The sequence below is a fragment of the Puma concolor genome, chromosome A3, assembly GCF_028749965.1.
Source record: "Puma concolor isolate L17-30 chromosome A3, mPumCon1.1.hap2, whole genome shotgun sequence".
Lineage (NCBI taxonomy): Eukaryota > Metazoa > Chordata > Mammalia > Carnivora > Felidae > Puma > Puma concolor.
This window is the reverse complement of record NC_141669.1, coordinates 110694438-110799453: the sequence shown is the minus strand read 5'-3', so window position 1 is coordinate 110799453 and position 105016 is coordinate 110694438. Positions and strand designations below refer to the sequence as shown.

The following is a 105016-nucleotide window of genomic DNA, read 5'->3' as shown; positions in this document are numbered from 1 at the left end:
CTCCCCGCTTGCTCTTCTCCAGAGGAGGCGGGGGAGGGAGGGAGCCTGCTTCCCTGGTGGAGACCCAGGCGCCTGTGCTGGGGTTCCCTGCTCTCCCCACACGTACTGTGCTCATGAGGCTGTGACCAGTGCTTACATGGCTGGCTTCATACAACCTTTGTTCTCCCTGCAGTTTAATGGGAACAAACCTGCCTGAGGTCACACAGCTAGACCTGGGCAGAGCCCCCTCCTGCATAGCGTTCACCTTCCGTGTTCTGCATCCTTGCCACTTCCTGCTCTTGAAAGGCTGCCTCTGTGACTTCTCTGTACTTTGTGCCCAGCCCAAAGTGTCACTGCCTGGGAGGGTGCCTGATTAGTCACCAGTGGGTTGTTACTAAGTCTAACGGACATTTCACGTCCTCTTCTTCCGTTCTAACACAGCAGACCCCTCTTCCTTTCCTTCTGCCTCCCAGGCCACTTCTGCCCGTGCCAGCCACTTCTCCTCTGAGGACAGATCTTGCCAGCCCCCTGGGCGCAATTCTGGACTTCCCTAAGCAGTCATCAGCCCTGGACATTGATTTCCAAGGTAGCGGCCCCTCACAGCCCTTGCCTTTATAGCCCCCCCGACAAGGACTGCCTTCCCCTCTTAGCACTGTGTGTCCCCAAGGCCATCTCTGCACGGGAGCTGCTCACATTCTCTTCCGAGCCTGATCCCAGTTTACTGCCACTTTGCTACCTCTGGCTTGTGAGATGCATGTAAACTCCCACCCCCTGGCACCACTGCCAGCCCCTGGTGTAAGCTACTGCCGTCTCAGCAGCGTCCCTTCCAGTCTGCCCTCCGTGAGTTGGCGAGGCCCCCCCCCACACCCCGCCCTCCACTGGAGGCAGTATGTGCACGTGTGGGGTGGCCGTGGTTAGGACCCAGGTGGGAAAGGAAGGTGGCCTAAGCCAAGATTGGAGCAGTAGACGAAGGCTTAGAGGGCTGGGATGCGGTGACTGGATAGTGGGCAGGGAGTCCCAGTGAGGCACCCAGGCTTGTTGGGAAGGCTTGGTTTTGGATTGCCAGGTCTTGATACCAAAAAGGCAGCTGAATATTTGGGTTGGAGATTACAGACCTGCAAATGATGTCTATCTAGGTGGGAATTTAGTGAATATGAAGGTAGAGGGAGAATAACTAGATGGAAAGAGAAGGAAAAGGCTGCAGAGCATGGTCTGAGAAGGGGCTGAGGGAGAGGAGCTCTTCAGGCACCTGCATTCAGAGGAGGTTTAAGAAGTGGTCCAGATTTGTTGCAGGGTCACAGATGGCCTTGAGGGGGCCAGTTTCCCCCAAGCTGCGGAGCCAAAGCTGACCTGCAGGGCTTCTCGTGAGTGGCGGTGAGGAGAAACAGCAGTCACCACAGGGGGACTTTGGAGTCTAGGTGTGTTTTTTCCCTCCTGACAGAATAGTTGGTATTTCCAAGCCTGAGATGCAGCTAGAGAGGTGGGGGGCGGGGTGGGCTAGTTCCACCACTTAAACCCCCCTGGGCGCTAGCTCCCGCGTTTGTGAGACAGCTGGTGTGTCCCGTGGCATCTGCAGGGCTGAGGCCAGGGGGGCAGGTGGGATCTCGGCCACCTCCTCCCTCGCTGTGGCCTGGTGCTCTGCTCCTCACCTCGGACCTGCTCCCCATCCCATGGGGGTGCAGGCCCGAAGCTCCTTCATCACAATCACATGTTGCTGGTGACCAGCTCATTTTGATCACAGCCACTTACCTTGACTTTCCATTGCTACACAGGCTCAAGAGGGGTGTAGGTGATCTCAGGCCCCTCTGAGTTGAAGGGTACATGCTCGGCACAAAGTATTTTCAAAACCTGCTTTTTATTTACATTTAAGTCAATTACATGCATGTTTTGTTTTTAAAACAGGAGTAATTAGCCAAAAATGCATTAAAATTTTAAAATAGCAATTAAATATACAAAAATATAGCTTACAAAAAAACTGCGGATGTTTAAAAATATTCTGCTGCAGAATTCTTAGTGTACAAACACGTCTATGAAACCTGAGGCTCAGAGTTTCATAAACTTTTTTTTTTTTTTTTTTGAGGGAGTTATACAAGATCTAGTGAGTAAACCCCAGTGGGCTAAACTACAGGACTAAACTACCCCCCTCCTTCCTGGCAATGATGTCAAGAAACCCAGAGATGACAGTTACGAGGAACACTCTTAGAAGACCAGGCTCTCTCCAGGAGGAGCTTCCCTAACACCGGCCCCACCTACCCACCTGCTGTAGCATGGCCTGGGAGGGACAGTGTGCAGCTGGCCCTAGATGCAGGCACAGGGAGCTGAGAGGAGCTTCACCAAGTACAGACCGGTCCCTTGACATTGGCGGGGACCACATTCTAGGTCCATGTCCCTGGAGCAGGGAGGGTGTTCTCTCTGACCTGAGAGCCACAGAAGTGAGCACTGGATTGGTAAGCAAGGGTGCAATGCTCAGTCTGAAAGTGGAACCAAACTATTAGCATTTTGCAAAGTTGGGCTCTAAAGCTGAATCGGACAAAGACAAACTTACTGAACAAGCCCCTCTATTTTTCTTGTGATATTCCCACTCAAGTGGAAGCACAGTCCGTGGCATGGGGGATCTTTCATTAATATTATCTACTAAAGAACCACTTCCGGTTAACAACTGCAGATTTCACCAGAATTTAGACATTGTGAATTTAGACACATTCATCTCTTTTACTTAAGAAACTCGTAATAGCTGATGTGAAAGACATTCTAACCCAGGGCCAGATACTCAGGTGACAGAAGGGTGGCATTTCACATACAATTCCTTTCAAGTTTCAGGTTAGGGGCCTAAATTGCACTTTTAATCCAAGGAAAGCGCTGGGCTGCTGCTCGGGGAGGCAGGAAGCCAGGGAGGGGGGTGAGAACCAATGTAGGAGTCCATGCCCCTCCCCCTAGGGCTGCCTGGAAGAAGCAGCTTTGTAAGACATTTTTTTCTTAAAAGATTTCTGTTGTCGAATGGAGAAAATTCTGTGGCAAGCATTTTCTTTTTAATGTGTGCATAAAGAGTGGGGAGGGAAAGGGAGCAGAGCCAGGACCTTGAAGACGGACACTGAAGTGTGTGTATCTATGGTTAGTCTTGAGGAGACTGGCCACCTACCTGCTTAGCGTCATCTGAGACATCTGTCCCCCAAACAGAAGGATGCCTCAGGCTTCAGTTGCTGCTTATCAGACTCCTGCCTCAGAAACACAAGAACTCGCCTAAGAAATGACAGTTGTAGCCAGACGTCACCCCATCGGATGGGGTTGGATGGGGACCAGGAGGGTGTAAAGGCTGTTGGACCTGGACGAGAGGCCTGCATTGCTGTTCTCAGCAACACAGCAGAGCCTGCTGTTGGGTGTCCTGTCACAGACCAGACTGTCCTTGTGCAGTCTGGAAACTGGTGGTGCTCTCATATTATCTGAGTGTGTGGTAAGGGTCAGGGAGGGATTGCTATTTCTGCTTTGTATGGAAAACTAGAATTTTAGTATGCTGCAATCAATAAAAAATGCCTTATTCAAAAGGGAATGTGATTGCAAAGACATCCTCCAATTATGGGCTCACCTTGTACAGATATTCGGACTTCTGAGATGGCTCTTCCCCCATGAATAGGAATGCTCCTTGGATATACTGGTCTGGTATCACATGAGTAAAAGAGAAGAGTTATATATACACGTGTGTAATCCCTGTTTATGTGCAAATGGTCACTGGAAGGATCTACATGGAACATAGTGGAACACAGCGGGTGTTCAAGGGGCAATAAGTTGGGCTCGCTAGGTCAGGGATGCAAGGAAGACTCGTGATTTGCGAATTATATGAAGGGATTACCTATTCAAAAATTTATGGAATAGCTGCCAAGGAGCACCATGGGCAAAGACAGATGGAGGTGACTAGCAAGATCAGGAGAGGAAAAGGAAGGGACCCAGGTAAACGCAGGCCCTACCCCAAGGGACCTCCTGTATCTCAGGAGGCCCTTGCTGAGGTTTTGTTGCTACTTGAGCTACAGAGGAGCCCTATGTGACTGGCATGATCCTGCCTATAATTAGGAACTTCCACAACCCCAGGCCTACTGCCCACCAGGCTTTGGACATGTGTGGTCCTCATGAGAGCCAGCAAAAATGTCACTACAATTCTTAGAGGGCAGAGAAGGAAATCAGCTTCGGGAGGCTATCTTGCATAAAGACACATGGCTGGTGAATGGCAAGGGATGATTAAACTCACTCAGCACTTTTTCTGTCCAGAGCCTCTCTGTGTTCATTTCATAATTCTCAGAAAGCCTTTCAGAAAAACTACTACAGTTCAGAATAGCTTAGCAGAGCAAGACCAGGCCACAGAGGTGGCAGGCTTTGGAGTGGGGCTGTGGAAAGGTACAAATTGGTCCTCTAATGGGTCCAAGGGACTTGGCACTGGGGCAAAGGATCTTAATTTTGTCAAGATGTGTTAAGAACAGGCTATCTGGCAATGATGGAATGTTCCCTGTATTCCTCAGCTTAGACTTCCCCGTGGGCCATCTACTCGCATCTGGCCCTTTCTGTCTAGTCCAGCTCCCTGCCTTGGTGGGCACAGGCTACGAGGACCTCACCTGCCAGGGACAGGCCCAACCACATCACACTGTGGCAGAGAGAAGCGGCAGATGACAATGTCTTATGCCTACTTAATCAGGAATCAAGTCAGGCTGGTTTTATTCCCTGTCTCTAAAGCCACCTGAATTCAGCTGTACTCCTAGCAACTAGATAATGATGCAGCCACCCATGGAGTTCAGTTGGGGCTGAGTTACATTCTTTTAGCCCACAGCATACAAGTAACATCCGATCTTTGAGCTGCTTAGACACAGCAAGACAAAGTAAAAAAAAAACAAAACAAAAACCAACACCTGCCATGTCACCCCCCAGTGGCCCAAGAGCAGACCAAAGTCCCCACGTGTCTACAGATTAACAAAAGATCACCCAACAACTTCCCAACAAAAGACAGATGTGGCCAGGGGGGGCTCAGTGTAAGGTGTGAGCCTGTGCCAAGAGTATTAGGGGATCCTTAACTCATTCTTTAAAAAGTTCAGATGAAGATTTAACCTTGTCCACAGACAACTGTGTTTTAATCAGAATTGAAGATGTAAATTAAGCCCTGGCCATTGGCAATAATGACAGTGCAGCACAGAGTCCTGGAGGAGGACCCAGGTGTGGGGAGCAGGTGCATTCAGGTTGTCTTGCTAAGAGTAGCAGGAACTACTACTCTGGGTGACACTGGCTGAGCTGCAGTGGGACACCGAGCCAAGAAAGGAGATGGCGAGCAGAGTGAATATTCACCACTCCATATCCAGCCCCACCCTGGTGAAAGGGTGGCATTTTAAAAGCCCTCCGCATTCACAGGTGTGGAGGTCACGTTAGCGGCACCTCGTGGGGGTTGGTGCCCAATGGAGAGTGCACGGCATTCTGGCGCTTTCCTCTAATGGCTGGAACTATGCACCAACCATATCAACTTGCCCTTCCTGTGACAGGGAAATGAACTACTCTACCCACACATACAGGGACAGAAAAAAGCTGCAACTGATGAGTTATAATCTTGCCAAAGCTGTGAGCTGAAATCATTTGCAGTTTTTAGAGCATGCGAATTCCTCCCTTCAGGGGAAAAATTCTCTTTCCTGTTGGAACCTCGTAACAAGGTGAGATCTGTCCCAAGCCATCCCATGGGGAATGGTGGGTGTTGGCCACAACTGAGGCTAGTCTAGAAGCAGACCTACTTTTGACACTGGTCACTGGAAACATTTCACTGTAAACTGGGTGCTTTGCAGTATTCAACTCCATTGTGCTACCAACACAACGCAGAAATGGTGAAAGTAGGAGCGCATGAAAATCTCTTTTCAAGGATGCCCAACAGGCTAAGGCTTTCATATAAAAATACCCCACACTTCCTTGCCCTGTTGAAGCAGCCAGTTGGCGTGACATGAATAGGTCACAAGGAGGAAACAGCCAATTCTGACCAGCTGGATTTGTAATTTTCCAAACTGGATTTTGTCCAGCACTTTCCTAGGCTAATGGGAATTTTCCTCATCTGACCCCAGCCATCTGAGCCAAGGACAGGTTCTGTCTCCCATTCTAAGATGGTAGAGACGAATCCAGAAAAAAATCCCTGGAGACATGCCATGAACAGAGTAGTAAAGCTTCCTCCATTCTCTCTCCATACCATGCAGACCACACTTCCAATGAGAAACTGTCCTCACTCACACCTGGGGAATGGAGCAGAGGCAAAGCTCTTGACGAAGAGTCCACCCTATAACAGAAGGAGGTGGAAAGCAGTGCCATGGAAAAGAACTTTCTATCTGACCCAAAGCCACTTCAGATGGCAAATTTATACAGCATTCATGAATCCGAATGGACTCTTCAGTCATTTCTAGAAAAGTTGGACAGAAAGAGCCAAAGAGCAGCATGCATTTCTCTCCTATAAAGACACTTTAAATTACTTATCGCAAGTCTGAATACTGAGGCACACACCAATGGGTGAACAGCCCTACGGGAGCTTCCTGAAACTATTTACAATTTCAAGTGGATCCCTCGCTTCAGAATTACAGAAAGATCTCATTTGGGATGCTTCAAATTGTTAAAAAGCCAATGACAGGCATTTTCTCAAGTAGAAACAGGGCAGGAGAGGGAAGGAAACAGAAGGAGTGGAGAGAGGCAAGGGAGTCAGCATCCTCTCGTCTCAGCAGGGCCGGGAAGACTGGCCATTCTCAGGAAGAAGCTCCCCTTGGGAGCCATCTGAGAGGCTCACAGCAGCTCCTTACTGAGGCAGTGGGCTAAGACCAGCAGCTGCACTGGAACCCCACTGTATGGGGGTGGGCAGCACCCTGAGTCTCCCTGGGTCACACACGGACAGCACATCCCCTGCTGGGGCTCCAGATGGGCGGCCTGGCTGGGCTTCACTGGGGAGCTTGGGGGGGCGGGCAAGAATAAGAGGAAATGACTTCTGACCAGCCTTTCCAAGCGCATCTAATGTGTTTAGATGATTTGATAAGCAAGTGTCATGAACTTGAGGGAGAAGGAGTGGCAAGGGGGCACTGCTGCTCTGTGGTAACCAAAGCCCCTGGGTTCCAAGATGACCTTATCAAAGGAACATAATGTGAAAAGCCTTGTTGGCACTGCCTCACCAATCGCAACCAGTCGGGCTTCAACTGAGGTAACCGCTGGTTTTACTTGGCTCAGGGACTGCCAGGAGGGTCTGCTGCTACAAAAGCATGCACGGTCTGCATAGAAGCTCATCTGTCCACAGGGTGGGGGAGGGGGGGGGCTTTAAACACCTGCCCTCAGTTCCCTTCTCTAACAATCCTATCTTCCCTTCTGCTTGATAAAGATTCACCTTGACATGGAGAAAAGTATCTGGGAGACAGAGTAATGGCGTCAGTAAGAGACCCTCATGAAATTTCTTGAATGTAACCGGAAGGCTTATCCATCATCCACTCCTCTTCTCTTGGCATGGGGTAGTGTCAGCGTGCTTTGGTTGTCACAAGACCCAGCAGTCTGGCTTCCCAGCGTAGCTGGCCCGAGTTCTTCATGAGGCAAAGGAAGTGGCAGCTGGTGCCCCAGGTAGAGCAGCCAACGCAGAGACCGCGTGTGTTCCTCCTGGCTCCATATGGATGTCAGATCCCACAGCAGTTTGGTCCTTGGGGGAGCTATACGATGTTCTCTGCCCCGGGCAGGGGCCCCTGCGGGGGTCCACGGTCCTGCTTACTGTGCAGCTGGGCCAGCTGCAGAACTGGCATGTTGCACAGTGGACATACTTTACGAACCTCGAGCCACTTAATAAGGCACCTGCAGGATGAGACAACACAGGAGGAAGATGTCAGTCCCAGGCTTATGGCGCCCCCTGCCAGATGCCTCATGGGTTAAACACATCTGCCCCTCTAGCCAGGGGCTGGTGTGAACACTCAGATCCCAAGCAGCTCCACCAGCAGGTGGAGAATGCCTTTTACCCTCTGGAGAAATCAAAGCCTCTAATCTTCTAAAAGGTGATACGAATCAGCCACAGCATGCTATACCCTCGAATCATCCATGACTTAAAGGATGAAGTACACTGAGGAGGGTGGTGGGAAGTAGGAGAAATAAAAGTTTTTAATAGAGATGAAAACAAAAAATTGTGAGAGAAGAGGGAATATTAGTATGTTGGCATAGGAGATGGCTTCACACTCCCACTTACATTCATACTTTATTTATTTTGATTTAAAATAACTGGTTTTAAGTTTTTAGGAATAGAAGCTCTCGTTGGAAAATTCCATTTAAAGCAGCTGTTTGTAGCCTCAGCTCTAAGGAGGTGTGGGCTTATTTGGCCCTCTGCCCAAAGTCCTGCCTGGCAGTCATGTTCCGCCACCCCGGTCCCTCCTGATGTCACATATGCACACACACACACGTGCACGCACGCACCTCACTCCATAGGGTGCCTTGAGCTTGCTGCATTGCAGACTAATGATGAAGCTGTCCGGCTTGTCTGGCACTGCTCTAAACCCACAAGTAAGTGGCTCAATGTGCCTCAAATTCAGGTCCCTTTAAATAATTCCACACCAGGGGCACCTGCGTGGCTCAGTCAGTTAAGCGTCCAACTTTGGCTCATGATCTCGCCACTGGGTGAGTTCGAGCCCCATGTCGGGCTCTGTGCTGACAGCTCAGAGCCTGGAGCCTGCTTCGGATTCTGTGTCTCCCTCTCTCTCCCTCTGCCCCTCCCCCCTTGCTCTCAAAAACCAAACATTAAAAACAATAATTCCATACCAATACTCACTTTCTGTGAAAGGCATGCTTACATGGACAAATGCCCAACTCATCTCGAGGCTTGAAGTCTTCTAGACACACTGCACAGAGCTGAAAGACAATTGCACACATGAAGCAGAGTGCTAAATACTCTCCCAGGCCCCAAAGTAAAGTGCAGGCCCCCCAAAGCCAGCCATTTGAAGGGACTTACAAGGTCCCACAACTCCTTAAGTGAAAGAAGCAGGCTTGAATGGGCGAGGTCTTCTGAAGAGTCTCCTGCTCTTCCTGTCACACATCTTCAAGATGGAGGGCAGACAGGAGAAGACAGAAAGCAAGAAGCAGCTTCCTTTACTTCAGTAGTCAGAAGAGTCTGACTTGGCTTATTCTCAGTAGACAGGCTAAACATAAAGCGGTTGTCCTGGGTGGGTGAGGGGCTGGCTTCGCCAGGGAATGCTCTGCCCGCTCAGCAGCACGGCCCCTGAGGGGAGTGCTCATGCCCTGGGCCAGGCCCTGGAGCCCTCCTTTGGTTTTCACAATGTAGACACTATACACTACATGGCACAGCCTGTGGTGACGTGCTTCTCACAGTCCCTGGGGTCCCTCACTTACGGGCTGCCTTGTCAACGTCTTTGTCATATATAAAGTTATTCAAGAGTCTCTAATAGTGAAACTTACGAAAATACACAGACGGGGCCAGGCTCACTCTCTGACAGGTGGCTAGGCTCCACTGCCTGGAAAGAGGCCTTCACTTCCAACCACTACTCCTTGGGCACACAGCAGCGTCCAGAGACATCGAGTATTGCATATACCCACTTCACAGGCAAGAAAACAGAGGCTTGGAGCCACCCTGGTGAGTGGCCGGACCTGGCTGAGGACCCAGGTCTGTTGCACTGATGTGCTGCTGTCCTACTTGTCTCCTGCCCAAAGGTTGAACTCCTCCCTGCTTGTTTCCCTGTCCATCTCCAGGGATCCTGATTCAACCGTCACCATTTCTTGTCCATCCAGCTGACACGGCCTCCCTGTTGCCTGTTTCTTAACCTATAATGTGTAGCCCAGTGTCTTCTTACGTTATGTGATAGGCCACGTGGCTCTTGGTGCCCTGTGGCCAGTGCTGTGAATCTCAGTTTTCCAACACCCTTCTCTGGGGAGCTCTCAGGAGCCTTGTACACAGCAGATAGGATCTTCACAGGAGGAGGATGGTAACTGTCTTATCAAGATTCAGCCTTACCATGGAGACAGCAGGAGAGCAGGGGAGGAGGAAGGACAGACTGCTGGCCTTGGCTCAGACACCCACTAGCTGTGGAACCTCTGTCATCATGTGGCCTCTCAATCTCTGTTCCTTCATCTGTAGAGTGGGGACACTACCTGCCCCCACTGTCATCAGTTCAGACTGGGGACAGGGCTGAGGAGGCAGTAAGGCAGTCTACCAATACCAGTTGTTTTTATTTATGTTTAAATTTCATGACGGGAACACTATTTTTAAGCCCATTTTTGACGTCTACAGGAAGGCTGAGAACGAGCTGTGTGGGTAAAGGTGAGAAACTAGCAGTTCCAGCCTTGGGGGTGATTTTTTGGGCTTCTGCTTAAAAGGAGAAATGATGTTCCCATCTGGTAGGCATTCTGGGAAGGCCCAGCTTTCCTCCCAGCACAGGGAGGGAAACAGGGTCAGGATTGCTGGCTCTGCCCTGTGGAGATTCAGCACTGATCCTACCAAAGGGCAAGAAGTTGGACAAGCCACTCAATTTTAATTTGCTTATTTTTCTAGGATCCAAAATTAGATGTGTAGCCTTTTTAAAATGGAGTTACAATTAATGGTTATAATGTGCTATTATGTTGTTAAACAAATTCTAAAACCATAGTCACCTGTAAGGAAAAAAAGGTTAAATTCTGACATGTTAAGTGCCAAAGGTGACCAAAAGCAAGGGCAGTCATGAAGAGAAAAGCCTCCGATCTGACTTTTCAGAAGTTCCATGAAGGGCCAAACGAATTTTACAACTTTACAGGTCCTATTTTGCACTCTACAGTATTTCAACAACAAACTGCTTCTCCATTGTAACTTCCCATACCTTTTTAAAAATGGAGGTATATTTCACATAATATTCATCCCTTTAAAGTATACAATTCAGCATTTTTTAGTATACTCACAGAGTTGTGCAACCATCACCACTAATTCCAGAACATTTCATTCCATGCTCCCAAAGCCCACACCCATAAACAGTCACTCCCCATTCCCCCTTCTCGCAGTCCCTGGCAATCACTTACAACTTTCTGTCTTGATGGATTTGTCTATTCCGGTCATTTCCAGAATGGAATGGAATCATGAAATGGTATCATACAATAAGTGGTCTTTTTTGTCTGCCTTCTTTCATTTAGCAAAATGCCTTCAAGGTTTATTCATGTTGTATCATGAATCAATATTTACTTTTATGGCTAAATAGTAGTATGGATATACTATATTTGTTTATCCATTCAATTAGTTGATGGTTACTTGGATTGTTTCTACCTTTTAGCTATTATGAATAATGTTGCTCTACTCTAAACAAGTAACACGAATTTTCAATTCTCTGGGTATATATCTAGGAGTAATTGCTAGGTCATATGGTAATTCTGTATTTAACTTTTTGAGGAATTACTAAATTGTTTGTTTCCCAGGATGGCTACATCATTTCACATTCCCACCAGCAGTGTATGAGGGTTCCAATTTCTCCATATCATCAGGTAATTTTTATTGTCTTTTTGATTATAACCATCCTAGATGGTATGAAGCGGTAATCTCATTTTGGTTTTGATTTGCACTTTCCTAATGACTAATGATGTGCTTATCGGCCTGTTGTATATCTTCTTTGGAGAAATGTCTGTTCAAAATTCTTTGTCCACGTTTTTAGTTGGGTTATTTTTCTTTTTACGGGTTGTAAGAGTTCTTTATATATTCTAGATACAATTCCTTATCAGATAGCCAACTGATTTTGACAAAGGTGCAAAAAAGCATTTCAATGGCAGGACAACCTTTTCAACAAATGGTGTCGGAGCAATTGGACATCCATAGCTGGCTATCACCAAAAGCATGATATCACCCCTAAAGCATAAGCAATTGAAGGAAAAAAATAAATAAAATGGACTTTATCAAATTAAAAAACTTTTGTTCTACAAAAGACCTTGTTAGGATAAAAAGGCTGATATAAAATATTTGCAGTTCTTTTTATTTTGTAGGCTTTTTATTGAATTGTAACAGTTATTTCTATGTTGTGGATACTACCTACTCTTATCAGATAGAAGATCTCCAAGTATTTTCTCCCTGTGGGTTATCTTTTTACTTTCTTGATAATAAGGGTTTTTAAATTTTGATGAAGTTCAATTTATCTTTTTCTTTCGGTTGCTTGTGCTTTAGGTGTCATATCTAAGAAACCATCGTTTAACCCAAAGCCACGGAAATTTCTATCTATGTTTATTTCTAAGAGTTTTGTAATTTTAGTTGTTACATCTGGGTCTTTGGTCCATTTTTAATTTTTATATATGGTGTGAAGCAGAGCCCTAACTTCATTGTTTTATACAATTTGGTTATCCCAGCACCATTTGTTGAATCAACTGTTCTTTTCTTATTGAATTGTCTTGATGCACTTGTTGAAAATCAATTGACCATAATTGTATACATTTGTCTTTTTTTTTTTTTTAATTTTTTTTTTTTCCCCAACGTTTATTTATTTTTGGGACAGAGAGAGACAGAGCATGAACGGGGGAGGGGCAGAGAGAGAGGGAGACACAGAATCGGAAACAGGCTCCAGGCTCTGAGCCATCAGCCCAGAGCCCGACGCGGGGCTCGAACTCACGGACCGCGAGATCGTGACCTGGCTGAAGTCGGACGCTTAACCGACTGCGCCACCCAGGCGCCCCTGTCTTTTTTTCTTAAAATAACTTTTTTGGGGGTGCCTGGGTGGCTCAGTCGGTTAAGCGTCCGACTTCGGCTCAGGTCATGATCTCATGGTTCATGAGTTCAAGCCTCGTGTCAGGCTCTCTGCTGACAGCTCGGAGCCTGAAGCCTGCTTTGGATTCTGTGTCTCCCTCTCTCTCTGCCCCTCCCCTGCTCTTTCTCTGTCTCTCTCAAATAAATAAATAAATAACTTTTTTTTTTTTTAAGTTTGAGAGAAGGAAAGAGTATGTGCATGCGTGTGTAAGTTGGGGAGGGGAGAGAGGGAGGGAGAGAGAGAATCCCAAGCAGGCTCCATGCTGTCCAGCTCAGAGCCCCGATGTGGGGCTTGAACCCATAAACCGTGAAATCATGAGCTAAGCTAAAACAAAAAGTTGGATGCTTAACCAACTGAGCCACCTAGGTGCCCCATATAGGTTTGTTTCTGAACTCTCAATTCTATTCCAGTGATCTGCACATCTCTCCAACTGGTAGGATCACACTGTCTTCAAACTGAGGCTTTGTGTTAAGTTCTAAAATTGGGAGATGTGACTCCTCCAACTCTGTCCTTTTGCAAGATTGTTTTCAGCTATTCTGGGTCTCTTGCATTTTCATGTGCATTTTAGGATCTGCTTGTCAATTTTCACCAAAAAAAAAAAAAAAAAAAAAAAAAAAAGGCAGCTGTGATTTTGATCGGGATTGTGTCGATTCTGTAAATATTTGGGGGAATATTGCCATTTTATCAATAGTAGGTCTTCCAAACCACAAACATGGTAGGTTTTTCCACTTATATAGGTCTTCTTTAATATCCTTCAATGGTATTTTGTACTTTTCAGTGTACAAGTCTGAGCTTTTGTTAAATTAATTCCTACCTGCTCTTTTTGATGCTGGTGTAAATGGAATAGTTTTCTTAATTTCACTTTTGGATTATTCATTGCCAGTGCATAGAAATACAGCTGGTTTTTGTATGTTGATCTTATTTGTTGCACTCATTTATTAGCTCTCATGATTTTTGGTGGATTCTGTAGGGTTTTCTGTTTTTATAAATTCATGTCATCTGAAAATAATAGTTTTCCTTTTTCCTTTCCAATCTGGATGCCTTTTATTACTTTTTCTTGCCTGACTGTTCTGGCTAGACCCTGCAGCACAATGCAGTACAACTGCAGTACAATGCTGAATAAAAATGGCAAGAGCAGACATCCTTGTCTTGTTCTGATCTTAGGGGAAAAAGCTTTCAGTTTTTTACCATTAAGTATGATGTTAGCTCTGTGTTTTCCATAGATCAAGTTGAGGAAGTTCCCTTCTATTCCTAGTTTGATGAGTGTTTTTATCATGAAAGAATTTTCAATTTTGTTAAGGGCTTTCTCTGCATCTACTGAAGTGACCATGTTTTTTTTTTTCTTTCCTCCCTTTATTCTGTTAATAGGGTGTATTACATTGATGGATTTTTCTTTGTTAAACCAACCTTGTATTCCTTGGGATAAATTCCATTTGATTATGGCGTATAATTCTTTTTATATGGTGGTGGATTTAGTTTGCTAGTATTTTGTTGAGGATTTTTTCTCCTATGTTCATAAGAGATACTGGTTTGGAGTTCTCTCTCTCTCTCTTTTTTTGTGTGTGACGTCTTTGTCAATGGTCTTTACATTAGGGCCTGATAGAAGGAGACAGGAAGAGTTCCTCATCACTCTTCATTTTTTGAAGTCAAAGAATGGACTATGATAATGTTAGCCCTGCCAGAAGCTGGGATAGGAAGACACATTTACTGACTGGTTAGTCTATAAATACTTGAGTTTGCTTGTTTTACATGTTAAAAGTCAGAAAAGTTCTTAACTGATGGCACCTGCAGAAAGCAGAAGGAAGCTGAGTCAAGTAGCTCCAAAGTAATTTTTTTGCAGGTTGGGGAACAGCAGAAGCTTCAAGTCTGTGGGGGCAGTGGGGACAGCATGTGATGACTCCAGACTCAAACACCTAGGGCCACACTATTTTTGTTTTGTATCCAAAATGTTATTGGGATGGTTTCCCACTCATCTTGATTCAGGGTGCCTTTAGTGCTGCTTTTATCTGAAGGAGCATCCTTCTGTTAAGTCTTACTTTTCTTCGTGTAGGTTGGCAGAGGAGAGTGAAGTAGCTAACGCACAAAATTACTATTTGTGCATGGTTAAAGGTGGTGGTGATTTTACAGCAACCTGGGCATTTCACATTCATGAAGTAGGAACTGGGGCTCTGCACTAGATGCTTCTTCTTGCGTTTCCTCTTCTCCTCTTCTGGAGAGGGAATGGAGGAGCTTCTGTGTGAGGGCATTTTCTGGTCGGGGGAGGTTATCACCATGGGAAAGGCTAGGGTCACACTCTTTCTCTATGCTCAGAAGCTGGATAATATACCCATTCTACTCAACTTTCTTAAATCTCAATTTCTACAAATGCAAAATAAGGAATAATACCTATCTTATCTGAGTTTTTAAAAATGTGAGTTCCCTTGCTCTTAAGATAATTATATGAAGTAACAGACATCTTGGTAATCTTGCCACCTTGTACACTGATTCCAGAGGCAGCATTTCTAGTTCAGACGTGTCATTTAAGGTTGGAATCTTTGGGAACTATGAAAGCAACCTACAGATGGTTCTGCCATTCAGGAAAGGTCCAGCTTTCTGGTTCCAAATGAAGTACAGTGGACAGTCCCTTCCATGGCCCTCATATGTTCATATCCTTGGCCCACTGCTGTACACGCCTCATTGATTTGTGACCTTCTCTCCTATGGGGCCAGTGTTCTCTAATGGAAGGGAGGGACTATACCCACTCAATCTCTAGGGTCTTACATACTTTCAGTTCTTTATACATGCTTTGGATTTTTGTTGTTGTTTGGTTTTAACTATTTTTGCAATTTTAACAAACCTTGGACAAACCTCAGTTGGGCTCCAAATATTTGTATATTTTTAAAAGTAAAATTTGAGAATGTGATATGTAAGAAGATGGATCAATAGTCCTAGAAAGACTGAATGGGTTTAAATCTCTTTCTATATAAGACAAGAATGTGGTAAAACTTGCACTGCCAGAGCCACCTCCTCACTGGAGCAAAGGGAAGGGGATGAGCCTATGGGGAGGTGAGGAGAAGAAGGAAAAGATATTTTTTACTTTACATAGGGGGCAACTCCAATGGGTCCAACCTTTCTGTAGTCTCTTCTTATGGAAAGCAGGACAGAGCAGGGCTACAGTGTACCTGCCACATTACTCCTCTGCCTGACCTGAGAAAACCGATGGCTCTTTCTAGTCCTTGTGCAGCTAGGTTCCCAGCTGGTGCCGAGATGCAGAGGGAAGCAGGGTGTCCTTTCCCTTTTGTATGTACAGGCAATACCTGATGGAAGGGGGGTTGGGCCTGAATTTATTCAAACTTGGAAGCTACATGGATGGCTCTACCACTGTATTGTGGATGTGGACTCAGGGTTCTACAAAACTATGCATATTCTGATTGACCCATATAAGCACAGCAGGTAGATGAGGCCTTCTCTGGTGGGGTGGCAGGACAGAAAGAGTGCAATGTGCGGGCACATGGGTGGTTCAGTCAGTTAAGCATCTGACTCTTGATTTCAGCTCCAAGTCATGATCTCATGGTCATGAGGTCATGCCCCTTTTCAGGCCCCATGCTGGGCATGGAGCCTGCTTAAGATTCTCCCTTTCTCTCTCTATCTCTCTCTCTGTTCTTCCCTCACTCATGCATGAGCTCTCTCCCTCTCTCTCTTCCCCCAACCCCCCAAAAAATGCAATGCAAAAACAAAATCTGAATAATGGCTGAAAATCAGCCTTGGTTAAAGTCAAACCTACATATTTATGAAGCTGAGTAAACCACAAACAGGATAAATCCAAAGAAATCTATGCTCAGATATATCATAATTAAGTTATTGAAAACTAAGGACAAAAAAAAACTTTGAAAGCAGTTGGAGAAAAAAGACACTGATAGAGGATCAATGACTTGAATGACTGAATTTCTCATTGGTAATGGTGAAGGCCAGAAGAAGTGGCACATTTTATTTTTATTTTTATTTATTTATTTTTTCAATATATGAAGTTTATTGTCAAACTGGTTTCCATACAACACCCAGGGCTCATCCCAAAAGGTGCCCTCCTCAATACCCATCACGAACTCTCCCCTCCCTCCCACCCCCCATCAACCCCCTCAGTTTGTTCTCAGTTTTTAAGAGTCTCTTATGCTTTGGCTCTCTCCCACTCTAACCTCTTTTTTTTTTTTCTTTCCTTCCCCTCCCCCATGGGTTTCTGTTAAGTTTCTCAGGATCCACATAAGAATGAAACCATATGGTATCTGTCTTTCTCTCTATGGCTTATTTCACTTAGCATAACACTCTCCAGTTCCATCCATGTTGCTACAAAGGGCCATATTTCATTCTTTCTCATTGGAAGTGGCACATTTTAAAAGTGCTGAAAGAAAAGAAGTGTCAACCTAGAGTTCTATGCCCTTCCTTCAGGAATGAAAATGAAATAAAGACATTCTCAGATGAAGGCAAACTAGTAGAACTCAGAACCAGCAGATTTGCTTGAAAAGAAATGCTAGAGGAAGTTCATCAGATAGAAGGAAAATGACATTAAGAAGGAAACCTGATGGTAACGTAAGCTGGTACAGCCACTCTGGAAAACAGTATGGAGGTTCCTCAAAAAATTAAAAATAGAACTACCCTATGACCCAGCAATTGCACTATTAGGCGTTTATTATTATTATTATTATTATTACCTGTATCCACAGGATACAGGTATGCTGTTTCAAAGGGACACATGCACCCCCATGTTTATAGCAGCACTATCAACAATAGCCAAAGTATGGAAAGAGCCCAAATGTCCATCGATGGATGAAGGGATAAAGAAAATGTGGTATATATATACAATGGAGTATTACTCGGCAATCAAAAAGAATGAAATCTTACCATTTGCAATGACGTGGATGGAACTGGAGGGTATTATGCTAAGTGAAATTAGTCAGTCAGAGAAAGACAAAAATCAAATGACTTCACTCATATGAGGACTTTAAGAGACAAAACAGATGAACATAAGGGAAGGGAAACAAAAATAATATAAAAACAGGGAGGGGGACAAAACAGAAGAGAATCATAAATATGGAGAACAAACTGAGGGTTACTGGAGGGGTTGTGGGAGGGGGGATGGGCTAAATGGGTAAGGAGCACTAAGGCATCTACTCCTGAAATCATTGTTGTACTATATACTAACTAATTTGGATGTAAATTAAAACAAAAACAAAAACAAAAACAAAAACAGTGCAAAAAAAAAAAAAAAAGAAAAGAAAAAGAAAGTATGACCCAGAAAAAAAAAAAAAAAAAGGAAACTTGAAGGGGCACCTGGCTGGCTCAGTTGGTTAAGTGTCCAACTCTTGATTTCGGCTCAGGGCGTGATCTCACAGTTTATGAGCTTGAGTCCTGCATCAGGTTCTGTGCTGACAGCATGGAGAGTGCTTGGGATTCTCTCTCTCTCTGCTGCTCCCCTGCTCTTTCTCTCTCTTTCTCTCTCAAAATTAAATAAACATTAAAAAAAAGAAGAAGAAGAAGGAAACTTGAAGGGGCACCTGGGTGGCTCAATCACTTAAGCGTCCAACTCTTGATTTTGGCTCAGGTCACAGTCTCACAGTTCATGGGTTCAGGCTCTGTACCGATGGGATGGAACCTGATTGGGATTCTTTCTCTCCTTTCTCTCTGCCCCTCCCCTCAGCATATGCACACACATGGACTATATATATATATATATATATATATATATATATATATATACACACACACACACACACACACATAAATAAACAAACATTAATAAAAGAAGGAAACTTGGAATATTAGGAATGAAGAGCAACAGAAATGGTAAATATCTGAATATTTATGACTATTCTTCCTTTCCAGAATCCTTTAAAATATATTTGACAGTTATAAGTAAAAAATATAACACTGTCAGATGGATTTTCAATGTATATAGATGTAATATGATAGCAACTGCATAAGTGGAAAAAGGTAAAAGGGTCTATCTACATGGTGGAACGTTTCTACGTTCCAACTGAAGTGCTAAAAAAAATAGTTCCAGGTGTATTTATTTTGTAATTCTCTAAAATATTACACAAAAAAGATAAAGCCAAAATCACAAAAGATACTAAAAATGGATTACTAAAAGTCTTCAAATAATCCAAAGGTGGCAGTAAAAGGGAAACAAGAATGAAAGAGGGAAAAACAGAAGACAGGTAATAAAATGGTAGACCCAATTACAAACATCAATAACTGCCTTGAATGTAAATGGTCTAAACACACCAATTAAAACAAAGATTGGCAGAGTGGATTAAAAAAAACCCATCATGACCCAACTTTATGCTATCTATAAGAAAACTCACTTCAAATATAATTCTATAGGTAGACTGAAAATAAAAGGATGGAAAAATACAGGCCATGGAAACATTAATCAAAAGAAAGCTAGAGGTGCTGTACTAATAGCACACAAAGATTCCAAAGCAAAGAAAACTGCCAGAGATGAAGAGGGATATTATGTCTTGACAGAGGGAACAATTCACCAAGAAGACATAAAAATCCTAAATGTATAATAAGCACTAAAAACAGAGCTTTATATAAATCAGTATATACATACATGGAAAGACATAATGTGTTTTTAGATCATAAGACTCAACATGGTAAAGATGCCAATTTTCCCCTGACTTACAGATTCGATGCAATACTAATCAAAATCCCAGGAGGACTTTTTCTTCTTTTTCGTAGATATAGACTAGCTGATGCCACAATTTAAATGGAAGAGCAAGGAACTAGACTAGCTAAAACAGTTTTGGAAAAGAAGAATAAAGTTGGAGGAATCCAATTGTCTTATTTTGACTTATTATAAAGCTGTGGTGTTGGTGAGGGAATGGGTGCATAAATCAATGGAACAGAATGGAGAACTGAGAAAGACAGTCACAAAATATGGCCATTTGATTTCTGACAAAGGAGATTTAATGGAGAAAGCAACTACTCAACAAAAACTAGAGTTGGGGACACTGTGGTGAACAAAGACTAAATGCAAATAGGGAGCAGATCGTAAACTAATGCCAAGACTCTCCAGCTTTTCTTGAAGAAACCCAGATCTGGCAACAACTGGCCTGCATTCCTCCATGACAACAATTAGCTAGAGCTGAGTGCTAGCAACTCCTTTAACAGGACCTGCATTCCCCAGTATGTCACAGATTCCACAGCACCTTTCTGTTTTTCTCGACACTAGATGTCAAGAAAATGTTTTTCTTGACATTAGAGGTCATTTAGGGCTCCACTTACATGACTGTTCTGTTGTTTCTCTTAGAGATCTCCTTCTCTGTATCTGTTTCTCTATTAAAAGATGGAGAAATAAAAACAGGGAAGACTATGGGTATTAAGAGGATATTTTTCTTTGTAGAAGGATAATATATTATGTTTTGAATATGTATATAGTACCTCCTTAGCTTCACTCAGTGTAAGTGTTGCTTGACCCCTATACTGGTAGAAAAAATTAAACAAAAATGATACAGTCATAGATGTAGAGCTAACTAATAAGCTGGAGGGGGCAGGGGTGGTGTCTGGGCATCTGAGTTGGTAAGGTCCCAGGAAGGCTCCCTTAGGGGAGCAAAAGCCAAGAAGTAGCTATGTGATTATGCAATATCAGACCCCTTAAGAACTTCTCAGTATATATCCCAGATAACACACAGCACCCTTTTGCACACCCCAGTGTGACTTGCTTGTTTACAGTCTTCTCTACCAGATTGTTAACTGCCTAAGGGCAGAAATTAGTATTTTACGCTCCTTTGTGTCTCTGTAGTTTAGTAAGTGTCTGACATGTTTTATGTATTCAATAACTCTAAAATTACTGTAAAAGTAATGTACTATTTTCCTTCTTTAAGACCATTACATACAAATTTTTTTTTTTTAACGTTTATTTATTTTTGGGACAGAGAGAGACAGAGCATGAACGGGCGAGGGGCAGAGAGACAGGGAGACACAGAATCGAAAACAGGCTCCAGGCTCTGAGCCATCAGCCCAGAGCCCGACGCGGGGCTCGAACTCACGGACCGCGAGATCGTGACCTGGCTGAAGTCGGGCGCTTAACCGACTGCGCCACCCAGGCGCCCCAAGACCATTACATATAAAACTAACATCACTTTTGGGGCACGTGGGTGGCTCAGTCGGTCAAGCATCCGACTTTGGCTCAGGTCATGATCTCGCGGTTCGTGGGTTAGAGCCCTGCGTCAGGCTCTGTGCTGACAGCTTGGAGCCTGGAACCTTTTTCGGATTCTGTGTCTCCCTCTCTCTCTGCCCCTCCCCTGCTCGCACTCTGTCTCTCTCTCCCTCAAAACAAATAAACACTAAAAATTTTTTTTTAAACTAACATCCCTTTGACCAACTTCCCCTAATCTTTTTTCTCTTCTCTCCATGTCCCACGTGATCATGTGTCCTTCTCAAACCCAGTAAAACACCTTGCAGTATGCACATAAATCCATGAACAATATGGTGTTTATTTTAGTTTACATATGTGATATAAACATTTATATCACTTTATAACTTGTTTTCAGATCCCATTAGAGATCTATCCCAATTGATATATTTACAGATAGAGCTCAGTCCTTAATTTTGTCTGCTTTTATAGTACCTCACTGTATGAATCACTAGATCAGGTTTCTCTTCCTTCCCCCCCCCTTGGTAGATAATCTTTGGTATATCATGTTTTATTTATTCACTACACCACTGAAGGACATTTAGCTTGTCTTTGATTTTTCACGATTCTAATTATTCACTAATAACAGTATCCATATCAAAATTCCATGTGCTTACATAGGACAAAGCTATGTCATCACTGTATAATTAGGCTACAGGAATGCACACACACATAAAAGTCTGACAAAATAGTTTCATCACCAAGAAATGCAACTGGAAAAAACCAAATGAGCTGCAAAAAATACATGATTGCCTCTGGAAACAAGCTATATATAGAGCAAGGTTAGGTTTTCCTAGCTACAGTTTCAAATAACAGGGAGAGGGGATCAGCAGCTTAGTCCAATTTAGCAAAATTGGAATTGGTGAGTGCAAGTGAAATACTAACTCTGATACATAATGGTGCAACCAACACAGTGTACTCATTCAAGATAAAAGATCCATTATAAACTAATGGGTCAAAACCAATAAGGAAGACTTCTGAGGAACCTGGTTATTCAGTATGGGTAATGTATGTCAGAATTTAATTTTTCCATTTATGGTCATCAAAGAGACCCCAAATGGAAAAGAGACCATCCTCTATTACTTTATGTTAATTTTGGGAAAATTTAAAAATCAAACAGAAATTGATGCTTGGGTTTATTCCAAGGTTAGGTCTAAAATGCTGTAACACAGCAACTCTTTGTTAAAAAAATGCAGATGAACTATTGGGACCTCATCAAGATAAAAAGCTCTGCACAGCAAAGGAATCAGTCAACAAAACTAAAAGGTGATTCCATTCCAGTGGAATGGGAGAAGATACCTGCAAATGACATATTGGATAAAGGGTTAGTATCCAAAATCTATAAAGAACTTACCAAACTCAATACCCAAAAAACAAGTAACCCAGTGAAGAGATGGGCAGAAGGCATGAATAAGATACTTTTCCAAAGAAGACATCTAGATGGCTGACAGACACATGAAAAGATGCTCAACATCACTCATCATCAGGGAAATACAAATCAAAACCACAATGAGATACCACCTCACACCTGCCAGAATGGCTAAAGTTAACAACTCAGGAAACAAAAGGTGTTGGCGAGGGTGCAGAGAAAGGAACTCTCTTGCACTGTTGGTGGGAATGCAAACTGGTGCAGCCACTCTGGAGAACAGTAGGGAGGTTCCTCAAGAAGCTAAAAATAGGACTATGATCCAGCAATTGTACTATTAGGTATTTATCCAAAGGATATAAAAATGCTGATTCGAAGGGGCACATGTACCCCAACTGGTGTGTGTGTGTGTATACATACACACACATACATGTATAATGGAATATTACTTGGCAATTGAAAAGAATGAAATCTTGCCATCTCCAACAATGTGGATGGAACTGGAGGGTATTATGCTAAACGAATTAAGTCATTTAGGAAAGACCAATATCATATGATTTCACTCATGTGGAACTTGAGAAACAAAGTAGATGCACATAGGGGAAGGGAAGGAAAATAAGATAAAACAGAGAGGGGGGGCGCCTGGGTGGCTCAGTCGGTTGGGTGTCCGACTTCGGCTCAGGTCATGATCTCACAGTCTGTGAGTTCAAGCCCTGCGTTGGGCTCTGTGCTGACAGCTCAGAGCCTGGAGCCTGCTTCGGATTCTGTGTCTCCCTCTCTCTCTGCTCCTCCCCTGCTCATGCTCTGTCTCTCTCTGTCTCAAAAATAAATAAAAACATTAAAAAAAACAAAAAAACAAAAAAACAGAGAGGGAGGCAAACCACAATAGACTCTTAAATACAGAAAACAAACTGAGGGTTGCTGGAGGGAAGATGGGCTGGATGATGGGCTAAATGGGTGGTGGGTACTAAGGAGGGCACTTGATGGGATAAGCACTGGGTGTTATATGTAAGTGATGAATCATCGGGTTCTACTCCTAAAACCAATGCTACACTATATGTTAACTAACTTGAATTTAAATAAATTAAAAAAAAAAAAGGAAAAAAAATAGTAGAAATTTTCAAAGTGTTTGACGATAACAAATCATTGTTTTATTATTATTGAAATAATTTCACAAATTAACTCTTTTTGAAGAGACTGGCAATGTAGCTGCCCCACAATGAGATTATATAAAACATAGATATTACAATTTGCAGCTTTCTAACTCCTTGCTTTACAAATAAATTAAAGAACTCAGAAAGGAAGAGAAAAGGGTCCTAAAATTAAAAATAAAATCACTGGGTTCTACTGAACAATTGTAGTCAGAGATGACACAAAGAGTAAAATGAAAAAGAATTCTGGGGCGCCTTTGTGGTTCAGTCGGTTAAGCATCCGACTCTTGATTTCAGCTAAGGTCATGATCTCACAGTCCCTGAGATTGAGCCCCACATCGGGCTCTGTGCTGATGGTGCAGAGTCTGCTTGGGATTCTCTCTCCCTCTCTCTCTGCCCCTCCCCTGCTCGTGCTGTCCCTCTCAAAATAAATGAACATTAAAAAAAATTCTCATAGACAATGTGTATGAAAGTGTACAGCAGGATACACACATACTTTTGATTTACGTTACAAAGCACAGTAAAGTTGTGAACACCTGGGAGCCAACCATGCAACCTCATCACTAGACAATCCCAAGGAATCATGTCTTCCCTTATGTTCTTCTCTATTCTATCCCCTTGCCTCATCTCCCCAAATCCCCACCCCCAAGAAGTAATCATTGTCTCTTTTGTACCATTGATATGAAGGAACTACTAGGAACATTTTTAAGAGTGAAAGTAGTGCAAACTCATCTTGAGTAGAAAAACAAATTTGTATCTATCTATTACTCATATCAGGGACAACATGCAGCATCCCTATTACTATGAAATCTTACATCAGCACCATTTCTATTAAAAATGAGTTATATTACTCTTTTTTAAAAAAATTGTTTTTAACGTTTATTCATTTTTGAGGGATAGAGTGTGAGCAGGGAGGGGCAGAGAGAGAGGGAGACACAGAATCCGAAGCAGGCTCCAGGCTCTGAGCAGTCAGCACAGAGCCTGATGCAGGGTGTGAACCCACAAACGGGGAGATCATGACCTGAGCTGAAGTCGGACACTTAACTGACTGAGCCACCTAGGCACCCGAGTTACATTACTCTCTTATGTCTTCTCACAATTGATTTTTATGTGACCTCACTTTCAATTATCCTATTAAGGGCTGATAAAAATAAGCCTAATTTTTTTAACTTCTTAAAATAAAGATAGTTAAGCATATCACTTCTATTAGATAATAGCTCAAGAAAAGATTAAAACGCTTAACAGGGGGCCTGGCTCAGTTGGTTAAGTGATCGACTCTTGATTTCAGTTCAGGCCATGATCTCATGGTTTGTGGGATCAAGCCCCAAGTCTAGCTCAGCACTAACAGCATGGAGCCTGCTTGGGATTCTCTCTCTCCCTCCCTCTCTGCCCCTTCCCCAGTCGTTCTCTCTCTCTTTCTCTCAAAATAAATTAATAAACTTGAAAAAAAGATTAAATACTTATAGGCAACTTACCTCATGTAAATTCAGTTCTTTTACTTTCTCTTTTAATATAACCTGTAAGACATAAAAGTATGTCATACTCATTTAAACGTGTAATTAAAAAATATCTCATTATACTCACACATATTTTTCTATTGTATATGTTACTCATTTCTCCTCTTATTCAATATTAAAATCTCTTTTATAGCTTGAGACAGAACATTTTTTTAGCAACATTCTTTCTTTGAAAAAAAAAATTTTTTTAATGTCTATTTTTGAAGGAGGGAGGGAAAGAGAGAGAGAGAGAGAGAGAGAGAGAGAGAGAGAGAGAGAGACCACAAGCGGGGGAGGGGCAGCTAGTGAGGGAGACACAGAATCTGAAATGGGCTCCAGGCTCTGAGCTGTCAGCACAGAGCCCAACACAGGGCTCAAAATCATGAACCGTGAGATCATGACCTGAGCTGAAGTCAGATGCTTAACCAACTGAGCCAGCCAGGTGCCCCAGCAACATTTTTTCAACTTGAGCAATGATGCAATGTTCTCCCAAAAAGCAATTTTAAATCCCTTTGGGTATAGATTAACTTTTAGGAAAAGATATTAATACATTCTCATCTGGACTAAGTGCTAACCGAGGAGGAAAATAAATGAGGTCGACTCTCATGATTCAGTAAAACACAGTATTGGCTGACGGGAAGTGAACGATTACTAATATATAAAAGATTAAAAAATAAGGTCAATCTTAATTTTAGAAGTTTTGCTTATTATTTTGCATTACTATCCCCAGGAAATTTTAGCTCTACCCAGAATTATGTAAATGAACTTAAAATTCATCCAGTCCCTAACCTGACTCTGTGGTGACTGGATACCAAAAAAAAATGCCAAGTGATAAGAGGATGGATTATTATTTAAAAAGAAAGTTTCTGAGAATAAACAGCTTATTAGAACTACATGCCATCTTAAAGTGAAAAAACAGGCAAGTGAAATTTGGAGAAAATCTCCCAATTTTGAGTATCTTATATTCCTGAACCAAAAATGGTTTTCAGGGCATATTACATTTTCAGAAATCAAAAGCTACCATCCGACTACACAGGGATGTACTAAATTTCCAACTCAGTAGATTTTAAAGACCATTTTACTTTCTGTCTTCTTACTGTATTAATTCTATCAGTCAATTTCACTTCTTGAATAAACCATCAAGGCCAATTTTACTTTCTACTTAGCTTACATACAAATCTTATAGGCTGTCAAGTTTACGATAATGTTGAGACAACAGGATTCATTCATTTAGAAAAACTAAAACATTCAACTCTGTGTATAAATCCCACATGAGACCTATGGGAAAGAGCGTGGGGTTACTTATGAACATCAGTGTATACATCTAAGGAACTTGACAAGGAGCTCAGATTTCAAAAAGACACGAACAAAAGATGTATAAAAAAAGATACGTAATCCTAAAACAGTGACATGGTCCTGTAGTGTCAGTGTCAGTTAAAGGCCCAAATAAGCTAAAGCTTGCCCCACAACCCTTCAAAAAAAACCAACAACAAAACCCAACAAAAAAACTAAAAAAAAAAAAAACAAACAAAATCTAAAAAACAGAAAGCAAAAAACTAAGGACAACAAAAATAATTTCATACTTTTGACCAAAACAAAATTAAGGAACACCTAGACCCACTGTTTGGAGTAAAATGTTAATGGATGACACATGGAAGAAAAAACAAATTATACTTGGCCGTCAAGAAAAGCTAAGTTTATTACCTTAAAAAACAAATCAGTAAAAGGATGATAGTACAAAGGGCTAGGGGTTAACAATAATGACCCAAGTATTTGGATTTCTGGTGGTGTGACATTAATAGAAAGGGGGAGGAGATGAGATCACTATAATACAACTGGTCCCCTCTGAGGAGCTGGTGTCTTCTACTGGAAGAGGTGAAAAAAAAAAATTCATTTCATGGAATCTCTGAATGCCACTAGATTAACCATAGCTTTAAGGATTATAAACCACAGCATCTCCCTTTAGCAAAATGTTGGCTAAACCTTCCTGTTATATTATTATATCATCTGAACTTTCTATAACTTCAAATAATACTTAAAGAAAATACTTAAAGAAGTTGACCTATTTTGTATTACAAACTGGCAAGTGAAATGCTAAAATGAACACAAGTAAATTCAGCCCCAGATTAAAATATGAGTGGAAATCTAAATTCTCATTTTTTGGCAAAAAAACAAAACAAACAAAAAACAACCAAAAAACAAAACAAAAAACATAAAGATCAAAGCCAATCTGAAGTAAATTTCTCACCTGTTTGTAGGCATAAAATTCTTTGTGTGCTTGATGTCTTAGCCTAAAAGACAGAATATGAGTAATGTGATATTGAGGTTTCCAATGTAACAATTTGATAAAAATCTTAAACAGATTTTTGATATTAATTTATATCATTTATTGTTTAAAATCCAAAACCTTTATCCTGAAAAATACCCACATGACCTGTTACCATGTTATGACAATAACCATAAAATATTATCAAAATATTAACTCAAGTGAAATCTCATTAAAACAAAATCTTAACACAACAAATATTTTAATGAACAAGCCTCAATTTATATTGGTGATAGTCCACTGGTTTCAGTAATATTTAATATATTACATTTTTCTTAATTAAAAAAATTAAGTATAACATCCATCTAATAATGTACAAAAACTTTAATACAGTTAAATATGTTAAAATATATATATATATTTTTTTTTTAATTTTTTTTTTTCAATGTTTATTTATTTTTTTTGGGACAGAGAGAGACAGAGCATGAACGGGGGAGGGTCAGAGAGAGAGGGAGACACAGAATCGGAAACAGGCTCCAGGCTCCGAGCCATCAGCCCAGAGCCTGACGCGGGGCTCGAACTCACGGACCGCGAGATCGTGACCTGGCTGAAGTCGGACGCTTAACCGACTGCGCCACCCAGGCGCCCCTAAAATATATATATTTATACACTGCTGTAACTATCACCCAGATCAAGATATAGAACATTTCCAGGACCCCTGAAATGACTCGTCCCAATCAGTATCTACTCCTAAGAGGTACCCACTATCTTGATTTCTACCATTACAGATTATCTGTGCTTGTTTTGAGCTTCACATAAATGGATCATTTGGTACACTTTTTATGTTGGCTTTCAGCTAACAAATACTTGTGAAATTCATCCACATTGCAGTAAATCTTTCTGACATATAGTGCTCCACTGTGTGAATATAAGACTATCCATTCCACTGTTGATGAATATTTAGGTTACTTCCAGTTTGGGGCTATTATAAAGCTGCTAAACAAATTCTTCTACATGTCTTTTAGCAGACATATAGACTCAATTCTGTTGAGTATATATGTAGGAGTAGAATTGCTAGTCAAAATGCTTATACCAATTTCTACTCCTAGATGTAATGCATGAGAGCTCTAGCTGTTTTAAATTTTTGCCACTACTTGGTAGGGTTGATTAAAATTTTTTTTAGCTGGATTAAAGCCCAGGGCTCTGTCGGTTAAGCATCAGACTTTGGTCAGGTCTTGATCTCATGGTTCGTGGGTTCGAGCCCTGTGTTGGGCTCTGTGCTGACAGCTCAAAGCCTGGAGCCTGTTTCAGATTCTGTGCCTCCCTCTCTCTCTCTGCCTCTTCCCCATTTGTGCTCTGTCTCCCTCTTAAAAATAAACATTAAAAAAAAATTTAGCCAATCTGATAGGTCTATTCAGTGGTATCTCATTTCAGTTTTAATTTGCATTTCCCAAATGATGTTAAGAACCCTTTTATATGCTTATTGTCCATTTGTATATCTTCCTTTAAAAAATACCTATTTGGGTCTTTAAAAAATGAGTTACCTTTTTCTTATCAATTTTTCTTTACATATATTATATATATATTAGATATCTAACATATCTAATATATATATGTATACATACATATATTAGATATACTCTGTTGGGTCTATGTACTGCAATTATCTCCTACTCTGTGGCTTGCATTTTCACTCTCTTGATGGGTGTATCTTTTGATGAACAGAAGCTTTTAATTTAAATTAAGTCTAATTTATAAACTCTTCCCAATAATGTCAGTTCTTTTTGTGTCCAGTTAAAGAAATCTCTGTCTACCCCCAGATCATGAAGATATTCTCTTGTGTGTACTGTGAAAACAATGTGTTATTTTACCTATCACATTTAGGTATCCATTTGAAATTACTTACAATCCATCTGAAATTAGTCTTTATATATATGATGTGAGTAGGGGTTAAGATTCTTTTTATCCACATGCAGATTTTCATTTGACTCATTTATTGAAAAGTCCCTATTTCCCTTTTGCATTTCAGTGGCATATCTGTTGGGAGACAGACCCAATATGTGGGTCTGTTTCTAGAGTTTCTATTCTGTTCCACTGGTCTATTTGCCTGTTCTTGTATACTAGGTTGAACAGTGTAAAAAATTCATGTCTGCTGGAACCTCAGAATGTAGCCCTATTTGGAAATAGAGTCTTTGTAGATTATTTAGTTAAAATGAAATCATATTGGGATTAGGGTAGACCCTAAATCCAATACGACTGGTGTCCTTAGAAGAGAAGAGAGACCATACAGAAACACAGGGAAGAAGGCCAGGTAAAGATAGAGACAGACTGAAATGATACAGCTACAAGCCAAAGAACATCAAGGATTTCTGGTAACTACCAGGAACTAGCAGAGGCAAGGAAAGATCCTCTCTTAGAGCCTTCGGAGGGAGCATGGACCTGCTGACACCTTGATTTCAAACTTCTAGCCTTCAGAACTGGATTTAATGTTTATTTATTTTTAAGTCAGAGAGAGCGCAAGCAGGGCAGGGGCAGAGAGAGAGGGAGACACAGAATCCAAAGCAGGCTCCAGACTCTGAGCCGTCAATGCAGAGCTGGACATGGGGCTCGAATCCACAAATCATGGGATGAGATCATGACCTGAGCCGGCCAAAGTTGCATGCTTAACTGAGCCACCCAGGTGCCCCTAGTGGGTTAGGTGTATTAAATGCATTTTTGATTATAATATTCTCAACTTACAGTGGGTTTACTGGGATGTAACCCCACTGTAAGTTGAGGAAGATCTGTACATGTATATTGTTCTCCAGTTACTTTCATCTCTGTCTTAAAAAGGTATTCTCCTGCTTAAAACTAATAGCAGTATAGGGGTGCTTGGTTGGCTCACTTGGAAGAGTTATGTAACTCTTGATCTCAGGGTCGTGAGTTCTAGCCCCACATTGGATGTAGAGATTAAATAAACTTAAAAAAAAAAAAAAGAACTAATACCACTATAACTTTTAAGTGTGTCTCCTCTCACCTCTATGGTTCATTCCTTCTCACAAATCCTTCACAACTAGCTCGCTCACTCTCCTTAATACTATTTATATTATACTGTATTTATTAATATGCCCGAATCTCTTAAGACAAACACCAAAATACTTCCTTGATTCTATAGCAAACTGCACACCTACCCTACCCCAACCTAATCTTTTCTCAGCCAAGATTCTTCAAAGAGGAGGTCATATTTCTTGTATTCATTTTCACCTGCTGGTCAGGCCTTGCCCCATTACAGTCCACCTTTCATCACCCCTGTATCCATGCTACTGAAACTTTTCTAACTAAAATTATAGACGCAAGCTTAATTGTCAAATGTAATGGGAACTTTTTTTTTTTTTTAACGTTTATTTATTTTTGGGACAGAGAGAGACAGAGCATGAACGGGGGAGGGGCAGAGAGAGAGGGAGACACAGAATTGGAAACAGGCTCCAGGCTCCGAGCCATCAGCCAGAGCCCGACGCGGGGCTCGAACTCACGGACCGCGAGATCGTGACCTGGCTGAAGTCGGACGCTTAACCGACTGCGCCACCCAGGCGCCCCAATGGGAACTTTTGACATAACTGACTTAATCCACTGAAATGCTACTTGTGGGGTTCCTGTCCTATGATTTTTCTTCCTATCTGCTTCTATCCCCTTCTAGTCTCTTCTATGGGATCCTCTTAAATATCAGTGTTTTCCTAGGATTTTTTCCTGGATCCATTTTATTTCTCTATACACATTCTTTCTAGGGGACCCTCCTGGCCTCAGCTTCTACCTATTATTACATGACTCCCTTTTTCTAGACAGATTTCTTATAAGCTTTAGACCTATATATCCAATTGTGTACTAAATATTTTGACTGTTAACACAAAAAACTCAGTCATCCCATGTCTAAAGTGGAATCTATCATCTTTCCACCCCAAACCTGCCTGTTTTCTAGCTCTATAAAGGGACTGCTATCTTCCCAGCTGCCTAAACCAGAAGTCCAGGAACAATTCTGAGCACATCTTTTCTTGTCCATCATTAATATCTGGTCACCAAATTCTGTTCATTTTCACCACCCAAATATTACTCACAACCATCCATAACACCCTATGTAGCTCTACTGTCATTATCTCGGTTTAAGACCTTAAAATTTTTGTTAGATAACTCAAAAGCCCTCCTATAACTTTAGTTTTCAATTTTTTCTTACTTTTAAGTGTTTATTTTTGAGAGAGAGAGAATGAATGAATATGAATGAGACTGAGAATGAGAATAAATGGGGGAGGGGCAGACAGAGAGGGAGCCACAGAATCCAAAGCAGGCTCTGGGTTATCAGCACTGAGACCAATGTGGGACTCAAACCCAGAAACTGTGGGATCATGACCTAAGCTGAAGTCGGATGCTCAACTGACTGAACCACTTAAGACGCCCCAGCTTTGATCATTTTAAAGGAGCTGAATCCATAAATCTCCAGATTAACTTCAAATGACTTGTGAAATCCAAATTTAATATATGAAAGGTTAAAACTAACACTAGATTCATCAGAAAGGAAAAGCTCCTTACATCATGATTTAATTTTCAAAATGGTACCACTGACTTGTAAATGAAGTTTAGAAATGTTTGAACATTTCTAAAAGACTGGTTTCTCTAATTAGACAAGATAATTTTATTTTAGTATAGCAGATCCCCACTTATTTGCTTTGTTAGATAAATAATAAAAAAGATACAGAAAGGATAAAATGAAGTACAATGGTAATATATGAAGACAACCGTTATCATTTTTTTCCCTTTCTCTACCTATTTGCTTGATTATTCAAAGGAATACAATGAAGTAAAATGGTGTTTCACAATTGATTTCTCAAAAAGCTTACCCAGAATCACAATTGGTATATTAGTGTTTTTCTTAAAACAAGGTTAAAGGCTTAGTTCTTAGACATAGTAATAAAAACTATACTATGAGCTAGCTTGAATATTTTAGAATATTTTACATATATAAAACTCCTTCATTAATGAATCTTTAAAAAATATTTTGTTATATTATTATATTATTTTATCTTTTAAAGTATAATTTGGGGGGCGCCTGGGTGGCGCAGTCGGTTAAGCGTCCGACTTCAGCCAGGTCACGATCTCGCGGTCCGGGAGTTCGAGCCCCGCGTCGGGCTCTGGGCTGATGGCTCAGAGCCTGGAGCCTGTTTCCGATTCTGTGTCTCCCTCTCTCTCTGCCCCTCCCCCGTTCATGCTCTGTCTCTCTCTGTCCCAAAAATAAATAAAAACGTGGAAAAAAAAATTAAAAAAAAAAAATAAAGTATAATTTGGTTTCAAATATTAAATTCACAAATTTCTTAGTTAAAACCACTATTTATAGCAAAACCAAAAAATTTAGTAGATCTGAGGGAAGAAATAACAACAACAAAAAATCAGCAGTTCTCTACCATCCTCCCCAAAGATAATCATATTTTAAGGTTATGAGGGCCTGTTTTTGCTATGGCTAATTCCTTCATTCAAAAAAAAAAAAAAAAGCCAAATATTTACATAACATTTATCAAACTATAATTTAAAAAATGTTAGAAAAAAGAAATTTCTGCAAATAACATTTTTCCTAAATGCTATAATTATATTAGTTAAGTGTTTATTTATTACTCTGAGAAAGACCTAAAAATCCTAAGTAGCCAGCATATCTATGAGAGGTAAGAAGTGATTACATTTTGTGAGAACTTCAAAAAAGATTCAATTTCTGTAGGAATGTAGACTTATTTATCAGAATATTGGAAACAATACACTAAATTCATTCAAATTTGACCATCAGTGAGTAGTCACTGGTGGCAACAATTAATTATTGCTTAAAGACATCTGATGAGGGTATGTATCGTAACCATAATCACATTCTGTACAAGCACTAAAAATTGTTAGAGGTATAGGTGTTTAATAAAATCCAACTTTCTACTCTTTTATTCATAAAGCTCTTTGAACAATACAGTATATGAATTTTTACAGTCTTTAAGTTTCAGCTTTGAAAACTAAAAAGAATAAGACGTTTGTTTATTTTTTTTTTATTTTTTTAATTTTTTTTTCAACGTTTTTTATTTATTTTTGGGACAGAGAGAGACAGAGCATGAACGGGGGAGGGGCAGAGAGAGAGGGAGACACAGAATCGGAAACAGGCTCCAGGCTCTGAGCCATCAGCCCAGAGTCTGACGCGGGGCTCGAACTCACAGACCGCGAGATCGTGACCTGGCTGAAGTCGGACGCTTAACCGACTGCGCCACCCAGGCGCCCCAAGACGTTTGTTTAAACAATTATGAGTAAGTCAACTGTGAATCTTTTTTTTTTTTTAAATTTTTTTTTTTTCCAACGTTTATTTATTTTTGGGACAGAGAGAGACAGAGCATGAACGGGCGAGGGGCAGAGAGAGAGGGAGACACAGAATCGGAAACAGGCTCCAGGCTCTGAGCCATCAGCCCAGAGCCCAACGCGGGGCTCGAACTCACGGACCGCGAGATCGTGACCTGGCTGAAGTCGGACGCTCAACCGACTGCGCCACCCAGGCGCCCCTCAACTGTGAATCTTTACTGGCCAAATCCATTACTCCTTCATGTGAGGTATTATCCTTTGTCACTTCTCCATACACGTGCTGCAGAGCTTTTGGAATATTTAGTGTTTTATGCAGATAATCAATCACCTGAACACTTGACCAAAGGAACTTAAAATCTTAAGAGACCACAAGAACCTGTTTAAAGGCTTGGACCTTGCCTTGGACATTGTTTTCTAATCCCTAATGACTTTAGCTAACAATGACGCAACACCATCCTTGAAAAGATATCTTGAAATCTTTGTGAATGTAGATTAAATCTTGGGAACAGATAATAAGTGTATCTGGACCAGGTGCTAATATGTTAGAAAAATAAATGGGGACAATTTTCTTCTATAGAGTAAAACACATTCATCAACAAGTAGGATTGAAGACTGTATAAAGGTGTTTTATTCATTAGTAACTAACTCACAGAAGGTTAAAATGTTTAGCAACCTTAATTTTAGAAAATTTGCTAATTATTGCACATATACAATTTTTTAACCTAAGGGCAAAAAGCTGATTTATAATTGATTAATATATTCTGAAGTAGCACAGAATGAAAACTGATTACCTAATCAAGTAGCAACAGAAGAGTAAACTAAGGATGAAGACAAATATAGCAGTGCCAAAAACCACAATATATATGTTGAGAGGCAGATTCTGGAATCCAATATTAGGCATCCTGAAGTTGTAATGTGGGAAATCCGAGCTCATGGATGAACTGTGGGGGGGAAGAAAAGAAAGGAAAAAAAATTAGGTTATAAAGACTAAGAACCAAGATAGCATTATCTTTGAATGTATATGGAGGCAATAATTTTCTTAAGACTTGACCCCATTTGAAATAAATATAATAGACAAAGAGTTAATATTCTTGCCATTCATTTATCATGCTATAAATATATTTTATTTTTAAAAATTTGTTTTTTAAAGATCATCAGTTTATTTGAAAGGTGATCACCAGAGGATAGCACTTTAAATTTCCAATATTGATAAATTTTAAATTGTGACAATTTAAAGTTATAAATAAGGTTATTTTCCCTTCTTTTAACACATCATAACATTGTTTTAAGGACTACAATGAAACATTTTAGGCTGAAAACTTTCTTAGTATCCTCTTAAAAAGGTTTTGAATTTCTTGTCTAGTTGTGGGTTTTTTTCCCCCCTTTCTTTTAAATTTAAATTTTAGTTAATATATAGTGCAATACTGGTTTCAGGAGTAGAATTCAGGGATTCATCACTTACATACAACATCACCCAACTAGCCCATCTCCCACTTCCCTCCCTCTGTCAACCCATAGTTTGTTCTTTATCATTAAGAGTCTCTTGTGGTTTCTCTTCTCTTCCTCCGCTCCTTGCCATATGTTCATCTGTTTTCTTAAATTCCACATGAGTGAAATGTTATTTCTCTTTCTCTGACTTACTTCATTTAGCATAATACACATCATTGCAAATGGTAAGATTTCATTCTTTTTGATGGCTGAGTATATATATACATACCACATGTATGTATATATCCATTCTTCTTTATCCATTCATCAGTCGATGGACATTTGGGCTCTCTCCATAGTTTGGTTATTGTTGATAATGTTGCTATAAACATTAGGGTGTATGTACCCCTTTGAATCTGTATTTTTGTATCCTTTGGGTAAATACCTAATAGTGCAATTGCTGGATAGTAGGGGAGTTCTACTTTTAGCTTCTTGAGGAACCCCCATAGTGTTCTCCAGAATGGCTGCACCAGTTTGCATTCCCACCAACAGTGCAGGAGAGTTCCCCTTTCTCTGCATCCTCGCCAACACCTGTTATTTTTTGTGTTGTTAATTTTAGCTATTCTGACATGTGTGAGGTGGTACCTCATGATGGTTTTGATTTATATTTCCCTGATGATGAGTGTTATTGGGCATTTTTTCATGTGTCTCAGCCATCTGGATATCTTCTTTGGAAAAGCGTCTATTCATGTCTTCTGCCCATTTCTTAACTGGGTTATTTGTTTTTTGGGTATTGAGTTTGGTAAGTTCTTTATAGATTTTGGATACTAACCATTACCAGATATGCCACTTGCAAATATCCTCTTCCATTCCACAGGCTGCTTTTTGGTCGTGTTGATTGCTTCCCTCACTGTGCAGCTTTTTTTTATCTTGATGAGGTCCCAATAGTTCATGCTTGCTTTTGTTTCCCTTGCCTTTGGTGACAAGTCTAGTAAGAAGTTGCTCTAGACAAGGTCAAAGAGGTTAATGCCTGTGTTCTCTTCTAGGATTTTGATGGTTTCCTGTCTCACATTTAAGTCTTCATCCATTTTGAATTTATTTTTGTGTATAGTGTAAGAACGTGGTCCAGTTTCATTCTTCTCTATGTTGCTGTCCAGTTTCCCCAACACCATTTGTTGAACAGACTTTTTTCCATTGGATATTCTTTCCTGCTTTGTCAAGGATTAGTTGACCAGAGAGTTGTGGGTATGCCACAAATATTTATTGAGTACTTACTATGTACTTGACACTACTCTAGAAACTTGAGATCCTACCTAAAACACCTTTACAAGTTACATTCATTCATGAAAAGGTACTTCACTGAAGTAATGCCAGGAATCAATAGACATATGAAAAAGTTCAACCTCAAAGTACAAACTGTGCCCCACCCCACCAAAACAAAAAGAGAACAAGTCTTAAGATCTTAAAAACTTTGTAACCTTTAAAAGTAAGGAACATTAATAATGGTAAAATATTGGAAATAACTTAGATATCTCACAAGGAGGTAATGATTAAATAATTTTGTTAAGTCATGTTACAGTATTATGAGGTCATAAAAATCTGTTTCGGTAAATTTTAATGTCAAGGGAAATATAAGGCTATGTGGGAAAAATTAAGCAGGATATAGATTGTATATTAAACATGATCCCATGGGGCACCTGAGTGGCTCAGTCGGTTGAGCATCCAATTTCAGCTTAGGTCATGATCACACAGTTTGTGGGTTCAAGCCCTGTGTCAGGCTCTGTGCTGACAGCTCAGAGCCTGGAGCCTGCTTTGGATTCTGTGTCTCCCTCTCTCTTTTCCCCTCCTCTGCTTGCAACTTTGTCTCTCTCTCTCAAAAATAAACAAACATTAAAAAATATTTTAAAAAATGATCCCAATTTTGGAAAAGGTTAAAAAAAAGGATATATATGTACACCTATATGGGTAGTACACACTGGTATGTATGTGTGCATGTATGGCAGAAAAAAGCCTGAGAGCTAATACGTCAAAATGTTAACGGTGGCTTGTGGTTTATTTTTTTTTTTTTAATTTTTTAATGTTTCATTTATTTTTGAGAGAGAGAGAGAGAGAGACAGAGTGTGAATAGGGGAGGGACAGAGAGAAAGGGAAACACAGAATCTGAAGCAGGCTCCAGGTTCTGAGCAGTCAGCACAGAGCCTGACGCGGGGCTCAAACCCACAAACCGCGAGATCATGACCTGAGCCGAAGTTGGACACTTACCCAACTGAGCCACCCAGTCGCCCCCATTTTGATTTTCTTCTTTTTTTAACTCCCTTTATTAAGTCAGGCCTTGTTCTAAGCATTTTAATGACTTTATTTTATCTCCACATAAAACTTCTATGTAGGTAGGTACCATAATATCTCCCATTTTATAGATGAGGAAACCAAAGATAAGAGAGTTTTGGTCACATAGTCATGACTGACCAAGTATGTACAGGAGCCAGGGCTTCTCCACCTCCAAAGCCAGTGCGCCCTCACCCTATATGTTCTACAATCTTTTTCTTGTGTTGTTCTTATAATCAGAAAATAGCAAATATTGTTTAAACCTTCAAAAGGGGGATATTTCTGTCCATTTGTTTGGTAATACCGATGTCACCACATAGTTCAAAACCCAAGAATGGAGGCTGCCCCCTTCATTAGATGATGAGCTACACTAATAAAGTGGCTCATCACACCTTCTCACTAGAACTTTTCTTGTCATTTGGATCCATTGCAAAATGGTCAAAATGAAGACCAACTGCCAGGCTTGATTATCAAGACCACATATTGATAACTGAATTATAACAATCACTACTGCCAAAATCAAAACAAAAGTAAACAGAAACCACCAAACAAAACATTTCAACTTTTATTTATATAAGGTAAATTAAAAATATGTTTACCGATTTTTAATGTCTTTCTTGGTTCCCAGAAGGGTATACTTAAATTGCAGACACTACTGAGATATTGACTGGCTGTATCTAAAATCTAATGTCTTATTATTACTTTAATTTCCAGCTTCTAATAACTTATACTAGGAAGTCAACAGCACAAAGAACAACTTCATCCCATGGAAACTCTTCTCTGAGAACTTCCAAACATAAATAATGGTTAATATTTAGTTTTGAACTTTCAGCCATTTTCTGCAAGTGCTTTTTTACTCAGATACATAATTTCCTTTTTCCTATACTCAGATCATCTTGGAAGGGAAGGAAAGAATTAAGGACAACTTTACTAAATATATCTAGCACATACATTATAGAGTTGTAAGAAAAGTACAGCTGCTCAAAACTTCACCCTTAATCTCCACATTGCTGACAGGGCCTCACCTGATGACCCTTGCTACAGCCAAGACTTTGATGATGTCCTTCAATCCCTTAGAAATATCCCTCACCAGACAAATTGGGCTTGGTAAAAGAACTCTCACTTTAGGAAACAAGAGATTAAACATCCATGCTAGAAGGGCTAACAGAGAGGAAATAGGCAAAAAGAAAGTGGTGTGGTAGAAAAAAGGACAGGTTAATAGTCAGCAACTTCGGATGTTGCTCCCAGGATAACACTAGCTAGATGTCAGCATTTGGCCCATCTATACCTTAATTATCTCATCTTCAAATGGAGTAATGCCTATGTTACCAACTTCATTGGATTCCTGGAAGGATAAAATGAGACCACAGATACTGAAGTGTCTGAGAACTCTAAGAGTCATGACCAAATACTAAAGTTTTAGTGTGTGTGTGTGTGTGTGTGTGTGTGTATGCGTGCGCGTGCATTTGGCAGGGACTGGAGGAAGGGTGACAATAAATAAAAGAACATAAAAGAAGCTCTGACAAAAATCAAGTCTCTGGAGAGGATTTCACCAAACCAAGCACTCCTTTCTTAGGGAGCTCCTCTGCACACACTGTCAAGCTTTGTGTCAAGTGGCCTGCCAATCCAGTCCCCAGTGGTAGGAACTGGAAACTTATCCTTTCTAAAGGAAGCCATCAATATAGGCCAGCAGGGCATGTGTCAGTGGTGTTGAGAACACTGCCCTGCAGGAGTCCTTGCACTGGGTGGCACCACCAACAAAGTCTTGAGGAATTTTGAACAGGTACACAGATATGCAGACTGAGAGGTAGTGCTGCCATTAGAGGGGAAAGACATCTACCTCGGTGCTCCTGAGAGCTGGCTGGCTGCTGAGACTTTCCTAGGAGTTCTCCCTTCTTAGCAAGGCCTTACAACCTATTACCAGAGGGGTGAGGTTGGCAGGGGATATGCTGATGCTGAACACATTTTAGGAATTTTCTCCTTTTCCTTTGATGAATGAAATTGCTTAGCTACAATTGATATGTTGGCCCAACAGCTAAGTAGAGGGTGTATTATTCCAAGATGCTAATCCTGGTGTAGTGACACATTAGTTTTAGAATATTTTCATCATAATATCTTTTCAGTGTGAGTGTTAATAACCCTTTAAAATGTCATCTTTAAAAAGAGAGCCACTATTCATCATCCTAGTAATAAGCATACTTTGCTACTGAGGTATCACAAATGTAAAAGTTACTTAGGAACTGCTCCTTGTGAGGAGAAACAGAACATACAATATGCTACTGGATTTTACTTGCCATTTCTGACTTAATTCACGTGAAAATCTTTTCCCTCCTTATGAAATTCACAGTTGCTGAAATCTGTAGTTTCAGCCTAAATTTCAAACCATCTATCTAATTAGGTTATTTATAAAAAGAAAGAAAATGAAAAACACAGAAGATCTGAGTATTTTATGAGCAATGGGATTTCCCACCAAAATACAAGAGATATGGTTCCACAGGGGACCTGAGTTGAACACAATGCACCACAGCTCGACAGGCTACAGTAGCGTTCTTGAAGTGTGTTTGGTAGCCACATACTTCCTAGGCCAGTTCCTGTTCCCTGGACAATACCACATCATCATCTTCCCAGTAGTTAGTATTCTACTTTAGCTTCAAAAATGCTCAGATAGACAGACACCAATAATCAGACTGCTGTATTTTATAGTTTATGGTTCACAAACCATTAAAAAAAATCCTATACTTGTTTCTTATAATACAAAAGCCCAAGAAAAACTTAAGAACAATTATTTTGGGTTTTTAAAATCTTTTTTTTTTTTTTGGAAACATGAGATTTTTAATTTACATTAAAAAAATGCACCCATGTTGTATGTACCGGTCAGAGTCTGGACAAACGAATACACCCATGTTACCACAACCCTAATCAAGATACAGAACACTTCCATTTACCCAGAAAGTTCCCTTGTACCCCTTTGCAGTTAATCACCACTCCCACTGATCTGATTTCTATCATTACCGATTAATTTTCCTTATTCTAGAATTTCACAGTCAAATGGAATCACACAGGATGTAGTCTTTCGTGTTCAGCTTCTAGTCATCAGCAGGTCCTTGAAAGACTCTGAATAGTTACAGAAAACACTTCACATTATATTCCCAGTTTGCTCTAATTATCACATTATCTCCAGTTATCGTCTCTTAAAGATTACTGACTTCATCTTTTGAAAATATCAATTTTATGGTTAATCCTTTGACATTTCTTTCTATACAGAATTCCTGGTTATCTTTTTTAGTTGTGTTACTGATTTCATGGAAGAAATTTTCACTATGTCCTTTATATAGGTGTTCCTTTCCATTTTTTAAGTCCTTCTTCAGTGGAGCACTTTCTTTTTTCCTATTGTTTTTTAGGTCTTCAACAGAAGAAACATACAATTCACTTGCCATGTTTTGTCCCAATCAAATTCTACAAGAAAATAAGAACTCTGAGGTGCTCATGAGTGAAGCAGTCAAGCCCCTTCTATGGTGAGGCATCTGCTGATATGGACAAGTCTCTAGTAGCTAAGAGAACAGAAGTGCTAGCTACAGCTTAGTCCAGTGGGCTCCCTCATTAAGCTAGGAGGGAATACAAAGGATGTGGATAAGCATAGAATTCTTTCTTTTACTGATGTTGTTCTCTAATAAAAGGTGATTTTCACCTTTTATTTTCATAGAATCATGAAAAAACCTTCAAGTCTATGGTCCTATACAACTGTTGGTGGGCAACATGTATGGCTAATGCACACATAACATGATCGACACCCAGGACTGCCTAAACATTTTTGTGCACTTCTGCCCCAGCACTATTTCTTGAAAAGATAACCCCTGCCCCATTGAATTGCCTTGGGACCTTAACAGAAAATCAGTTGACCATAAATATGTAAAGATTTATTTCTGGGCTCTGAATTACTTCATTGATCTGTATGTCTTTCTTTATTCCAATTTCACACAGTCTTGACTACCATAACTTTGTGGTAAGTTTTGAAATAAAAAAGTGTTAAGTCCTCCAACTTTGATGTTTTTCAATATTGTTTTGACTATTTTGGTTCTTTGTTATTACAAATAAAATTTAGGATCAGCTTGTTAATTTCTGCAAAAAAGCCAGCTGAGATTTTGAAGGAGATTGCTTTAAATCTATAAATTTGGGAAGAACTGCCATGTCAATAATATTGTCTTCAAATGCATGAACATGGAATTTCTCTCATTTAGATGGTCTTTCATTTCTTTCAGATATGTTTTGTAGTTTTCAGTGTATTAGTCTTGCACTTCTTTTGTCAAATTTATTCCTAAGTGTTTTATCCTTTTTAATGCTACTGTGGATGCAATTGTTTTTTTAAATTTGTTTTGGGTTGTCCAATGTTTATATATAGAAATAAACTGATTTTCTCTATAATGATCTTATATCCTGTGACCTTACTGAACTCATTTATTAGTTTTTTTTTTTATTCCTTTGCATTCCCTAAATGCAGGATGATCACTTCATCTGTGAATAAAGACAGCTTTATATCTTCTTTTCTAATCTGATTGTATTTCATTTTTCTTTCCTGAATTAATTGGCTAGAACCTCCAGAACACTGTTGAAAAGAAGTAGTGAATGCAGACATCTTTTCTTTGTTTCCAATCTTAGAGGAAAAGCATTTAGTATTTTATTATTAATTATGATGTTAGGATTTTATGTAGAAATTTTATATGCAAATTTCTTTTATTCCTAATTTGCTGAGAGTATTTAATCATAACAGTCTATTATATTAATTGTTTTCTGGTGTTAAATTAATCTTGCATTTCTGGTGTAAATCTCACTTAGTCACAATCATTTTTATATATTCTGGGAATCAGCTTTGTGGAGGATTTATGAAGCTACAGTCATAAAAGATATTGGTCTATAGTTTTCTTTTTTTTTTTTATAAAGTTTATTTATTTTGAGAGAGTGAGTGAGTGAGCAGGGGAGGAGCAGAGAGAGGGAGAGAGAGAGAATTTTAGGCAGGCTCCATGCTGTCAGCACAGAGCCTGATGTGGGGCTCTAACTCACGAACTGTAAGATCATGAACTGAGCCAAAACCGAGTTGGACCTTTAACCAATGGAGCCACCTACAGGTGCCCCTGTAGTTTTCTTTTCTTGTGATTTTTTTTTTTTTTTTTTTTTTTTTTTTTTTTTTTTTTTGCTTTGGTATCAGGCCAATACCCAGGATACCAAGGTATCATGGTAAGATAACATACTAGTCTCAAAATGAGTTGTGAAGTGCCCCAGTTCCTCTATTTTCTGAAAGAGTTCATGAAAAAATGGTATTATTTCTTCTTTAAATGTTTAGTAAAATTCAGTGAGCCTATCTGGGTTTGGGTTTTTCTTTGTGGGAAGACTTCATAAATTATTCAATTTGTTTAGTGTTCTAGGTCTATTCAGATTTTTTATTTCTTGAGTCAGTTCAGTGATTTGGATCTAAGAATATGCCCATTTCATCTGCATTTTAACATTCATCGTTCATGGTATCCCTTTATAATTCTTTTAATTTTTCTCAGATTTGGTAGTGTGTATCCTCTTTCATTTGGGATTTTAGTAAGTTGTATCTTCCTTTTTACTTGATCAGTTTAGCTCAGAGGTTGGTAAACTAAGGCACATGGCTTATTTTCACATAGTCTATAAGCTAGGAATATTTTTCACATTTTAAAAGGTGTGCCAAAAACTCAAACAAACAAGAATATATGAAAAAGACCACCTGTGGCCCTCAAAGCCCCAAATATTCACTCTCTGGTCCCTTATAAAAAAAATTACCAATTCTTGCTTTAGCTAAAGTTCTCAATTTTGTTAATCTTTTCAAAGAACCAACTTTTATTTTTTTTTTTAATTTTTTTTTCAATGTTTTTATTTATTTTTGGGACAGAGAGAGACAGAGCATGAACGGGGGAGGGGCAGAGAGAGAGGGAGACACAGAATCGGAAACAGGCTCCAGGCTCTGAGCCATCAGCCCAGAGCCCGACGCGGGGCTCGAACTCACGGACCGCGAGATCGTGACCTGGCTGAAGTCGGACACTCAACTGACTGCGCCACCCAGGCGCCCCACAAAGAACCAACTTTTAATTTCACTGATTTTCCTCTGCATTTCCTTGTTTTGTATTTCATGGATTTCTACTCTGATCTTTATTACATCCTGCCTTCTACTTGGTTTGGGTTTAGTCTGTTCTTTTTCTACTTCCTTATAGTGGAAGCTTAGGTCATGGCTTCGTATTCTTTACTCTTTCATTTTCTAAAAAAAAATTATTTACTTATTTTGAGAGACAATGAGTGCATGCATGAGCAGGAGGGGCAGAAAGAGAAGGAGAGAGAGAATCCCAAGCAGGCTCTGCGCTGTCAGCCTACAGAGCCCAACATGGGGCTCAATCCCACGAACCATGAGATCATGATCTGAGCTGAGATGAAGTCAGATGCTCAACTGACTGAGCCACCCAGGTGCCCCATCTTAACTCTTTTCTAATACAGGCATTTACAGCTATAAATTCTCTCTCTAACCTCTGCTTTAACTAGGTCCCTTTAATTTTTTATAATTATCAAAGATCTATTTTTTCGAGCAATAATTAAAAACATAATTTATAGAATTTATAAAAAAACAAGTAGCAAATGATTATTACAAAAGTGATACCTTTGAATATAACTTTCAAAATTTTACTTTGTCACAATTTTTTTTTTTTTTTTTTTTTTTTTGAGAGAAAGAGAGAGAGCGTGATTGGGGTCGGGGCAGAAAGAGAGGGAGACACAGAATCTGAAGCAGGCTCCAGGCTCTGAGCTGTCAGCACAGAGCCTGATATGGGCCTCGAACTCACGAACCATGAAATCATGACCTGAGCTGAAGTCAGACGCTTAACAAACTGAGCTACCCAGGTGCCCTTTGTCACAACTTCTTAAGAGGCATACCCTGCATATGCTTAAAAATTTTTGAGGTGAAATTCACATAACATAAAATTAACCATTTTAAAGTGAGCAATACCAGTGTTATTTAGTGTCTTCACAATGTTGTGCAACCATCACCTCTAAGTCTAAAACATTTCATTACTCTAAATTTAGAGACACCCTGTATCCATGAAACAATCATTCCCTACACCTTCCCTACTCCCAGCCTTGGCAACCACCAGGCTATTTTCTCTTTCTATGGATTTACCAATTCTGGATATTTCATATATACAGCATCATTCAATAAATGACCTTAGTATCTGATTTCTTTCTTCCCATGTTTTTGAGGTTTTTACCCATATTGTAGCATGCATCAGTACTTCATTCCTTTTTATGGGTGAACAACATTCCATTGTATGTATATATTACAACTTGTTTATCCATTCATCCGTTGATGGATGTTTGGGTTCTTTCCACCTTTTGGTTACTGTGCTGCTATCAACCTTTGTATGTAAGGATTTGCTTTAGCACCTGTTTTAGTTCTTTTATATGTATTCCTAGAAGCGGTATTAGCGGGTCATATATATTTCTACATTTAACTTTTTGAGGAACCATCAAACTGTTTTCCACAATGGCTATACCACTTTACATTCCCAGCAGCAATGTACTTTCTTCATAATTCAACTTTCTTCATAATTCAACTTTCTTCATATTCTCAATAATATTTCTTATTTTCTGTGATTTTTATTTTTTAAAATATCCACTCTCATGGGCATAAAAGTGGCATTTCACTGTGATTTTGATGTACATTTCCCTAATGAGTAGTAACGTTAAACATCATTTTGTATGCTTATTTCACTTGTCTATATTCTTTGGAGAAAAGTCTGTTTAAGTCCTTTGTACATTTTTTAAAATGGGCTGTCTTTTTGTTGCTAAGCTAATAAGAGTTCTTTCTGTATTCTGGATACTAAACCCTTAATAGACACATAATTTATAATTATTTTCTCCCATTATGTAGTTTGTCTTTTATGTTTTGATAATTTCCTTAAATGTATAAAAAGATTAAATTTTGGTGAAGTCAAATTCATCTTTTTTCTTTTGTGGCTCATGCTCTTGGTGTCATACCTAGGAATCTATTGCTAAATCTAAGATCATGTAAGTTTACCTCTATGATTTTCTTCTAAGAGTTTTCTAGCTTCAGTTCTTATATTTAGGTCACTGGTCCATTTTGAGTTAATTTTTTTTTTTTTAATTTTTTTTTTTCAACGTTTATTTATTTTTGGGACAGAGAGAGACAGAGCATGAATGGGCGAGGGGCAGAGAGAGAGGGAGACACAGAATCAGAAACAGGCTCCAGGCTCTGAGCCATCAGCCCAGAGCCCGATGCGGGGCTCGAACTCACAGACGGCGAGATCGTGACCTGGCTGAAGTCGGATGCTTAACCGACTGCGCCACCCAGACGCCCCTTGAGTTAATTTTTATGTAGGATATGAGAAAGGGATCCAACTGTATTCTTTTGCATGTGAATATCCAGTTATCCTAGCATCATTCATTAGACTGTTCTTTCCATACTGGTCTTCACACTCTTGTCAAAAATCAACTGGCCATAGCTGGTTGGGATTGATTTCTGGACTCTCAAATCTATTCCATTGGTTTATACCAGTACCACATTGCTGTGATTACTGTAGCTTCATAGTAAGTTTTGAATTGGAAGTGTTAAGTTTTCCAACTCTGTTCTTTGTCAAAACTGTTTTGGTTTTGGGGGCCCCTTACAATTCCATAAGAATTTGTGGACTGGCTTTTCCATTTATGCAAAAAAAATGATTGAAATTTTTATAGAAATTACACTGACTCTATATAGATTGCTTTAGGTAATCAATCCATTATTTTGGTTATTGTATTTTCATTTTCATCCAGTTCAAATGTTTTCTAATTTTGTGTTTTCTTTACCCATGTAAAGAATACATGTACAAATGTACAAATACATGTACAAATATAGTATTTAATTCCAAATATTTGTGGGTTTCCCAAATTTCCTTCTTTTGGTGATATCTAATTTAATTCCATCATGATCAGAGAACACATCTTGTCAGGTTTCACTCCTTTTCAATTTATAGAGACTTGTTTTATGACCTAGCATAAAGTTTCCACTAAAGTTTAGTGGAACATAGTCATGCTCATTCATTGATGTTTTGTCCATGGCTGCTTTTGAGTTAAAACAGCAGAGTTGAGGCTGTGACAGAGACAATTCAGGTAATAAGTCTAAAATACTATGTGACCCTTTAAGAAAACTTTAACCAACACCTGGTAGTATATGGTCTATTTTGGAGGTTATTCCATGTGTGCTGAAGAACAATTGGTATTCTGCTGTCATTAGGTATTCTATAAATGCCTGTTAAGTCAAGTTGGTTCATAGTGTTGGTTCAACTTTCATAGATCTTTGGTGATTTTTGGTGTAACTGTTCTACCCATTATTGAGAGTGAGGTCTTAAAATTTTCAATTCTTGTTGTTGAATTACCTATTTTCCCCTTTAATTTTTATCAGTTTTGCTTTGTGTATTTTGGGGCTCAGCTGTTAGGTGGGTATTTGTTTTTAACTGTTATATCTTCCTGATAAATTGATCATTTTATTATGAAATGTCTTTGTCTCATAATTTTTTTAAAAGTCTATCTTGTCTGTTGTTGGCATAGCCACTTTAGCTCTCTTATGCATATTCTTTGCAAGACTTCTCTTTTCCCATCATTTTCTGTCTTTGAATTTGGTGTGTCTCTTGTGACAGAATACTGTTGGACCTTTTTTTAATCCAGTCAGCCAATGTCTGCCTTTTAGTTGAAGTAATCTAGTCACATTCAATGTTATTATTGCTATGTTTGGGTTTATGTGTCATCTTGCTATTTGTTTTCCATATATCTCATGTCTTTTTTCTGACCTTTTTTGTATTAAGTGGATATTTTCTAATGTACCATTTTAATTCTTTTTGAATTTTAAAATATTTTTCCCTAATTGATAATTTATTGACATAATTGTAGATTCATATGTAGTTGTAAGAAATAATAGATCCTTTGTATATTTTGCCAAGTGTCCCACAGTGCTAACATTTTACAGTATAAATCATAACTATACAGAGTGCCTGGGTGGCTCAGTCAGTTAGGTGCTTGACTTCAGCTCAGATCATGATCTCGCAGTTCGTGAGTTTAAGCCCCCATTGTGCTCTGTGCTGACAACTCAGAGCCTGGAGCCTGCTTCGGATTCTGTATCTCCCTCTGTCTGCCACTCCCCTGCTTGCGCTCTCTCTCTCTTTCTCGCTCAAAAATAAACATTAAAAAATCATAACTGTATATTAGTTATATTTATAACGATAACATCACAAACGGGATAGCCATTGATATAACCAAGCTCACTCAGATTTCCTCAGTTTTCCTCATGCTTGTTCCTGCATGCATGCATATGTGTGTATCTACCACCACAGAGAAGAATACTGAACAGTTCGAACACCAGAAGGATTCTTTCATGACAACACACTACTGCCCTTCACTCTCAGGACCTAACCTCTGGCAATGACCAGTATGTCCTCCATGTCTAAGATGCTGTCATTTCAAAATTGATACATAAATGGAATAATTATGGAACTTTTTAGAGTTAGCTTTTAGCTTTTTCCACTCAGCCTAATTCTCTGGAGATTCAGGTAGGTTATTGCATGTATAGTTTGTTCCTTTTTATTCCACAGTTATGTATGTACCACAGTTTGTTTAGTCATTCATCTGCTGAAGGACATCTGGGTTGTTTCCAGTTTTGGCTAGTACAAAAAAATCTGCTATGAACATTTTGGTACAACACACTTCTAAAATCCATGGGTCAAAAGAGGTCTCAAAGGATACTTACAAAAAAATACAGTAAAGTTGACTGAAAATGGAAATACAATACATCAACATTTGTGGGACACAGATCAAGCAGTACCTAGAGGGAAATTCATACCACTAAAATGTATAACATTAGAATAGGAGAATTTCAAATCAATCTAAACTCCCCATCAAGACTCTAGAAAACGAGCAAAATAAACCCAACTTAAACAGAAAGAAGGAAACAAAGAGCAGAAATCAATGAATTAAAAAAAGGAAAATGATCTAGAAAACCAATGAAACAAAAAGCCAAGACTGTTCTTTGAAAAGATCAATAAAACTGACAAACCTGTAGCAAGGATTTAAAAAAAAAAAAAAAGGCACAAATTACCAATATCAAAAATTAAACAGGAGGTATCACTACAGATCCTGCAGCCATCAAAAGGATTAGGGCATACACACATAAATTTAACAACCTAAATAAAAAAGACCAGTTCCTCAAAAAACACAAACTACCATAACTCTAATATAAAGTAATTTGAATAGCTTTGTAACTTTTAACAGTTGAGTGTGTCATTTAAAAATACACAAAAAAGAAAGCTCCAGGCCCATATGATTTTACCCGAGAATTCTACCAAATGTTTAAAGAAGAATTAAAACCAATTATTGAAGATCTCTTGCGGAAAACAGGAGGAAATACTTTGTAATTAATTTCTTGAAGCTAGTATTACCCTGGTTGCCAAAGCAGATAAGGACAGTATCTCTTGAACATAAACATAAAAATTCTCAACAGAATTTAGCAACTAGAATTCAGCAATATATAAAAAGAATTCTATATCAGGACCAAGTGGAGCTTATTCCAAGGATGTAAAGCTGGCTTAATATTTTTTTTAAAAAATCAATGCAATCACTATATTAAACAGCTAAAGGATACAAAAAATCATATAACCATAATAATTAATGCAAAAAAAAGCATCTGACAAAATTCAACATCAATTCAATATAAAAACCCCCAGAAATACAGGATTAGAAGGGAACTTCCTTGACTTGATAAAAAGCATCTACAAAAAATAACAACAAAAAAATCAAACACAAAAATACATGTGTTAAAATGTAGTGAGCCACAAATGGGATGTATAGCTTTCATGACTAGGAGGGAAGACTATGAAGCAAAGAAAACTGGATCATTTTAGTAAAATCTGAGAAGGAACAAAAGTTGTATTGTGGGGGAGTAGTCATAAGAAAGCAAGTGAAGGAAATATAAAATAAAATGGTAGGAACAAGATCTAAAGTTAATTATGAGGAAAATAAATGGTTTAAATCCCCTTAATAAAAAAGAGACTCTAAGACTACATAAAAACAATAATCAGTTATATGCTGTTTGTAAGAAAATACTTAAGACAATTCTAAGAATTTTCTAAATGAGGATGGTGATAGGAAAAATGAGCAAAAATATTTCAGGTAAATATTGTATAAGTGCCAATTTCAAACAAGTAGAAATGAAGGCAGAAACAGGTTACATGGAACAATGATGCTTTATGATTAAAAAATTAGAGGTATATATAACCAAATAAGACATATAGACATAAACCTTTACTTAACACAGCATCCAAATACAGAAGCAAAGGTTATTAGAAACACACTAAGAATTTGGTAAAAATATAACCATGGTGCAGCCTAAAGAGAGAGAGAGAGAGAGAATATAAACAATACCATTAACAAATAATAAATATACATTTAGAACTTTGTATCTTACAGAGAAAACACATTGTTTTCAAATGACTCTGGAACATCTACATTTAGATAAACTGTTTATTATAAGGAACATTTAAAAGACCACATTCTGTGCCCACAATGCAATAAAATTAAAACAGTAAAAAGATGAACAAAAGAAAACTAACTACTTGGGAATTCAAAAAATAATCTTTGAAATGACTTGGGTCCAAGAGGTAATCAAAATAAATTATAGACCATTTAGAAATTAATCACATTGGAGGAAAAAGCCTTGTACTAAGAGAAAAATTCATAATCTTCAATCTTGTATTACCAATCTTTATGAAAATAAATGAGCAAAAGAATTCACTTTAGAAGCTAGAAAAAGAGTAAATCAAACAGAATAAACTAGAAGAATGTATTAATAAAGGTCAAACAGAAATAGATGGGTTAAAACAAACAAAAAATTCCACAGGGGAACTGAAATCAACCAACTAACCAATAAAATATTAAGAATGTGAAAAAGATAAAAACTAGTGTTATGCTGACATTTAAAAAATCTTATAAGAGAATTCATTTATAAATGTATGATTTTATAGGAATATATAGAATTTTATAGGAATAGGAACCAAACTGGCTCAAGAAGAAATCTTGAAAATATACAACTGTGTCTTCATAAAAAGGTCCAGACACTGATGGCAATGGAGGTGGAACTCCATCTAAACTTGTACAGATAATTCCACTACCAAAAAAACTGACCCAGAGTACAGAAACAAAGAAAAAACAAAAAAGGTGGAGAGCATCCCAACATCTTTAAGCAGGTAAGCATAATCACGAAACCAAAACTAAAACTATACAGTGGAGTTCACAAACTTGAGGCTTATGTGCTAAATCTGGGCTTGTGAATATGTTTTGTTTAGCATATACAAAGTTTTAAAAATTGAGATTAACAGTTTAAATTTGGGAGATATACAATTTGTGGGGCACCTGGGTGGCTCTGTAGATTAAACATCTGATTCTTGATTTTGGTTCAGGTCACGATCTCACAATTTGTGAATTGGCATCCCAAATTGGGACTCTGTGCTGACAGTGTGAAGCCTCCTTGGGATTCTCTCTCTCCCTCTCTCTGCTCTCTCTCTCTCTCTCTATATATATATATATGTATATATAAAATTTGCAATGTCCAGCTTTACACGGAAAAAGATCAGAAGACCTAATAATTCTGGGCTTCATTCTTGCAGGGCAACAATTGCTCAGTGGCCTTGGGGCCTCCAAGCTGCTATGTTGCTGTGCAACTGGGAGGTGAGGAGGGGACATTCTTACATACTAGGGTAAAGTGCACCCCTGGGCTAAGTCACTATGCTCTTATTTGTCACAATTTCCACTATCCCCTAATACTCCCTAACTCTGAACCAAATGTCAGTAGGTCATTTGTACTTATCCTGTTACTTTTCTCAAAGTAGATAAATATTTCTACCTCTATCAAAAGAAAGGAAGGAAGGAAGGAAGGAAGGAAGGAAGGAAGGAAGGAAGGAAGGAAGAAATCAAGGACTGTATGATTTTGTTTTCTACCCAAGTGTACTTGAGTGATTCAATTTTCTGCCTGGCCCTATTGCCACCAAGTTTGTTGCCTTTCCCTTATGATTTCTATCTTTGATTTTCCCACATCAGATAATAGAAATTCTCACCTATATTCTTTCTTAATACCTACATGGTATTTAACCCATCTAGAAACTATTGCGTGGAAAAAAGGCCTAAAATTGTTTTTCCAAATGGTTAGTCATCTATTGCAAAAGCATTTGTAAAGCTCTTTCTCCACTGTCTTAAAATTCTACCTTTTTCAGAGTCACTTTTTACATATGTCTGGGTCTGTTCCTGGAATCTGCAGTCCCTTCACTTTTTTCTATCTATGATAATGGCCTGCACCAGCATGCAATGTTTTGTTTTAATATAGCTTTATCATACCAATAATTAATACATGATAGGGCAATATTTCCATTATTACTCTTCTTTTTTAATATTTTCAGTAAGTCTTTATGTATTATTATTATTATTATTTGAGAGAGCACGTGCATGCATATGAGAGAGGGGCTGAGGAAGACAGAGAATCCTAAGCAGGTTCCATACTCAGAGTACGGAGCCCAACATGGGGCCCTATCCCATGACCCTAGGATCACGACCCGAGCTGATACCAAGAGTTAGATGCTCAACGACTGGGCCACCCAGGTACTCCTCAAGGCTTTCTTATACCATTTTTTTTTTTTCAGATAAACAAAAGATATCCTGTTGGGAAGTTGACTGAAAGTATATTAAATTTATAGTATAGTATAGTATAGTAAATTTATTAAATTTACTTCAGGGAACTTATTTTTCATTTATTCTAGTTTCATTTTATGCCTTTCAGTAGACTTTATAGCTATATTCATACAGGTTTTATACTTTCCTTTAGTTTATTCCTAGTTATTACATGTACTTTTGCTGTTATTATGAATGGAATCTTTTCTTCCATTATGTTTTCTAAGCTGGTCATTCCTGGCATAGAGAAAAGCTACTGCTTTTTGTAGATTTACTTTGGAGCCTAACATGGAAAAATTTTTAAGGGTAGGTGTGACTAAATGCCTACATAAAAATAAATCTTAATAAAGCACTCACAGCTCTGAACAGTGAGACCCCAAGAACAACTAGCTACAAAACATACACCAAGGCAAATGAACATAGTGACTTTCAATCAGGCTTTTTACTTATGTATCACCTAAAATAATTGTTATAAATATATATTCACCAAATATAACTTTACTCTGAACTAGGTGATCTCTGGCTCATTGTTCTGACAATAAAATAGAAAATTTACACGTTGTCTTTCAAGACCCTGCCCAAATGGGACAGTGCCCAAACAGTATGTGCTTTAGAAGATGCAATCTTTTTGTCTTCTAAGCATAACCAAAGATGGTCTCAGGAATGAATTACAAATATAAGAAAACCAAGATACATCCTTGTTTGTTTAGCTAGAGCATAGGAAAACAACTGCAGAAGAGATTATTCTCTCAGACCTGTGACTGAGGTTCAGCTGATGAGCCACAGTGTAGCCTTACTAGGCTGGCCAGGACCTGGCTCTACTGCAATAACTTGAGCCTAAAAGAATTAGATGGCAGGTTCTATGTCTCTATTAATAGTCAGGAGCAGATGTGGAGCCTCTGCAGCTCAGTCCAAGCTGACTGTTCTCTGCTTTGTCAGAGGCCAATAAAACCACAACACATCTATTATGAGTTGGATTTGGTATATTTCACTACTAAAGAATACAGGAATTTGATTGAATGTGTGCATCTCTGGAAGGATGCCTAAGAAATTGATAACATGAGCTGCTTTTGGTGAGGGGATGAGGTATCTAGGAGGACAGAGTCTTCATTATAGAATTTTCTGCATCTTTTAAATTTTTTGTATTTAAAGTAAAAGAAAAAATCCAGTGATGTATCTGACTAGTATTTGTCTATGTCTATAAAAGCTGGTAGAGCCAACGGTATTAAAAGATTTAATGTTTACTTTTGAGAGAGAGAGGAGCACAGAGTGCAAGTGGGGGAGGGGCAGAGAGAGAGGGGGAGACAGAATCTGAAGCAGGCTCCCTCTGAGCTGTCAGCACAGAGCTCGGCGCAGAGCTCGAACTCACAAATGGTGAGATCATGACCTCAGCCGAAGTCGGACGCTTAACCGAATGAGCCACCCAGGCTTCCCTGGTATTAAAGGATTTAAAGGGAGCAGGTATTAGAAGTCCATTTGTATAGAAGCATAAAGTATATGTACAGAATTAAGCATACATTTCCTGCCATATCTACAGTGCACCAGTGAATGTCAAGCATTTAGGTCCCCCAGAAAGCATCCCTATACCACGTTAGACTACTTCCAAGTTTAGCAGAGAAACACTGCTTAAAATCACTTACACTCCTTGAGTGTAAATCTAAATCTATTCTAATGTACCAAAGTTATACAGTAATTTTAATTCCCTTTCCCCCATGTGACTTACATAAGAGAAAGTACAAAAGTTTTACTCATGCCTAGTCAACACTTGAGTTCACCTGAAAATTCGTTTTTTTTTAACAAAAAACTTTTTAAGTTTATTCATTTATTGAGAGAGACAGAAAGAACAAGAGAGGGAGGGTCAGAGAGAGTGGGGTAGAGAGAGAATCCCAAGCACTCGACGCTGTCAGCACAGAGCTGGATATGGGGCTCAAACTGTGAGATCATGACCTGAGCTGAAACCAAGAGTTGGATACTTAACCAACTGAGCCACCCAGGTGCCCCTGGTTCACCTGAAAATTCTATTTCTCATGATAAGTCTGTAAATTGACAGTCTTCTGAGTTTTGGTCAACAAGATTTTCCTAGGCCCTGGTTATCCTTGAGTATAGGTTAAGGTTGCATTTCCATATGTGCAGAGGCCCAAACCCCAGAATGCAGAACCTCAGGTAGAGGTCATGCCCTGAGGTGCTTTGTGCCTGAGTACCTAAGCTGCTCCTCTTAGATGGTACCACCAACTCACTTCCTTCAAAGTGCTCCAGTCTATCACTTTCAGAAATTTCCTCTGCATTCCCAGTCTTTTATAATCTCCTCTGGTACTGGGCTATTGGAGATTCTAAGATATCAGGGCTCAAAAATCTTTCATCTTCAAAAGGCAGACAACTAGACAAGATAATTGGTTGGTATTCTGTAAATATTTCTCTAAATGCATCTTGTGTTATCTGAGTTACAAGTCTAAGGTCATTTTTATCTTTCATCCTCCAGAGGATAGTTATTTCCAGTGTTAAACTGGTAAGTAGGTATGTGAGTATATTGTCTTTAAGTGTCAAATCTGGAAAATAAGTACATGCCAAACTCTCAACCTGCAGGCAAAGGTTTGTTTTTCTCTACAATAACTTCAGTTTTTCCTTTACTGAAACTTCTTCCTATTTGTAACACTCCCCCCCCCCCCCCATTATTTGGAGGAGACTTGCAGGAGCAAAAAACTAGGTATACAGGATTTGTTATAACCTATTTGTCTATTCCATGAATTTTAACCTGAATCTTTCCATTTGGTCTTAATTTTATTGACCACTCCACTATTCTTTAAAAAAATTTTTTTAATATTTGTTTTTGAGAGAGAGAGAGAAAGAGAGACAGAGTGCAAGCGGGGGAGGGCAGAGAGAGGGGGACACAGAATCCGAAGTAGGTTTCAGGCTCTGAGCCGTCAGCACAGAGCCTGATGCAGGGCTCGAACTCACCAACTGTGAGATCAAGACCTGAGCTGAATCAGATGCTCAACCCGCTCAATCCACTGAGCCACTAGGTGCCCTGACCACTCCACTATCCTGATAACATTTTTTTCCCCTTAAGGGATGTACATTTTTTTAAAAAATATTTTTACCATGGTACTTCAAGGTGTTTTTTTTTTTTTTTAATTCTAACTAGTTCTTTTTAATAGTCTTTGTGTCTTTTACTCTTTTCAGTCCTATTATTGACAATTCCGTTCCTTCTACATTTCAGTTTTTTTTTTTTTCCTGCTTCTTCTATTACCATTGTTTTCTCTGGTTTTGTACACAGCTTTTCTCTTTGTTGGTATTGCCCAAGTTCTAAAATCAAGGCTGTGGTGCTACCTTTGCTCGCCACAACTGAACTCTGTCTTCTTATACATTTTATATTTCAGATGTTTGTTATTTTGGTGGGTCTCTTTTCACTCTGTCATATTCCCAGTAATTATTCTGTGTTGGCTCCATAAAGACTTTCTCTCCATTTTTGTGTAAAGTCTCTATTTTCAGTTTAAATCATTCCATCAGATTTTTATGAGACTTCACTTTGATGATGGTGAGGTATTCAAATTTGATGTCTTGTATTCCTTTCTGACCTCTGTCCTAAGCACAACCATACATACAATATAATTTCACAAATAATCCGCTTATCAGCACTTAATGACCAACTTATATTTAATTCAGTCTTGTGATTCAGTCTTGTGATTAAGGACGGAACTCTTAAAAGAGTATGGATTGTAGGAAAAAGAGCAGAATAATGCTGAGATAGGAGTACAAAATGAGAAGCTGTAAAGAAGGAAAATACTCTCAGGTTGAACTTTACATCATAATTACAAAGGCAGTACAAAGAAGTGAGATGTAATGAGCAGTTCTCATTCTTAGCATGAAAACAAACCCTAAATGTAATATAATACCTGCTTACTTTTAGAAATAAGCTGATTCCCCCCACAAATGTTTTTTTCTCACAACAAAAGAAATAAAAATGTAACAGGAGAGCAATGCCTGTGTCACTCAAAACTATACTCTAATTACCTGGGGATGTTTAATTTTCAACATCTCTCAAGTTTGATGAATGGGCCAGTGAGCCTCTTTCTTTAGAGCCAGATCTTATTCTACATTAATGGCTCATCATCTCCTGGGTTCTTGTACAGGTGGGCATAATAGACACCTGCAGAGCACAAAACAAATATAATTCTTAAAAATTGGTAAGTGCTTCTAGTTGCTGGAGTAAATGTATTATTGTTGGTGTAATGCTAATCTACTTATTTACTAGAATTATTAAAAAGATGGATCATGAAAAGAAAAATCTTCAGTATGAACTTAAAAAAAATTTTTTTGATTATGTTATGGATATGTTATTTGAGAAATGGTTATCTTTTCTATTCCTTCAAGAAAACCAACTTGATTATACAGAAGGAATTTAAATGATTATTTGCAGATGACAGTAAAATAAAAAAGAATACTTACTAATAAATATACACAATACATATTAAGAAAATATGAAAGATACAAAAGAAGATGTAAATAACTGAAAATATATATCTGCTTCTTGGTTGTGGAAACTCAATATTATAAAGATTATCAATTTTCTTTAAATCTATAAATTTAATGCAGACAAAATGAAAAATACTGCCATAATTTGGCTTTTTTTCTGGAGGCTGGAGGGTAGTTAGAGAAGCTAGTTCTAGTTCAACAGGAAAAATGAAAATGGGAAAATAGCAGACATATTCCAAAAAAGAAAAACTTGTGTTACTACCACATGAACTGACAGATTACGGGACAGAATAGAGATGTGATAATTAATCATAGCTGCAGTTTACCAAATATCTCCAGTTTTCCATCTTCTGGGCACATGTATGACTATACTGATGGTGTGAGACTCTCCAGGGCCCTCTTCCCTTTAGCCAGGACAAAGAGCAATGTTCAAGATGGTGGCAACCCTGTTGGCCTAAGTTACTGAGTGAAAGTCATGGTGCTGAGCCTCCAGCAACCCTTGATGGACATGTACCAAAAGGAAAGAAATTTCTTATTATAAACCACTAAGAGTTTGAGGTTGTTTGTTATGGCGGTTTAACCTAGCCTACCCTGGTGGATACGAGAAAGCTGGAGAACAGTCTAAATTCATATAGGAATCTAATATATTATAAAGTTGATATTATCCAGTAGTTGATATTACCCATTAGTAAGCACTCACACATTAGTGACATTGCCAATTAGTAAAACTGTCAGACTCCATGAGAACAACTTGACAAAATTATGCATGGATTTACCCATTGACCCAGCAATTTCACATTTAGGAATTTAACTTCCAAATGTGCTTACATGTCTACTCAAAAACACATATATACCAGGCTCTTCTTTGCAGTCCTGCTTGTAATAGCAAAAGGTTGGAAGCAACCTAAATATGTAACTGGTTACAGTTTATCACCATAAACTAATTTTGCAGTTGTTAAAAAATGTTGTAAATAAGATACCTAGGAATAAACCTAACCAAAGAGGTGAAAGACCTGTACTCTGAAAACTATAAAACACTGATGAAAGAAAGTGAAGACAACATAAAGAAATGGAAAGACATTCCATGCTCATGGATTGGAAGAAAAAATATTGATAAAATGTCCATACTATCCAAAGCAACCTACACATTTAATGCAATCCTTATCAAAATATCAACAGCATTTTTTCACACAGAACTAGAACAAACAATCCTAAAATTTGTATGGAACTACAAAAGACCCCGAATAGCCAAAACAACCTAGGAAAAGAAAAGCAGAGCTGGAGGCATCACAATTTCAGACTTCAAGTTATATTACAAAGCTGTAGAAATCGAAACCGTATAGTACTGGCACAAAAACAGACACATGGCCAATGGAACAGAATGGAAAACCCAGAAATAAAGCCACAATTCTATGGTCAATTAATCTTTGACAAAGCAGGAAAAAGTATCCAATGGAAAAAAGTCTCCTCAACAAATGGCGTTTGGAAAACTGAACAACAACTTGTAAAAGAATGAAACTGGACCACTTTCTTATCCCATACACAAAAATAAATTAAAAATGGATTAAAGACCTAACTGTGAGATCTGAAACCATAAAAATCCTAGAAGCGAACACAGGCAGTAACCTCTTTGACATTGGCTGTAGCAACTTTTTTCTAGAGCTGTCTCCTGAGGCTAAGGAAACAAAAGCAAAAATAAGCTATTGGGACTACATCAAAGTAAAAAGCTTCTGCACATCAAAGGAAATAATCAACAAAACTAAAAGGCAACCTACAGAATGGGAGATGATATTTGCAAATGATATATTTAATAAAGGGCTAGTATCAAAAATACATAAAGAACTTATAAAACTCAACACTGAAAAACAAATAATCTAATTAGGAAATGGGCAGAAGACATGAAGATATTTCTCCAAAAAAGACATAAAAAACGAAACAAAAAATTAACCAAAAGACATACAGATGGCCAACAGACATATGAAAAGATGCTTTACCATCACTTATCATCAGGGAAATGCAAATCAAAACTACAATGAGATATCACCTCACACTGGTCAGAATGACTAAAATCAACACAAGAAAACAAAGGTGTTGGGAGGATGTGGAGAAAAAGGAATCCTCTTGCACTGGTGGTGGGAATGAAAACTGGGCAGCCACTCTGGAAACCAGTATGGAGGTTACTCAATAAGTTAAAAATAGAACTACCCTACGATCCAGCGATTGCACTACTGGGTATTACCCAAAGGATACAAAAACACTAATTCAAAGGGATACATGCACCCCCATATTTATTGCCCCATTATTCTTTATTTTTTTATTAACAATTTTTTTTAATGTTTTTATTTATTTTTGAGACAGAGAGAGACAGAGCATGAGCAGGGGAGGAGCTGAGAGAGAAGGAGACACAGAATCCAAAGCAGGCTCCAGGCTCTGAGCTGTTAGCACAGAGCCTGACGCGGGGCTCAAACTCACAGACTGTAAGATCATGACGTGAGCTAAGTCGGATGCCCAACCGACTGAGCCACCCAGGTGCCCCTGCCCCATTATTTACAACAGCCAAAATATGGAAACAGTCCAAGAGTTCACTGATTGATGAATGGATAAAGAAGATGTGGTATATATATATACAGTGGAATACTACTCATCCATAAAAAGAATGAAACCTTGCCATTTGCAACAACATGGATGGATGGAGCTAAAGAATGTAATGCTAAACAAAATAAGTCAGTCAGAAAAAGATAAATACCATACGATTTCACTCATATGTGGAAGTTAAGAAACAAATGAGCAATGGGGAAAAAGAGAGAGACAAACCTAGAAACAGACTCTTAACTATAGAGAACAAACTGATGGCTACCAGAGGAGAGGTGGGGGGGGCGGGGAATGGGTAAAATACGTGATGGGGATTAAAGAGTGCACCTATAATGATGAGCACTGGGTGATTAAAAATGTATTTTGTGCTGATTTGGCACAGTTTGCATGATAATATTACTAACAAAATAAAAACAAGGTACAGAACTGTTTATGTGGCACATTACCATAAACGTAAAAAGATTAAGAGAGAAACTAACTTTGCATATGCCTAAAACATCTCTTAAAGGATATATAAAAAACTGGTACCAGTGACTGTTTCTGACAGGGCTGGAGGAAGACTGACTTTTCATCAAATATCTGTTTAAAATACTGAACCTGGGTGGTTCAGTTGGTTAAGCCTCCAACTTCGGCTCAGGTCATGATCTTGTGGTTCACGAGTTCGAGCTCCACGTTGGACTCTCTCTGCCCCTCCCCTGCCTATGCTTTCTTTCTCTTTCTCAAAACGAAATAAACATTAAAAAATAAATAAATAGAATACCTTTTATATCTTATAATATGTGCATACATTACTTACTAAGGAGGCTACAACAGAAATTTAACTGTAAATGTAAATAGAAAAAGGTTCCCTGTGTTGTTTGTAAAGATTTGTAAGGATTTTTCAAATTTGATTATCATTTAAAAGACTTGGTTGAAAACCCTGGCCTTTTTGGGACAGATTTGGTGAGGAAAATTTTCCATAGGGATTATTAGATATTTCATAAATATCCTGTGGCTATCCATCTTAAATCAACATTTGCTTAGGATAATTATCTAATGATTTTAATTCCTCTTTTACAAATTATATAAATTGTTTCTTCTCTCAATTATCTAATATTTCTAGAACAATGTTAAAAATACAATGGAAATTGTTTTCCTCATAATCTTATGAGATTGTTGTTTTATCAATAAATAAGATGTGTAGGGGCGTCTGAGTGTCTCAGTAGGTTGAGCATCCGACCTTGGCCCAGGTCATGATCTCACAGTTCGTGAGTTTGAGCCCCGCGTCTGGCTCTGGGCTGACAGCTCAGAGCCTGGAGCCTGCTTTGGATTCTGTGTCTCCCTCTGTCTGCTCTGCCCCTCCACTGCTTGCACTCTGTCTCTTGCATTGTCTCAAAAATAAACATTAAAAAATAAATAAATAAAATAAATAAATAAATAGGATGTGTATAGCACTGAGACACAGACACAGGCACACATATACATACCATATATTAAGGAAGTTTCCATCTATTCTTAATAAACTACTTTTTTACTAAATTGGAAAATGCATTGCTTGAGGATAACAGATTTTATTTTTTCATTTTACCAACTCGGTAACAATCTTTTTAATATTTCTCTTCTTCAAAGATAAGCAATTGAAAAAAAAAAGAATCTGCTGCAGATCAGCATTTTTAGAATGTACCAATATATTGATACTAATACAAAGTTTAAAATTATGTGTTTCTGCCCTGTCTTGAGAGACATTTTGTTTAATTTGTGGTTCACTAAAACTAGATACTCCAAAAAAAAAAGATAAGCAATTGAGGACTACTGATGAGCAGCTCTGACTTCACGAGATCTTCTATTTCTTTGACCTTTTGGTCTTGGCTTTAAATTAAAAAAAATTTTTTTTAATGTTTACTCATTTTTGAGAGGGAGAGAGAGAGACAGAGCACAAGCAAGGGAGGGGCAGAGAGAGAGGGAGACACAGAATCCAAAGCAGGCTCCAAACTCTGAGCTGTCAGCACAGAGCCCAGTGAGGGGCTAGAATTTACACTGTGAGATCATGACTTGAGCGGAAGTTGGACGTTTAATCTACTAAGCCACCCAGGCACCCCTGGTCTTGGCTTCAGATTGGGATTTTTGAAAAAGAGCCTGATTGATCTACATGAGGCTGCTTTAATGAAACAGCTAAAAATCAGTAGACAAAGCAAGAAGAATAATTAACATCTGATTGAAACCAGACAGCAGTCCTTCACCAGGTACTGAATCAGAGCATTAAACCACCTGAAATATGGATTTAGAATCAACTTTATAACCCTTAGATGTAAAATTTAAAAAAATTAAATTTCGCCACAGACACCTCAGCACTACTTAAATATATTGGCTGAGCTTTTTTTTTTTTTTTTCCCAATTTGTTATAGAATAACTTACTTTTGGAAACAAACTACAAGTTTGTATATAAACCTCATATAATTGGTAGACTGGACATTGTACCTTTCTAGGGTCTTTCTTGAAAGTAGATCCACAGCTTCCACTGATGACTTTCACTTTAAATTTCAGGAAAACCAACAAATTTGGAGCTTTCACATTTGAAATTCTCTTCTTAGTGTTATGACTTCTAAAGCAAAAGGGCTAGACATTGGCTTAAATAAGTAAAAATAATGTTCATGTAAAATCTCTATGTTAAGTATACTATACAATATTCAGCTTACTGCTTTGTGGTTCTTAGTCATATTGGTTCAAGTTCAAACTGACTGTTAATGATAAAAGACTCAAAATAATGTAAACACAATTATAAATATATCACCTATGGATTCTGATTGCACTCAATGCTACAATACAATTAATCTAGGGAAAAAAAATAACCTTAAAAATCTCTGAAACTGGAGAATCTTTTTTCTTCAAACAATTCTTTAGAATATGAACCAAAGTGAACATTTTGCATAGTGTTTTAGAGTTTATAACTAGCATTCACATATAAAAATCTCATTTAATTCTTAAAATCACTGTGAGATGGGTATTATACTTTGTATTCAGATGAAGGAATTGAGACTAACAAAGGTCAAGGTAGCTGCCCTACTGAAAACAGTAGTGAATGGTGGAAGAGGGACTGAAACTCACATCTGAATCCAAATCCTTTCTTCTTCCCATAAGATCCTACTGCATCCTACTGTTGCATCCTACTGTTAGTGTTTCAATGGATGTACAAATGATTTCTGGGATTCCTGTGAGCAGTGAGTATGCTGATGCATCCTGGTTCATTGTTGTTGCCTTAGAGAGAGACTCAAGAAAGGCCAACACTATAATTACCAAACAATTTGGAGCTGTGAATATACATGTATATTTAAACTTTTAATTTTGAAATAATTTTAGATTTTCAGAGAAGCTGCACAAGTTACCATAAAATTCACCTAGCTTCCCCTAACGTTAAAATCTTACACAACCACCAAGACAGGAAATCAAGACTGGTGTAACACTACTGTACTGCTGACTTCATTCAAATTTCACCAGTTTTTCTATTGATTTTTTTTCTTTTCTAGGATCTACTCCAAGATCTCACATCCCATTTAATTATGTCCCTTTATTTTTCTCCAATCTGTGACAAAGAACTGTGTCTTTTAAATTAAAATTAATTAAAGTTTATTTTATTCTGATTCTGAAAATGTCATGGCATTTCTGGAAACAGCACTGACTATTGAAAACATCACTTGGGAATTGCTGGGTATATGTGATAACCAAGAAGACATCCTGAACAAAGAGCCAGAGTGGCCTGAAAGACAGAAAAAGAGCCACTCTTTAAATAAAGGAAAAAGTCAGCTGTGATAATCTGGAGAGGTCAGTTGTATTTAAGACGTTTGTCCACAGAAAATACACGAACAATCACTTGTAACTCCCTGGAAAAACACAGGTTACCAGACAGAAATCAATGCAACTCTGTTTAATGGAGCCGTCATGAAAGGTTATTATTATTATTAATTAAAGGACTTGAGTTTGTTCAGTCTATAGATAAGGTAACTTAATAATTATATTCAAGTATACAAAAGGTTATTAGAAGGCACTACATTTCCTTTACATATGGATCACCTTTTGTAAATTGTATCATAAAAGTGGCTGAGTTGTGGCTAACTCTAAATCAAACCTGAACCACTGGGAAGGTGCACAGACCCTGTTCAAGTTACTTTGGGGGAAGTGCCAAGAAGGTCCTCTATAAACTTTTATAGGTTACCTCCTATTCTTGAACGTTCTGGGTTGAGCACATTAATTCCAGAACTTTATTGGTGAATTCTCAATTACCAAAAAGGTAATGGTTTTTTAGAATTCATTCGTACAGCTTAGAATCCCTGAAGAAGAAAGATTACATGGCATAAACTATACGTACTAAAACCTAAACAAGGAAGTTAAGTAAACCACAAGCACTTCTAGAGTAGTAAAAGAACAAGTTAACAAATGAAAAAGATTCTGTTGATTGAAGATTCTGTTATTGTACAGCCTTAAAATGAGAGAAAACAATGTCTCTGTGGTTTAGAAATTCATCAGCCAGGAAATGAGGGTAAATCAGAGGGCTCCACCGCAGTAAGTGAGCTCTATGGAAGATGCCATAGCAGAGGCATTAAGTGCAGATTCAACCTTAGCCATTTCCCTCACTATGGCTGTGGGCAAGTCTCAATTCCCTCATATGTTAAGTGGGGATAGTTACCACATCTGTCTCTGGAGGGTGTACCTGGTATATAGTGAGTGTTCATCAACATTATCAGGGTCTTTTCTAGTTCTTTGTTGCAAGGTTAGCATTGGAATTAGCGTCTGAATTTTCTCGTGTCAGGGATAATATGAGTCTAGGCCACGTTTTCCTGGGCCATTCTGTTCCAATCCAAATCTTTGAGCCTGAGCCACAAGTGGACTTCTTTCTGATGTGACTTGGAAAAGGGAATTCTGGGAAATGGGAATTAGTTTAGCTACATTTCTTCAACAACAGTTATAGATGGCTGATCTGTATAAATCAAAAGCCTATCAGTTTTTAGATCTTAATTTTGTAGAATTCTACAGCCATAAAACACCATCTAAGATGTTCATGACTAAGTTAGCAAACCTCAAATAGTTATGAAGCCAGCGAAGTGTACAGGTTGTCTGGTACTTTGACACTGGTGATGATTACCTTAAGTTTATAGATAGTTTACCTTGTATTACCTCAGGTTTATAGATATTATAGTCCTATGCATAGCCTCAAAGGCTCTCCTTTGTCTACTGGGATCACTTTGTTCTTTTAAGAAAGATACGGGAAGACATCATCCTTAAGAGGATTTTAGGCAGACTATGGAACAGCTGAGATAATGGCACAGATGAAACATGTTATTTCAATATTCTGGGGATGAGTCTGGTTCTGCTGATTTTGTATTTTCAAAAATTCTGAAAAGGTCATAATCATTCCAAAACAGTGAATAATTCTTCTCTAAATGGGTTTTAAAAAAATTTTTTTTTCAACGTTTATTTATTTTTGGGACAGAGAGAGACAGAGCATGAACGGGGGAGGGGCAGAGAGAGAGGGAGACACAGAATCGGAAACAGGCTCCAGGCTCTGAGCCATCAGCCCAGAGCCTGACGCGGGGCTCGAACTCACGGACCGCGAGATCGTGACCTGGCTGAAGTCGGACGCTTAACCGACTGCGCCACCCAGGCGCCCCTCTAAATGGGTTTTTAAGAGTCAAGACTTGCAATATCATTAGCCCTTAGAGGCTCTTTCCTATATAAAAAAATTTTTACAAGACCACTACTAATCTTCATCATGCAAAACACTATTATTTTGATTTTGTAGGTGGATATATTAGAGACTATTTATAAGTTTGTAATTTTCCTCCCTTTTCAAGATCAAGAATAAGATGGGTGGCTCAGGTCAAATGAAGCCTTACAAGGCATATGTTCCCTCTAAAGTCATTGTACATCTAGGGTTGGGTCTATTCTCTGCTTGATCAGTTCTCTTGGGGGCTACTGGGCTCAGTGGGAAAAATTCACACTAACTAAACTCACAAGAGCCTGGTTCATAAATCATAATATCAACTCATGAATTCAAACCAGGAAATTGACCTAGCAATTCTCTCTTGGAAGATCTTATGCATTAACCCAGCTATAGAAAAGAGAATCACATATTCTTAAGAGATGTTCCCATTACATTGTCAGCTCTTCACCTATAAAATGATATTTCCATTTTGAGAACCAGTATCACCTACTAGAAATAGAAAACACTCCTTCTTTAATGGAAGAGATACAATGGCAAATGCTCCTGAGTTTTCCCTTTCATTTATCATCAACCAGATTGTAGTGGACTCCCCACCCCCAGTATCTTTTCTTCCTTTCTTCCACTATAGGTAGAACTTTTAGTGAGGCACATGGCTATACTTCCCACCTTTCCTTGCAGCTATGCATGGCCATGTCTCAAGGATTCACATGTGATGATTCACATGGAAATATCTCATAATTATGCTTAACAGAGCAGTGAAGGTACCTTCTACTTTCTGCTTCATCCCTCTCTCCATTCTGCTTCCTGTAATGTGGATATCACCATCTTGCTCAATAAGAATATGGTTTACACCCAAGAGGGAGGGTAGAGTGCTAAGAAGGAAAAAGGGACAATTGGTAAGCAGTCCCTGATGTCATGGAGCTCCATACCAGACTTGTGCCAACTATTACATGAGTGAGAAATAAAATTTAATCTTGTTTTAAGCCACTTTTTGTTTTGGGTTTTCTGCTACTCATAGCTGAATATTTATCTCATATATAGATGTTCTGGATGAGTATTATTTTAAATTATTTTATATTAATAGTCCATTTGGAATATCAGACCATGGCTCCAAATTCTATTTCAGAAAAATTTGATTTTTGCTAAATTGATATTTAGCCTTCTGTCATGACACCACATTAGATAACTAATTAGAACACAGGAAATCCAACATTACAACACCCTAACCTCTTGATGTAATGTAGGAAGCAGTCTGGGCCCATCAGTAGTACATTTACCAATTACCTTCACAGAATCACAGAGTTAAAGACCATCAGCACTAATTAAGTATCATAGTCCAATTGCTCCAATTTATAGAGGAAGAACCTGAGGCACAGAGAGGTCAGGTTTTTCAAAGTCAAAAGGCTGGCCTTTGTTTTTTGTTCTTTTCTTAACTACATCCACAAATTTGAGGGGGAAGATGCTCTGAAGATTGTATTTCTGTGCATCCTATCTCCAACATTTATACTAATATCTATCTATCTATCTATCTATCTATCTATCTATCTATCTATCTATCCATCTCATTGGTTATCCCCAAATAAAATATCTAGGCTTTAGCTCACCAAACTCACATAAAAATAAAAAATGCAGTATGTAACCACAGACATTAGCACATAACATGTAGCACGTAAACACAGACATTATATGATAATGTCTGAGGTATGCAGAATATTCAACAGGAAAATTAGTTACAAAAGGAAAATAGCAAATAAAAATGAGAGTGTGCAACAGTTTGTTACAACAGTCCCACAGAGTTATATCTTATTATCCATATTGAATGATGTACCTATAATTATGACATTATTCACATACACAAATGAAGCTAAAAAGAATGCTAAGACATGAATGAATCTTTTCCACAGTCTATGTTAGAACACCATTCTTGGGTTGGCAGTTACAGTAACTATTTGTAGAACTTTTCTCATTATCTGTGACTGACAACCAGTCCTGAGATACCAGTCAACTTTACTTAAAAGAAAATCATTTCATCTCTTCTCCCTACAGGATAGGTTAGTGTACCTCTATGAATCTTTTTAAGCATGTTTACTCATTTTTGTGACTGGAGGGATGGGCAGAGAGAGGGGACAGAGGATCTGAAGTGGGCTCTGCACTGACAGCACAGAACCTGATGCAGAGCTTGAACTCACAAACTGTGAGATCATGACCTGAGCTGAAGCTAGATACTAACTGACTGAGCCACCCAGGCACTCCCAGCTCTAGGAATCTTAGTATCTCTTTTTGTTATAAAAGAGAACATAGATAGACCTTGAAAATATCATGCTAGGTAAAAGAAGCCAATCACAAAGGATCACATATTGTCTGATTTTTTTTATATGAAAGCCCAGAATAGGTAAAATCTATAGAGATACAAACAGTAGATTAGTGACTGCTTAGGGTGGAGAACGGGCGAGCAGAAGGGGCAGGATGGAAGAGTGATGGCTAGGATACAGATTTCTTTTTGAGATAATCCAATAACAATGAGAATATTGTTAATATTAACAATGAGAATATTCTAAAAGTGACTGTGGTGATGGATGCCTAACTCTGAATATACCAAGAACCACTCACTCATTGTACACTTTCAATGTATGGGCTATAAATTATGTCTCGGAAAAGCTGTTTAAAAAAAAGGGGAGAGGGAAGAGAACAGACTTAAGACAAACATTAGAAATGATGTATCCAGACTCTCCTAAAAAGCTAAGAAAGTATGCAGAGCAGTTAAGTGGTAACAATTTTTTTTAATATCATCTGACTGCTATTGGAATGGAACCAGCCACAGCTCAGTAGCCAGGTGAAAATGGCAGCATAACGGTCTCATCCTTATGAAAAGGAGATCACTGACATGCAGCGAGGATTGTTTGTTCTTGTGTTCCATTTTGTGTTCAACTCTTTCCATGTTCCATCAAATTGCCTAACAGCAAAAATCATTAGGAGAGCACTTTATTAAATGAGATAGACCATACTCACAATATCTCTGAAGTAACTCAATTATAAATTCAATAACTCTGAAACATTCCATTAGAATTACCTTCATTGAAGCACACAGTTAACAAATAGTAGGGCCAGAACTTAAATACCACATGCCTTTTTTGCCTTTAGGAAATTAAACTTGTAATTAACTGCAAAAATGTATGCTAGGTTTATAAGAGTTGGAAAGTTAGTCTGAATAAAATCTAAATGCGAGTTCCACTGATTTCACTACATTTGTTCTTATTTATCTTAGCCTGCAGAAAGTATTGAAATTCCTTATGAGGAGCCAGTTTTCATTTGCTTTATAGGAACTTTTAAGTCAGATTATATTTAAAATGTCAGAAAAAGAATATTAGAATTACAACCTCAGATCTAATGAATTCAGAATTGAACTATACCTTAACTTCATTAAGCGTACTGGAGCTATTTAATAAGAGTTATTTACCACAACATGTGAGATTTCTATAAATTCAGACTGAACAATACCTGGCTCTTAAAAGATACTCAATAAGGGGGTGCCTGGGTGGCTCAGTCAGTTAAGTGTCCAACTTGGCTCAGGTCATGATCTTCCAGTTCGTGGATCCAGGCCCCGCATTAGGCTCTGTGCTGACAGCTCAGAGCCTGGAGACTGCTTTGGAGACTCTGTGTCTCCCCCTCCCTCTACCCCTCCCCTGCTCAAGCTCTGTCTCTCTCTCTCTCAAAAATAAATAAACATTAAAAAAAAAAAAGATACTCAATAAGAATTTATTGATATGAATAAAGGCAAGACAGTAAATCCAAGCAGCATACTGGATGAAATAATTGAGATATTCCTAAGAAGACAAAAGCCACCCTTGTGTGAGAATACACAAGCTTTGTGGCCTCCAAAGAGGAGAGTTTCAACCCCACAATTCCAGTACTCCACCACTTTCTAGCTCATACAGCACTTAACAAACAAGGAAACAAGACAAAGGCTGCATCTTGGGGCCCAGGCCCAGGGGCTTCCTGCTGCATTAAATGAAGGTGAGGAGGCAACAGCTGAAATACAATTTCCTAGAGGGCTCTTAAAAACAACAACAACAACAACAACAACAACAACAATCTTCATCCTAATAGTGAAATCAACTCTACTACTCAGTAAGTGCAATGACTTAAAGAGAGTAGGTGTTCCACAAGCATCTGTGTTAATTCTAAAGTAGGAAAAGGTAATGGGTTTTTGTTTGTTTTTGTTTCTTGTTGGGTTTTTTTGGTGCTGAAACCTAGGAAAATATAATTTTCAATACTAAAACCATTTCAGAGTCCTGATGAGGAATAGTTAGTTTTTATGCTTAGCTCAACTGACTAAAAATAAGTATAGATCTTATTGACGGTCTTTTGAAAGATCCCTTTATAACAGCATTCTTTATCTTTCAGAAAAGACACACGGTATTATTATTTAAAAATAATAGTAAGCAAGGGTATGCCTATGAAAAATCATATTAGCACAAACTTTTAACGGCTTTCTCAAGTAACATTACAGACTCTCTAGAGATGGTCACTAAGCTAAGAACACTGGCCTCTTTAATTTTCATTTGGTATCAAGGTTACTTTCCCCACAACACACAAATTCAAAAGATGAATAAAAACAATCTGGATTAAGGTAAATGAAGCATGACAAATAAGTAAGGCTTTTTTTTCAGCATGACTTTATTTAGTAGTTTTACTGGATAAGAATATGAAGACATGAAGTTAAACAAGAAGTATTAGGAGAAATGGTGATCAAGAGACACATAAAGTACAATTTAAATAAAAAGAATGATATCCAATAAAGAATTCTCCTTGTCTTTAAAGATATTCAAACATTAGTTCTACAACATACAACTTTGATTTCTTTACACACAATTTCACAAAAACACTGACAATATTTTAAGGACACACACACAAAATGCTCAGCCCGGGAAGAATGAATGGATAGATATTCAGGGGCTGGGCCAAATTGACTCTGGAAATCCCCTGATTTTTTAATCCTAATCTAGTACTCTTTCCTCTTCACTGCTTGATTCTAGTCTATTAACAGGCTTTCATATATACACCTTGAACTTTCAGAGCAACTGGAGTCCACATTCTCAATTGTAAAAGAAAAGCAATCGTTCACATTTTGCTATAGTACTCAGAATTTCACTGTGACACTCATTAAAACAAAAGAGTAACTCAATTCTTTTTATTCTGATTCAAACTCATTATCTTTTATCAAGAACACAATTATTATAAAAATACTTGACAGGGGCGTCTGGGTGGTTCAGCTGGTTAAGCGTCCGACTTCAGCTCAGGTCATGATCTCACAGCTCGTGGGTTGAGTCCCGCATCGGGCTCTGTGCTAACAGAGCCTGGAGCCTGCTTTGGATTCTGTGTCTCCCTCTCACTCTCTACCCCTCCCCCGGGTCATGCTCTGTCTCTCTGTCTCAAAAATAAACATTAAAAAATATTAAAAAATATACTTGACAGCCTCTTATACAAAGCATATTTCAGGGTAACCCTAAATAGCCCTACTTGATGAGATAGTCTTCTTTACAGAATTCCTGTTACTAAATGTGGATCAGATAACAGAATAAGAAAATCACCATTCTGCTGCAATGGATGAAATATGATACTGACATGACCATCAGTGGAGTCTTTTATCATTACTACAAGCAGGGTAGCCAGGCACAACAGCAGGCCTCTGGATGTGGTATAATATTAAGCACCTCCTAAGCATTCTTGCCAAAGCACTGAAGTCTGATTTTAGTCAAGCCTCTAGAGCTAACTTCCATTTGTAGGAAATACTAGGAATAGATTAATAAACTCACAGCATGAAGAAGCCAACAGACAAATCCCAAATGTGAGATATTCCACAGGACAAATGACCTGGTTCCTGCAACTAACTAGTCCATGACATACCAAAAAAGGTGGGGAGAGAGGGTGGGAAGAGGATGTGCCCTAGATCAAATTAGACACGAGAGACAAAATGACCAAAAGTGGTCCAGGGACTTTGAATCCTGGTATGAACAAGACATCTCTAAAAAACATATTCTTGAGATAATCAGGCAAACCTGAATAGGGTCTATCTATTAGATGACACCAAGAAGTAAATGTTAATTTTATTAGGTGTGAGAATGGCATTTGGGGTCCATAAGACAATGTCTTTACTTTTTTTTAGAAATACATTTAGAAATATGTCAGGGTACATACACTGAAATGCTGGAGATTTGCTTTATTTTTTTTTTTAATTTTTTTTTTTTCAACGTTTATTTATTTTTGGGACAGAGAGAGACAGAGCATGAACGGGCGAGGGGCAGAGAGAGAGGGAGACACAGAATCGGAAACAGGCTCCAGGCTCTGAGCCATCAGCCCAGAGCCCGACGCGGGGCTCGAACTCACGGACCGTGAGATCGTGACCTGGTTGAAGTTGGACGCTTAACCGACTGCGCCACCCAGGCGCCCCGAAATGCTGGAGATTTGCTTTAAAATACCTCAGCAAACAGGGGCGCCTGGGTGGCTCAGTTGGTTGAATGTCTGACTCTTGATTTTGGCTCAGGTCATGATCCCAGGGTTTTGGGACTGAGCCCGCACTGGGCTCTGTGCTGAGCATGGAGTCTGCTTAAGATTCTCATTCTCTCTCTCTCTCTCTCTCTCTCTCTCTCCCTCCCTCCCTCCCTCTGCCCCCTCCCTTGCTCACATTCTCTCTTCTAAAATAAAAAAAAATAAATATTAAAAATTAAAAAAAATACCTCAGCAAATGAAGGTGAAAGAAAAAAGGATAAATGAAACAAATGTGGCAAAACGCTGGTAACAGCTGAACATCTTGTGATGGGCATATGGAGGTATGTTGTACTATCTACTTTTGAATATACTTACAATTTTTTTATAATAAAAAAATGAAAAAGAAGAACCTCACTACCAGAGAAGTATGAAAAACAGTACAGGTGGGTGTTGTATGGAAACCAATTTGACAATAAACTTCATACATTGAAAAAAAAAAAAAAAGAAAAACAGTACAGGTAAATCTTTTAAGTAATATTAATCTTGGGTAGAAAATAAACGGATCAATAAAAAAAAAATCAATGGCAGTTGATTATTTAGAAATCGAGTTATAAGGAGAAACATCAATTTTCTCTCTGTACCATATGGTCAGTGCTACAGACTGAATGTTTGTATCCCCCAACCCTCAATTCATATATTGAAACCTAATCCACAATGCGACTGGTATCTGAAGGTGATTACATTATTGAGGGTGAAGCCCTCATGAATGGCATTAGTGCCCTTATTTTTTTTTAATGTTTATTTATTGGGGTGCCTGGGTGGCTCAGTAGGTTAAGTGTCCAACTTCAGCTCAGGTCATGATCTCCTGGTTTGTGGGTTCAAGCCCCACATCATGTCAGCTGTGCTGACAGCTCAGAGCCTGGAAACTGCTTCAGATTCTGTGTCTCCCTCTCTCTGCCCCTCCCCCACTCACACTCTGCCTCTCTCTCTCTCTCTCTCTCTCTCTCTCTCTCTCTCTCTCTCTTTCTCTCAAGAGAGTGTGTTCGTGTGCAGGCAGAGGAGGAGCACAGGGAGAGGGGGATAGAGGATCTGAAGCCTATGTGGGGCTCAAACTCACAAACTGTGAGATCAAGATCTGAGTTGTACACTGAGCCACCCAGACACCCTGGGATTAGTGCCCTTATAAGAGGCCCAGCCCAGATAGCTCCCTTGCCCTTATCCACCACATGATAACACAGCAAAAAAGCAAAATGTACAATCTATGCACTAGGAAGTGGGTTCTCACTAGACATCGAATCTGTAGGCACCTTGATCTTGGACTTTCCAGCCTTCAGGACTGTGAGAAATTTCTGTTATTTATAAGACACCCAGGCTAGGGTATTTTGTTATAGCAGCCCAAACAGACAAAGACATTCAAACAGCTACAGAATATATCATTTTATTCCTGAAGTAGGTTATTCCACTGAAAATCCACAGCAGAGAACAAGCAGTTTCACAGACTACATTAAAAAAACACAACTTTTAAGAACACAGCTGTTGGCTTTCTCTCCTCAGAATTGTGTCATGCTTTTATATAATTCTGGAGTTCTAAATGGGTGGTGGTAGTGAACTGAAATAACAAAAATTGAGACACAGAAAGCAGAAATCACAGCTGCATTTTGAACTGAATGCTATGAATTTTTTTCTTTTTATGTAATCATTTGATCGCTTTTCTAAGAACCCTGGACCTACTTCACATCCCTCCTGAAATAGTATTTTAACTTTTTAGTATGCAATGTTCATAATGTATTCCACACAGAGTGCTGACTAAGGCTCCTTGGAGCTCCATTTTCTTATCTTCCAAGTAGTTCAAAGTAAACCAAACAGAAAAATCAATAATCTTCCAGAAACATCTTCAAAGCATAAAACATTTCATTTCTAATGGAGCAGTGGTCCTTAACATTTTTTTTAGGGTTATGAATCCCTCTGAAAATCTTTTTATAGAAAAAATGTAGATTTTTTTCCAAAGATTTTATCATAGCTCTGAAGGCTCCTGTTAGAAACCTTTGTAATACAGTGTTCTCATGGATATGCAACTCTAAACAAAGTACAAATTCATCAACTCAACACTAAAGGCCTCCCATGAATTGGCTCAGACTTTTCAACCCCATTCACCACTATTTCTCTAAGTACCACACTTTAGTCAAATGCATTAGTTATGGTTCCCTGAATATGCCTCCCTATCTTTGTTCTGGATATTTCCACCATCTGCACATTTCAGGCTATCTTGACCATTTATTCTTCATGGTCTGTCATAAGCAATACAACCTCCATGAAACCTTCCGATTCCCTAAACCTCCCTCTGAACTTGTCTTCTATCCTATATTTTCAAGACTTTCCCCCATTTTGTATCATGGTTTATCAAATACTTATCTAATCTGGGATTCTGAGTAATACAGCAGTGAAAAATGAAAATTATCACTAAAGAAGTTCTTACCCCTACAACAGGTTGAATGGTGGCCTCCCAAAAGATATGTCCACATCTTTACCTGAGGAATATGACCATATTTGCAAAAAGGGTCTTTGCAGATATAATTAAGAATCTGGAGATAAGATCATTTTGGATTGTCCGGGTGGCCCCAAGTCCAATGACCATGTCTTTAGAATAGAAAGAAGAGAAGGCCATATGAAGAGAGAAGCAGAGATTAGAATTATGTAATCACAAATCAAGGAATGGGTGGAATCACCAAAAGCTGGAAAAAGCAAGGAAGGTTTCTTTCCTAGAGTCTTTGGAAGGAGTGTGGCAGGCAGCCTTGCTGACATTTTGATTTCAGACTTCTGATCTCCAGAAATGGAGAAACCTGGAAGCCATCCACTCTGTCATAATTTGTTATGACAACACTAGGAAACTATATAGTCCTTTCTAGTTATTTTTATTTGCTTCATTTTTTGTTTATTGTGTAGTTCTGCAATGGTTAATTACTTCAAGAGCATCAGAAGAGATTTTTAAAAAATGTACAGCCTCTTCAAATCTCTCCTTATTTGCTTGCTATTTTCTGCAACAGTCTCTGAATTCCCTTTATCAACAGTCTTCTCAAAGTACCAGTGCAGGATAGCATCTGAATAGGAAAGAGCTGTATTCTTGTGAAAGCTGACATTATCAACTGTGACATGTGGTGGGTTGGAGGACGAAAACCTGGGTTCTAAACTTGGCTTCTGACCTTGTGAACCTGAACAGGTTACTTCTTAGACCTCTTATCATCTATGAACAATCCTTTGAGGGTTGCTGTGAGAAGAAAATAAGCAATACATGTAAAGCTACTGACAAAAAAGGTATTTTGTAAAGGTTAGCTAATGTGAAGGATGATTTTCTGGGTATAATATTGCCCCTGGCTATTAATCTACTGTTCTATGATTAAAAAAAAATCACTCTTACTGCCATAATAATTCATCCTGGCCTGTTTTCAAGGACAATTAATAACTTTAAGTAAAAACTTTAATTATAGCCAAGCATGAGACTTTCCAGCATATTTCCAAAGAAGTTTTGCAATTTCTTTCCTGCTAAAGGAAAAGAATGAAAGCCTACACCTCTGATTTTCCTTCCCACCCACTTCCTATAAACTACATTAGCTCATACTTTGGTGTTTCATTATCTGCCAAACTTTTTCTTTCAGTTCAAGATGAAGAGCCTTTTTGGATAGGACACCTACATTCTATTTGAAGTTTATATCATTGAGCATAATTTTTCATGCTCAGAGTTGGGAGAAAATAATAAAGAGATACAAATAGTTCATAATTTTTTGGTTTGCCTAGATGAACTTAACAAATATAGATGACGCAGCACCATTCAATCTCCAAATTAAAAAAAAAATTTTTTAAGGTAACATAAAGCATACTGATAGACTGGCAAAATTATTAATTTTTAGAATTCAATAAACAGTGTCATCAAATGAACTGAATGCTCATACTTGTAATGCCATATTTGTACTTCTTTTGTTCTCAAATTATTCTGACATTCCAATTTTAGTATATGCGCTGCCGAAGTGAACACCCAAATTATTCTGACATTAAGTTTGCTAATGGAAGAACTGTATCTGATATAAACACCTGCCTAGTTGTGAAAACATAAATAACAGACAAAATGAGACACAGATTTTCAGGCAACACACATAATTAACCTTCTACAGAAACCTATGGTTTATACAGGAGCAAGTTCTTTGACAAGGTGAAAATTTACTAATCTGAATGACCAAAACTTTAGAAGATTAAGAACAGGAAAACCTCACTTTAAGAAAAGTCAATAAATGGGGTGCCTGCGTGGTTCAGTCAGTTAAGTGTCTGACTCTTAATCAGGTTCGTGAGTTCGAGCCCCTCAGCGGGGGCTGTCAGTGCAGAACCCACTTGGGATTCTCTCTCCCTCTCTCTCTCTCTCTCCCTCTCCCTCTCTCTGCCCTTCCTGGGTGCATGCTCTCACAAAATAAATAAACTTAAAAAAAGAAGACAATAAATAAAAAAAGGAACTTGGAAAGTAGGTAGGTAAACTGGAAGTTATTTACAATGTAAAAACATTCATTATGGTTACTTTAGTAGTAAGCAACTCTAATACACCTAATAGCACTAAATGCATAAAAATTCAAGTTGCATTATACTTTTTCAGAGCAAATTCACAATTTAATGTGAGATTCACTTGTAATGGCATCTAAAAAGTGGCTTTCTTTCCTTGCCACACAGGCTTGCTCCAACTCTCTGGAGTACCATGGAGGCAGAGAGCAACTCTCTGGTGTCAGACCATCCTTAGGGCAGATGGAAGGCCCAGGCTGGTTTTCCCAGGAATGACCAACCAAAAGTAAGGCTGCTGGCCAGCTACTCCTGGGCCAGCTGGCATGGAACAAAGTGTCTGGTTCCTACCTCCAGAGCAGGGGAAACTCAGCCAGCTGGCTTTCAATGGACGGCACTAGTTGGAGTGCTCACAATTCCTTTCAAACCATCTGGCATTCTTTTTGAACCCTAAATTTACCAAGCACTACACTCTGCTCTCCGAAATGCTCAGATAATTGGAGGAATCCCCACTGCCTACCTAGATAAGAAAAGAAAGAGGCAGAATAACTGCTAAATCAATTACTTCAAGAAATAATTTCTCAAGTTAAAAGTTGCTTTCAATTTTAGCTTGTACATTATCTACCTTAAAATCTAAACTAGTCCCATGATTATCAGGTAAACTTTCAAAGTAAAGATCAAGTCAAATAATAAGGAAATAGGCTAAACAGACAATTTAACATGCAGAAGAGTTGTAAAAATCCCTTAAGGCTTGCAGGACCTGACTCACTCTACTCTGAACTTCTACAGAGCCTGTCTGTATCCTTCAAAGTCCCTAAAAGTGGACTTTGTATTGCTACATATACTTATCTTCCCAGCCACCAAGTTAAGTGAAAACAACAGTGTCCTACAGCTACTTCTGAAAAAATATCTATTAATGATGTATTGGGTGTTTTAAAAGTTCCATTTCTAGAAATATTAGAAAACTTAATGTGGAATAACATGAAGAAAGGGCCTCACTTCCAGGCAAGCCAAAGAACAGGATTTGGCTTGAAATAAAAAAAAAATATTTTATCAAGTGTTCAAAATGATTTATTAAGTGACCAACTGTTGGGAAGTGCAGAACTTGCTACAGGGTGTTCACCTATCAATTGTAAATCATTTTACTAATCTATCACATGGGGTAATATGAGGAATAGAGATGCAAGCAATCAGAAAAAGGACAAAAACAGGTGAGTCACATTTATAGCCAATATACTTTATGTGATGTAAGTACTCTGAACAAAAATATTAGATCAAATATTAGAAACTGAAGAAGGCTATACAAATGACTGCAATTGTAATTTTCACTGTGTTTACCCCCATGCCAAGTACTGACTTTAGCATTTTACATATTATTTCATTTGACCCACACAACAAACATATGAGGTGGGTACTATTATTATTTCCATCTTGCAGGTGAGGAAATACAGTCATCAGGAAACCTGTCCAAGATCACATGGCTAAACTGAAAGAGCTGGAATTCAACTCCAAGCATCTGGGTGCAAAAATGACAGTATTAAGTTATACTTATGAAAGAATGAAATGTAATATAGAGAAAAATTCAATTAATATAGTCTTTATAATGTTTTCCACTCTAAGTGTAGCATAAGGTGGTAATTAAAAAAATAAACACTGATTTTTTTTGTCAGAAAAAATTTTTTTTAAAAGCAAGAGCTAGTCTACCAGGTTAAAAATGTCAGTTTTACCCTTTTTTGCCCATACATTGAGTAGGTACTTGTGCCAGTTGCTATTCTAAGGGACATGGTGGTAAACAGGGCAGATGGAAGTCATTGCCTTCTTGGACCTGATGTTCCAAGGGGGTAAGACACACACACACACACACACACACACACACACACACACACACCAGTTAACAACAGAATTTCAGAGAGTGACACATTTTACAAAGAGGTAGGGAGGAAATGTATAGTTCTCTTTTGAGACATTTAACCATGAAGGTAAATGAAGAGGATGGATGGGAGGTCAGGGGGAAGTTTTAAATTCTGTTGTAATTTTAAAATTATTTTTAAAGATGGGCAATGTCAGAGCATGTGTGCATGCTGACATGGATAGTGGCCCTGGAGAGCTGCTGATGATGCAAAAGACAGGCATATATTCAGAAGTGAAGTCCTTGAGTAGGTATGAGGGGGAATACAGAAAGGAGGGAAGTTAGCCTCTGATAGGAAGAAAACATGGGCCCTAAAGGTGGATTTCTAGATTCAGTGAAGGGAAGCTGAGTGGTATCTGTCTTATAACTTCTAAACCTCAATGAAATATGAAGCCTGCTTATCTGCATGAGGAAGGGTGGGCTGCTCATGAGTTAAAGAGTGAGAAGAAATGATTAAATGGTTATAGACAAAAACATTAGGAATCTGATAGCCTTCCTGGGCTGAGAGCCTACTTCAGTTTTCTGGTCATGAATCTGAAGTTCTCTAATATTCAACTACTTAATGTGTACTCAAGGAAAAGCTAGATGAGGGATAAGGCAACTGTAAAAAGAAAACAATTCAAGGCTAAAAAATAAAATAAAAAATATGTATCCATGAGCTATATCACAGTCACTGACAATGTCCAATTAAACTGTTGTCTACGTAGCTCCATTTGTCTCTATCTTCTCAGGATAGAAATTCTTGTAAGTAATATATTTGTTGTATTTAGTCATGATATATTTAATTATGAGGGTTAAAGATTGTTTCTTTTTGGTCATGAATGGTTCTGTCACTTCCTAAGGTGGATTTAAAAAAATGAACTGGATAGTCTTATTGTAGATTCCAGAGGTGATTCCATTTCATGGCTTGAAGAAACTTTCTCTGTGTTAACTAGATCCTAAAACAGAAACATCCTAAAATCTTCCAAAGTGGGAGAAAAAAGAGAATGGGGATTAGACTTGGGTTGGACTTCTTAACAGAAATACCAGAAGCCAACAGAACAATGCCTTCAGAAGAGGGTGACTAATTTTTGATGTAGAATTCAATATTCAGCTAAACCACTACTCAAGTGTGAGGGTAAAATGAAGACATTTCCAGATACACATCTTCTGAATTCAGGAAGAATTTCAGTTTGTACGTCCCCTTTCTCAGGAAGGTGCTAAAGAATAAGGAAGAGATAGGATCCAGGAAATAAAGGATCCAACACAGTAGGAGGGCAAAAGGAATTCCCAAAGTGATGACAAACGGAAGTCCTAGGTGACAGCTAGGAAAAAGAAATACAACAGATTACCTGGAAATACTGAAAGATTATTAGTTTTGTCAGAATTTGAGAATGAGTCAGTGACTGGGACAAAGAAAACTAAGCAAATGAAAAACAAACAAAAGAGGCAATTATTTAATTTAGAGAAACAAAAGTCATACAAGACAGCAAATGTAATTATTAGTACCCTACAGGGCTCATCTGTGAACAACAGGTACACTGTCAGTCATATAAATACTGAATACTGACTTGACTGGGAAGTATAGGTAGGAGTGGGGGGATGGAAGGATGGTTATGTAGGACAACCAAGTCCTCAACTTCCAAAATAGAACTCCGCAGATAATGTCCAATGACAGATAATCAAGAAGTTTAAACATTAAAAATCAAATATAAAGGTAAATATCCGAAGGAAGTGTTGAGAGTTGAAGGTGGTTCAACATTCTGAAATTGCTGGTTTTTCACTACTCCCTAATCTAAAAACTGGCAATTCCACATAGTTTGAACTAATACATTATAATAACATAACTTTATTACTGATTTTTAAATGAGCTACCATTTGAAACAAAACAATTATTGATAGAAAATGCTCAACAGAAAACAAAATTCTACTTTCTGTTATCAGACATTGTTGGGGGGACAACATATCCCAGTTTGGAGTAAAAAAGTATCACCATACATGCTATTACCATCACTGACATAACAATATTAGTATTGCTAACAAAGAATACATTTACTAGTAAAACAACATTTAACATAATTTAATCTATTTTCATGACAAAGACATTACTTTAGAATTTTCCTTCAAACATCATACTACACAAATGCTAATCTATGGGTCGGTAAAGACTTTGATTAACAACAGGCTGAATAAAATGGCCAAGATGTTTTTCAGTTCCTTTCTTGATACAAATAATAGCTAAGTCACTCTTGCAAAATTAAAGTTCCACAATACTGCGGTACTATGCAAGCCTATTTCAGTGATAATTCCGGTTATAGTACTCTGTTTATCTAAGACTTCCCCTTGTGGTTTGTTTTAAGGGAATTCCTAAAAAAAAAATTTCATGCCGGCAGTTATAAATTATCGGGGTTGCTTCAATATTAGTGACACTAGTTTATGAAATTAATGAAGCCTTTATTTGTAAGTTAACCTCTTTTAAGTCAATGACATTGAAATTTTATTTAAATTCTACCATAAAATCAAAACTTCTCCAAACTGAAAAGCCAACCTTTACTAATTTTAACTTCTACAAAAAAAGAATTTGACTATGCTAACATAGACTTTTACCAAGAATAAAATATCCTTATCCAACCAATGGAAAATTTCCCCTTCAAATTAAAAGCAAATGTTTTTAATAGAGGAAATATTCATAAACAAACACATGCTATGGAAGACTGCTTAAGTTTGGATTTCATTTTGCACTGAAAAACACCAGGAATTAAAATACACGTGATTAAAAAATAAGCTTAAAGAGAATCTTAAAACTGAACCAATTCAATTATTCACATCACCCAATAAGATCCTCTTATTTTTTTTTTTTACCACCCCTATGTTCAATCAAAAGATCATCATAAAAATATATTTTGGAAATATGTTTCTTATCAACAAGTGTAGCTAATTTCCTATCACTCTGCAAAATCGTAAGAGTAAAAAAGAAACTGAAAATGCAACCAACAATCTTCTAAAACTTATAACATCTGGTTTAAAAAGAGAAAAAGGTCCAACTGAAACAGCAAGGAGTAACTGGTACTCTTAATGCCTCCTTTTCATCGGTCTGCATCAACTGTAACTCTTCCTAACTCCACCAAGACAACAAAGTGAGGCGGTCCGGCCCACGGAACCCAAGTCTGTGGGAACCGCAGAGCTTCCCTCTCTCTCTGGGGATGAGGACAAGGATAAAAGGTGTTCTGTTTTCCCCTAGTCCTGTAAGAGGAGCCATTGAGCTGGGCCACACAACCAGACAACAGAACACAGGAAAATTCAGATCAAAGCAAGGGCGCATGCCAGGAGAATGTGCAATAAAACCCTTTGCCAAAGCATTTAGAAAAAAAAAAAAAAAAAAAAAAAAAAAGGCAGCAAGGAGGTGAAGAGACCACCTTCTTAACACAGGGAGGCAGGGAGAAACAAAATCTGCTTGTACTGAGGAGCTGAGAAAACAGTGTCCTAGATATACCGAAGTATTTCTGTGGACGTGTATAGGAGTGAGTACCTTGACACTACCAATGAACGAAACCCCAAAGGCGGTGTCCTATACGTCCTGGAGTATTCCCATACACACATATACGAGCATATTTCCATTAACTAAACTCAAAAAGCAAAGTGTTGTAGGTATACAGAGAGGAGAATATTAATTTCCAACCAACATATAAAAACATTCACTTTCAATTAAAACACGCTGGTTTTGCAGTAAGAAACATACAATATTGTTTAAAGAACACCAGAGGCAGAATTGGGTGGAGGTCTGATGAAGTAGTGTCTCTTTTTCTTCAGATCCTTTTTAATGATCTTTGATTCTCTCATTTCATAGGGGACACGGAGGAGGGACACACACACACACACACAATTAGGTCTCCAGAAACAAAGGAGGGTCTCCGGCCTATGGAAGCACACACGCCCCCACCCACAGACAGGGGGCCACCACCTGACTTTAATTAATGGGTAAGCTGAGGCAAGAGGTCTCACCCCAGCCCACAGCCATACGCACAGTGACAAACAGGCACGAGACCAACGCCACAAAGAAAGGGGAGGGGCAGGTGGGGACCAGGAAAACACTGCCACGCCGCGCCCCCTAAAGCGCGTTCCCATCGCCAGAGCGGAGGCAGCAGTCCTCACCATCCTCGTCCTCGCCTCCCCGCTTATCCAAGCCGCCACCCAAGCCCGGGGACCGACGCCGGGCACGGGCTAGCGGGGCGTGCGGGGAGCCGCGAACCTTCCCTCTGTGACCTCCGGGTGACAGACAGCCTCGCGCCGCCCTTTGTGCGGGACGCACCCCCGGCCCCGGGGGACCCCCTCCGCGTCCCTCGAGGCCTGGGCCGCTGTGCCACCCCTCCTCGTCGAAACGCCCGGAGAGTGAACGGGGGAGGCTGGCGCGGGCCCGTGGTCTCCTCAGCATCCCGAACCCGGAGCCGCCCGGTCCCCTAAGCCCCGGCCCGGGGGCGACGGCCCCCGGCGCTCCGCCCTCGCTCCCTCACTTACTCGGGTGCGCCGGCTGCGGCGGCGGGTGTGCGGAACGGTCAGCGCCGGGAGGCGGGCGACGGGCGGCAGACTGCTGGCGGCGAGCGTCCGTCGGGACAGAGCGCGGCTGAGGTGGCGGCGGTAGACTGCGCTCAGCGGCCCCCGACGAGGGGCGGGCCCGGCGGGGGAGGGGCGGGCACCGCGCCTCTCATTCATGCAGCGGGGGCGGGGTGAGGGACCCGGATGCCCGGGCAGCTCCCGCCCACCTCACTGAGGGCGCTGTGGCTTCAGAGTCTGCAGTGCGCACGCGCAACGCTTGGCGGCCCGGCCTGGTCCCGCCCCGCCCACTGGAAGGTGGGGGCGGATACTCCACCGGCCGATTTGCCGCGGACAGATCTACCTACTCTCTCATCTGTTTAGTATTTTTGCATGTTCTATAAACTTTTTTTTTCAAGAGAGGGCTTGGGACGCAACCTCCTGCCTACCATCTAGTCTGCCAGTCTCCGAGGGCACAGGAATGCCCATTAGTTTGATGGAAAGACAGCGCACACCGCCCCCACCCTCCGTTTCTCTTGCAGCAGGTCCTGTCAGCTGAATGCTGGAACCATAGTGGGAGATGAGACCCAGAATCTGCACAGAGAGTGAAGTGTGTGCAAGAAAGAGTGCATTACATTGTTTGTTTGGGGTCCCCTCAGCCCCCAGCTGTCATTCCACAGGGCAGTCAAGAAATTGACCTTGGTTTTGGAGTGGGCTCAACCTTTTCTGTAATATCAAAGCCTCAAGTTTTGCAGCTCCACGGATCTGTGCAGGCCGTGGCAGTATATTTTGTGGAGACACCCTTCTTTTCTTAGCCCTTTAGCTTTGCCACTCCTGGGCCACAGAAATCTTTGTCGATGCTGGGAGCCTGCAGGAGGCCTCACACCCTTCCCCTCTGAGGTTCCTCAGCTGAGTGTGAGGGTACAGCTCAGTCCCCCTGTCCCCTTCTGAGGCTGTCCTTCCTTCTCTTACCTTCCAGGTTTTCCTCAATTAAGCCATAAACAACTCAGTGGCTTAATTTTGGGAAGCAAAAAGTCATCGTGGAAAGTGCCTGTAGACAAGTTCCTTCTGCTTTGGCAAACCATAAGCCTCCGGCAAGGGGGAAGTAAAGACAAAAACATCAGTGAACATCTCAAGAAGTTACTCAGTAGTGACAGGCCTCCAAGGTGAGAGATGGTTGGAGGCATGTGCTGCATAGGGTGTAGAAAAAGGAAGGATGTGGGAGACCCATTCTTCCTCTAAAGCTGCCTGTCAACACTTATCCCTCCCTGCCCTGAAAGAAGTTCAGGGGGCTTTTCCTTCTACCTTCCCTTCTAGATCTCAATGAAAGCTGTTACCAGGATGGCCTTCTCAACTGTGGTTTGCTGATACCTGTCACTTTTTAACTTAAATTTTTATATTTTTACTGTTTACTTATCTTTGAGAGAGAGAGATACAGAGATAGAGTGCGAACTGGGGAGGGGCAGAGAGAGGGAGACACAGAATCTGAAGCAGGCTCCAGACTCTGAGCTGTCAGTACAGAGCCCGATGTGGGGCTCGAACTCACGAGCTGTGAGATCATGACCTGAGTTGAAGTCGGTCGCTCAACCAACTGAGCCACCCAGGTGCCCTGATACCTGTCACTGATTAAACTGGGCCTCCTCATCTCTCTCCCCGCCTATTGATTCCCATGCAAATCAATTCTCATTATATGCAAATCTGTCCATATTACTGTCTTTTTCTAAAGTATCCCACTTAGTACTTTGATCCTTATTTTCCAGGCATTTCCAGAGCAGCACCACGATGCTTCACCCTTAGTGCCTGTATTCTTGCTGTTCTCTGCTAGGAAAGCAAGCTTATCTAGGAACGCTTAATAGTTGCTTTTTAAAATATGTATTTTTAAGTTTATTTTGAGAGTGAGAGAGAGAGAGAGAGTGAGTTTATGCATGAGCGGGGGAGGGACAGAAAGGGGGGAGAGAAAGAATCCCAAGCAGACTCAGTGCTGTCAGCACACAGCCCAACATGGGGCTCGAACTCACGAACCGTGAGATCATGATTGAGCCAAAATCAAGAGTTGGATGCTCAATTGACTGAGCCACCCAGGTGCCCCATAGTCACTTTTTAATGAAGTCTTCCTATCCCTACCTTGTTGACAGACTTTCTTTTGGAAACTTTCTGGGTCCTGTACCCAAGTCCATCCCAGGCCCAGGCACACTTAGGATTCATACTCATTTGCTAGTATTTTCTTCCCCAACCAGAATGTGAACCCTTTAATGATGGGAACAATGTCTTCTCAAGACCTAGCAGGTGATTGGCAAAGAATCACCAACAATGGTTGTTGGGGCAGGTGATATTCCCTGGTAGGCCAGGAAGGTTCCACAGGTGTGAGAAGAGCTAAGCTCTTTTTTCTTTCTCCTCCCTTCCTGTGGCTTCCTTTCCCTGCTGCCACTGATACATGTTTGAAAACCTGTCTTATTTGTTTGCTTAAAAAGCTTGGTTAGAAATTCTCCAGTCCAAGAAGGCTATAGGGTTGAGGGTGGAGTGGCGTTAGCTTCATGTCCTTTGTCCTTGTGAAACTCAGGAGAGAGAGAGTATAATAGATTGTTCCTTGTTTCTCTTGGAGAAGTCAGATTTTTTTGGTCTCCTTGTGTCTCCAGCTGGAGATTCACAAGCTGATTCATGATCCTATCTGCCTACTGATACAGAAGGTTGTACTTCCCTCTCACTATACCCAGCCACCCCCACCTAGACAAAATGCATGTGGGGTGATTGTGGGTACATTAAGAGAGGCCTGGGCAGTTTAGGTGCATACCCCAAAACAGCAGGCATCCAGAACTTGAAGTAGTAGCTTTCTCAGCTAACATGGTCCCTTGTTCCTTGATGGAGGAGTGGGGAAGCCTTCGCTGTTTAGGGCTTCAGAGGATGTCCCTCCTTCTATTTCCTCTTCCCCCTCCCTCCAGTCCTCTTCCTACCTTATACTTCTTTTAAAGCGTTTTCCTCATCCCCCCCCAACCCATTACTCAGAAAATTGCCCTTACCCACATGGTCAAAAGTCCTTCAAGATTCCTCTGTCTTCTGGAAAATAAATGGCATCTAATTTTAAGTCAAATGTTAGTAACCAATTTTGGAACAGTAACTTTCTGAATGGTAACTGTTGTGGGACCAAGGGCTACCAGTCATCTTGGATCCGGTGCTCAATACAAGTTTGTTGAATGACTGTGTGATCAATAAAGGCAAAATCAGTCTTTCAAAGAGAAGCTAGAAATCAAAGAGATCATGTGGGTTGTTCTCAGCCCAGCCCCTCTACCCATCCTCTCCTCCTTGTGAGGCCTATCCATCTCTTGAGTGGTGGGCACTATTCCAGAAACACATTCCTCATATTGGCCAATGATTTGGCTGCTTAATTATCTAGAGCTCTGAATAACCCTTCCAAGGGTTGACCATTCAATGCTTTGACACTTTGGACTAGGTCAGCAGAGGAGTCCCCACCATTTCTGTGAGAGCTTGAGGCATACTCTTGTGTTCCCTGAGCCCCTTCATTCGAGAATTCCAAAGTCTCCTGCTGGGCTTCCTCCTACAAGAACCCTCCTGATAGCCCATGTGGACCTCTAGGTGGGGTGTGACCCTGCCCATAGAGTCCTGAATTGCTTCTTGATGAAGGATGTATGCATACAACGAAAACAGTGCAAGTTGGGGAGGAAGTGTAGGCTTCCATGTGCATGGTAGCTTTGGGTAAAGCCATGTCTACCCTCAGAAACAGGAGTCAGGGATTCTGTTTCCTTAGCTACCAGCAATCCATTCTGCCTTTCTGGCACCCAGAGGCCCAATAACCCAAATAGAACTCAGAGCCCTCAAAACATAAATGTGCTCAGGATTCCATGTGGGAGCTAGCTGAGACCAGCTGTAGATGGAGAAAGTGGAGGCACAATTCCTCAGGGCTGGTGCAGCCTGCTCAGACTAGCTACTGGATTGGAGTACACCTGTCTTAGTGTGGGTTCTCCCCCAGATAGACCCAAGACAAGGACTGGAATTCAGGTAATTTACTTAGGAGGTAATCTCAGGAAACAGAAGGGGGAAAATGGGAAAGCAGAATAGGGAAGGGAGAAAAGCCAATACAAAGGTGTGTTGATGAGCCAGTTACTGCTCTGGGTGACTTGGGCTCCATTCTGCTGGCAACTCAGAGAAACCTTGTGGAACAGTCTCAACACTGTCCTTCCAAATGTTGATGAGGCTGGAGTATTTACCTACTGACATCCATCTCCCTTTTGCTTATAGATGACCACCATGGAACTTTCAAATTATGACTGTGCAGCAAGGCATGCTACCTAGCTCAGCTCCTCCTGCCTCTACCACTACCATCACATTAGAATACCACCATCACCACAATTCCCACCCCTCTTTTCCCACCCAACTGTGTCACTACCTTTTCTCTTTGTTCTTAGGTCTGATCTTGAAAGAGGAAGTGAAGTGGGGTGATATCTTTGCCCACAAACTGTTCTAGGAAAAAGGAACTGTAGTGGTTCTTCCCCCATTTGAAACTATCTGATCTACCCAAATAGCTCTCTGCCATCATCACCTCATCCCAAAGCAAGGGACAGGAAAGAGAGACAGGCAGTCTTTCTGGAAGGACTGCTGGCATCACAGAGTCATAGAAGCAGAGCTAGAAGGGATGAACTCTCTCCCTAGAAAAATGAACCTATGTTTTGCTTCTCCTGCTACTGTAGCACCTCCTCGAAGCAGCTTTCCCTAGTTTATCTTGGCTTTCTGCCCTTCCAACCCACATGATCATAACTCATGAACTGTGAGATCATGACCTGAGCTGAAGTCGGAATGCTTAACCATCTGAGCCACCTAAGTGCCCCCTCAATGGATTTTTTAAAAAGACACAACCTGGGGCACCTGGGTAGCTCAGACAGTTAAGCATCCAACTTCAGTTCAGGTCATGATCTTGCAGCTCATGGATCTGAGCCCCACGTTGGGCTCTGTGCAGACTGCTCAGAGACCAGAGCCTGCTTCTAATTCTTTATCTCCCTCTCTCTGCCCTTCCCCTGCTCAAGCTCTCTTTCTCTCTCCAAAATGAATAAACATTTAAAAAATAAAAATAAATAAATAAATAAAAAGACACAAACTCAGAGGACAGAGAAAATAGAAAGGGAGACAATGGCAAAAACAATTTTGTAAGCTGGAAAACAGATGGATGAGTGGTAACTGACTTAGCAGCACCCCCCTCCCCCCAAAAAGCTAAAAGCCCAGGAAAAGCAAAGAACAGACCTATTTTCATGGCAAAATCCTAAAACAAAACAGAACAAAAACAGCCAAAACCAAGCAAACAAATAAAGGAATTGGCAGTCCTAGATACCTCTGGAACTGAGCAAGCCAATATCAGAAGAATCGGGTGAAAGGTGATTGGGAAACAGTTAAAATCCTAGTTCTCTTCTACCACTCTCCATGCTGCAGAGCCCCTCTCCCAACAGGCAGAGCGCTGGAAATGTAGTCTCCAGAGAGGGTAAAACAAGGTTTCTGGATTGGGTACATCAGGAACAGCTGAGAACAAAAGGTTTCAGGTGAAGAGCAGGGCCATTAAGTGAATATTTACTCACTGCAGACAGATCCTCAGCTTTCTTTTCTGCTCACTTATCAAATCCCTGGCAGCCACACTCCATCCCTTGTCTCTGGAATTCTGACCAGTCCAAATGGAAAGAACTAAAGATACTGACATTAGAATTTTCAATAAATGACAACCCATGTCTCCCTACAGTGAATCTCTGAGTTGACACGTCTGACTCCCACACTTTCAATAAGTTTTTCAGGGCTTTGCTCTTAATCAAAAGCAGACAGCAAAAGATCACCTTAGATTCCCTAGAAAAGAGGCTTAAATGAAGATTCAGGTGCACACGATTTATTGAGGGTGAGCTCTCAGCAGACACCTTCTCTACTCCTCATATCTCACCTCCTCCGGAAGGAGCTGAGCAAGGATGTGGTCTCAGCTGGAGTCTAGCCTCAGTCTGATCCTACAGGGAGCCCTGGAGTGTGAATTGCATGACAGGATTGATTTCGTCTTGAAGCAAGAGGGCTGTTTTGTGCCCACACATTAATCAGTCATTGATTGTGGGCTGCCAGGGAGGAGGCCATAATCTCCCAAACAAGGAAGCTCCTGTCTGAGGTCAGTTCTCTAGAGAAAGGGGCAACTCTGATCCATTAATAACCAACACTCGCAGCAGCTGAGGGTATGGGTAGGCCACCAATAACATCTGCTACAGATTACTAGATATCTGAGGAAAACTGCTAACATGCAAGAGAAGAAACAAATAATAATAAAAACAAATAAAAATAAGCAAGCAAACTAACAACCAAAAGAAATAGAAAAAAAACAACTTGGAAGAAACCAAGACTTATTCTCAATGATAAGAGATATTACATCCATGAAACAAGAATAAGATGCTATTTTAGAAGACAGGAAACAAAAATAAGCTTTTAAAAACAAACAAACAAACAACCCTGATGGCAGAAATGAAACTCGATAGAGGGTTTAGGAAATAAAGTCTGGGTTATCTCCCAGAAATAGATCCAAAAGACAAAACAATGAAAAATAGGAAAGAAAAGAGGAATGCAGAAGGAATAGTCCAGAAAGCTTAAAATCTGAATAACATGTATTCTAGAAGGAGAGGAGAGGAAATTAATAATGAGATAAATCAAGAAAAATCTCTCAAACTGAAAAAACAAATTTCCAGGTTGAAAGGACCCACCGTGTGCCTAGATCAACATATAAAATAGGCCCAACCAACACACATACTTGTGAAACTTCAGAACCCTGAGGACAAAGAAAATTACACAAGCTTGAATAAAGAAAAAAACGAGTCATATACCAAGTCTCAAGAATCAGAATGGCTTCAGACTTCTCTTCACTGGAACTGTTCCAGAAACACTGGCAGGTAGAATACTAAAGTAATATCTTTATAATTCTAAAGGAAATTTGTTTCCAATGTAGAATTCTATACCCAGTGAAACTATCAATCAAGAACTAAGTAGAATAAAGACTTTCAGATATGCACAATCTCATGGTTTCATTAGTTGGAAGTAACTGAAGTATGTGCTTTACCAAAACGAGACTACACCAAAGAGAATGACACAGAATACAGGAAGAAGGAGATCCAACACTGTGGGGAATCCCTGTGAGGCTGATATAGTATGAATCTAAGAGGATAGGAGCAGAGAGATGCAAGAAACAGAGATGTTAAGGATTGTCGTTACCAAGGTGTCATTACTAAGATTGACACTGTAGCACTTTATAACCAGTTTTTCTTTGAGGTACAGACTTCTGAGGTAAATTGGCTAAATGACAGAGACCCCACTTATTGTTGAAAAGATTTCTAGCCTAATACTGTTGAGACTTGGTATCCAGTCCTGGCTTTGGCTTGAAGTGGCTGTGCTGGGAAAGTCTCTTTCCCTTCCTGGACTTCTAGATCATCTTCTGTAAATGTCAAGAATGGGCATGTCTTGAATGGGCAAGAATTCCATGTGTCTTTAAGGCTATTTGTGCCTCTGTGAAATTTATTCATGATATATCATTCTATCAGTTTTGAAAAATGCATAGATCATTTAACCACCTCCATAGTCATGCTACAGAAACAGTTCCATCACCCTAAAAAAATGCTCTCATGGAACTCTTTTGTAGTCAATCATCTCTCCTTCCCTTAACCCCTGGAAACCACCAATCTATTCTCCATCCTTATAGTTGTATCATATAATTTATCATATGAATGGAATCATACAGTATAAAGCCTTTTGAGTCTGGCTCCTTTCATTTTACACAGTGCAGTTGGTTTGACACACTAGCCATCAATTCCCACTAATCTTGTTTTCAGTGTTCCCTGAAGCAGATTCAGAGACAAGAATTCAAATGCTAATAATTGATGTGGGAGATGATCTCTGGAAGCGCTGCTTAGGGGAATGAAGACAGGGAAGGGAAGGGAGCCAATATAGGGTGTGTTTTTTTCAAGGGGAGTATCACTGTTTTTTTCAAAAACTCCACTCTCTTGGGACTCTGGGATCTATTGCAGAACTCACAACCCAGAGCTGTCCAGCCTAATGAGTGAAGAGGCTAGGATATTTATCTACCAACTCTTCTTTCACCATTGGTTGAGGGTTGCTTCTGGGAGCCTTAACTCCCCAGCATTCTGGCTTTCCTGGTATGTGGATCAAGAATGTTCTTGCCACCAGAAAAAAAGCCCTCAGGCAGAAAGTTACAGGTGTTCACATTAAGCAGCATTTGGTGTGCAGTAGTGAGTGCCATAAGAGATGTGTGGGGCATTGACACCATCAGCTATGCCCTGCCCCACCAGTGAGAGAATGAAACCAGCTTCAGAGAGGAGCATTGAGGACTTCTGTGATTAGGGTCTGAGAAGACAGCCAGGACAACGAACCCCTCGGTCCCACTAGATGAATTCTAAGGGTGAGAACTGTTTTGCCTTGAGAGTAGGAGGGGAACTCTGAGAGGTAAAACTGCCCCCTCATAGGATGGATGGAGACCACCCCAAAACAGGGCCACATCCCCACTGCTGAATCACACCCATGCATCTTCCCCCTCCTCTATTAGAGTCCCCGATGTGAACAGTAGAGCTTTTTCTCTAGACAGTTGGTAAAACAGGCTTGTATTATTACCTTAGAACTCTTGGCTCTCTTAGCAAATTGTTGGTGTAATGGATGTGCAACTCAGCAGGAAAATGCAGACGTGTAAGAAATACCTTTCAATTTTCACAACCTAAATTGAACTCAGTTTCTATTGTGCACTTCATTGTGTATTGGTGTCACCTTAATATCAATCAGTTGTTGCCCGTTTCCAGGAGGCTTTCAGAAATCCAAAGCGTCAGCAGGTGGCTTCTGGTCTGCATCATCACTGTCCACATCAGCATCACATGAGATGTGCTCTCTTGATGTTGTCTTTGGTGGTCAGTTCACACAAATCCTTGCTGGCCCAACCCTCATTCTTGACTGCTTGACTCCTTGGGGGCTGGCTGTCTCTCAGCCACCTCCTGTGCCCTTCTTGATTAATGGGGTATTCTAACGTTTTGTGATGGGCTAAGAGCACTTGGTGGATTATCCAGGACTCTTCAGATTTTCTGGGCTATTCACAGATGGACACAACTCATTCTGTTATTTCCACACTTTCCTGACTCTTGGAAGCCCTGACAAGGTTGACTCAACCTGCTGCATGCACACAGCTATCTCCTCTGGGAGGTCTTATTGCCATCCTGAGCTCTATCCAGGGTTATCTCTACACTTGGATTTTCTAAGCTGATATGGGTTTCATTGAGGAAAAAAGGCAAGATGTAGAGCTAACTTTCTCAGGTATCCACCATCATGTAATTCTCCTTATCACTCAGTTTGGGGATTTATTCTAGTGTAGGTATGGGTGAGTGCTTTCTTTCAAATCTTTGTATTTTCTTAAATATGTTATACCATATACATATATTCCTCTAGGTTTCTTTCTAGTGGACTGTTTTTTAAATTAACTTTTTATTTTGAGATAATTGTAGATTCCCATGAAATTGTAAGTAATCAGAAAGATCATTGTACCCCTCGTTCAGTTTCCTCCAATGGTAAAATCTCGCATAATTATAGCACAATAGCAGAGCCAAGAAATTGACATTGCTACAATATACCAATCTTACTCAATTTTCTCTAGTTTTATAGGCATGTGTGTGTGTGTATTCCATTTTATGAAATTTATCACAAATGTAGATTCATGTAATCACCACCATAGTTGAGCTATAGAGCAGTTTAGCCACTACAAGGATCCCTTATGCTGCCCTTTTATAATCATACCCATATCCTTGCTACCCTACTCCACCCCATGCTGTCCCTAAATCCTGAAAACTGCTAATAGAGTCTCCATCTGTATAATTTTGTCATCTCAAGAATGTTATATAAATGAAATTATACAGCATGTAACCTTTGGGGATTGGTTTTATTTACATATAATTCCCTGGAGAGTCATCCAAGTTGTATGTATCAGTAGTTCATGCCTTTCTATTGCTGAGTAGTATTCCACAGTTTATGGAACCATTCACCGATTGAAAGACTCTCAATTGGTTCCATTTTGAGCTATTATGAATAGTAAAAACAATACAATAGTGATGAACCTTTATGTACAGGTTTTTGTGTGAACATAAGTTCTCTGGGATAAATGCCCAGGAGTGTCATTGCTGAGTCATATGGAATTTTATAAGAAACTGTCAAATTGTTTTCTAGAGTGGCTGTACCATTTGCTATTCCCGCCAGCAATGTATCAGTAATCCAAATTCTCTGCATTCTTACCAGCATTTTGTGTGCCACAACTTTTTATTTTAGCCATTCTGGTAGGTGTGTAGTGATATCTCATTGTGGCTAATGATGTTGAACATGTTCTTTTCATTTCCCCCGTGGCTAATGATGTTGAACATTTTTTTCATGTGCTTATTAACCATCTGTAGAACTTCTTTGGTGAACCGCTTGGCCAATCTTTTGCTCATTTTCTAACTGGATTATTTGTGGGAGTTTTGTTTGTTTTTGATTTTTTACTGTTGAATTTTCAGAGTTCTTTATATATTCTAGACACTAGTCTTTTGTTGGATATGTAGCTTAAAAATATTTTCTCCCAGGCTGTGGCTTTTATTTTCATCCCCTTAAAGGTTCCTTCACAGAGTTTTTAATTTTGATGAAGCCCAATTTATCAAATATTCCTTTTATGGATTATACTTTTGGTGTCAAATTATGAACCCTTTATCTGGCCTTAGATCCTAAAGATTTTCTCCTAAGATTTTTTCTAAAATTTTACATTTAACTTCATGATTCATTTTGAGTTAATTTTTGTACAAGGTATGATATTATGTTAAAGGGTTTTTTTTCCTTTCTTTTCTTTTTCTCTTTCTTTTCTCTTTTTCTCTTTCTTCTTTCTTTCTTTCTTTCTTTCTTTCTTTCTTTCTTTCTTTTCTTTCTTTTTTTGTTATTGTTGTTTGCCTTTGGATGTCAAATTATTCTAGCACCTATTTGTTGAAAAGGCTACCCTTCCTCTTTTGAATTGGTTTTGCATCTTTGTAAAAGGTGAATTGGGCATATTTGTGTGACTCTACTTCTGGGTTCTCTCTTCTGTTCCATTGACCTATATATCTATCCCTATGCCAATACCACGAAGTCTTTTTTGTTGTTGTTGTTGTTAAACTTGTTTTTTTTTTAAGTAGGCTTCACACCGAGCAGGAGCCCAACTCAGGGCTTGAACTCAAGACCCTGAGATGAAGAGTCAGATGCTTAACCAACTGAGCCACCCAGGCACCCTGATAAAATCTTAATTACTATAGCTATATAATAACTCTTTAAATTTGGTATACTAATTCCTCTTGATATTTCTTCTTTTACATATTTGTTTGATCTGTTCCAGGTCCTGTGCCTTTCCATATAAATTTTATATTATTTTCCCCAGGTTCTTTGAGATGTAATTGACATATAACATTGTATACGTTTAAAGTATAAAACATAGTGATTTGATATATGTATATATTGTGAAATGATTACCTGAATAAAATTAATTAACACTTCCATAACGTCATATAGTTATATTTTGTATGTATGGTGAGAACTTTTAAAATCTACTATCTTAGCAGCGTCCAAATATATAATACAGTATTTTAACTACAGTCACCCTGATGTACATTAGATCACCAGAGCTTATTCATCTTATAACTCTCACTTTCTCCTCCTTCTCTTCTCCCACTTCCCCTTCTGCTGCTTCTTCCAGTCTTTGTCCAGTTTTGGTATCAGAATAACATTGGCCTCGTAAAATGAGTTGGAAAATGTCTTTTCCAGAAGACATTGTATAAATTGGTATTACTTCTTTAAATGTTTGTTAGAATTCTGGAAAATTCTGGAAATGTCTTTTCCAGAAGTCATTGTATAACTTGGTGTTAATTCTTCTTTAAATGTTTGTTAGAATTCTGGAAAATTCTGGAAAATGTCTTTTCCAGAAGACATTGTATAAATTGGTGTTAATTCTTCTTTAAATGCTTGTTAGAATTCCCATAGGGACCTGGATATTTCTTTTGCAGGAGTTTTTAAATTATGGATTAATTTTATTTAATGTGGGGCACCTGGGTGGTTCAGTCGGTTAAGCGTCTGACTTCAGCTCAGGTTACAATCTTGCTTGCGGTTTGTGGGTTCGAGCACTGTGTCGGGCTCTGTGCTGACAGCTTGGAGCCTGGACCCTGCTTCAGATTCTGTGTCTCTCATGCTCTCTCTGCCTCTTCCCTGCTTGCAGTCTGTCTCTCTCTAAAATAAATGAACATTAAAAAAAATTTTAATTTATTTAATGGTTATAGGATTACCCAGATTATCTATTCCATCTTGGTAGAGATTTGGCAGTCAGGTAGGTTGATTGGTCTATTTCTTTTAAATTGCTGAATTTATGAGCATAAAATTTTTTATAGCATTCCCTTATTATCCTCCTAATCGTTTCAGGAATGAAGTGATATCCTATTTTATTTCTGATATGGTAATATTTGTCTTCTTTTTTTGATCTTCATCAGTTTTGCTAAAAGTTTATAAACTTTATTAAATTTTTCAAAGAACTAGCTTCTTGTTTCAATAATTTCTCTATTATCTTATTTTTAGCTTCATTAATTTTTTTTTTTTGCTCCTTATTTATTCAGACTGATTTGGGTTTATTTTGCTGTCATTCTGCCTAGTTTCTTGAGGTAGGAACTTAGGTTATTGTTTAGAGGCTTTTCCTCTTTTCTAATGTAAGCATTTAGTGCTTTATTATTTTTTTTAATTTTTAAAAAGTGTTTATTTATTTTTGAGAGAGAGAGAGAGAGTGAACAGGGGAGGAGCAGAGAGAGGGGGAGACACAGAATCTGAAGCAGGCTCCAGGCTCTGAGCTGTCAGCACAGAGCCTGACATGGGGCTTGAACCCTCGAGCTGTGAGATCATGACCTGAGCTGAAGTTGGATGCTTAACTGACTGAGCCACCCAGGCACCCTATAGTGCTTTATTATAAAAAATTTTTTTTTTTTTTTAATTTGAGAGAGACAGACAGTGCAAATGGGGGAGGGGCAAAGAGAGGGAGAGAGAATCCCAAGCAGGCTCCGTGCTGCCCAGAGCCCAACACGGGGCTCTAACTCATGAAACCATGAGGTCATGACCTGAACTGAAACCAAGAGTCAGATGCTTAACTGGCAGAGCCACCCAGGCACCCCACCATTTGGTGCTTTAAATGTCCCATGCAGCACGGCTTTAGTCACATCCCACACATTCTGATATGTTGTTATTTCATTTTAATTTAGTTCAGCCTTTAAAAAAAATATTTCTCTTGTGTCCTCTTTGACCCATAGATTATTTAGATGTGTGTTTAGCTTCTAAATTTTGGAGCTTTGCATGTTGTCCATCCATTATTGATTTTTTACCTTGCTTCCACTGTGGTCAGAGATTATACTTTGTCGATACGGTTTCAATTATTTTAAATTGGTTGAGGTTTGTTTTATGGCCCAGGATATGGTTTATCTTGGTAAGTATCCTATGAATTCTTGAAAAAAATGTGTATTCTGCTATTGGTGGGTGCAGTATTCTTCAGATGCCAGTATCCTAGTTGATGATGTTGAGTTTTTCTCTATCTTTAGTGATTTTCTAATAGTTTTATCACTTGCTGAGAACGGGGTTGAAGTCTCCACTTGTAATTGTGGATTTGTCTATTTCTTCTTTCAACTCTATCAGTTTTTCGCATCATATATTTGGAGGCTCTTTTCGGCATGTACACATTTAGGATCCTGGTGCTTTCCTAGTGGATGGATCCTTTTATTTTTATGTAATGTTGTTCTTTGTCTCTAGCAGGAAAAAGTATTATCCCCATTTACAGATGAGGAGACTGAGGTGCAAAAGAATTTAAAACTGGGTCTAAAAATGCTGGAAATCGAAAACCCCCATTAGGTAAACCCTACAGTAATAATATTTGCAGGCAAGGTCCATTGATGGTTGCTAAAATTAGTAGGTGAAAATTTGGCAGGCAACAAAATCTCAAAGTATCTCCTCAGCATACTTCTTATAATTATTACAGTTATTAATTATAAAAATATCAAAGTGGGGAAACCCTGCAGACACCACTATAATCAAGGGATCGAGGTTAAGATCACTAGTAATAGCCATACTGACATTGCATAATCCTGACATGATGCACTGAGAAAGGCACAATATTGCTTGTTACCTCGATCTAATCATAATAAAATACCAGACAAACCCAAAGTGAGAGACAGTCTACAGAATCCCACAGAGGTGCCTGGATTAGAAACCAGAGCCTCTATTCTTTCCACTTTGGTCCCGGAGGGTGTGGAAGCCCAGGATGTGGGGGTCCCTCATTTTTGATGGGCAATGCACTGCTGGCTGGACAGGTACCTATCTCACTGTTTGGGACTCTTTGCTGGAGTGCTTTCTTCAAAGCATGAAGGTGGTTTTGGGTATGCCGCCCAGAGATGAAAACACTCTCTCATCACCCCTTCCACAGCCCTCAACCAGTGACTGATGAGAGCAGGTGTATAAACATCCCAGCTCCCTTTCCCTCCTGGGGTCGGGGAGAGGTAAAACTGCGGCATATTCTCCATTGGCTCCCAAAATTCCTTGTGGGAATTGAACTGTAGTTGCCTGTACTGGTAACTTGTTGATAAGGTACCTTTACTGACTGTCTTCCCCTCCCTGTCTTACTTCCTCATTCCCCTACCAATGTTTCCTAACATCACCTCTCAAATTTCTTGCATCCAGTTTTTTGTCTGAGAGTCGGCTTCTGGCTTCCGAGGGAACCTAAATTAAGGTAATTGCTAAAGGGCACCACTATCCTTCAGTCACACACTGACTGCGGCCAGCAAAGGCATTATGCAGGGGCAGCACCAAAGTAGGCTACCATGAACAGCTATTCAGGCAGTGCACTGTACAACTACTGCAGCTGTACAAATCCGAACCTGTACTAGTTTCCTATTGTTGCGGTAGCAAAGTAGCTTAAAATGATACATGTTTGTTATCTTGCACTTCTGGAGGTCAGAAGTCCCAAATGGGTTTCACTGCACCTAAATCAAGGCAGCTCTTGATTTTTGGCAGCTCTGGGTTCCTTCTGGAGGTTCTGTCTAGGAAAGGATCTGTTTCCTTGACTTTTTCAAAGGCTCCTTGAGGCTTTCTGCATTTCTTGGCTTGTGGCCCCTCCTCCATCTTCAAAGTCAGCAGTGTAATAGCTGAAATTTTCTTTCTCTTTCTCTCCTCTGCTTCTATCATCACATCTCCCTCTCTGACTCTCCTGTCTCCCTCTTTACTTTATGAGGATCCTTGTGACTGGACTAAACAGGATAATCCAGGATAATCACCTCATCTCAAAATCCTTGATTTAGTCACACCACAAAGACCCTTATGCCAAATAAAGCACCATGATCACAGGTTCTGAGAATTAGGACAGGAATATCTTGGAGGGCCATTATTCTGCCTACCATAGTGCCCACGGTCAAGGGTCTAGAATAAAGGGGCAGTGAGTTGGCAATACCTGCCCAGAGGAAGTCAGCACTGTGAGGAAGGGGAAGGTGGCAAAGAGGCTATTACCTAAATTGGAGAATACAAAGAAGATATTTCAGTGGCTTTATATACAGTATATATTTATAGTGTGTGTGCATGCATGTGAGCGTGTGTGTGTGTGCACACGATCATGGGTGGGGGGGACGGGGCACAGAGCTGGAGGGAGCTAGATGACTCTAACAGTGACAGGGGCCTCTGGAAGGAACAAGAGGAACCGTAAGGAGGAGACGGGTAGGGTGGGGCTATTTCTGAGGAAGTGACCCTGAGGTAAAAACAGAGGAAGGGAGTGTGGTCCGGACCTCCAGGCAGAGCACAGGGTGGGCGGAGCCTTCTCAAGGAGTCCGGGATTGGGGGGGGGGGGGGGGGGGGCGGAGAGAGAGAGAGGGAGAGAGAGAGAGAGAGAGAGAGAGAGAGGAAGCAGGGTTCTGAGACCAGGAAGGGGAAAAAGAAAGAGAAACTAGGTTTGTTCTGGGAAATAGGACTGTGGTTTTTATATTTGGAAGTTCCTGGGCATGATGAGCATTAAGTGTAGAATGTAGTAGCTGGTTGGGGAAAAGTGATAAATTTGCAACTTCTATCAAGCATTTTGTCCCCTATTAAAAGTTCCCTGTAAATTGCAAATGAGATTCATCTGTGAATTCATGTAATAAACATTGAGCTACTGCCAGGCACTGGGCGATGTTTGCTGCACTGGAGATACAAACAGTGAGCAAATGAGGTGAATGAACAGATTCAGAGAATCAGTGTGAAAGAAAAAGAAAGACAAGGGTATGGAGGAGGGAGAGGGGAGTGGGTGACAGAGGCCAAATAAGGGATGCAGTGCGATTTTCAGTATCTTTGTCACAAGTGGAGGGAGGCTTGCCCAGTCGCCATCCTCCTTCCCACCTGACGTGGGAAGCAGCTTTGAGGCACATGTTCCCCACTCTCCTCTTCCTTGGAGCCTTTCCCTCTTTTCTTGCTCTTCTTCCTCTCTCCATGTCTTCCTTTTCCTAGAGCTTAGGAGGACCAAGCCTGGAGGAGACAGTAACTGTGGCTTCCTTCTCTTGCCTCCACCTTTAATTCCTATTCCTTGGACCCAATTCAATAAACAAAGATGAATAGAGGCTTACTCTGGCCCTGGAATATACAAGATGGGAGACTCCCATGGCCAAGGGCAATTCTCCAGCGAGGAGGCATCTGGGAGCCATTAGCAGCCAACATGCACAGCAGCTGGGCCAGTGGTGTCCCAGCCAGCAAAGGGCATCTGTGTGAGGCAACAACAGCGGATGATCTCACACCCTGCTCAAGGGAGTGCAAATTGGTACAGGACTTTGGAGAGCAAGGTAATATAGAGTAGAAGGCTCACGTATCCTATGACCCGGCAATTCCACTCTCAGCCATTGACCTAGAGAAACGTTTGCATGAGCAGGAGAATATGAGTAGAAGACTATTTATTGCAGCGTACTCTGAAATAGCAAGAATTAGAAATAAACAAAATGCTCATCTAAGTTGGATACATTCGCACAGTGGAAGGCAGCAGGTAAAATGAACAAGAATTACAAGTATCATCGGAGTGAAAAAAGCATGCTACCTAACAATATGCATGATGTTGCAATTTATACAAAGTTTAAAAGTATGCAAAATATGCTACATAACAATATGCATGATGTTGCAATTTATACAAAGCTTAAAAGTATGCAAAATAATGTAGCATTTACGTGTGTGTGTGTGTGTGTGTGTGTGTGTGTGTGTGTGTGTAAACATGCTTGGGAATCCCAATATTCAATGTGAGAGTCCATATAGAGTAGCAGCGCTTGCAGCCAGATTGCTGTGACTCCATTCCCTCTTGTCTGTCTGTCCATGTCTTTATTCTGCCACTTCCTTCTCTTCCTTTCCCCTTTTGCTTCCCTTGACCACCCCCAGTGACCACCTCCAGCCCCAGCTCATCCTCTCTTCAGCCTCCTGCCCCCTTGGGTCCCTACGGCAAAAAGGCCCAGACTGGAAGGAGGCCTGGGGCTGTTGAGGCTCTCTGGGACCGGGAGCAGAGCAGGAGGTGGACAGGGACCCCTCTTTGTTCCTCCTTTTAACCTGAAAAGCTCCACTGAGCCTTCCTGAAGGGCAGGCAGCCAAAGGCCTCAGGAGAAGGTAGACTCATTTCCTTATAAATGATGTGGTTATGAGGGCGGGAGTTTCACATGTGGCTTTTTGCATAATCAAGTTATCAGGTAGTTAGCCCATTAGAAGGCTCATAAAGTCTCCAGCTGCTCTGACTCAGGGCGGGAAACATCCGTGAGATGAGCCAGCAGGGATGGAGCTCTGAGGATGAGGCTGCCGACATGGTGTCAGATGGGGATACTCTCTGGGGCTCATGTCACAAAAACCTAGGCTTTAGAATCCGTCTGAGTTCAAGTCTTAGCCTCACCACTTGCCAGCTGTATGACCATGGGCAAGTAACCAACCCTCCCCGAGCTTTTATTTCCATATTAGGGCAATGGTGGTTTCGAGGTAGAAGATTGGCCTGGAGAAGTGCAGCCAGCCGCTCTGACAGGAGGGCAGTCCCTGGGTGTGGCCACCAATTTCTGGAATCTAATCCCCAGACTTCCCTCAGAAAATTAGAGGTTGGCACTTTGGCAACTGTGGACGGTATCAGCTAGACTCACTGTATCAGATTCCTAGGGCCACCATAATGAAGTGCCACAAACTGGGTGGCTTGAAACAACAGAAATTTATTCTCTCACGGTTCTGGAAGCTAGAAATCTGAAATCAAGGTGTCAGTAAGGCCATCTCTCTCCAAGGCTCTAGGGTGTCTTCCTGTCAGGGAGGGGGGTGGTCACCATCGCTCCCTTGTCCAAGGTGGTAACTTTTCTGTGGAGGCCAAGGGTAGGGCAAAATGATGCATTTGTCAGTCCTGATGACATGTGGAAGGGTTGGGGGCCCTCACTGCATGAAGAAAGGAGGGAACATTATAGAGCCTAAGCTTATTAAGGGAGGATATTTGGGGCATTCTCCTATCCCGTCTTGTCCCCTAGAGATGGCCTGGGTCCTCAGCATCCTGGTGAGAACACCAGGAGTGAATGGGAGCAGAGAACTCTGCCAAGTGCTGCCCCTTCTGGACCTCTCTCTCCCCATTCTGGGGATTCACTCCTCTGCTCATGTCTCTACCACCTTAGGTTAAGGAGGGATGGGGTGCAGAAAAACTGGAGGCAGGGCTGGTGGGAGACACCTCAGAAGTGGAGTGCCCACCTGAAGAGTCTGTTGGGGGGATCCAGCTTAGTGGATGCCAAGAAGGCTGGGAGAGAGGTGCTCTGTCTTCATTCCCAAGAATTTGACCTCAGACGTGTAGGAATTTGGAGTGTTATGGGCTTCCTACAAGCATGGTTTGGTGGTACATAGGGCCATGCCCTTGGACAATGATGTTGAGCCCTGAGATGCCCACTTCCTGCTCTCCTTTCTATGTGTAGTAGTCTAGGTTCTTCAGAGAAGTGGACCAATCCAAAATACATAGGGAGAGGGAATGAAGGGGGGAGGGGAAGGGAGAGGTTGGTTCATGTGATTATGGAGGCTGTAAGGCCAAAATCTGAAGGGTGTGCCACCAGGCTGGAGACCCTGGGAAGAGATGATGTTACAGTTCCAATCCAAAGGACATCTGATGGCAGAATTTCCTCTTGTTCAGGGAAGGTCAGGCCTTTTCTCTATTCAGGCCTTTAACTGATTAGATGAGGCCCACCTAAATTATGGAAGACAATCTGCTTTACTTAAAGGCCACTGAGTTGAATGTTAATGTCGTCTAAAAGAACCCTCACAGAAGTATCCAGATATCCAGAAATGTCCAGAAATATCTGGATGTCCCATTTAAGCCAAGTTGATGCACAAAATTAACCTCCTTACTAACATGACTTTACCAAGCAACAGGAATGGTAGCTTTTAGTCACTGAGGACCTACCTTGTACTGGGGGCATTGTGCTTACTTCCCAGCACTTACCACATGTGTGGTAGATTTTACATTCCTTTCCCAGAGGAGTCAACTGAATCTTGCCTGGTGTTACAGCCAGTGTTGATGCCCCACTTGATCTCTTTTCTCAACCAATGACTCCTGCTCCAGCTGCTGCCAGTGAGGTGGCTAAAAGCTTACATCTGAGACCATCTCTGGAGGATTGCGTGTGACTGATGGGATTGCTTTTTTCCAGAACCTTCTGGGAATTTACATCCTCCTCTTCCACTGCCACTGCCCCATCCTTCAGGGATGGACAATGACTGATTGACCCAGGGGTACAAAAGTTTGGCCTGCTTACCTCAAGGGGAGACAGTGCTGGACAACTTACTCCCTAGAGCTCCCCGTGGGATCAGACAGAGGTTAGATACCAGCTGAGACCCCATTCTTGCTGAGCATCTTCTTCTACCTTGTCCTGCTTTCCTCCCTCCCTTGCTCTTGAGATCATTTCCTCAGTAAATCATGTGCCCAAGAATTTGCATCTTGGGTTCTGATTCTAGACAATGAGATCTAAGATACCTGTTAATGAGGAATTTAGAGCTAGGTCTAGTTGACTTCAAAGTTGGCCCACTGAACCCCTGCATTGTCCAGAGTTGGAGGAGGTAAGCTGGCAGGTGTGAATGATCCTTGAGGGCCCCTGGTCTCAGCTGAGGAGTGGAGAAGAGTCCTAGCCTTTAGGAAGTTCTTGGTGACTTTGTCACACTCCCTCCCTTGCTTGCTCGCCCCTTGCTGCTGTCTTATTCCACAAAACACGACACCAGCAACAAGCTGCCCAGGTAGGTACCTCTACAAGGGCAGGGAAGGGCAAGTTGAAGGCCAAGCTTGTGAGTGAAGAGACCATGGGTCTGTGAGTCTCAGGCCTAAGTCTTCCGAGAGCAGGGAGTCAGCTTTCAGTAGGAGGAGGCCAGATGTGCAGTAACAGGACCGTACTTGAAGTCCTGAGCTGCAGCTTGGGAGAGGGTGTGAGCCAGACCCGGGTGGGCAGGCTGCCTGGTCAGCAGGCTCTGGGCCTAGGCTGCGGCCCGAGGCCCCATTCGCAGCCCCCTGCCTGTGGGAGTGCTGAGTCACCACCCTGGGAAGGTCTCAGCTGGATTTTTCCATAACTTAGAGGTTTGGAAGTGCTCCAGTCATGCCTGCTCCAGTTAGAATTTTGCCTCCAGCTTTCCCAGGAGGCTTCCAGCCCTCTCTGAGAGTCAGCTGCTCAAGGATAGCAAATAAGTGAGAAACGAGCTCTCCCAGGTGGAGATGAGAGAGTCTGGACCCAAGCAGGTAGAGCCAGAGCCTGGCAGAGAGATTACTGAGGGCGGCTGTGGAGTTGGGGAAGGGCTCCTCGCTGGCCCCCAAAGAACCTTCTACTCCACCTGGCTGGTGAAGACAACAAAGGATGGGGTACTGGTTGGCTGAAGACTTCTCTAAACTAAAAGAGACATGTCAGACTGTTCTCTTTGGTTAAAGACCTTTATTACTGCCTTCTCTATGAAAGAATATAGCGTGGTGCCTTTGGTGTCAGGTAGACCTGAATAAAAACCTCTGTTCCATCCTTAAATTCTGTGATTCTGGGAGAGTCACTTAATGTTTCAGAGTCTCAGTTTCCTCATCCAGTAAATGGATGGCCATGTTCAGTATATAGGCTTATTGTCTGGAATGGGGCAAGTCAGATGAAGGAAGTAGATCATCAAGAGGCAGAGATAGGGGTGCCTGGATGGCTTAGTCTGTTAAGCATCCAACTCTTGATTTCAGCTCAGGTCACAGTTTGTGAGATTGAGCCCCATGTCAGGCTCTGCACTGACAGTGTTGAGCCAGCTTGGTATTCTCTCTCTCCCCCCTCTCTCTCTTTCTCTCTGCCCCTCCCCCGTGTGTGCACCATCTCCCTCCCTCTCTCTCTCTCAAAATAATAAATAAGTTTTAATTATAAGAAAAAAGAGGCAGAGGGGTGCCTGGGCGGCTCAGTCGGTTGAGTATCTGACTTCAGCTTAGCTCATGATCTCACAGTTCATGGGTTTGAGCCCCGTGTTAGGCTTTGGGCTGACAGTGCAGAGCCTGCTCTGGATTCTCTGTGCCCCTGTCGCTCTCTGCCTCTCCCCCGCTCATGCTTTCCACCCCCCCCCCAAATAAACATTAATTAAAAAAAAAAAAGAGGCAGAGATAGTCTTGGTGGACTAGGAAGGCTAAAGAAAAATTCATCCAACTTCACCATGAAGGAAATAATTTACTTCTAGAGCCAGGGTGGTGTATATAAGGTCACTGCTTACCCGTTTCGGTGCTCAAGGCAGACATCTCTAGTTATATCTGCAAACTGTAACGCTGGATAGAGCTTCCAGGTAGCTTCTATTGTTTGATCAGAGATGGCACTTGAGCTAGAACCTGTGTGTCTGTCATCCTTGCCCTCAGGTCAAGATGGCTTGACAGCCATCACACAGGAATCTCTACATGAGTATGTGAGAAGCAATTTAAATGGAGAAAATTTGTCTTTAGGATGTCTTCTAGCTTGAATGCCTGGGGATGGAGATGGTTCTGATTGGGCAGCCCAAAGGCTCTATTATTTTCAGGCAGCTTGAGTTACTGGGCAGAGATCAGACTTGGTGTGGACCTTACAGAAGACTACTAGCTTGGCAGACCTAGACTCATCAAAGATAGACTCTTAAGCTGCACCCCCACACCCCCCAGGAGCAGACCCCAAGACAAGGATTACACAAGTCATACAAGTAGCTTATTTGCAGAATAATCCCAGGACCACCCACAGGAAATTCAGGAAGTGAGACCGGGAAGAAAATGAAGCCAGTGCAAGGTGGATTTTGAACTAGGTTGTCATTGTACGTGACTGGATCTTAATCCTGCTGAGGAAGGCTGGGAGACAGGGCAGAGCGCATATGTGAGTTCTGGCCTCTGAGGGGTGAGGGAGCTGGGGTATTTATATGCCACCTCCCACCAGTCATTAACTGAGGGCTATTGTGGTAAGATGTTAACTCTCTGGTTACAGATAGACAGGATGAGGCCAAGCAATCAGAGAAAGCTCTCAGGAAAAAAAAAAAAAAATCACAGGTCCTGGCAGCCAGAAGTGGTCAAAAGGAGTTATCAGAGTTATCAGAGTCAAAAGGAGTTATCTGCTATTCATGTGGCCCCCAAATCCCAAGGAGCTCACATGAGTCTGTTCATTGAAAATCAGATCAGCCTAACCTTTTTCAGTGTGTATTTCTCTTAAAATTCCAACCTCACCCTGCTCCAGTCTGCTCAACCCCTAGGGACATAGAATGCATAATCCCTGGACTGAATGACCAGAACCCTAGTG

The 105016-nt window shown here is 40.0% G+C and overlaps 1 protein-coding gene across 5 annotated transcripts; it reads right to left on the bottom strand.

The window, feature by feature from the left end:
* Positions 1 to 1815: 1815 nt before the first annotated feature.
* On the bottom strand, positions 1816 to 82365 carry RNF24 (ring finger protein 24). Of its 5 annotated transcripts, none has more exons than XM_025932159.2 (7): positions 82191 to 82365; positions 56014 to 56149; positions 34281 to 34430; positions 27124 to 27166; positions 24855 to 24896; positions 8762 to 8841; positions 1816 to 7800 (listed from the first exon to the last, which is right to left on the bottom strand). In XM_025932159.2, exons 3-7 carry the CDS (start codon positions 34421 to 34423, stop codon positions 7662 to 7664), a joined length of 447 nt encoding a protein of 148 aa, XP_025787944.1. In that variant the 5' UTR covers positions 34424 to 34430; positions 56014 to 56149; positions 82191 to 82365; the 3' UTR covers positions 1816 to 7661. The 5 variants fall into 5 exon arrangements, with proteins under 5 accessions (XP_025787944.1, XP_086557896.1, XP_086557894.1 ...); XM_086701770.1 differs by lacking the exon at positions 82191 to 82365 and adding an exon at positions 61525 to 64487; XM_086701768.1 differs by lacking the exon at positions 56014 to 56149 and having other exon boundaries at positions 82191 to 82363.
* Between the last annotated feature and the right edge of the window lie 22651 nt (positions 82366 to 105016).

What these genes read in the sequence shown, in the direction of transcription:
- RNF24 (XM_025932159.2), bottom strand. Translation starts at nt 34,423, where the DNA reads ATGAGCTCGGATTTCCCACATTACAACTTCAGGATGCCTAATATTGGA. An exon ending in TTCTGTTGCTACTTGATTAG is followed by an intron (nt 27,167 to 34,280) that starts GTAATCAGTTTT and finishes TCTGTCTTTTAG; the next exon opens with GCTAAGACATCAAGCACACA. An exon ending in AAGCATGCCTTTCACAGAAA is followed by an intron (nt 7,801 to 8,761) that starts GTGAGTATTGGT and finishes CTCATCCTGCAG; the next exon opens with GTGCCTTATTAAGTGGCTCG.